At 40.8% G+C, this 121896-nt stretch overlaps 1 protein-coding gene across 3 annotated transcripts; it reads right to left on the reverse strand.

The window, feature by feature from the left end:
• Window positions 1-8928: 8928 nt before the first annotated feature.
• AGPAT5 (1-acylglycerol-3-phosphate O-acyltransferase 5) lies at window positions 8929-116800 on the reverse strand. Of its 3 annotated transcripts, XR_010323532.1 has the most exons (11): window positions 116456-116800; window positions 92883-92952; window positions 86474-86589; window positions 80341-80430; window positions 54281-54371; window positions 41195-41356; window positions 32773-32896; window positions 30501-30708; window positions 16691-16825; window positions 9939-10191; window positions 8929-9598 (listed from the first exon to the last, which is right to left on the reverse strand). XR_010323532.1 is itself a non-coding variant. In XM_064294937.1 (10 exons), exons 1-9 carry the CDS (start codon window positions 116672-116674, stop codon window positions 16733-16735), a joined length of 1173 nt encoding a protein of 390 aa, XP_064151007.1. In that variant the 5' UTR covers window positions 116675-116800; the 3' UTR covers window positions 8929-10191; window positions 16691-16732. The 3 variants fall into 3 exon arrangements, 2 of the variants coding, with proteins under 2 accessions (XP_064151007.1, XP_064151008.1); XM_064294937.1 differs by having other exon boundaries at window positions 8929-10191; XM_064294938.1 differs by lacking the exons at window positions 8929-9598; window positions 9939-10191; window positions 16691-16825 and having other exon boundaries at window positions 28038-30708; window positions 116456-116797.
• Window positions 116801-121896: the final 5096 nt, after the last annotated feature.

Below are 121896 nucleotides of genomic sequence, written 5' to 3' on the forward strand. Positions count from 1 at the left end.
AGGGCTTCCAAGGAGCCGCTGGTGGATTTGAACTGTTGAACTTTCGATTAGAAGCCAAGCTCTTAACCACTGTGCCACCAGGGCTCCAACTAGTAGGTGGCGGGGCAATAATTCTAACCTAGATCTACTGGTGCACTGGAGGGGGAGGGGGAAGTGTGGGCAGTCCTGATTTGTAGCTTCTGCCAATTATTATGGTGTAAATACTTCCCCTAGGCCAATTCAAGCTATAAACATGACATTACTGACCAGAGAATTGGGAAGAAATGTGCACTATTGGTTTCAGTTCTTGAAAACTGATGCTAGCCGGCTCCAGCACACCACTATTCAAGATCTGTCCAGTTTCAGTTTCTGGATCCTTCTACCACATTCTGCTGACAAATGGTTTTCTATAGGGCTGAATATGAGTTGGGATAAAAATTGAGAAATTATTTTACCTACTGCCTCCCTTTACATCATATTAAAACAAGAATGACTGCTTGGCAGCTTCTAGACTTAGTAATATTGTGACTATATGCAAAGCTTTTAATCTCTCTCAGTCTCCATGGTGTCATTTAATTGAAAAAATGGAAAGTACCACAGCAATTAATAAGATAATTGAATGAGAAAACCTATAACACTTGTTTTGAGGAACACTAAATAAATGACTCATTTTTTTTTACTGTTGCTTAAAAGTCTAGATTATATCCCTTACACACTGGGTTATAGCATAATAAAACACTGTCTTCTTTGGGTCAAAATAGCAGCATCAAAAGTCATCTCAAAGTGCTCATGGCATCAAAATGGCATTGTCCTAATGGTATTCAAGACATCAGGACACATCTGTTTCCTAGATGGCTTTAACCCAGCCTCCTAAGATTGGAAAAAGAAAGTTTTGGGGAATATGCCAAGACAGCTCTGGACTCTCTCCTGCTTATCCCTCCTTCTTCACAGCCTTATTGTCTCAACTTCCATCAGCTTTCCTCTGGGGATGTTTCCTGTCATAGAGCAGTATTCCTGTCTTCCTCTCAAATGGCACCATCTTTCTGATGTTTGTCTAGTCCATCTTTCTTTAACAGGCATGAATCCTCTGAAGCTATTTTATAATGAAGTTGTGGCCTTGGGTGCCCTTGCTGCAATTCTGAATGATCCAGGAAGAGCATCATGAGTCTAGATCAACACCTAAGGGACCTTGTCAGGCATCTCTGAGGGACCTTTGCTCCTCAGCCACCCTCAGACTTCTTGGAGTTCCTGCTTTGTTGGACACTTTCTGCATTGCATCTTCTCCAGCTGTGTGGTGAAGTGACGGCAAAAGAAGCCCAGTAGCATAATTACCCAGTGATCACCTCCTAGCAAAAAAAACACTGACTTTACTGCTGTCTAGCTTTTTTGTTCCTCAAAACTCCACTTCCTGAGGTTACCAGGGGCTGGAGAGAGGGGGAATGGGAAGTTATTACCTAATGGGTACAGAGTTTCTGTTTGGGATGATTAAAAAGTTTTGGAAGTAGATACTGGTAAACACTGCACTACACTGTGAATATAATCAGTGCCATTGAATTTCATACTTCAAAATAGTGAAAATGCCAAATTTTATGTTTTATATATATATATATCTTACCACAATTTAAAAAATCCACATCTTTCCAGAGCAATATATTCAATTTTACATCTTTTAAATTGATTTCTCCAATACCTGACTGCTTTTAAACAAATGCTGTTCGGTATTATCTAGTACTTACAGTTACTAGAACCAGAATAAATTGATAATGACCCTTAAAGGCAGCAAGAAACAAATATGGAGATGTCACCATCAGGAATGGGGCTCTAACACAAAGGTCTGTGGACACTCAGGCTGTTAGCCACATGACCATTCTGAGACCTGGAATTACAGCAAAATCCACGTGAACTACAGCAGAGGTTCAGCACAACTCCAAATACAACCTAAATCAAGAGAACCTGTTTCTCCCGGTTTACCTGTAATGTTATATTTCCCCAAGAGAGAATTTGATTGGGTTTTTGCCACCATCCAGTATGAAGGGCCCTTATGAGGCAGAAATTTACATCTCTCTGGAAATTTCTGATAAACAGACTAACTCTTCTTGTACCTACACTAAAAATGTTGCCCCATAATGACCTTACTTTATTGAATAAATAGTGTCCGGCATATATTTACAAATGTTTTATAAAAGTTTATTTTCATGTTTTCTACAATCCTTCTGTGACCCTAACTTTACCAAGCTGCCAACATTTTTCTTCCCACATAATCAGATTCAACCAATATTTACGCATCAAGCATTGTACAAGAAAATTTCACATACATCCATCAGTTTCATTCTTCGTTGTAACCCTGTTAGATCATTTTTATTACTTCATTTTGAAAAAGGAAAACTTTCTTAAGATCACGCTTCGTAAATAGGATTTATAATCAGATCTTCTGAGTCCAAAATCCAGTGCTCTTTGACCCATGTTGCCTGTGCAAAGCTCATGTCTCTTCGTCTCTCGAGCAGCAGCCCTAATACCAACTCGCGGCCTCCACACTAACAAGGCTTCACAACTTGAGGTTAGTGGCTGGAGCTGGGGAAAATTCTAGCTATATCAGGTTGATTTGCATGTTTTTGAAAGGGTCAATGTCTTTTAGTGAATGAACTTTGGGGAAATGAGCTAGGAAATGATCCTAACCATCATGGGATACAAAGGTTCCAGGACCATTGTTTCGCCCATTAAATGTGGTTTTCCATGTGGAAAGAAACCAGTCACGTAAAAACAGGCCTCAGATGAGTCAGTGGCCGGGGGGAACCATTCACACAGCATCGCAGAAATCATGGATGGAAAAGCAGCCCTACATCATTTTGTCCAGTCCCAGGAAGGGCATATTGGCTAAAGATTCCATGGGCTAGAGCAGTGGGCGTACACCCAGTCCCAAGGGAGGCCTTTCAATTTAATGACTCCCCATAGTTGTAAATTTCCTCTAGTTCATTTGCTTGTTACATTTGGGGAGGCAATTTTTTTACAAATGAAAACCCAAGCCAAAAACAAAAACAAAATGGTTCTTGTTTTTAGCCTAAAGATGATAATTTCTCATTCACACACACACGAAAATTTATTATACCTGCTTAAAATTTGCATTGATTTCCTTGGACTTCTTTGAATGAGTTATATTGTCTTCAGAAAATAATTGTAAACATTATTAAGTACTTATTATATACCAGGGAGTCCCTGGGTGCTGCAAACGGTTAATGCGCTTTGTGGCTAACTGAAAGGTTGGAGGTTCGAGTCCACCCAGAAGCACCTCAGAAGAAAGGCCTGGCAATCTACTTCGGAAAAATCAGCCGTTGAAAACTCTATGAAGCACAGTTCTACTCTGATACTCATGGAGTTGCCATTAGGCAGAATCGACTCGAAGGCAACTTTTTTTTGTTTTTTTTATACCAGGCAAGTTCACTGAATTCTCCCAGCAACCCAACAAGGAAGGTACAGTTTACTTTCTCCGTTTTACAAATAAGGAAACCAAGGCTCAGAGAGATTTTTGCCAAAGTCACACAGGCAGCAGTAGAGGCCATGTTTAGCCTCAGAAGGGTCTCCCTCCAGAGGCAACGCACTTAGCCTCTGGGCCTGGGGGTGAAAGTCCACAGGTCAGAACTCTCTTGTCCTGTGCCCCCTTCATTCAACCCAGAGAGGAACACATTATCATAGTGACCTGAAGAATTAGGATCTACTGCAGGCTTCAAATGGGACCCTGACAGTGTTTTAATACTGTCCCACGATGTACTTCTCTCTAAGACCTTCTTTAGGCCTTGCTCTGTGCATTCAGAATCATTATTTTCCACTATTCCATGAAAACAAAGGGGACGATTGGAAGGCAGGTTACCGTGGCATGTGTCCTCAGTGTCTCGTGGCTTCTGAAATCCCTGTACCCCACAGAACGCCAAGGCCAGGTCTCCAGTGATTCCCCTTCTCTGCAGGTTTGGAAACCATCCCTTTGCTTTGTGTTTGCAGTGGACTTCTTTCTTTCTGGTGTCCAAAGAGAAAACAAAAATATGTATCGCTAGGTGTTTGCACAGAGCGACATCAGCCCTTCCAGTCCCTCCACAGCGTGTCAGCGTGATCTAAGCAGGTAACCCCAGCAACGACTTTCAAGAGATAAAGCCTCCAGCCATCCAAAAGGCCATCTCTGTATCTTAATTGGATATTGAATGTGTCTTAAATGGCCCCCAGTACTGGTGTGCAAGATCATGGAAGTACGCGATGCTGGCACTAAGCGTGAGGTTGGCAACTCTTGTCTTCTATAGGGTCCCTATGAGTAGGAATCGACTCGACGGCAGTGGGTTTGGCAGAGGGTTATAACCAAAGGTTTACCATTTGGAGCCATTTCCCAACCTTGATGGGTCTCCTTCTTCTATCCAAATGCCGCCTGTGTAAGGATCACCTAACAAGTTGTTAAAAATGCAAGTTTCTGGGCTCACCCCAGAAGTACTGAATCAGACTTGGAAGGACAGACCTAGGAGGATTAATTACCAGCCTAGCTCCGTCCTCTCCTCTGCTGTCAGGGAAGCTCACCTGGCTGAGGCAAACGTGTTGCTTGCAGCTGTGATGCACTAGAGAGTTGCATTCCAACAGAGAGCAAAGCTGATGGAAAAATAATGTTCTGGGTTAGTGGTTACCCAGGAGGCTGGGAGGAAGTGGAAAATGGACGCTCATTGATTAGGGGGCCTGAGCTTCCGTTAAGGGTGATGGAAAACCTGGAAACAGAGTGGTGATGGATGTGCAGCAGGGCGAATGTAATTAACTTCACTGAGATGTTCATGTGAAAACCAAAAAAACCCAAACCCAGTGCCATCGAGTTGATTCCGACTCATAGCGACCCTACAGGACAGAGTAGAACTGCCCCATAGAGTTTCCAAGGGGTGCCTGGTGGATTTGAACTGCTGACCTTTTGGTTAGCAGCCATAGCTCTTAACCCCTGTGCCACCAGAGTGAAGAGAACATTGAAATGGCCAAGGTTTTGTTGCATATATATTTACCACAATAAAATAATTAAGCTGTGTTCTAGGCACATTTAGTAGGTAGAGGAGGAACTGGGGAGGATTTAGAATCACCCTCGAGTTAAACCAGGAAATCCTAGTCACAGTTCTCTGTTAAAGTTGAGAACAAGATAAAACTCAAGAGCTCTGGGTCCTGGATTGGGCCTGGCTGCCTTGTAGCCACAATGAGTTCCATACAAATGATGCAAACCCAAGGACTTATTTGTGTTAATATAATCCAAGTGTTCACAGTGTGTGTGTGTGTTGTTGTTGTTGTTTTGGTTTGTTTTATTGATCTTTGAATTTAAATTCATTGCCTAATGACTTAGATTAATACCTGATTATTCTTCTCAGGCAATTTCAACCTCAAGTGGCCAAAAACTAAACTGACATCTTTCTGCTCACCGCTAAAACCCCAAACCCACTGCCGTCGAGTCGATCCCGACTCACAGATGAATGGCTCACCACTAGATGGTGCCAAATACTTGGTCTGTAAACTTAACCAGTCGCAAGGGGGCTGTGTCCACTTGCGGGAGGGGGCGCCATTTAGAAGAGAGAAACTAGAAGGAAAGTCAAATCTACAAAAGAATTTCAAAAGAAACAAGAAAAGGAAAGAAAGAGGCCAAATATAAAGGTACTAAATCTGGAAGCTAGTCTAGGAAGAAGTATTGTGCCTAAATAATTACTGGGTCACAGAAGCTGGAATGTTTTTGGTGAGAACTATCACAGGGCCCCCAAAAGCCAAAAACTGTACATGAGACCAGGGTGATCCCCAGTTAGAAGCCCTAAAATCATGGAAGCAGCTTTGTCATCCCGGTCCACACCGAAAGGCCAAAACTGCCGCCCAGCCCTGCTCCCTGGCTCCCTTTCTCTACATTCAGTTCCTTTCTAACCAGGAGCACTGGATCCGGAAGTTGGGCTGTTGGTTTTTGTTTTCGTATCAGTTTGGCCTTTCATGCTGGCCGGTTCCCTACAGGAAGCCCAGAGCTGTTTACTGCCGCTTTGTTCGCCTTTCCCACCCGCAGAGGCGGCTGTCGGACTCACAGGCCCCACTGATTGCAGCTTCTGGGCTCCTGGGTCGGTGTGTTCCCCAGGCCGCTTGTGAATCTTTTAATACCCACAGTCGGGCTCATCCTTTGATGGGCAGAAAAGTTGCCGCCTTTTTCACCTGTCCTGTGGAAATTGCCGTTCGGGTCATGTTGCCCTGACTTGTGACTTGGGACCTAGCAGGCCCGAGGGGCTGGTGGGGTCAGGGCCAGGCTGCGCTGTGAGCTGGCTCAGAAGAGGTTTGTGACTCTGACATTCTCTGCCGTCAGCCAGCGCCTGCAGGATGCCGCTGGTCCCAGGGAAAACAGGAAAGCATGGAGATGAGCATACACGAACAACATTCTCCACTCCCCTGAAATGTGTTTTGATCCTCTTCTCAAATAAGGAATAGATGCTTTTCCTCATTCCTTAAAATATTAAGGTGAGGGGCTTACCTGTTAGTTTTTTTCCTGCCTCTGAAGTCAAATGAACTGAAACAACAATACCCTAAGCTCAAATAACATAACTTCCTAAATCACTTCACACTCTCAGACATGATCCAATGCATCCTTTTATTGTTGTTATTAAAAAAAAGAAAAGTAATTGCCATGGAGTCAATTCCAATTCATAATGACCCTATAGGACAGAGTAGAACTGCCCTATAGGGTTTCTAAGGCGTGCCTGCTGGATTTGAACCGCCGACCTCTTGGTTAGCAGCTGAGCTCTCAACCTCTACGCCACGATTGTTGTTACAATGAGTTGGCTCCAACTCATGGTGGCCTTATGTATAACAGAATGAAATGTTGCCTGGTCCTGCTCCATCTTCGTGGTCACTGGTAGTTCATTGTCATGACTATTGTGTCAATCTATCTCCTCGAGGGTTTCCTTCACTTTTGCTGACCTCCTACTCTACCAAACATGTGACTTCCTGGTGATGTGTCCAAAGTAAGCAAACTGAAGTCTCGCCATCCTCATTTCTAAGGAGCAGTCTGGTTGTATTTCTTCTAAGACTGATTTGTTCCTCCTTGTAGCTCATTAAATCAACCTGTATTGACGGAAACCTTCTATACGCCAGGCTCTCACCAAGTGCTGAGCTCATAATGAAAACCCACCTCCCTCAGGAGCCCCATCTGAGGGGGAGCATGTAACCTGGTCATGAGTTTAACGAGTAGTGATAGCGTTAAGGAAGTCCCTGGGTAGAGCAAACAGTTAAGCACAAGGCTGCTAACCAAAAGGTTGAAGGCTCAAGTCCACCCAAAGTTACCTCAAAATAAAGGCCTGGTAATCTACTTTCGAAAGGTCACGGCCTTGAGAACCCTATGGAGCAGTACTAGTCAGATACACATGGGGTTGTCCTGAACCTGGAATCAGCTCTACAGCAGTTGGTTTGATAACTTTAAGGAGAGGTCGATTGATTCATCTTCAAGGGAAGACAAAGTCCCAGAGTTTTGAAAGATTAGTGGGGTTTTGAAAGAGAAGTAGGAGTTTGCCAAAGGGAAAATGCATTACAGGGCAGGAAAAGGGCGTCCCCCTGAGAGTTTATGTATTATTAATCTTTCTTTATTGCTCAAAGTCTAAAACGATTAAGAGATATATCCAAAAAAATCACTCATTCAAAAAACATTTACTCGACTCATATTCTACCAGTCCTTAAGGAGTTCAGAATGATTGTTCTGCTGTAATAGACATCAAGAGATTTCTAAACAGAGGATAAATACTGAGTTGTTTTTATAACGTTAATGACAAGATGTATATAGATCTTGACAGTTTTAGGATGGAAGGTAGTTTTAAGAGCCTAAAGGCCATCTCAGTTCACTTCTCTCTGGCACAGACTCAATGTCGACCTGACTCACCTGGGAAGGGACCCTGGAGTTGATTCTTAAACACGGACTGGCAGATGGTGAGCTGAGACACCCGGGAGGGCACGCCAGCCTCCAAGTGGCTCCACTAGCATTCAAAGATGGAAGAGCACTGTGCTTCCACTTTCCTTATATGTAACTCACCACATCTTACATTTCTGTTTTTTCTGCTGGACCGTGAGTTCTACGAGAGCAGGAAGGATTTTTCATTGATTTCCATAACTGTAGCCAGGCACCTGGCTTACGGTGTGTGTTTGACATGTTTGCTCACTCAATTAAAAGGTCTTTTCACTGCCTCTGGACAGCTTTAGGCCCTAGAAAAGAGGGCTAATTTGTGAACAGTGGATTAGCACAGACTACACAGTAGCAGAAATTTCGAGAACAGGAAGATCTATGAATTAGGCTGGGCTAGGCTGGCTGAGTAGAAGCCTTGGTGGCACAACGAGGAAGCACTCCACTGATAACCCAAAGGCCAGCAGTTCCAACCCACCAGCCGCTCCCTAGGAGAAAGACGTGGCAGTCTGCTTCCATAAAGATTGTTGTTGTCAGGTGCCGTTGAGTCAGTTCTAACTCATAGTGACATAAAGATTACAGCCTTGGAAACCCTGTGGGTCAATTCCACTCTGTCTTATAGGGTCACTATGAGTTGAAATCAACTCGACAGCAATGGTTTCTTTGGTTCTAGGCTGAATAGCTCCTCTGCAAACAGCTCCTTCTTGGAGAAACAACTGCCTAACATTTGACCAACTTCTCCTCCCATGGGCTCTACCTTGAGCATCTACAGTGAACAGGACCACCAAGCAGATGTCTCTCAGCCCTTTCTCAGACTCCCTCATTTCCATGAACAAGCCCGGGCACGGTGAGTGTGAGACTAGGAGTTTTTCTCACCATCTGGAGTAATTGTGCATCTATTCACTGCCCACCCTCAAGTCAATTCTTTTCTCCTGGCATCGCCTGTGGTGAATAAACAAGAGCCAACTCTTCACTTATGTCCTCAACTTATTTTCTGTATTGCATATGCAAACCCCCAACACCCAGGAGCTTACCCAATGTTGTTGTTAGGTGCCATTGAGTCGGTTCCAACTCATAGCGATCCTATGTACAACAGAACAAAACACTGCCAGGTCCTGTGCCATCCTAATTGCTGTTATGCTTGAGCTCATTGTTGCAGCAACTGTGTCGATTCATCTTGTTGATGGTCTTCCTCTTTTTTGCCAACCATCTACTTTACCAAGCATGATGTCCTTCTCTAGGGACTGGTCCCTCCTGACAATATGTACAAAGTATGTGAGATGAAGTCTCACCAACCTTGCTTCTAAAGAGCATTCTGACCATACTTCTTCCAAGGGAGACCTGTTCGTGCTTCTGGCAGTCCATGGTATATTCAGTATTCTTCTCCAACACTGTAATTCAAAGGCATCAATTCTTCTGTCTTCCTTATTCATTGTCCAGCTTTCCCAAGAATACAACAGGAATGAAAATACCATGGCTTGGATCAGGCTCAACATTGGCTTCAAGGTGACATCTTTGCTTTTTAACACTTTAAAGAGGTCTTTTGCAAATTTGCTCAATGCATTGTGTTTGATTTCGTGACTGCTGTTCCTTGCATGGGTGTTAATTGTGGATCCAAGTAAAATGAAATCCTTGACGACTTCAATATTTTCTCCGTTTATCATGGTGGGAATTCCAGAACCCTTAATTGTGTTCGTGAGGAACCTGTACATAGACCAAGAGGCAGTCATTCAAACAGAACAAGGGGATACTGCGCGGTTTAAAGTAAAAAAAAAAAAAAAAAAAAGCATGTGTCAGTGTTGTATCCTTTCACCATACGTATTCAATCTGTCTGTATGCTGAGCAAATAATCAGAGAAACTGGACTATATGAAGAAGAACAGGGCATCAAGATTGGAAGAAGACTCATTAACAACCTGCGATACGCAGATGACACAACCTTGCTTGCTGAAAGTGAAGAGGACTTGAAGCACTTTGATGAAGATCAAAGACTACAGCCTTCAGTATGGATTACAAGTTAACATAAAGAAAACAAAAATCCTCACCTGATGAGGAGATTCTAAACCAAAAGTTAAAAAAAGATGAGAAACATTTAAAGACTATGTTGTAATCACAGCCTGTCCATTTTGGATTTTTGGTTGAGTTGGGGAAGATGAGATTAGATTTGTGCAAGTCACAGTTGCTCTGAGGGAAGATACGTTAAAAACAAACAAACAAAATAAACAACCAGGATAGGTGCACCAAAAACAATCAGCTCTTTGTCAGATGCCAAGTTTCAATTCTGTTCGGCATGTCCTCCTGTAAAAAGAGAAAAGAGACCCTCAGCTTCTCCACCAACAATGTGGGAGTATAGTCCAGGTCACCCTTGCTCAAAGCTTGCTCAATGAGCACAGTATGAGCCCACGCCTCAAAATAGCATCATAGTTAAGGATTTGTTGTTATTGTTTTTATAGCTGAAAAAGACCTTGGAGATTATTTTGAACGATCTACTTTTTTTTATATAGATGAGAGAAACAGGCCCAAGGAGATAGGTGCCTTGCCAAGTCGAACAAAGATTAAGGGCAGATGCCTATCTTCTAATTTCCAGTCCAGTGTTGTTTCCTTGACCATGAAGCACAATCAGGGCAGCAAGGGGTCTGGGGAAGTCCCAGCCTTGGGGTCTAGTGAGCTGATTGGGATCCATTGCCAGTCATTCTTTTGGCAACTTTGGATAAATTCTTAAATCTGTCTGAGTTTCATTTATCTCGGTTATAAAAATAGGACTAATTTCTTTTTCATTGAGGTTTTGTAAGGAATGAACGAGGTAAGTTCCTAATACGGGGTCAGGCATATACTAAGTATGACCTAATGTTGAGTCATTTCCTCATATCTTCCCTTGTCCCCCGTTCCCCCATACCCCCTCCACCAATGTTGTCATCACATAAACTGGGTCTGTCCCACCCCTTGACCCTAGGCCTTTTCTCACTCATTCTTCTTGCCTGGAATGACCTTCCCTCTTTCTGTTTATCTACTTTCTAAGGCTTTGTAAACAAATGCACATATATTCCATTTCCAACTCTTATAGTCATTAATTATACAACCTTGGGCATGTCTTTTACCTGCTCTGAGGCTTAGTTCTCTTGTCTGTGAAGTGGGAATAATGATACCTACTTTATAAAATTGTGAGGATTATATAAAACATGGAAACACTGACACATAGTAGGCACTCAGGATATGATGGTTAAGTTTGTTGTTGTTATTACTGTTAATAAGGCCTAGCCCAAGGCTCGTCTTCTCCATGAAGCCTGATTTCTCCCTGGAGCTTATAGTTGGATGTATAGATGCTGACCTCTGCCTCTTCCCTCCTCATTGCCCATCTTCCTGGAGAGTTCCTGCCAACTTTCAGGTAAAATAAGGGCACCCGGAGATAGTTCTGGCTGCTAAGGGTCTGCATTCACCTCTATTTCCTCGTCTGTAAAATGAGAATACTGTCCTCTCTCTCAGGAGTCCCTGGGTGGTGCAAACAGTTTAAATACAGGTACTAACTGAAACGTTGGACGTTCAGATCCACCCAGAGGTGCCTGGGAAGAAAGGCCTGGAAATCTGCTTCCAAAAGGGCACAGCCATTGAAAACCCTATAGAACACAGTTCTGCTCTGACATACGTAGCGTTGCCATGAGACACAATCTACTTGACAGCAACTGGTTTTATTTATTTATTTATTTTTTTACAACCTCTCTTGTCTCGTTCACAGATGGGAGAAGTGAGGGTACAGAGGTGCCTAGGAGATCTGAGATAGCTCAGGCCCTGCAGTCAGATAACTGCCGCCAAATGCCTCCCTGGGTACTTAGGAAGGGCACCATCTTGGGCAAACATTTAGTTTTTCTGAGCGTCAGTCTTCTCATGTGTAAAGGTGAGAATTTTATGCTAACCCAAGGTCTGCCGTTAAGGAACAAATGAACTGACAAACATGCAATGCTTGGTGCGACACTCTTCAGACGTGAGAAAGCCTACAGCAATGGGAGGTAGAAAGGAAGTCTAGGGGGGTCTTCATCTCCATGTACTTGATCTAAACTCTGACGGAGGAGCGTGTGTACAAGGCTGTCCCTACAACCCCATAGTCTAGAATTCTCAGGCAGAGTGGTGGCCTAACAGCAGGGTCAGGGGAGTTCCCAGGGCCGTGAGAACTGGCCACATGCTGCTCTGTGACACCCTGTGTTCCCACACGAGTTTGCAAAGCTCTTTCAGGGCACGTCAGTTGGAGGTCATAATGTCTCTCCGGGCCCAGGATGGGGGAAGGCCAGAGGGATAATGGCTCAGAATGTGCTCAGTGGCTGAAGCTGTGCTCAGCGTGCTGTGTGTTCTGTCAGTGGGCACCTTGGTCAGTGGTGGGTAAATGGCCCTGCGTATGTGGCTGAGACCGATGCCCAGCACAGCCTGAGCTGACCCCTGCTCTGACTACGCCTTGGCTGCTGCGGCGCCCAGGGAGATAAAACCGTAGGGTGTTCTTCAGTCCCCAGGGACACAGTGAATCTCCAAGGATGGGCTGTTACCGTCGTTCCATCAGGCCAGGGGTAGGCCTAGAGATATGTCCTTGTCCTTGCCCTCTTGCTATTCAGGGAGATGGTGTGGCCAATGGTCAAGAGATCTGGGTTCCATCCAGCCTCTTCTCTGCCTCTAGCCGTTTGACAGCAGGGCCAGTTCCTTAAACACACTGGGCCTCAGTTAACTCATCTGAAAATCAATGGGCTGCGCGAGATGGTGTATACACTGTATCTCCAGTTCTAAGACTCAGTGAGTCTCTAAAGACCAGAGGGAGTGCAGATCCCTCCTCTGCGACAAGGTAGTGGCCTGTTTGTATCTGATGTGGATGCAGAGGGGAGCTTCCCTCTGGGCTGTATCAACAGGCTGCCGGGCCCCAGCCAGGGGTTCCCAGAATCTCGGTGGGGAGGTGTTTACTGACTTGCTGCAGGGAGACCATTACCTCAACGACATGAAGCCGAAACGTTTTATAGGGTGTGGAAAACATCTGAAAAAGACATTATCCACAGAGACCTTCTTGCTAGTTTAATGGCCCATTAGAGTGAAGTTAAGAGGTTGCAAAGGCTGCACCTAAGTGTGTGACTGGGCCCTGGTTTGAGAACCATTGTTCCCAGGTCTCAAGTTACCTAGAAAAGAACACAGCCAGAGGGAAGGAGGATGCAGACCAACAGAGAAAACACCCAGACAGCAAGGTAGTGAGTTTGTGGTTAGTGAGCGAGCACAACACAGGGTGTCAAGCATGATGACATTTCTAGGGTGCGTGCTACAGTGGATGAGGCAGAGATGTGTTCATTGAACTGAAGATTACAGCCTTTAGGTTGGGGGTGAGGATGAGAAGAGACTAGTGACGTTTCCTTTCAGCTCCGAGCGTGTTGAAGAACAATCTGTGCTGGGAACACTCTTTGAGAGCAATCTGGGGGCTGAAAGACGTCAGGATTTCAATCTGGGTGAGTGTGATTTCTCAGGAGAGGTCTTTGTCTCTCCCTACTTTAAACACTTTTCTGCCATGAAGCAGCCACCAGGTGGTGGTAAACAATCACGACAGCGGGTCTCAAACAAGAAGGCCCTGAGAGATTGAGATGGTTTGCTTACGGCTTTCCTTTTTAGACTTGTACATGCCGCCTCCACCTGTCATCCCAATGCCTATTAACACGGATGAATTGGCACTACTAACCAAATGGTGTTTGAGGTAGCCTTTAACAATGTAAGGATCTAAGGCGTTGTTTTTGATACCATCTATTCCTTTTGTAACTAGGGAAAGTCACCACAGTGCCTTTTACCAGTTGTCTCATACACTGACACCAGCTCTGCCCAACAGGCTGAATACGTGAGGATCTAAGCAATTAGCGTTCTATCTGTGTTACGGGGCAACCCATGTGACTTGTGTGAGCCTGTTTTCTCACTTGAAAATGGGGAAATCACTTGCAGAGGCATCAAGGTGATTAAGTTAAACGGCGTCTCACGGGTGAATGTTGTTGTTAGGTGCCCTCAAGTTGGTTCCGACTCACAGTGACCGTCTGCACCACAGAATGGTAGCCACAAAATAAACGGTAGTTGTTATTGCAAATCGCTGATGGTAAAATCGGTCCTGTTCACCTGCCCGCACAGTGTGACTGTGAAGATTAAATGTAGAAATGTAAGCAAAAGCACTTCTTTTTAAATTCAATTCTCTTCTATGTTATAGCTTCAAAATAAAATATCACTGGCTTCTTTTACCTTTTAAGCCTATAGGCTACACTTGAAATTTAAATCTAGCTAGCTTTCCATTGGATTTAACCTCAAGGATGTAGGGGGCAATAATAATATAAAGGTCGAAGCCTAGGCTTTGGCTTCCAACAAATAAAACAGTCCAAGCGTCAGTTACGCTGTCGTTGTTGTTGTCCCCTGTCACTTCTGAGTCACAGTTACCCTATTGTACAGAGCAGGAATGCTCCCATAGGGTTTCTTAAGCTGTAATCTCATGGGAGCAGATGGCCAGGTCTCTTCTCCAGCGGAGCTGCTGGTGGGTTTGAATTGCTGACCAAGCAGCTGAGAGCTTAACCCTTGTGCCGTCGGGGTTCTTTCAGCTATGCTATTCCCCAGCTGTGTGACCTTGGGCAAATTACTTAGCCTCTCCAAACCTCTGATTCCTTACCTGCTACAAGGCATTTGTGAGGCTTCGAAGAGATGATCTAGGTACAGTGCCCAGCACACACAGCAGCCGTCAAGGTCATGATGGCTTTGACCTGTGATGTCTCAGCCTTTCCCTCTGTTACCTGGCGTAGAACCTCCAGAGGTAAAGAAACTCTTAGCACCCTAATCCTCCCCCCAGTACCCCACAAAAGTAGAATGAAGAAAATAAAGCTCTGTAGACTATATCTACTTTCTCCCTGAATTTGGAAGGAGGTATTTTCTCCATTTCTTTTTGCTCCCCACACAAGAATAACCATCTGCTTCTTCAATGGTTTGAGCTTACGGATAAATTATAGAGACTCTGTGGTTACACAGAATGTACGATTTTTATTGTTAAGAAGGGAAAGAACGCCCACTGGACACCTACTGTGTGCAGGCAATGACGCTAAGTGCTTTTGCTTACATTTCTACATTTAATCTTCACAGTCACACCGTGCGGGCAGGTGAACAGGACCGATTTTACCATCAGCGATTTGCAATAACAACTACCATTTATTTTGTGGCTACCATTCTGTGGTGCAGACGGTCACTGTGAGTCGGAACCAACTTGAGGGCACCTAACAACAACATTCACCCGTGAGACGCCGTTTAACTTAATCACCTTGATGCCTCTGCAAGTGATTTCCCCATTTTCAAGTGAGAAAACAGGCTCACACAAGTTACATGAGTTGCCCCCGATACACAGATAGAACGCTAATTGCTTAGATCCTCACGTATTCAGCCTGTTGGGCAGAGCTGGTGTCAGTGTATGAGACAACTGGTAAAAGGCACTGTGGTGACTTTCCCTAGTTACAAAAGGAAACACGCAGCATTCATTCACTTTGTCTCACTGTAAAGGGTCCTTTCGCTTTCACCACTCAACTCCTTCCTGTCTCCCTCATGCCTCCCACCCACCTTAGGGTCAAGCACACCTCGCTGGAGGTCACAGGAGAGATTCGAAAACCATGTCTGCAGCGCAGGGGAGGGGTTTTTGTCCCTGTACCACCATGGACATGTCTCACTCTGTGCGGCATAAAAGCAAGTGTGAGACATCTATTAGAGCCCCGTCCTATTTTGGGATGAGATTTTAAAAAGGTAATTAATATTCCTCGCAGGACATTTAGGTACCGCCACCTACTTTACAAGATTATTGAGAAAGTTAAGTCCAACATATGTTCAGTGCTTTGCACATTATCTATTAGACACTAAATGCTCAATAAATGTTAGTTATTATTCTAATTATTAATAGGTCTTTTATTTGAATATGGATATGGCTGATGCTTTGAAAATTTTGTCAACTGTAAAACATCTTATGTTTTATTTATTAAAAAATAGTTACATAAAGAGCCAGCGTCACCCTAGCCTGGCAGAGGAAGCAGAAGAACATGACAAATATGCATATAAACGTAACATGCTTTACTAAGATTTCTATACCATCTCTGAGAGAGATGATAATTGGGCATGTGTAGAAAATCAAAGATCACGAAGGGTAGGCCCCTTATACCAATGTCTCCAAATTAACTGTGAGGTTTCAGGCAGCAAGCTGCTTAAAGGCTTCTTTGTGCTACTGAATACACAGGGCAGGTCAACTTTCAAATAAAGCGTGTAGGTAACTCTGCAGAGAAGGTTGCCTCGATCCTAGAGCCAACAGGAAGGATGTGATTCCATGTTGTCTTTGAAAAATCTCTGTCATCGATGCTATATACATAGATATGATTCATATACAAAATCATGTATATAATCTATATGTATTTTCACATATATGAGAGAAATTATTTATATTTATATATATGATATACTCCTTAGAAAGTCACATCAATGTTTGGTTATTATAATTGAAACTGGCAGAAGACCAGGTTCTCATTCTGCCTCTCTACTTGCCGCCTCTATCTGTGAGATCTTAAGTTTCAGTATTTCCGTCTCCTGTTGTCATTGTTTCCTCATCTGTAAGATGAGCCAGTCGTGTGAGACTCTCTAAACCTTCTTCCAATTCTAACATTTCCCAATTGTATCACTGCATTAAAATATTTGGAAATTAATCTTATATGTAGCTATTATTCTCAACCTAAAATGCCAGATTTACTAGATTGAGAACATTCTTTTAACAACCCAGTAGGGGAATTACCTTGTTTCTTATGCACTCGTGTTACATTGTTACTTTGTTGAATCACCTCATTCTTTTTGCTGTCAGCATTCTTTTGGTGTCTTCTGAAGCCTCTATAAACGCACTTTGAAAACAATTCATCCCAAATAATTTTCTCTGAGGACAATAAAAGGAGCAGACATAAGTAATAAAGCTTTAGCTCTTCATTATAAACAGATGTAAAAGTAAATCAACATTTTTTTTTTTATTACTTAGCGCATAGTACCACGTTACATTAACTGATTACATTCAGATGCACCAGGAAGAGATTTATAAGAGGATTTTTCAATTACTCGTGAATTAGAAGATTTTTCTGAGGGTGTATTTATATATGATCCGATGATCAAGGAAAAGTGACACATTTGAGTTATGATTTTGATAAGGCATGGCATTACCTTTAGATAATATTTCTAAGCAAAATAACTGTATACCTAAATGATCTAAAATGTTTTAATTTGTAAAACAAACAGAACACTATGACACAGTATTCAAAGTAAGCCCAGTCCAGAAGGATCACATCCCAATATCGTCATATTTGCTCCAGATTTTGTTACTTGGTTGTGCTTTACTGCCTTGAACACCAGCAATTCCTGGCTGATCCTTCCAAATCACAACTTTTACTTCACTTATCAAATGTTTATTAATAATAACATTTAATTAAAAAATTTTTGACTTCTGACTATAAAATCAAAATTTAATTGATTTAGAAAACTTCCCACTGATATTTAGTGATATAACTATGACCAAACTAACTGTAAAGTGCCCAGTCTCAGATTTAATCAGAGTGAGACGCTCCACAGGGTAGTCAACGACTATGTTCTTAGAGACGGGGGATGGGTGGCACAAGTGGCTTGTGATTGGCTGCTAACCCAAAGGCTGGGGGTTCAAACCCACCCGGAAGCTCCATGGGAGGCCTGGCAAACTGCTACTGTAAAGATGACAGCCAAGGAAACCCTACGGTGTAGCTCCGCTCTGTCACAGATGGGTCTGCCACGATCTGGCAGCCAACCAACAGCAGCCAACAATTTTACAGTTTGCCAGGCCTTCTTCTGCAGCACTTCTGGGTGTTTTCCAATTGCCAATCTTGCAGTTAGTAAACAAGTGCAAACTGCACCATCCAGGGAACCTGCTGAATATCTACTATGTGCTGGGAATTACGGTAGAGTCTCAGAATACAAAAGGTGGGTCAAAAGTCCTTGTCCTTTAAGTCATATGTCACTATCAAGCCTAGGTGGCTGGAAGAATGCCTGGGAAATCCAGAGGGAGTGTAGGAATTACAGACTGTAAAAGATGGGAAGGTCTTTAGCAACTTTGTCACTTGGCCTCCTTATGTCACAGAAGATACATAAGTCCAGAAAGAAGCAACCCACTGTTACATACTTGGACTTGCTCACAACTCCAGATCTCTTGACTTTCGGATCAGTATTTTTGTGCACTGCACTGCACTGCCCTGCCTTGAAGGAGAGTTCAGTTTAAGCCCTATTGTCAGTTTTATGTTAGATTGGAGCTAGCAGTCAATAATAAGATCAGGAAACAAAATGGCACAATAGAGAAAGTTGGAAAACAACCAGATGATCAGATACAAGTAGGAGCGAGAATACAGCATGTTAAAGAGAATAACAGGGACAGGAATTACCAGATGCAAAGACACATGGAGGGATATTTTGCATTGGATTTACTTCAGATCTAAAATCCTTTATCTCAACTTCTAGGGACAGAGGGAGAGGAGGAAATACAGAGACAAAAAAGAATGAGGATATTAGGAGATAAACAGAAATATATACATTGTTTGGGGTTGATTTTTTATATCTTTTATTTCAATTCACAATATCTAGCTTTTATTCATCACATGCCCAATTAGACCAATATACCAAAAAACCTAAAATGAAAATGTTATTAGCTCTAGCATAAGATAGAACCCATATATCAACAAAGTATTTTGAGGTGGTTTAAAAAAACAAAGGCAGAAGTGTAATAGAATTTTAGACTATTTACTACCCAATTTAATACTGGACTTTCTAGGAGGAATAGTTGTTGTCATCATCATTACACACATGTCACAGTAGTGGGGCAGAGCCACCATGGCACTATAGACAGAAGCACCACTTCGTCCCTCCAGAGCAAAGACCCAAAAAACCTAACTAAAACAGAGACAGGTGTCAATCCTGGAACCCTAAGTATCAAATGAAGAGATAAAAGGCCCAAGCAAGCACCGAATAGAATAAGAAACGGACAGAGAACAGAGAGTGAGGAGAAATATGGAGCGCAGGTTCCTTACCAGCTAATGCAGCATGGATTCACCATCTTGGACTCCTGTCAGAAATTGGCAGACAGGGACTATGGGAAAGCAGCTTCACAGAGCTCCCAGCAGGAGACAGAGCACCAGTAACCAGTGATACGTGCTTTCCCACCCCCTGCCCTTCTTCCTCTGTTTCTCATTTCTCTACGTTCCTTCTTTTCCTGTCTCCTAAATACATGGCACTGTGTGCCATCCCCACCCCTTCTAGAGAGGCTGTGTCCCGGGGCCTGAGAACCACTTCCCTGGTTGCTGGTGGGATCCCTGGGGGCATTTTTCTTTTTTTTAAATTTTTCCTTTTTGTTCTCGGTTTCTCATCTCTCCACTTCAACGGCAGGCTCCCTCAGCACTTTTTGTTGTTGTTGTTGTTCCTGTTTCTCTCTCCTCTCTCTCTTCTTTCCCATACCCAACGTAGCTCCACACATCATAATCTCCCCCCTCCCTCCTGCCTATCCGCACCATGTGCTGAACATCGCACCCCCAAGCAGCACAGGCATGACCTACCAGAACCTGTCCTGCACTGACCCCCAGTTGCCCTGTTGGCCCCAGTATGTGCTACAAAAAAACTTACCCCAGCCCTTCCCTTTCAGCTGGACCTGCCCTGCTGGGCCATAGCTGAGCGACTGGTCCCTGCTCATTGGACAAGGAGGTGAAAAGTATTGTGCCCACAGATGATCAAACAACAAAGAATACAGCCCACCTGCTCAGACATAACCAAATAAAACAAAAAAGCAGGATGAAACAAATCTACAATCAACAAATGAAAAAAATAACTACTGAATGGCCCTAAGAGAGCAGACAATATCAAAATATATATATAAAAAAGGACAGGATGGTTCCAGTAGATGTCCAAAATAAAACACCAGATGACTTTCCAGTAGAAAAGAAGGCGCTGAAACTACCTGAGAGGGAATTCAAGTCTCTAATATTCAGAGTTACCCAAGAGTTGAAGCAAAAAGCAGACAAAAATGAGGAAAAAATGGACAAATTCATGGAAAAAGCAGACAAAACAAGGAATTCAGGAAAACAATACAGGAACAAAATGTGAAAATAAACTCACAACTAGAAATCATACAAAAGCAATTAGAAATTCAAAAATAAACAAGATTTCAGAAATGGACAGTGTCATAGAAGGTCTGAGGAGCAGGTATGAAACAATGGAAGAAGGATCAGTAAAATTGAGGACAAATACTTGAATACCACTTTTTGGGGGGAAAAATCAGAAAAAAGAACAAAGGAAAATGAAGAAACCCTGAGAATAATGTGGGATACAATCAAAAGCAAAAATGCACGAGTGGTCGATGTTCCAGAATGGGGAGAAAATGGAAAACACAGAGAGGATCATTGAAGAATTGCTGACTGAAAACTTCACTAATATCATGAAAGTTGAAAATCTGACCATCCAAGAAGCTCAATGAGCCCCATATAGCATAGACCCCAAAAGAAAATCATCAAGACTTATCATAGTCACACTGGCTAAAACCAAAGACAGAACCCTGAGAGCAGTTCGAGAAAAACAAAAAATCACATACAGAGGGGGAAACAGTAAGACTAAGCTCTGGTGAATAGTGTCTGGGGTCTTAAAAGCCTGTGAGCGGCCACGTAAGGTACTCCACTGGTCTCACCCCTGCAGGAGCAAGAAAGAATGAAGAAAACTAAAGACACAAGGGAAAGATTAGTCCAAAGGACTAGTAGACCACAACTACCACAGCCTCCATTAGACTGAGTCCAGTACAACTAGATGGTCCTGGGCTATCACCACTGACTGCTCTGACAGGGATCACAATAGAGAGTCCTAGACAGAGCTGGAGAAAAATGTAGAACAAAATTCCACCTTACAAAAAAGGACCAGACTTATTGGCCTGACAGAGACTGGAGAAACCCCGAGTATGGCCCCCAGACACCCTTCTAGCTCAGTAACAAAGTCACTCCCAAGGTTCAGCCTTCAGCCAAAGATCAGACAGGCCCATAAAACAAAATGAGACTAAAGGGGCACAGCAGCCCAGGGGCAAGGACCAGAATGCAGGAGGGGACAGGAAAGCTGGTAATACGGAACTCAAGGTCAAGAAGGGAGAGTGTTGACATGTCGTGGGGTTGTTAACCAATGTCATAAAACAATATGTGTACTGTTTAATGAAAAGCTAGTTTGTTCTGTAAACCTTTATCTAAAGTACAATAAAAAAAAAAAAAAAAAAAGAATTGTCACAGTAGTAGTAAAACCAATAGCTAACACTTGGGTTGTAAGAATGTGCCAGCACTAATCCAAGGGCCTTTTACACAGATGGCTTCACTCAATCCTCAGAACCACCCTGTGAGGTGGGTACGATTATTACTATCTCCATTTTATAGTTAAGGAAACTGAAGTATGGAGATTAAAGAAATTGACCAAGGTCACTCAGCAGGTTGGTGGTAGGGCAGGGACTCAAATCCAAGCAGCCTGGCTCCAGAATCCATGCACAGAAGTCCTACTCTCCATTACTTCTCATCCACAGCTCCCCGAATTTCCTTCACAAACAAGCAACATTTAAATATAGAATGAATGATAAAGAACCTGTTTCCATCATCTGGCAAACAAAAAGTCCATATTTTAAGAGACACACAGAAGTCTGTGGCTGACAGTGTCTTCAGTGAGGTGGCCCTGAAGAGTAGTGTGCCGCATTCTGCCAGCATCCTCAAGTGCACTTAAATTGGAAAAGCAAACGTTTTAACCCTTTCAGAATTCAGTAACTTAATTATAATCCCAGAAACCTATAAAAGGGACAATAGCTGAACTGCTAACAAGTTTGCCTGACTTTTTATTAGAAGGTCAAACTACCACAATTACACATTGAAAACTATTCAGGCAAAATTGGACCAACCAAAGGAATCCCCATAGCTACTTCACAGGTCTTTCCCATAACTATGGAACTCATACTCTCATCTCTTTCTCCTCACACTTGGTAAACAAGAGCTTGACACAGAAATTCTCCTTTAGTTCTAATTCTCTTCAACTGACGTTTCACTTCAAAGTGCTCTTTAAGAATTTATTTACATCAGTGTAACTACCTTCTACATGAGGGTCTTTCCTCACCTTCATTTCCATTATTACTGACCAAATACGATCCCCCATGGTACTGTTATTTTCCATTCTAGCCAGTGATAATCATTGGGATGAGGGTAGTAGGTGGGAAGAACATAATTTTCTCTGCCATTTTTTGTGCAATAAGCTTTGAAGACTGTATAAATGATGTGTGCAGGAGAGAGAAAAGAATGAAGGTGGTGATGGGCAAATTAAAACATAAAATTATCAAGAGACTGAGCTGTGACCCAGACAGAGTAACCCATACACGCATGGATAGGATAGAACACAATATAAATATGACCCTGAATTGACTGGGAAGGTGTTAATAATACCCATTCCTAGCAATCATGTTTGAGTTCCAAAATGCATCAGAAAATAATGAAAAATTACTTGTAAGTTGCATATTTTAGGCAGTGAGTAATGCTGAAATGATTTCGAAAGAATATTCTCTTACATTTGTATTTGTATAGTGGCATGACTCAAAATGAGAATAGCTGCAAACATCTATTAATAATAGGAACGTGGAATGTACGAAGCATGAATTTAGAAAAATCGGAAATCGTCAAAAATGACATGGAATACGTAAACATTGATATCCTAGCAATCAGTAAGCTGAAATGAACTGATACTGTTCATTTTGAATCAATCATATGGTCTATGCTCGGAATGACAAATTGGAGAGGAATGGTGTTGTATTCATCGTTAAAAAGAACAATTCAAGGTCTACTCTGAAGTACAATGTGGCCAGTGATGATAGGATAATATCTGTACGCCTACAATGAAGACCAGTTAATACAACTATTATTCAAATTTACACACCAACCACTATGGCCAAATATGAAGAAATAAAAGATTTTTACCAACTTCTGCAGTTTGAAATTGATCAAACATGCAGTCAAGATGCACTGACAATTACTGGTGACTGGAATGCAAAAGTTGGAACCCCAGTAGTTGGAAAATATGGCCTTGGTGATAGAAAACAGTGCCGGAGATCACATGATAGAATTTTGCAAGACCAACAACTTCTTCGTTGGAAATACCTTTTTTCACCAACATCAGATGGTGACTATACACATAGAGCTTGCCAGACGGAATGCACAGGAATCAAGTTGACTACATCTGGGGGCAAAGATGACGGCAAAGCCCAACTGTCATCAGTCAGAACAAGGCCGAGGTCAACTGTGGAACAGCCCATCAATTGCTCAGATGCAAGTTCAAGTTGAAGAAAATTAGAACAAGTTCACAAGAGCCAAAATATGCCCACATGAATTTAAGAGACCATCTCAAGAACAGATTTGATGTATTGAATACTAATGAACGAAGACCAGACAAGTTGTGGAATGATATCAAAGACATCATCCATGAAGAAAGCAAGAGGTCACCGAAAAGGCAGGGAAGAAAGACGAAAATGGATGTCAGAAGAGACTCTGAAGCCTGCTCTTGAACAGAGTAGCTAAACCGAAAGGAAGAAATGATGACATAAAAGAGTTGAACAGAAGATTTCAAAGGGCACCTTGAGAAGACAAATAATTATAATGAAATGTGTAAAGATCTAGAGTTAGAAAAAACGTGAAGAACACGCTCAGCATTTCTCAAGCTGAAAGAACTGAAGAAAAAATTCAAGCCTCAAGTTGCAATATTAAAGGATTCTATGGGGAAAATACTCAATGACATAGGAAGCATCAAAAGAAGATGAAAGAAATACAGACTCACTCTATTAAAAAGAATTAGTCGACGTTCAACCATTTCAGGAGGCAGCATGATCAAGAACCGATGGTACAGAAAGAAAAAGTCCAAGCTGCACTGAGGACACTGGTGAAAAACAAGGCTCCAGAAATTGTTTCAAGTCAGGTTCAGAAGAGGACATGGAACAAGGGATATCATTGCTGGTGTCAGATGGATCTTGGCTGAAAGCAGGGAATACCAGAAAGATGTTTACCTGTGTTTTATTGTCTACGCAAAAGCATTCGACTGTGTGGATCATAACAAATTATGGATAACATTGTGAAGAATGGGGATTCCAGAACAGTTGGTTGTGCTCGTGAGAAACCTATACATAGTCCAAGAGGATGGTTTAAAGATTAAAAAAAAAGGTATGAGTTTTATTCTTTCACCATACTTATTCAACCTGTATGGTAGCAAATAATCTGAGAAGCTGGACTACATGAAGAACTGGGCATCAGGATTGGAGGAAGACTTATTAACAACCTGCGTTATACAGAGGGCACAACCTTGCTTGCTGAAACTGAAGAGAACTTGAAGCACTTACTGATGAATATCAATGACCACAGCCTTCAGTATGGATTACACCTCAACATAAAGAAAACAAAAATCCTCACAACTGGACCAATAAGCAACATCATGATAAATGGAGAAAAAGTTCAAGTTGTCAAGGATTTCATTTTACTTGGATCCACAATCAACACCCCTGGAAGCAGTAGTCAAGAAATCAAAAGATGCATTGCATTGGCCAAATCTGGTGCAAAGGGCCTCTTTAAAGTGTTACAAAGCAAAGATGTCGCCTTGAAGACTAAGGCGCAACTGATCCTAACCATGGTATTATCAATTGCCTTGTTTGCATGCGGAAGCTGGACAATGAATAATGAAGACTGAGAAACTGATGACTTTGAATTATGGTATTGGAGAATATTTAATATACATACCATAAACTGCCAGAAGCATGAACAGGTCTGTCTTGGAAGAAGTACATCCAGAATGCTCCTTAGAAGCAAGGATGGCGAGACATCATGTCACATACTTTATAGACATGTTATCAGGAAGGATCAGTCCCTCGAGAAGGACATCATGCTTGGTAAAGTTGAGGGTCAGCAAAACAGAGGAAGACCCTCAATGAGATGGATTCACACAGTGGCTGCAACAATGGGCTCAAGTGTAACAATGACTGTAAGGATGGCAGAGGACCGGGCAGTGTTTTGTTCTGTTATACACAGGGTTGCTATGAGTTGGAACTGACTTGATGGCACCTCAGAACGCTACCACATTTGTACTGAACTGTATATAATGCATTTTTACATCTACTGTCTCATTTGACTCTCGCTAAACTCTGAGGAAGGTAAGTATTGTCCTCATTTTATATATAATTAAGGCTCAAACAGGTACAGTAACTTGCTTACGGTTAGATGCATGTGGTGATACACCATAGACTATTTTATAGTTTGGGATTTACCTTACCAGGATAATTTCAAACATGACTTTGCTACATGCCTCTGTAAGGAAAGACCTCTGAATCTGTAATCACACATTACCTCTCACTTAGCAGGAAGCACTCAGTGCTGCCAACAGGAGCCAACGGGCACTTCCTCAGAGGGCACTGCCTCAGATTGAGGCTCGACCTAGAGACAGTCTGGAGAGATCGTGAGATTTTCTTAATTGTATCGAGAATTTTTCCTTTTGTAATCTCTGTATCGTCTCACCTAGTTTTCAAACAAAATCTGTAATTTGTATTTAAACATGAGTCAGAATTGACTAAATGACAACTAGTTTTTTGGTTTTATAGCTATGACCATCCACTTTTAAAGGCATGTAGTTTAAAATACTGCATTACAATTTTGTTATGATCGTTCATTTCCCTTCTAGAAGCACTAGTTGTGTGACCTTGTGTATTTTATTCAAACTATGTTCCACGCACTAGGTGCTTCACATATATCAACCCATTTAGCCCCCAACAACCTTTCAGGAAAACACATTTATTATCTCTATTTTACAGATGAACACTGGGGTCTAAGGTCAAATAGCTATAAATTTTGATTCATTTTTTCCGTGTTTCCTTTTTTTTGCTGAATTAATGAAGCACCAACAAGCCCAAGAATTTAAGTCAGAATTTATTATGAAAATGCCATAAGGAAACAAGACTGTTAGCCAAGTACTCTCTCCTGTTGGACCAAGAGTATCAGTAGCATTGTCATTTTCTTTTTAGATATGAAGATTTATAACAATTGTAATGTCTTTCTTACATATTCCCAAAACAAATCATGAGGCACTAATAATTTGAAAGGAATAATTGACCTGTCTCATAATCAATAAATATTTATTGAGAGTCTACACTTTTATGGGATTTGCTCCACATATCACGTTTCTGTCAATACATTAGAAGTAACTAAACTTTCTATTTGAAGTGGCTTTCTGAAACATAACATTTTGTCATTCAGGATAACCAGGTATTTGTCCGATTTCATGTACAACTACCACAAGCTGACCACCCAATTACTAAAAGTAATGGATATACTTTATCATACACAAATTGGAAAAGATGTCAAATGAAATCTTAAGGATAATGTCTTTGAGCCTTAATTACTCTAAACTGAAATAAATTAGTGATTGTATCTATAGCACTCCAAAATATCTGAATAAAAAACTTTTAAGTTCAATTATATGGATATTTTACTATATGATATCAAATATCCCAGTGTTTCCAAATACCAGGTTGACCAAAGTACTGATTTTCATTCTAATGCTTGGGTGTTATGTGAAGTTAGTCTGTATATAATGCCAATTATACTAAATGGTAACATAATATTCTAAATTAGCCATCTTTAATCTATAAGTATGTCTCAATAATAAAAACTGGAAAGCAAGCAATCCTAGATGTATACAAAGATATATAACTTACTATAAGTTGATATCTGGAATATTAATCTAACACTTCTAGAGCAAATATTATTGAAGTTAAAAATTTATTTTACTATATATTTGGAATTGAATACATGAAATACTACTCTGAAAGACACTTCTCCATCTTCTTAAATATGAGCCTAATATATATCTGTAATCATAAACTGTCACGGATTGAATTATGTCCTCCCCAAAATGTGTGTACCATTTTGGCTGGGCCATGATTTCCAGCATTGTGTGGTGCCCTCCATTTTGTGATTGTAATTTTATGTTAAAGGAGAGTAGGTGGGATTGTAACATCCTTACCCAGGTCACATCCCTGATTCAATGTAAAGGGAGTTTCCCTGGGGTGTGGCCTGCACCACCTTTTATCTTTCAAGAGAAAAAAGGCAAGTGCGGTGAGCAGAGAAAGGGGGCCCCATTCCACCAAGAAAGCAGTACAGGGAGCAGAGCGCATCCTTTGGACCTGAGGTTCCTATGCTGAGATGCTCACAAACCAAGGGAAGACTGATATATCACAAGAACCTTCCTCCAGAGCTGACAGAGAAAGAAAGCCTTCCCCTGGAGCTGGCACCCTGAATTTGGGCTTTTAGGCTACCGGACTGTGAAGAATAAATTTCTCTTTGTCAAAGCCATCCACTTGTGTTATTTCTGTTATAGCAGCACTAGATGACTAGGACATAAACCTTGTAACATTACAAAAGAAAAATAAAGTTTATATAATCTGGATAGAAAAGAAAATTGGTACCACTATAAAATGAAAAAAAAAAAAAAACACATGGAAATGAAACACATGAAAGAAATCATTAGTATGTATGATGTAAGGATTAGTCAGACTGGCACTTTTAATCACCAACTCTGGCTAATTTTAGGCATTTGACATGTTTCATTGTAGCTATTCTAATGATTTTAGAACTGCCAAGCAATTAAAACTTGTCAGCCATTTTATAAATTACACAGGCAAGTTTATATACCAAATCAAACCCACTGCCTTCAAGTTGATTCCAACTCACAGTGATCCCACAGGGTTTCCGAGGCTGTGAGTAAATCAATACGGAAGCAGACTCCTACATCTTTCTCCCTTGGAGACGGCGGTGGTTTCCAACTGCTGACCTTTCAGTCAGTAGTCGATCGCCTTAACCACTGCGCCTCCAGGGCTCCAGTAAGTTTATATAACCAAACTAAAAAACTGCTTCACAATTTTGAGTACGTTAACTCAATACCTAAGAAAAAATATATGGTTTCACAAATTCAGAGTGCAGGGCCAGCCATAAAACCTATTTTATTTAATAGACTATTGGTGAATTTTTGGTTCACAAACTGTTAAATAGCACAGACAATAGAGAACATGAAAGATTTTATTTTTTTTTAACTTTCATCCAAACACATCCTTTTTCTGGAAAACATAAAAGCATGCACACTGATGGCATTTTTATAAAGAAAAACTAAGTAATAACTAAATTGTAAATAAACAATACAAATAAAAGCTTCAATGTTATTTGTAAAAGGTTTACAGGAAAGCATAGGGCTCTTAAATTTAGAAAATAATTCAATGCAATAAAATATCAACGCATGTTAAGGAAAAGCTTCTAATTTTCCAAATGCTTTAATAAAAAAAAATTTTTCTTAACCAGCATATATTTTATAGACCTTTTGTGAGAAGCATGTAAGTACAGTCAGAAGGAACACAAGGTGAACTTATGCAGGTAGGTCACTTTGCCTACTTAATCAGTTATAATTCACATAACTCCAATGGGATTGTTTCTTAAAATTTAAATTTAGAGCATATGCATGATATTCAAAATAAGTTATACAAGTTACATTTATTTTGATGTAGTCAGAAATAAAAACCCAGAGTAGAATTGCCCCATAGTTTCCAAGGAGCGCCTGGCAGATTCAAACTGCCGACTTTTTGGTTAGAAGCCGTAGCACTTAACCACTACACCACCAGGGTGTCCAGTTAGAAATAGGTTGTAATTTTAAGATGGTTAAAAATTTTATTTAACAAAGGCATGGGATTTATTTAAATTTCACTTCACAAAAGAAAATTACAATTTGACCTGAGAACACTTTTCAGAAGTTGGACTTATGCCCCCATTCATAATCAGACCAATTGTATCCTGTGAAAATGTGTGTATATGAATGTGTGTATACATACACATCCTAACACAGATACACCAATTCATACCACATGACTCTTCAAAGGTCAACAAAATTTCCCTTTTTCATTTTGTTTATCAGCATTCAATTCGTGTGTTTTATCTGGGTCACTGATATAATTTTGAAACAAAAATCCATTAGCAGTAAGCAGAAATGTTATCTTAAAGGACTGGAGGACACAAGTTTAAATTATTAAATACAATAGAGCCAACCATGTTTTCTAAAAAAGCTCTTCTTCCATGGGATATATTGTTCCACAATTGAATACTGTGTAACTTGGTTCCCAGAACATAGCTCTCGTTTTGACAAGATGTGTGTTAACCACGCAGTCCCATTAAAATTAATGGGAAGCAAATTTACTCAGTCCTGTAGAATTAAGTCTGTATTTCACTGACTTGAGGAAGATGAATTTCTTGACACAAGACAAATGCAAAATGCTTTTGCAGTAGTAGCTGGTGAAGCTTGCTTACAAGAATTTAAAGAGTCTGACTTTAAATCAGGACAAACACTGGATGGTTATGCATTTCTTCAAAGCAGGTCTACTGTGCAAGCCATTAAACAGCACCAACGACTTTAATCCAAACAGAAAGGACTAGAATACAGTGGAAGTCTACCATGATAACATTTAAAAATGATTTTTGGATTAAATTTGCTAAATCACAGAGTAACAGGCAAAAGGCACATGCTAGTAAATCTTGCCAGAACGTCTGAAGGCTCCTATTACCTCGAGTATCTCTGGACTCAGCGTTCAAGAGGAGTTCACACTGGTTACTCTGATGTAAGAAAATAACAGGAAATCTTAATACTCTCCAATACTTACGGCACAGATGTTGCAAGTACTAATAGCTTAACTGAAATATTAAAAAGCTGGGCAATTTAAACTTCTGCTACATTGAATTAAGTCACAATTTTAACTTAAACGTAATTCTCATGTTTTATACATTCTTTTGTGTGAAGTACAGGGTGTGCAAATGAAGCTGTTTCAACAAATATTAGAAATGTTAATTATTTTCCAATATGAAGTCAGCTAATAATGCAATACGACAAAAACATGCCCTAAACAGAGCTTCTTCACCATGGACTTTTTTTTTTGCATCCATTTTCCTGGAACATCTTGATACTTAAATACAATTTCTTTGACTGACTTAGAAAAAGCAACTAAGCAAAAAGAAAAATTTTACACAGTTGCAAGATACCAGATGCTCTTGTGATAAGAGTTTGGAACTAGTCACCTTGTAAAAAATTGGAAATAACAAATACAGTGAAACATCCCGCAGAATTAATGTTCATAAATACAACCAGCTGAATTACACACCAGTAACAAGTTACTCAGTCCTAACACTCCCCTGCTGTTGACATTAGTTCACGGGGACTGCAGAGTACAGCATAAACTTCACTTAGCGTTCACCTTTCCGGCAACTTCGGTCCTAAAGTTGTAAAACCACACACGCTTGCCCGAGACCAGCTGCATATAGGCTTTAGTCAGAAATTCTATTTTATCCAATGTTCAATCAACAAGGCTTTATTTACACTTCTTATTCAATTCAGGAAACAATCTGATGCAACGCGCAGCCTCCAATACCAGACAGCGTAGCGCACTCCACCCAGTGGAGACAGCTACTTCTTTATGCTTTAATACTAACCCATAAGTAGCCAATTAAGGTTCCATAGACCCATGTTTTCACATACAGTTTCCTTCCAGCATCTGACAGAAGCATGCTAGCAGTCAAACCACTTAAGATCAGTAAGGATGGTAAAGTCTTCTTAAGACTTAATTTGGAATTAACACTTTTCCCAGGAAATCTGTTTCTTCTTTCTGGATCCAGTGAATCATAAAATTCTATAAGCAACCTAGGACCAGAGTAAAACAAAACAAAACAAAACAAAACAAAAAATGTAAAGTTTCCGTCATTTCAATATTTCAATTTCACAAATATCTTACCGGTTGCCTATTCTGTGTGGGGGAAGTTACAGGCCCTTGGGAAAGTAAGGACGAATAAAGAAACTATCAGAGACTTGATCTCACAGGAATTTCTAGACTTCTGAAATAATCTTTAATGCTCTATGATATGCATATATGAGTTATGTTTATACAGAATATTTAAAAACAAATGCGATAAGTAATTTTATGGGGAAATTTTTGGTTTTTAAACTTTAGCCTTATAAAACTTTACAATGACCTGACTCAAACCTGACTAACAACTCACCTCAGCCTCTCCTCCACTTTCCCCAATCCTTACTCCTCCTCTTCCTAGAGCTTCCATTTTAAATCAAAGAAAAGATTAGCACTTTTTATAATCACATGGGGTTTTCTCAAAAAGCTCCTATTTGCATGGAATTGTAAAACCAAGTCAAAGGATACAAAAGTCATAGTTAATGTACTGTCTCATCTTATTAAAAAAAAAAACATAAAATTATAACAGCAGAACATACTCGAGATGAAAACCTCTAACGTGAAAGTAGAGAAAAGGAAAGTCCTTGTACTGTCTTATAAATCGTATTTCTTAGAGATAATCATTGTTTAAAAATGTCCAGACTCATCCTAAATCCATATAAGCACATATAAGATAAACTGGATATTAAACATATTGTTCAGTCTTTTTTTTTTTTTTTATTTTGAGAATATATTTTCATGTCAATATACATAAATGTTACTTTTAGAATTTCTTCCATGGCCAAAGTGGTCACGAATGGCTGTTTCAGTAAATTATGTACGACTGAGTCAATGACATGTAGAAATTTATGTAAAGTTTCTTTCACTTTCAACTGATCACACTTTCAATCATTTTTACTTGTTAAAGTTAACCAAAAGGGTTAATAAGGAAATACTTTACTGTAATGAAACAAGGAAAGATAGAACATTGAAAGTTTTCTGAGAAAAGTCATTATTAGGAGAATAAAACACTTGGGTATATTGTCTCAATATAATTTTAGAATTATTTACTGTTTAAGTTTTTTAAAAAAATATTTCTCAAGATGGCTATAACTGGTGCATCCTTTAATCAATTTTTTTTTAAAAAAGGATACAAATTATAGATATTTAAAACCAAAAGCAAATAAATGATACACCTTGAAGTTTCATCCAAGAAAATATTCTCATGAACAAAATTCAATTTCTAAATATCATCTCTAGCTCTGAGATCCATATTTTATCTTCCTAAAAAGAAGAAATTAAAAGTTTCTAATTTTATTTGTATTTGGGCTGGGAAATCAAAGGGATACTAATCTACCCTATTGACTTCATCTGCTGTTTCAAGGCTTTCTTTTTAATAAGTGGCATATCACACTAACGCAGTTAACCCTTTACACTGTGCCTCACGTGAGGTATATGAACACACCCACAATTTATTGACAGGTACAAATGAGTAAGGCTCAAAAATGCTATCTGTTCTAAAGTGATATTATTAGCATCAACAAACATAAGGTCTGCCCCAGAAACTGTTTAGGCTCAAAAATATTAATAGGAAACAGATATTTTTTAAGTATAAAATTCAGTTGCTCCTTCTTCTTCCAAAAATATAGCAAAAATATATGCCAGACAAACCCTCTATTTATAGCCTGCTTTTCCACTCTCCTTGGCATGACGACTTGTCTTTAACCAATAACAACACCATAGTATCTGAACTACAAAACCAGATTTTGAGCATCTTACGATGAAAAGTTTGTTTTGTTTTTAAAAGTTTCATATCTTACCACACAGAGTCTAGAAAATACTGTAAATGAAAACAGGTAAGTTCTTTTATAATGACTTACAAAAGTAAAGCTTAAAACATGAAATGATTATACCTGGAGTAACGTTTGACTTGAGTTTACAAAAAATGTTCTTGAGATAATAAAAATGTTTAAGTTAGTTTCAAATTGTTTACTACAGTGAAAGCTGGTTGAAGCCAATTTTGAACCAAAGCTGTTACTTACTTATCTTTTATCTCAAAACGCTCATGAAGCCATCTTCTCATGTAGGCTTGTTCTTCCGGGACATCTTTTTTGTCTATTCGGTCAATGTGAATATGAACTTTTGGACATTCTTTGCAGAGAAATTCTAACAAAGAATGAAAATATTTCATTTCTTACACTTTTAGAACTCCCGGTTATATAAAAGGAATTATAATGAAAAAAAGGTAAAAAATAATAAAAAGGTACAGATTTTTTACTTAGCCCCCCCCAAAAAGTTACCAAAAAATAAAGATTATAAACTAGTAGTTATGGGTTTCAAGCCAAGTCTACCACAATTACATAAGTCATTAAGCTAAATTTGCATGTTATTTTTCATAAACTAATTTTTAATTCTACATGCAACCCAGAAGTAAGAAGATGGACTCCTCTACTGGAAGTACATTCCCCCACCCCTCTGAAGGGACCCTAAAATGCTGACCGTTCAGACCAATCATCTTCGTTTAGACCACCAGCCCTCATCCATCCCCAGTCCTATCACCTCTCACACGTTGTTGCTGCTCTTTTACCCAGTAGAGCATGAGTTCCACGAGGGCAGAGGTGGAGCTGTCTGGTGCATTACTGTACCTCCTGGCCTAACAAGGAACTGGAAACATAGACACTTAATTATCCTCAATTCCTAATTCCTGAACCGGACACATAACCTTCCTGTCACTGAGAGCTATTTCCTTTCCTCTGGGTCTTGGTTTCTAATCACTCATACACTTTCTTGCTTTCCTGATCCTGGCCTTTTTTTTTTAACATATTATAGTTGGTTTGGGAACCAAAGCTCTTACTCTGGAATAACTTCCCACTGCGGTTTCCAACTCACAGCGACCCTATAGGACAGAGTAGAACTGCCCCAGAGTTTCCAAGGAGCGCCTGCTGGATTCGAAGTGCTGACTTTTTGGTTAGCAGCCATAGCTCTTAACCACTACGCCACCAGGGTTTCTGCGGAATAACTATGAACTCTTAAATAATTACAGTTCTTAAGGCAGGCTACATTTCAAAGGAAAGAAGATAGTTCTTTTTCAGCCTGAGCTGCACACGGGATGCAGCCAGCACTTATCCGAAAGTGAGGAAGAAGCTTTGAGGGTGGGAACTGCTTTCTTGGGAGTGATTCTATGTGGAGAAGTGAGAAACATCTTGATATATTTAAATTACTTGGAAGACAAGAAAATAGTCCTACGACTTTTAAGAGAAGACTATGTTCCCTAGGTGGGTATACGAGTAGGAGGCTGAGACCTTTTGTCTTAAATTGAGAGTGGATTCAAAGACGTGCCCTAAGAAATAGTGAATCCTGTGTTCTACAGTTTGAGAAAGACTTAAAGCTTATCCTTAAAGAAATCTCTATTCTTCTGCCCCCACATATATCCTTTTTTTCCTAAGAACTGTACACGACTGTTCTTCTCTCTTTCTGGTGTCAGGCTGTAGTAACATGCAGCACTTAGGTCATAAATGTCCTAAAATCTTCTAGGAGTGAATCAGCTCCAATGATAAAGGTGTAAGACACTAACAGAGGGACGATTTTAATTCTTCAGTATTTTTATCTTAATTTTGTCTTGAGTTCTATTTCCACCTAAATAGTCAAATAACTGCTTAAAAGTATGTTTAGAGGCAGAACTGTACAGCGGCCAAGAGCATGAACTGTGGAGCTAGGAAGTCTGAGCCTGTGAGACCCTGGGAAAAATCCCTCGTGGTACCCTGGGAAAATCTGTTAACCTCTCTGTGCCTAAGAGTTCTGGGTGTTGCAAACAGTTAATGTGTTCAGTTGCTATCAGACAGTTTGGAGGTTCGAGTCCACCCAGAGCCACCTCAAAAAAAAGGCCTAGGGATCTACTTCCCAAAACATCAGCCATTTAAAACCCTACGGAGCACAGTTCCACTCGGACACACATGTGCTTCCCATGAGTCAGAGCTGACTCAATGGCAGCTGGTTTTGCCTAAGTTTCCAAGTGTGTGAAACAGAGACAGTGATAACAGTAGCCACCTGACACGGCTGTTGTGCTGGATACGCCAAGCACTTAGAGCAACGCCTAACACAGAGTATGTATGAAGTGTCAGCCAGCAATGTTTTACCCTCATTACTTCTCATCGAATTTGTTTCTCACACATAAAAACAGACGCTGATACCAATTTTCCTGTCTCCGCTTGATATCTATATTTCTACCCTGACATTTCCATAAAATAAGAAGTCAGTTAACATTGCATTTTATCCTTAACATATTATGTGCATAGCTATAGATTGTAAAAAAAAAAAAAAAAAAGTAAAAGACTGCATTTCAATATCAAAATGAGTTTTTTTCTTTTTTTTTTTTTGGTGAACTGAAGTGCTTAAAACATGTTAGCAATGCCTGTAGTAAGACACAAGCTTAGGAAGGAATAGATGTAAGCAAAGGGCTCTAAAGTTACCATGGATGCTGTTAGTTCCCCACCCTACTCCCCCCAAAAAAACTTATCTGGTAATTTGGTATTTATAATACACACTTCCATGTACATCATTTCATTTGATCTTCACAATTCTGAAGAGTCAAGTACTATTATGATTAGTATCTCCTTGTACAGATGAAGAAACTAAGACTCAAAGAGAAGCAAGACCCAGAGTAGTCAGTGGTGGACCCCCATCAGCCAAGCCCCTGTAGTTAATGCCCAAACACAGACTCTAAGGGTGCCATCAGATAAACTGGGATACAGTTAAATATTAAAGGACATGTGGAAGGTTCTAATACTGAAGACATGACATATGTGACATAAATACTTTCCTAAATATTTAATAAAGCTCTTGCATCTATATTTGCAAGAACGATTTTAGTTGGAGCATGTTTTCTTATTACCTGAGCAAAAAGTGTCCCGTAATTGGATAACCATCAATTTTCTTGTACAGCATAAGTATACTGACATTATAAGATAATAACAGAGTCTTCCAAAATATTCCCACGTTACAGGTCTATTCTCTGGAGAAACTGAGTTACAGTTGCTCCACACCTAGGGGCTACTTCCAGGCAAGGTGGAGATAGAACAGAAAGGCACCACACTGAAATAGGAGTGTCAAAAGTCTACATCCTGAGCTATGAGGCCCTCTACACCCTTCTTCCTCGCTTGGCTCCCACACTGCTGCCAGGCTTACAGCCTCTCCCCTTTTCTCCTGAAAAGTAGATGGCCTAAATCCAATAGTTGGAAACTACATAAATTATTACCCACTCACATCATTAAACATTATATAACCTTTAAAAAATTACAGAATTGTATATGCTGACATGTAAAGACGCTCCCGACACACTACTATTAAGTAAAAATAAAAGCAGGTTACAAAGGAAGCACTATAATTAACTCATTAAAAAAAAAACAAAAACATAATGGCACATACACTCCACCATACAGGCTTCATAAAAAGGAAAGGTTTGAGGAAAATATCCACACTGTTAACTGAGGTTTTATGTGGGCAGGTGAGCTTGTAGTTTTTTGTTGATTTTGTTTTTCCTTCTTTTTCTGGGCTACCTTTAATTTTTCCCCCCAAAAGATGTATTACTTTCAGATAAGAAAAAATATTAATATAAAAACTCAACTAGAATCAATATAAAATGTTAAAGCAGAATATCAAATGTCATTAAGCACAGAATTTACTACAGTATACCAGCCATTTTGAAGGAGTCCTGGTGGTGTAAACAGTTAAGTTAAACACTTGGTGGCTAACTGAAAGGTCGGTGGTTCAAGCCCACCCAGTGATTTCAAGGGAGAAGAACCTGGCGATCTGCTCCTAGAAAGACTACAGCCCAGGAAACCCTGCGGGGCAGTTAGTTGTACTCTGTCACACGGGGTTGCTGTGAGTTGAACTTGACTCAATGGCACATAAACAACCGCCACTACCACTCATTTTAGCAATAGAAATTAAAAAAAAAAAAACCACTTATAACCAAACTATCTTCTGCTCCAATGTCTCACCTTCAACGAACACCTTGAGTGCAAGCCTCTGATGACAAGACCAGACGAACAATGAAAAGATGCCCAGGAGAGGTTTTTTTTAAATACCTACCTTGTAATGAAATACACCACAAAACGGAAAGGGCAGGCGACACTACTGAACGCTTCTCTCTTTCACGTGAAGCCTCTTTAAAGCTTAAACCCTCACGCTCTGGTGAGTCACTAGCACTGCAGACCTCCAGCTCTCACCTGGAGGGGTTCTGCTTCAGCAGTCTGCTGTGGGGCCAAGGCACCTGCCCGGCCAACCATCACTCCAGGTGACTCTGATGGGACTACGGTTCTCCTGTAATACTCTGATCAGCACTGGCCTGTGGCATATAAATGAACATTCTAACAACTTTATGAAAAAAATTGGTTTTTAATTGGACTACAAAATATGAATGTTAAATGACAGTTCACTATGTATAGAAGCATTTAATTCTAACTATACTTACAGAGTCAAAATTCCAAGTTATTCAATTTTAGACCTAACATAGTTTGCTTCATGCTTGATATAACTTACAGTGAATTTTAATCTATAAAACTAAAAACCAAGCCCATTGCAGTAAAGTCAATTCTGATACATACTGACCCTACAGGGCAGAGCAGGACTGGCTCACAGGGTTTCCAAGGAGTGGCTGGTGGATTTATGCAGACCTTTAGGTTTGCATCCTGAACTTTTGACCACTGCGCCACCAGGGCCCCATATTAGGTAACTAGGTAAGATATTAATCAATGTATATAAACAAAATTGACTAGATAGCAATGGGTTTGAGTTTTGTTTATACAAACAACAGAGCAGGGTTTTTCAAGCTGCAGGTCCCACTCAATTAAGCTCAATACACTCTTGATTTTCCTATGTGCACAGGTGGACCTGTCGAGCGTCTCAGAGGTGCTAAATCTAAAGCGCAGATGTATTTGTAACTGTGACACATTTCCGACGCATCTTCTGCGGAGCTCTACTACACCGCGCTACGACAGCAGAGTAGGAAAGAGCCCACGTGAGACTCCAATCTCACCCACAGAGCCTGTTATTAAACTTTTGGATTTTAGATAATCTGTAGGAAAAAATGGTGTCTTGCTGCAGTTTTAATTTCCATTTTTCTTATTATAAATGAAGTTACACAATTTTTCTTGTGAACTGTCTGCTCATATCCTTTACCCACTTTTCCTGAGTTATTGGTCATCTAGCATTTTGTAGGAGCACTTTATACACTAAGGAAATCAGCACTTTATCTGTGACCTAGGTAGCAAATTACTTTCCCAGTTTCTTTCTACTCTTTTGATTTTACTCTGGTATATTTTTCCTTGGATAAATATTTTAATCTTAATTGATTGAAATGATTTTTTTTTCTACATAGTTTCTAGATGCCATAGTTAGAAAAGCCAACCTTCTCAAAAACAGTGATTACGTGTAATGAGTACACATAAGCAGTGACAACTTCACAGTGCCTGTCAACTAACACAGTACAGGATAAGGTGAGCAGCGGGAGGAGGTGCTGGGTTGGGAACTCAGGCAATGCAAGTCTAAACTAGTTTTCGCTTTTCATCAAGGGACTTAGAATCTAACTGGGGAGAGAGGAAAAACTCAGCCAAATGCTAAGTGTGAAAGTTGTGGCATGTGAAATTTGTGCCACAGGAGTCAAGAAAAAGCACTGTGAGCTAGAAAGCAAAGAAGCTAGACAAGAGTTCACCTGAGACAAATTCTGAAGGCACAGTAGACTTTGGATGAGGGCAACAAAGGGGAAGGGGGCTTCGTCTGGAAAGGAGGAGCGGCCTATACAAACCCTTTGATTAGAGAATGTGCACAGAGGATTTATGAGTCTACTGTAGGGGCTTGATGGCACAGTGAAGAGGAATTGGGGTTAAAGAGGCAGCTTAGGGCTATACTAGAGCCCCTGGGTGGCAGGCTAAGGAAGCCAGCATTTAACTGTGAAGGAGGTCTTATGACCAGGAGGGTGATATAATGAAAGTGGCATTTTGAGAAGATTATTATGTGAATTATATTTGTTTTCTTAAATAATAAAAATTAATCTTATTTTTTAAACAATTTTTAATAAACTGCTGACAGTAGTGCCTAACATGTGAATGCATATCTGTTTTCAAATGTAAAGTAGGTCAATAACCCTCCTTCAATGGTGAAGTAGGTCAATAACCCTCCTTCAATGGTAAAGAAAAATATTAATATGGTGCCTTTTTGTAAGAAGGGGTAGGTGGTAGAGTAATAATGTATATTTGTACATATGACACATAAGACATTAATAAGGTAGTTACCTCTGGGAAGGGGCAGGGGGATACCAGTATATGGGGACACAGTGGAAGCAAGACCCTTCACTACACACTTTAGTTTTGAAAATATTTATAATTCTACAAAAAAATTTACATTTGAAATGAAAAAAAAAAAGTTAGCTTCCTTTTTTATAAGCACTCTGTAATAAGGTCAATTTTTTTCAGCAATCATTCTTACCTAAGAAGTAACTACTTCTGTCTTTTATTTCCCCCACTGCGACCTCTTTTTACACCATTTAGACCCCTTGCGCCTCACCCTCCGTCCTATCTCCCAAACCTCCCCCTCCGGGCAGCTACTCTGAGTACCTTTCAATGGAAGAGCTTTTCTCGTAAAGCTTGAAGGAGGCTTATCCGATCATTACATAACAGATTTAATTATTTTACAACTATATTCTAATTGCAGTTTGGAAAAATCCTAAACACACAAAATACAGTACTAGATACTTTAACAGTGCATAGTATTGTCTATGTCCAGATGGCCTGAATGTAAGGTAAGGCTAAATAATTTCTATCCTGCTAACTCGGAGCCCTGGAGGCACAGTGGTTAAAAGCTTGGCAGTAACCAAAAGGTGGGCAGTTTGAATCCACCAGTCGCTCCTTGGAAACCCTATGGGGCAGTTCTACTTTGTCCTATAGGGTCTCTATGAGTCGGAATTGACTTGGCAGCAATGGGGTTTTTTTTTGAACTTAAATGTTCTCTAGATGTCATCTTTCCAGAATAAATATGATCTAGAAGGTCACAAAAACGGTTTGCACTTGGCTGTTAACTTAAAGGCTGGCGGTGTGAACCCACCCAGTGGTGCCATGGACGATAGGCCTGGCGATCTGCATCTGTTAAGATTGTTTGTTAGCTATCATCAAGCCTAGTCTGATTCATGGTGACTGTATGTGTACAGAGCAGAACTGCCCCACAGGGTTTTCGAGGCTGTGGCCTTTCAGAAGCAGGTGGCCAGGCCTGTCTTTCCAGGTGCTCTGGGTGGGTTCAAACCGCCAACCTTTCAGCTAGTAGTTGAATACTTCACCGTTTGTACCATCCAGGGGCTCCTGTTAAGATTACTGCCAAGAAAACCCTATGGAGCAGTTCTATTCCGTAACACATGGGGTCGCCATGGGCCGGAATGGACTTGATGACAACTAATAACAACAACAACAGAACATGAAATTTGTGGTGGTGAATTACTAAAATAAATAAATAAATAAGATATAATTTCACTTTACACGATGAGATCAGGCATTTTTATCCTAAACATTTCATTAACATTCACTTTCGTAAATGCTACACTGCAGCAAAGAGTACTAGTCTGTAAAACTTCCAAGGCACACTGAACTCGGGGGCGTGCTTTAGGACTAGGTTAAATGATAGACAAAATGTGCTGGTGGTTTATACTCTGAATATCTGCCTTCAAGAGACTGCTGACAGAAGCACTCCAACAAGCACATTACTTCAACTTGAGGCAGCTGTCAAGGGAAAACATAGTCAATTCAGCCCAGCCCACTGTCCTTATCTCTCGATCACAACTCAACAGGAAGCTTGCAAAAGGAGAGGCTTATATTTCTCGCTTAAAGGCGGCTTGAAGGATGTCGACTCTACGTCCTTCCCTGTTTTATTATTCCCATGTTTAACTTTCTCTACCATTCCAGAGCATCTTTGGTTTTAAGTTTAACTAAAATATTCTGCTCACCTAAGTTTATTTTTTTCTTCTTAAATCTGACATAGACAAGAACTCAAAGGTCCTTAAAACTAGTACGTGTTTGGGGGTAAAAAAAAGGTCAAACATAACCTTTCTTCTTGTCAAACAATGACACTGAATGTCATAAATACTTTTTTAAATATACAGGTAAAATAGGATCACTGACCTATCACACACACATCAATATTGCTAGGTCAGCATATCCCTTCCTCACTCCTTCCATTTTTAACGTGTGAACTTTGGGGAGAAAAAGCTGGGCTAATGATAACGGCTGAGCCCCAAACGACTAATATGGCCGTCAAAAAATACCAAACTTAACAGGACTGATGAAATTCAACTATTACATATTAATAACCTACTGAGAAATACATCAAAGAAATGTAATGAAACACAGTACACTTACCTGTTTTTAAAAAATGAATTACAGATTCACAACATAAATAAGTTAACTGAAAATAAAAACTTACCAGTCATAGATGGCGCCTCTTTCCGCTGCCCTTTATCATCCACAGTCCCTTCGTAAGCCACTGTAATATCATAAATGGCATCTAAATAATTCTTCATAGAATCAAAAGCAACATGAGTTGCCTTTACTCTTGGTGTCAGCACATGTTTTAATACTGCAAGGCCTAGAAAAGAAGTAGGTCCAATGTGGCCACAAATTACTTACGAACACTCTACAACAGAATAACAGCCAAATTGTTTTTAATTTTCCACGTACAGATCAGAGTATATTAATGCCATAACCTCATATCTTTAGGGATGATGACTTAAAAACCACTTTCACATGCCTTTTTCTGTTTAATCCAATGTTCACTTAATATACATTTATTAAACATCTACATGTACAAGACACTGTGTTAGAGGCTGTGAGAAAATACGCCCTCAGGAAACTACGACCTATCACAGACCCTTCAATTTAATAAACACTTATAAGGGTACATATCATTACCTTCATTTCTGGCTACTGAATAAAGGTGGCACCATCTTGCCCATGGTCATTTACAATGTTTTAGGAGTACAATTTGTATTTTCTGACTTCTATTCCATGATTACTTTAGCTCTATTTCTATTGAATTAGAGATGGGGCGGGGGGGAGATCACCTAAATGACTCTCACTGTGTACAACACCTGAAATAAGAGCTAATGCGGTCTATATAAAGTGAAATATAAGCCTGATATTTTATGATAAAATTCTTCTTTGCTTTTTAAAAAATGGATTTAATTCACATACCATAAAACTCACCATTTTAAAAAGTACAATTCCGTGGTTTTTAGTATATTCACAGAGTTGTGCAACTGTTGTCATTATCTAATTTGAGAACATTTTCATCACCCAAAAAGACACTCCATTACCCATTAGCAGTCACTCACCATTCCTCCTTGTCCTAGTCCCTGGCTATCGCTAATTTACTTCCGGTCTTTATGGATTTTCCTATTTGGGACATTTTATATAAATGAAATTGTGCAAAATGTTAGCTTTTCGTATTTGGCTTCTTTCAGTTGCATAATGTTTTTGAGGTCCACCCATGTTGTAGCATGGATCAGTTCTTCATTTTCTTTTTATGGATAATTAATATTTCATCGTGTGGGTATACACTGTTTACCAATTCATCAGTTGATGGACACTTGGGTTGTTTCTACTTTTGCCTATCATGTCTAATGCTCTTATGAACATCCATACACAAGTTTTTGTGTGAACATATGGTTTTAATTCTCATGGCTATAGTTGATATACCTTTAAGAGCTTCTTTAACTGAGGGAGTATTGCAATTTATACAGAATAACTAATCGCATATCCAACACTGTCCCTACTAGTGTTAAAAACTTGTTCTTCTCCCCTTCCCATTTCCTATTGCCTCCCTTTCCCTTGATTATTTACTGAGACGTTATCAGAAGAGCAGCTCTCTGAAGAAGTGACATGAAAACAGGCTTCAACAAATCTGATCTGGATTTTCTATTGCCAATCTCCAGGGAAAGTTAGCTGCATAAGGAAGAGCAGCTATAGTATGGTGAGATCTTTCTGCAGAAGAATTTTTAAAATGCAGGGTTGTTGTGGGAAAGAAAAAGATTCCCACAACCACATATCTGACTTAATTCCCCAGGGCAGAGGCAGTTTAATTTATTCATAAGCTTCTAATAAAATCTGAACAGTATACCAGGCAAGAAACATTTACTTGTCAAATAAATTAGCTAACACTTCCTTCTTAGCTATCGGAACTCATTCAATTTTATACAAGTCCAAAGTTAAACAGAATCATGCTGTGGTGTTCAGTAAGAACAAATAATGACTAAAATCTAAGTAAGTCAGTAAGAAGGTGAGACAGGAAAGTAATATTTCAAAAAGTAAAAAAGTTATAATGAAGGTTTGAAAAAATTAGTTTTCTGACAAATGAATAAGAAACAGCTATCACTAGGATGCAGCCAAGCTCTTAACAACTGTGCCACCAGGGTTCCTTACTGACATATGGTATATTAATTTTTTAAGAATTGTTGCTGTTATTGGTGCCTTCGAGTCAGTTCCGACTCATAGCGACCCTATGCACTAGAGAATAAAACACTGCCTGGTCGTGTGCCATGCTCACAATCATTGTTATGCTTCAGCCCACTGTTGCAGCCACTGGGTAAATCCATCTCATTGAGGGTCTTCCTCTTTTTCACTGACCCCCTACTTTAACAAGCGTAATGTCCTTCTCCAGGGACTGATCCCTCCGGACAACATGTCCAAAATATGTAAGACGTAGTCTCGTCATCCTTGCTTCTGAGGAGTGTTCTGGTTGTACTTCTTCCAAGACAGATTTGTTCACTCTTGGCAGTCCATGGTATATTCAATATTCTTCACCAACACCACAATTCAAAGGTGTCAATTCGTCTCTGGTTTTCCTTATTCATTGTTCAGCTTTCGCATGCATATGGTGCGACTGAAAACACCATGGCCTGGATCAGGCACACCTTAGTCTTCAGTGTGACAGTTTTGCTTTTCAACACTTTAAAGAGGTCTTTCACAGATTTTCCCAAGGCAATGCGTCTTTTGATTTCTTGACTCCTGCCTCCATGGGTGTTGACTGCGGATCCAAGTAAAATGAAATCCTTGACAACTTCAACCTTTTCTCTGCTTATCGAGGATTTTTGTTTTCTTTATGTTGAGGTGTAATCCATACTGAAGGCTGTGGTCATTGATCTTCATAACAGTAAGTGCTTGCTGTGGTCATTGGTCTTCATAACAGTAAGTGCTTCAAGTTGTCTTCGCTTTCAGCAAGCAAGGTTGTGTTACCTGCATAATCGCAGGTTATTAGTCTTCCTCCAATCCTGATGCCCCATTCTTCTTCATATAGTTTCTCTGATTATTTGCTCAGCATACAGACTGAATAAGTATGGTGAAAGGCTACAACTCTGACAGACACCTTTCCTGCTTTAAACCACGCAGTATCCCCCTGTTTCGTTCCAACAACTGTCTGTTAGTCTAAGTGCAGGTTCCTCATGAGCACAATTAAGTGTTCTGGAATTCCCGTTTTTTGCAATGTTACCCATAATTTGTTATGATCCACACAGTCGAATGCCTTTGCGTAGTCAATAAAACACAGGCAAACATCCTTCTGGTATTCTCTGCTTTCAACCAGGATCCATCTGACATCAGCAATGATAACCCTTGTTCCACATCCTCTTCAGAATTTGTCCTGAATTTCTGGCATTTCCCTGTCAATATACTGCTGTAGCTGCTTTTGAATGATCTTCAGAAAACTGTGCTTGTGTGTGATATTAATGATATTGTTACATAATTTCCACATTCATTTGGATCACCTTTCTTGGGAATAGGCATAAATATGGATCTCTTTCAGTCAGTTGGCCAGGAAGCTGTCTTCCAAATTTCTTAGCATAGACAAGTGAGAGCTTCCAGTGCTCGTCTGTTTGTTGAAACATCTCAACTGATATTCCATCAATTCCTGGAGCCTTGTTTTTCACCAATGCCTTCAGAGCAGCTTGGACTTCTTCCTTCAGTACCATCGGTTCCTGATCATATGCCACCTCTTGAAATGGTTGAACACCAACCAATTGTTTTTGGTATAATGACCCTGTGTATTCCTTCCATCTTCTTTTGATGGTTCCTGCGTCGTTTAATATTTTCACCATGGAATCCTTCACTATTATAACTCGAGGCTTGAATTTTTTCTTCAGTTTTTGCAGCTTGAGAAATGCCGAGTATATTCTCCCCTTTTAGTTTTCTATCTCCAGCTCTTTGCACATGTCATTATAATACTTTACTTTGTCTTCTCGAGCAGCCCTTTGAAATCTTCTGTTCAGTTCTATTACTTCATCATTTCTTCCTTTTGCTTTAGCTGCTCCACGTTTAAAGTGCAAGTTTTAGAGTCTCTTCTGACATCCATTCAGGTCTTTTCTTTCTCTTCTGTCTTTTTAATGACCTCTTGCCTCTTGTCATTCCACGACTCATCTGGTATTCGGTCACTAGTGTTCACTGCATCAAATCTATTCCTGAGATGCCTCTAAATTCAGGTGGGATATACTCAAGGTCGTCCTTTGGCCTTGTTCTCATTTTCTTCAGTTTCAACTGTCTGTTTCACGTGTCTCTCAGTTTGTCGTACTTTGGGGGCGTGCATGTTGCTGGGATGCTGGAAGCTATGCCACCAATATTCAGATGCCAGGAGGGCACCCATGGCAGATAGGATTCAGCTGAGCTTCCAGCCTAAGAAAGACTAGGAAAAAGGACCCAGCAACCTACTTCTGCAAAGAATTAGCCAGTGAAAACCTTATGAATAGCAGTGGAACATTGTCTGTGATGTTAGTGAGGCAGAAATAGAGGCAGTTATGTCAATGAGGCAGGACTCAATCTACAAGATTGGATTGTGTCTTCAGCCAATCTCTTTTGAGACATATGAGAGAGAAGTGAGCAAGAGACAAGGGGACTTCATACCACCAAGAAACTTTGGACCCACAGTCCCTGCATTGAGAAACTCTTGGGCCAGGGAAAAACTGATGACATGGATCTTCCCCCAGAGCCAACAGAGAAAGAAAGCCTTCCTCTGGAACTGGCACCCTGAATTCAGACTTCCAGCCCTCTACACTGTGAGAGAATAAATTTCTCTTTGTTAAAGCCATCTACTTGTGGTATTTCTGTAACTAAGACAGCAGCCAAGCTCTTAACCATGAATAGCTACAGCACATGGTAAAATAAAATGCCTTAAAAGATATACAAAATAGTCTCAGAATATAAAAATACTACTAATGCCTAAGTTTTTTTTTTTAAATCACTCATATCTGATTGGTGAAAGCTTCAGGAAAAAAAACCAGACATCGAAGAAAGGGTAGAATGCTGGTATTGAACATAAAAAGGGGAGGAAAGAAAGAAGTATGAACACAAGTAAAGCAGCAGGGACTTGGATGGTCTGTTGAACACATGTAAAGAGCTAGTAAGAAATAATATTGACAAGTATACTGGGGTCAGATTGCCAGGACCTTAAAGATGAGGCTGATGCACTTAACTGATCTGTGGGCATCCAGGGACTTTACATTGGACCCATAGGACCCAGTGCAGAAACATAACCCAGATGCTAAGACTAACATTTTAGGTTTCAGAAAAAGTGTAGAACATGAGGATACAGACAATGAAGTACGAATGAAGACTGAAGTGATGCAGATGGAAGAGAGAAAGCACAGACAGGTGATACTTGAAAACCAAATATGCACTGAGTCAGCAACTGAATGTGGTGATAAAGCAGTAAAAGGAGAAAATAAATATAAATAGTCAGGTTTTTGCTCCTAGGAGTCAGGGATAAAGTGGTGCCATAAATAGAAAGGGTGGTCAGGAGGAAGGGCTGGGGGGAGTGTGTGTTTGTGGGTGTGCACATACCCATCACGCAAAGAGGAGAAATGGGAGAATGGGAGGCTGGTAGAGAAAGAGAGCATGAGTTCACACTAGGCAAGTCTGAAGCTGAAGCAACAGAATATTCAAGAATTAGCTGGCAATAAAATGGCAAGAGTCAGCCAGAGATATACATTTAGAATCACCTGAATAGACATGATAGTTGAAGTAATGCCAGTGGTTCAGAATACTAAAGGAGAGAAAAGGCAAGAAACGCAGTCTTAGGGAACACCCACTTTAAGAAAAAAAAAAAAAAAGAATAAAATGATAAATGATAGGAGACCTCAGTAGAAAAAAAGAAGAAAGCCAATGTAATGAAAAAGCCAAGGGAGGAGAATGCTTAGAGGAAGAGGAGGTGATATTTACCTTAATCAAATATATATATATGTATGTATACACACACACCACATTCCATATTTATTTCTGCAATAAAAATTTTTCTTGATTATAAAAGCAGTAAGTGGATGAACAGTCAAGATACATGGAAATTAACAAATATGAGAACTGAGAAATAACATGAAACTTTGGAGATCACGGATAATTTAGAATTGGAATGAATTATTGGAGAGTACATGAAGTCAAATGTCAGGATAAAAGGAATTAGTCAATGAGTGAATGGTGACAAAGTGGAAGAATGGAGGCCCAAACTTCTCTTTCAAGAAGGTTAACACTAAAAAGAAGGAAAGGAAAAACAGCAAAGCCATGGTTGGAGACTATATTTATTCAGGAATATGAGACTTCGACTATGTTTATAAACTGAGCACGAACGGGAACCTGCAGAGAGGACAGCAGCAGTGTAAGCAAAAGGGGATCACTGAAGCAACAGCATCACGGAGACAAACCAGACGGAAAACAGAAACTGCCAGAGCTAGCATGTCAAAAAGAAAACTTTCCTACAAAGATAGGTCAAGTAAAGGGAGTCAAAATTGAGATTTTTGAAACAGAAAGGGGTATTGAGTACACTCTTGTCAGAGAAACATAACTTCTTCTGCACTTCTTAGGATGTGCAGAGGAGGAAATCTGTGAAAGATACGAGACAGTCAAACTGAAAAAAATAAAAGAATTGCTACATACAGCATTATTGGCTAAGAAGAGATGAGATGGTAGATTAGATGGTAGGTCAATCAGCATAGATTTTATGGTGTTCTCAGTTGCGAAAGAAGGGAGAAACAAACAGGGTAACCTATGGCCGAGAAATGGCTGTAATAAAACGTCAAAGGCAACGCGAATTACAAGGGAACGGCAGGTACAGCAGTGGGTGGGGAGTCAGAGGAGAGCCGCATAAGGCCTTGAAAGCTGTAGAAGGGCCAAGGAAAGTAAGGTCACAGTGAAGCCAAAAAGCTGGTTCAGAGGAAGGGAGAGAGGGGAAGAGGTAGGAGCAGGCTATTAAATTTGCAGGGCCCAGTGCAAAATAAAAAGAGGCTCCTTGTTCGAATATTATTAAGAATTTCAAGACAGTGAAAGCAGAGCATTAAATCAAGTGCAGGACCCTGCACAAGAAAATGGGTTTTCCCCTAGAGCCATTAAAAAGGGGCTCAGCCTAGCTGACACTTTTATTTTAGCACCCAAAAACCAACCCAGTGCCGTCGAGTCGATTCCGACTCACAGCGACCCTATAGGACAGTAAGACCCAATTTCTGGCATCCAAAAAAATAGGAGGATAAATCTGTGTTGTTTTAAGCCAACAAGTTTGTGGTGAATTGTTACAGTAGCCATCTTACAACAACAGTAGAAGGGTTAGAATGTGCTTTTTCACCAAACCTGGGCCAACATTAGACAGTAACTTTCTTTTTTAATGTTTGCCATGTTGACCTTCAAAAGATGGTTTCACATTACACACTGATTTGCATTCAACTCATAAAAACTACAAGTGTCCCCAATATGCAACTGACTTTAATGAAAACAAAACAACTCAGATTTTATGATACAAATGAATAATATACAACAAAAAAGAATACCCAAATGTTAAGTTTATTGATTCCCTTTTATCTTATCTAATCTAAACCTGTAATTCCTAAATAGAATTATAGGTGGGTAAAGAGAAGAACACAAGCGTATTTGAAAATTTATGTATTTTAAGGCCCACAGACAAGCTTATCGAGAGTCTTAAAACTGATTCATCTACAAGCTGTATTAAGCTTCAAAGACTAAAACTTCTGTTAAAGTCAGAGGCTCAGCTATTTAGAACTCTTATGGAGGGAGTAATTCTAAAGAGCCAGAGTTTTCTGGAACTCTTAAGAATTTATCCCAAGAACATCCCCAAATTTTGTTTTTAATCAATTTTAGATCGTTTTCTAAATGTATATAAAATTATAAATAACCCATAAAACAAAATCAAACATCTTTACTACTGAATCTTACTAAGACTAATATGCTAATGTGAACTGTAACTCCTTAAGGGAAAGATATAAAACACAACATCCTCTAAACCCATTTGGATATTAAACATTTTTTGCAAAACATCTTATGAAATCCGTTGTAGAACATGTTTTTAGACAAATGAAATTAAGACTATGGTTTCTTAAATAAAACACAGTGAGCTAATTAAAAAGAATACTGTTTAATGACTCCTGCTCAACTATAGAATAAGGTACAGATTACCAAACCTAATATTGCAGGAAGACTCATTAACAACCTGCGTTATGCAGATGACACAACCTTGCTTGCTAAAAGCGAAGAGGACTTGAAGCACTTACTGATGAAGATCAAAGCCCGCAGCCTTCAGGATGGATTACACCTTAACATAAAACAAACCTTCCCACTGGACCAATAAGCAACATCATGATAAATGGAGAAAAGACTGAGGTTGTCAAGGATTTCATTTTACTTGGATCCACAATCAACATGGAAGCCCAGGCCTGCCTACTGCCGTCAAGTCAATTCCAACTCATAGCTACCCTATAGGACAGAGTAGAGTGCCTGGTGGATTTGAACTGCTGGCCTTTTGGTTAGCAGCCGTAGCACTTAACCACTACATCACCAAGGTTTCCAACCTGGAAGCAGCAGTCAAGAAATCAAAAGACACATTACTTTGGGCAAATTGTCTGCAAAAACCTCTTTAAAGTGTTGAAAAACAAAGATGTCACCTTGAGGACTAATGTGCGCCTGACCCAAGCCCTGGTGTTTTCAATCGCCTCATATGCATGCGAAAGCTGGACAATGAATAAGGAAGACGGAAGAAGAATTGACACTTTTAACTGTGGTGCTGGCAAAGAATATTGAATATACCATGGACTGCTAAAAGAATGAACAAATCTGTCTTGGAAGAAGTACAACCAAAATGCTCCTTATAAGCAAGGACGGCAAGACTACGTCTCACGTACTTTGGACCTGTTGTCAAGAGAGATCAGTCCCTGGAGAAGGACATCATGCTTGGTAAAATAGAGGGTCAGGGAAAAAGAGGAAGACCCTCAAACAGATGAACTGACATAGTGGCTGCAACAATGGGCTCAAGCACAGCAACAATTGTGAGGATGACGCAGGACAGGGCAGTGTTTGGTTCTGTCGTGCGTGGGGTTGCTACGAGTCGGAACCAACTCCCCGGCACCTAACAGCAATACTCAAATGCCTTCCATGATCAAAGCCTGTCCCAACTTAACACACTGAATTCCTGCTCTTTTTCACTCACCTTTTGCTCAAAGCCCATCGAGGTCCTTTGCTCTACTCCCAAGCCTTATTTATTCATAACTGCATGCCTTTAATATTACCATTTCTTATACCTAAAATTCCCCTCTTCTCACCATGTGTGGGTCTTAACCCTCCATTTCACTCTAGACACCCTGACAGTTATCTGCTCTCCTTTATGATTTCAGTTCTTATGTCCAATTTTGTTAGTCATTCTATTTTATCCCTCAGTATCAGCTATCAATTTTTACCATCAACAGATTTTACCTGTTAGTTGTCCCTCTCCTCTACTTTCTAAATTAACGTCCACCTAAGACTAAATACTCGCACAAGGCTGACAGTTGATAAGAACTTTGAAGACAGAGGCCCAAATAGCACCCAGCTGAGACAGCCATCCCAACTATAGCATAAGACATATTGGTGGTGTTATCTTAGACTCTACAACCCCAGCCAAGGTCCCAGCCAAATGCAGTAATATCAGAGACTAAAGCTGACCATATGAAACGGAGATGAGCCATTTCTGCTGAGCCCTGCCCAAAGTGCAGAACCGTGACAAATAAATAATTTTTACTATTTTAAATCACTAATTTCTTAAGTGTTTTCTTACACAGCAATAGATAACTCAAACACAAAGTAATAAGATTTTAAACATGTCAGTAATTGTGGAAATGGAGAGAGATGCTCTAGATTCTATTGATTTCTTGGATGTCTGCATGAGTAAAAGGGGAGAATTTAGGATGACTCCCAGATTTTGGATTGAATGAAGGTGTTAGCAAGATAGGAAACATGACAGTATGGGTAGAAAGAGAAATTGTACCTTCATCACACTGAGTTTGAGATATGACTGTGGGCCAGACAAGTGAAGCTCTCTATTGGGCAACTGTACATACAGGTCTAGAGTTAGGCAGAGACATACGAACGGGAGAAACCTTTCGGTGAGTCATCAGAGGTCAAAGAAATGGTGGTTAAACCCACAGATTTAGATGAAGGCCACCATGAAAAACATAAGGTGAAGAGTAAAAGACCAAAATCAGACATTGGAAACAACATACAAGACATTATTAGGAAAGAGTGAAGCAGAGAGAACGTGAAAAAAGAACTAAGAAGGAACTGCCAGAGAGGCAGGAAGAAAACAGAGCATAGCACTACTGAAGTCGAGGGAAAGAATTTCATTAAAAAACTATTGAGAATTTTACATCAGATCACAATGAACAGAGGACTGAATAAGAATGGAGAAAGTGGGTACAGAAGGCAGACTACATGTTCAGAAGGCTTTGTTAATGAAAGGAAACAAAGAGGATGCAATCAGTAGGGAAAAGTGGAGTTGAGGGAGAGGTTTTGTTTGTTCTGTTTTGTTTTTAAGGGGAAAGGACAACAGAGGCAATGTTACAGAAAAAGAACAACTGAAATGACAGACCATGGTGTCTAGACTTAGACAAAGAAGTAAGTAAGAGTCAGAAAGGAGTTGACAGACTGGAAAAAAAAATTGACCCCTCCTATCTTCAGTCACCCTATGAGTCAAGATCAACTTGACAGCAGCAGGTTTTTTGGTTTTTTTTTTTTTTTTTTTGGTATTCCTGAACCATTCCTCGATATTGGGTGGGTGTATCAGGAGTAAGATTAACAAACCAGCATTTTAAAAATGTATTGTTCCAAATTATTTCACATATGTTTGAAATGTCTTCTCCTATAAGCACCTTGTGAGAATTCCACATTACCCTTTTTGTATCCCACAGACCTATGCTATCCATATATCCGCCTCCAGCCACATGTGGTTGTTTAAATCAAAATGAAATAAAATTAAAAATCCATTTCCTCTAATGCACAAGTCACATTTTGAATGTTCAACTGCTGTATGTGGGCTGGAGAGAGCAGATCTAGAGCACTGCCATTACTCCGAAAAGCTCTATGAGCACTGCCACAGATCTAGAGCACTGCCATTACTCCGGAAAGCTCTACGGGCACTGCCACAGATCTAGAGCACTGCCATTACTCCGGAAAGCTCTACGGGCACTGCCACAGATCTAGAGCACTGCCATTACTCCGGAAAGCTCTACGGGCACTGCCACAGATCTAGAGCACTGCCATTACTCCGGAAAGCTCTACGGGCACTGCCACAGATCTAGAGCACTGCCATTACTCCGGAAAGCTCTACGAGCGCTGCCACTACTCCGGAAAGCTCTACGAGCGCTGCCACTACTCCGGAAAGCTCTACGAGCGCTGCCACTACTCCGGAAAGCTCTACGAGCGCTGCCACTACTCCGGAAAGCTCTACGAGCGCTGCCACTACTCCGGAAAGCTCTACGAGCGCTGCCACTACTCCGGAAAGCTCTACGAGCGCTGCCACTACTCCGGAAAGCTCTACGAGCGCTGCCACTACTCCGGAAAGCTCTACGAGCGCTGCCACTACTCCGGAAAGCTCTACGAGCGCTGCCACTACTCCGGAAAGCTCTACGAGCGCTGCCACTACTCCGGAAAGCTCTACGAGCGCTGCCACTACTCCGGAAAGCTCTACGAGCGCTGCCACTACTCCGGAAAGCTCTACGAGCGCTGCCACTACTCCGGAAAGCTCTACGAGCGCTGCCACTACTCCGGAAAGCTCTACGAGCGCTGCCACTACTCCGGAAAGCTCTACGAGCGCTGCCACTACTCCGGAAAGCTCTACGAGCGCTGCCACTACTCCGGAAAGCTCTACGAGCGCTGCCACTACTCCGGAAAGCTCTACGAGCGCTGCCACTACTCCGGAAAGCTCTACGAGCGCTGCCACTACTCCGGAAAGCTCTACGAGCGCTGCCACTACTCCGGAAAGCTCTACGAGCGCTGCCACTACTCCGGAAAGCTCTACGAGCGCTGCCACTACTCCGGAAAGCTCTACGAGCGCTGCCACTACTCCGGAAAGCTCTACGAGCGCTGCCACTACTCCGGAAAGCTCTACGAGCGCTGCCACTACTCCGGAAAGCTCTACGAGCGCTGCCACTACTCCGGAAAGCTCTACGAGCGCTGCCACTACTCCGGAAAGCTCTACGAGCGCTGCCACTACTCCGGAAAGCTCTACGAGCGCTGCCACTACTCCGGAAAGCTCTACGAGCGCTGCCACTACTCCGGAAAGCTCTACGAGCGCTGCCACTACTCCGGAAAGCTCTACGAGCGCTGCCATTACTCCGGAAAGCTCTACGAGCGCTGCCATCACTCCGGAAAGCTCTTCGAGCACTCCCTCCACAGACCCTGGCACAGTGTCGTCCACAAGGCGTTTTCCCCACGCGTACTCGCTGATGAACATTTCGGGGCTGCACACTAACGCACAGCCGGTCTTCCATGGTACCTTTAAGAACACAGCATAGTCACTGTTTTCTGTTTATTTTCCAATTTGGTTAAATTCATAGCTTATGGGTATATTAGTTATCCAATTTTCTGAGACATGGATGAAATTAAGAATATTCCCATCATTGGAGACATTAATAGCTTCCACGTACTGTGAGCCAAATGTGTGCAATATTCTCTAATAGGAACTTCACATATCTTTCAATTTAATCCTTATACAGGCTTAGGTATACCCACGAGGTAGGAGTATGTGTGTGTGTGTATATATGTATATATATATACACACACATATATACACAGAGAGAGAGAGAGAGAGAAAGATGAGGAAAGTGAAGCTTGGCAAGACTGGGCAGCTTGCAATCATAAAGCTAATACATGTAAGAGCTCGGATTCACACCAAGGTCTGCTGACGTACACAACAGGAACTCTTTCCATCACACTCAACTCACACCACAGAAAAATATCCCATCTATATAATCATGTATATAGGATCGGTCTTATGTACCATGGCTCAGGAATATGTATGTATATGAGAAGACACTTGACTCTCATCTCTCAGACATATAAAACGTAAATGGATTAGCAAGAAGAAAGTTAATTTCCCAAGAGATAATACACACGTAAATTCAATGAATTGTTGTAAAACATAAATATCTTCTACAGAGGAAAAACAAAGTAAATCGTTACTTTTAAAAACAATTTTTTCAAATACGGTCAAATTTTTACTTGCCTTCTTGAGCAGCAAATGTTCGACTAGCTGAAATGACTTTTGTTAGTTCCGGATTATACCTTGTTCCCTCAGGAAAAATCACAAGAAACATCTGTGGGCATAAAGAAAACATGAGTTTATTGTGTGCGTGCTTTTTATTGTTGTAAACTTACAAATGCTAACTGTATTAACGCTAAAAGAAAACTTCCTAGAGTGGAAAAAATATATATTAATTCATGTATGAGCTTCATGACAAGCAGAACAGTCAGAATGCAAAAATTCAATTAAGTCTGAACATTACATGGACTGTATTTAAAATGCAGTTCTATGTTTACTGGTAGGGAAGTCATTAAGAACTTAACAATATTTCTAATAACATGCTAATATCCCATAATTTAAAATTTGGCCATGAAACATTGAGTTGTACATTCTTAACTTATGAAGCAGCTTTTTTTTTTCCTTCTAAGATCTTGGAAAATGACATTTAATAAAGGTGTAAATTTTAGAAATCCACGTCTTTGAATATCAATACCAAAAGTAGATCTCATTTGAGGAAAGCCATATGTAGATATCTAAATGTCTACAATATAAAAGGTAGTAAGAGCTCAAATTTCAAGATTAACATTGTATTCCTATTTAATAGAGCTCCCTTCACACATTTTAAATGACTTAATATATACACAGTCTCATGTTTATTACATGAATTGAAGCAATATAAATAAAGAGGAATATCAAGTTGAAAGGTTAATAAGTAGTCAATTAGTATATGCAATTATATTTATCTGTTTGGGAAAGTAAAACAGACACAGTAAAACTAGTGATACATACATCTATGGCCAACTGATTTTTGACAAGAGTGCCAAGTACATTCAATGGGGAAAGAATAGTCTCCTCAATAAATGGTGCTGCGATAACTCGATCTCCACATGCAAAAGAAGCTGGACCCATATCTCACATCATATATGAAAATTAACTCAAAATGAACCAATGGCCTAAATAAAAGAACTAAAATCATAAAACTCTTACAAGAAAACACCGGCGTAAAGCCTCAGGACTTAGTTTTTGGCAATGAATTCTTAGATATGACATCAAAAGCATGAGGAACAAAAGAAAAAACAGATAAACTGGACTTCACCAAAATTTAAAACTCTTGTGCATCAAAGGAATTTATCAAGGAAGTGAAGAGACAACCTAGAAATGGGAGAACATGTTTGGAAACCATACATCTAACAAGAGTTTAAAATACAGAATATACAGAACTCCTACAACTCAACAACCCAAACTAAAAAAAAAAAGGCCAATGACTTGAATATACATTTCTCCAAAGAAGATATACAAATGACCAATAAACACACGAAACGATACTCAACGTCATTAGTCATTAGGCAAATACAAATCAAAGCCACAATGAGACACCACTTTACTCACTCTAAGATGGCTATTATCAGAAAAATGGAAAATACCGTGTGTTCGTGAGGATATGGAAAAATCGGAACCCTCATCTGTTGCTGGTGGGAATGTAAAATGGTACAGTCACTGTGGAAAGCAGTTTGGCAGCTCTTTAAAAAGTTAAACATAGAATTGTCTTGCCCAAAAAACCAAACCCAGTGCCGTCCAGTCGATTCCGATTCATAGCAACCCTACAGGACAGAGTAGAACTTTAGAACTGCCCCACAGAATTTCCAAGGAGTGCCTGGCGGATTCGAACTGCGGACCCTTTGGTTAGCAGCCATAGCTCTTAACCACTACCCCACCAGGGTTTCCTAGAATTATCATATTACCCAGCAATTCTACTCTTAAGCATATATCCAAAAACCTTGAAAACAGGAACTCAAACAGATTGGTGTCACTGTCCATTGCTGCACTATTGACAATAGCCAAAATAGCCAAAAGGTAGAAACAACCCAAGCATCCATCAACAGATGAATGGATAAGCAAAATGTGGTCTACCCATACAATGAAATATTATTCAGCCATAAAGAGAAATGAAGTTCTGATCCATGTTACCACATGGATGAAACGTGAAAACATGCCAAGTGAAACAGGTCAGAAACAAAAGGACAACTATCATTTGGTCCCACTTACTTGAAATATCAAGAATAGGCAAATGCACAGAGACAAGTTTATCAGTGGCTACCAGGGCTGGAGGAGGGGGAAAAGGGGGGCTACTGCTTCAGGAATACTGAGTTTCTGTTTGAGGTGATAAAAAACTTGTGAATGTAATTAATGCCACTGAATTGTGCATTTTAAAATGGCAAATTTTGTTATATATATTTTACCATAATAATAATAAAAAAAAACTATAGAGGAAAATCTCCCACTTTGAGAACTGAGTTACAAAACTACTACACTAAAATTTTTACTTGGTAGCCAAAAGACTAATGTAAGATACTCATATCAACTCTTTTCAAATACAGACGAGATATATATTAATGAAGTAACTGAAGTAATTCATGGGATAAAATTATGTGTGTTTTATCCATCCATACCAGATGCCATAACACATCTATACATATGGTACAGAAGCATTTCCTGTACTTGAATGGTTTATAAATATAAAACTACATACTGAGCCTACATGAGAGTTAGAATTTTCTTCATTAGACAAACGTATGTTAATTTCTTCCAAAGTTTTGGAAAAGCTGGTAAAACTGTACCTCTGTAATTTCGCATATTTAGCGCCAAGCAACTATATAAGCCTTTTACTGATCCATATAAATAGTATTTAGAACTCATTATCTTTGCCTAACTTAGAAATTAATAGATTGTGTTATGTATCTCTATATTTGATAATGAAGGTTGGCCAGAACTATCAAGAAAATGTAGAAGAGCAGTGTCATGGATTGAATTATGTTCCCCCAAAATATGTGTCAACTTGGTTAGGCCACAATTCCCAGTATTGTGTGGCTGTCCCCCATTTTGTGATCGTAATTTTATGTTAAAGAGGATTAGGGTGGGATTGTAATACCCTTACCCAGGTTATATCCCTGATCCAATGTAAAGGAAGTTTCCCTGGGATGCGGCCTGCACCACCTTTTATCTCTCAAGAGATAAAAATGAAAGGGAAGCAAGCAGAGAGGGGGGACCTCATACCACCAAGAAAGCAGTGCCAGGAGCAGAGTGCATCCTTTGGACCCAGGGTCCCTGCATGGAGAAACTCTTAGTCTGGGGAAGACTGATGAGAAGGCCGACAGAGAGAAAGCCTTCCTCTGGAGCTGATGCCCTGAATCTGACTTTTAGCCTACTTTACTGTGAAGAAATAATTTCTCTTTGTTAAAGCCATCCACTTGTGGTATTTCTGTTACAGCAGCACCAGATAACTAAGAGAGTAAAGTTGCGGGGTGGGTGGGGGGAATCAAGAAATTCCTCATTATAGTCCAACAACTGAAAAGAAAAAAAAAAACAGGAAGGAAAATATTAGAATTAGTTCCAAATACCAAATTCAGTATCATGGGAATACACTTTAAATCAGTAAAGTTTGTATGCAAAATCATGAAAGCAATTACTGATGGTTATGAGCTTTTAGCTCAATCATTTGTAAATAAAAGTCTTCATGATTTGAATTGTTAACAAAAAGTCATGCAGCATTATTTCCTATCTCTTGAAAGTCTAATTAAAAGGAACATTAAAAATTTTTTTTTTTTAATGATCAGCAAGAAAGCAGTAATTCATTCAGAGTTAATTTAAGAAATACTTCTAACCCAGATGTAAATCCATCCACCTACAGTCACCTGATCTTCAACAGAGGCCCAAAGTCCATCAAATGGGGAAAAACAACAAATGGGGAAAAGGTAGTTTTTTTAACAAATGGTGCTGGCAAAACTGGATGTCCATCTGCAAAAAAAATGAAACAGGTCCCATACCTCACACCATACACAAAAACTAATTCAAAATGGATCAAAGACCTAAATATAAAACCAAAAACTATAAGGATCATAGAAGAAAAAACAGAGTCAATGCTAGAGGCCCTAATACACTGCATAAACAGGATATAAACCATAACTAACAATATACAAACACCAGAAGATAAGCTAGATAACTGAGAGGGAATCTTCTAAAAATTAAACACTTAAATGCTCATCAAAGACTTCACCAAAAGAGTCAAAAGAGAACATACAGACTGGGGGAAAAAAAAATTGGCTATGACAAATCTGACAAAGGTCTAATCTCTAAAATCTACAGGAAAATTCAACACCTCTACAACAAAAAGACAATTCAATTTAAAAAATGCGTAAAGGATATGAACAGACACCTCACCAAAGAAGACATTCAGGTGGCTAACAGACACATGAGGAAATACTACAGATCACTAGCCACTAGAGAAATGCAAATCAAAACCACAATGAGATATCATCTCACCCTGACACTACTGGCAAGAATCAAAAAAACAACAAATGTTGGCAAGGCTGCGGGGAGACTGGAGCTCTTACGCACCGCTGCGGGTACAACAATTTTGGAAAATGATATGGCACTTCCTTAAAAAGCTAGAAATGGAAATACTGTATGATCCAGGAATCCCACTCCTAGGAATATATTCTAGAGAAACAAAAGCTGTCACATGAATAGACACATGCACGCCCATGTTCACTGCAGCATTATTCACAATAGCAGAAAGACTGAAGCAACCTTAGTGCCCATCAACAAATGAATGGATAAACACACACAATGGAATACCACACAACGATAAAGAACAACCATGAATCTGCGAAACATCTCACAACACAGATAAATCTGGAGGGCATTATGCTGCGTGAAATAAGTCAATCACAAAAGGGCAAATATTGTATGAGACTGCTACTATAAAAACTCATGAAAAGGTTTACACACAAAAAGAAACAATCTTTGATGGTTATGAGTAAGAGGATGGGTGGGTATGGAAAAACACTAAACAGACAATAGATAAGTGGTAACTTTGGTGAACGGTAAGACAGTACACAATGCTGGGGAAGCCAGCACAACTTGACCAAAGCAAGGTCATGGAAGCTCCATAGACACATCCAAACTCCCTGAGGGACCAAATTACTAGGCTGAGGGCTGGGGACCATGGTCTCAGGGAACACAGCTCAATTGAGATAACACAGTTTATCAAGAAAATGTTCTACATCCTACTTTGGTAAGCAGTGTCTGAGATCTAAAAAGCTTGTGAGTGGCCATCTAAGATACTCCACTGGTCTCACCTCGTCTGGAGCAAAGGACAATGAAGAAAATCAAAAACACAAGAGAAAGATTAGTCCAAAGGACCAATGGACCGCAACTATCACAGCCTCCACCACACTGAGTCCAGCACAACTAGATGGTGCCAGGCTACTGTTGTCACTGACTGCTCTAACAGGGATCACAATAGAGGGTCCTGGGCAGAGCTGGAGAAAAAAGTAGAACAAAATTCTAAATCACTGTCTTAGTTATCTAGTGCTGCCGTAACAGAAATACCACAAGTGGATGGCTTTAACAAAGAGAAATTTATTTTCTCACAGTCTAGTAGGTTACAAGTCCAAATTCAGGGTGCCAGCTCCAGGGGAAGGCTTTCTCTCTCTGTCAGCTCTAAAGGAAGGTCCTTGTCCTCTATCTTCCCCTAGTTGAGGAGCTTCTCAGGTGCAGGGATCTGATGTCCAAAGGACGCGCTCTGCTCCTGGTGCTGCTTTCTTGGTGGTATGAGGTCTCCAACTCTCTGCTTGCTTCCCTTTCATCTCTTGATCAGGGAGGTGACCTGAGTAAGGGTGGTGTTACAATCCCACCCTAATCCTTTTTAACATAAAGTTACAATCACAAAATGGAGGACAACTACACTGGGAATCATGGCCTGACCAAGTTGACACATATTTTTGAGGGATACAATTCAATGTATGACACACACACACACACACACACACACACACACACAAACTAGACTTACTGGTCTGATAGAGGCTGGAGAAACCGCAAGGGTATGGCCCCCGACACCCTTTTAACTCAGTACTGAAGTCACTCCTGAGGTTCAACCTTCAGCCAAAGGTTAGATAGGCCCATAAAATGAGACTAAATGGGCACCCTAGCCCAGGGGCAAGGATGAGAAGGCAGGAGGGGACAGGAAAGCTGGTACTGGTAGTGGGGAACTCAAGGTTGAGAAGGGCAGAGTGTTGACATGTTGTGGGGTTGGTAACCAATGTCATAAAACAGTATGTGTATTAATTGTTTAATAAACTAATTTGCTCTGTAAAACCTTCATTTAAGGTACAATAAAAAATAAAATAAAATAAACATTACAAACACCAAAAAAAAAAAAAAGAACAAAGTTAGAAGATGTAACTACACCAGATTTCAGACTTAGTATAAAGCCACAGTAATCAAGACAGTATGGTTATGGTACTGGCATGAAGATATACATGTAGATCAGTGGAACAGAATAAATGATCTAGAAATATACCTGTACATATGCAGTTACCACAAATAAATAAGCAGGATAATCTGAGATCACACAGGCTGAAAATATCTCCTGTTCCCACCAAAGTGGAAAGATCTTGTAATGCACAGGACCCTCAAATAGAATCATCATGAAGATATCACCTTAGTAGTAGGGCTAGCCCTGAAGACTTCTCTAAACCCACTCTAACAAACCCTAAAAACAATCATCAACATAATTAAACTGATCCTAAGTAATTTAACTATTCATCAGAAGAAAATCTCTTTTAAAAGAAATAAAAATCAAACAACCTTCAACAGAAAACTCATAAAGTGCATCATACCATCAAGAAAACAAGCAGGAGAACATGACCTATTAGCAGGAGAAAAATCAAACAGCAGAGAGGTGACGTTAGAAAAAATGACAGAATAAGGAATTCTAAAAGTCTATTCCCACGTAAAAACAACAAAAATATGGCAAAAACTGTTAGGATCACCTTTTCTGGAACTCTGGAAACTATCGAAACATTTGCAGCAACAGGAAAATGGTTAATCAAGAAAAACCAGTAGAATTTTAGTAAGAACAAAGAGTTTTTTGGTGTTTTAACTTACCCTGGTCAACCCTGGTGGCGCAGTGGTTAAGCGCTACGGCTGCTTACCAAGAGGTCAGCAGTTCAAATACGCCAGGCACTCCTTGGAAACTCTATGGGGCAGTTCTACTCTGTTCTATAGGGTCGCTATGAGTCGGAATTGACTCGATGGCAGCGGGTTTTTTTTTTTTTTTTTTTGGTATTTTGGTCCCATTCTACACTCCCTACTTAGTAGTGGTGGCCTTGAAGATAACAGCCTACATTGCTGCTACAGACATATATGGGAGAGAGCAAAACAAACCTCATTGGCTCCCTAGAAGACTAGCTCGAAGGGGTTGTCTTTATTTTGCCTAACTGGGAATGTTCCCAGTGCTAAGGCAGCTTATTCAGGGGGCATCTGTCAAAAACATTCATAGGCAAATATATTACTCTCTGCTGCCTAGGGAAATGGACAAACAATAGGCTAACCAAAAGAGCTGCCCTGGGGGCTGAGAAAGCTTGTGAAGACAGACTATGATGGAGATGCTTTGGATAATACGGCTTTGAAAAGTTTTCACATATTCCTGGGAATTTAAATGGATACACACATACCTAGGGCTGTGCACACTCGTTCAAGAAAGACCTCAGAAGCCTTACGCTCTCACTTCAGGCTAACCCTCAGGCTCTGTACAAGTATGAAGTGAAGGCTAATGTAGAACTGTAAACTGCCTGGCTGAGTGTTCAAGGCTTGCCCCAACAGGCATAGGGATTTCATCTCCAAAGCATGGGAGACTTTTTTTTGGTTTCAAGTGTTTAAGGAAATCTCCCTCCAATCACTAGTTAACCACTAAGCTGATGAAAGAACAGTCACTTCAGTGGCCACACATGACAAAGAATACAGACTACAATATCAGTTTGGAAAAGTCACTAAACAAACAACTACTAGAAAAAACAGCAATAACAGACCCCAGAGTAGAGGAGACTCTGATTTCCAGAGCTGCCACATTATAATAGTGAAACCATTCAGTTCTCAATAGAAAACTACCATGCATGCAAAGAAACAAGAAAGTATGGCCCTGTATTAGTTTTCCATGGCTGCCATATTAAATACCACAAACCAGGTGGCTTATAAGAACAGAAGATGTTTCATAGTTCTGGAGGCTACAAGTTAAAATCAGAGTACCAGCCATGCTGCTTACTTCTGAGGGCTCTGAGAAAGAAACTGCTCTATGCCTATCTCCCAGCTGCTGAAGGCTCCCAGAAATCCTTGGCATTCCTTGTTTTGTGACTGCATCTACCTCCATCGACACACAGCTGTCCTTCCTGTCTGTCTGTACATGTTCTCATATTTTATAAGAACACCAGCCATACACTATTAAGAGTGACCCTTCTCCAGGATAACCTTATGTTAACTAATATTTTCAAAGATCCAGTTTCCAAACAAAGTCACATTCACAGGTACAGGGATTAGAACTTCCACATATCTTTCTGGGGGGCACAATTCAATCCACAACAGGTTCATACACAGGGAAAAAAACTATTCAGTAGAAACTGTGTATGAGGAAGCCTGACATTGGACTTACTAGGCAAAGACTTTATACAGCTATTTTAAATATATTCCAAGAGTTAAAGGAAACCCCGTCGACAGAAGTCAAAGAAAGTATGAGAAAGATGTCTTTAGAGAGATTAATTCTAAAAAGAAATCAAACAGAAATTCTGGAGTTGTATAGTATCTGAAGTGAACATTTTACTATAGGGACTCAAGAGCAGAACTGAGGAGATGGCAGAAAAAATTGGTGAGACTGAAATTAGGTCTACTGAGGTTATCAGTCTCAGGAACAGAAAGAAAAGAGAGTTAGACAGTAAACAAGGCCTATGAACCTATGGGACATCATCAGGTTTATCAAAATATGCATAAATGGGAATCCCAGAAGGAGAGGAAAGGTCAGAAAGAATATTTGTAGCAATAATGGCTGAAAATTTGCCAAATTTGACTTAAAAAAATTAATCTATATACACAAGAAATGATACAAACTCCAAGTAGAATAAACTCAAAGAGACATATCATAAACTATTGAAAGCCAAACAGAGAATCCTGAAAGCAGCCAGACAGAAGTGACTCATCACATGTAAGAGATTCTCAATAAAATAAACGTTGATTTTTCATCATAAATCATGGAGGCCAGAGGCAATGGGATGACATATCCAAAGTGCTAAAAGAAGTAACTTGTCTATGAAGAACTCTATATCCAACAAAATTACCCTTCGAAAATGGATAAATTAAGACAAAACATTCCTAGATAAACAGAAACTGAGAGTTTGTCACTAATAGACCTGCCCTATAAGAAATGCTAAAGGGAGTCCTTCAGGCTTAAATGGAAGGACACTAGACAATAAGTTGAGTCTACACAAAGAAATAAAAATAAAGAACACTCCTAAAGGTAACCTCGGTAATTAAAAAAGGCAGTATAAACGTATTTTTGGTTTGTAACGCTATTCTTTTCCTGTATGATTAAAAAAAAAAAAAACTTAATAATTATAAAGCTAAGCTGGTGAGCACATTAGGAATAAAGATGTAATTTGTAACATAACAGCATAAGGGGAAGAAGCTATATATATAATACTATTGAAATTAAGTTGGTAATTACCTGAACTAGATTGTTATAAATTAAGATGTTAATTGTATACCCAGGACAACCACTCAGAAATAGCTCAAAAACATATAGTAAAAATAAAATAAAATAAAGAAATTAAAATGGTGGAGTAATGTAGAAATAAGGAACAAAAAAGATATAAGACATATGGAAAACAAATAACAAAATGGTCAAAGCAAGTCCTTTCTTATTGGTACCCAATTAAATGTAAATAAATTAAATATTCCAGTTAAAAGTTAGAGATTTGCAGAATGGATTAAAAATTATCCAACTATATGCTGTCTACAAGCTTCTCGTTTTAGATTAAAAAAAAAAATTGAATTAAAAACAAAGTAAAAAGATGTTTCATGTGTGTACTAAAGAATTAATCTTACCCAAAGAGAGGTGTGGCCTTTGTCCTTGGCTCCTGGGAGGTGAACTCCAAGCCCTTGGAATGTCTTGGCTAATAAGAGTGTCTTTGTTTATGTGGGGGGCCTTGGGCCACACCAGGTAGTCTAATAATGTGATTTATGATGGGGGTTTTGAGCCATGTGATATTAGCTAGACCTTCAAAGAAGCAAGAGACTAAATAAAGATTAGCCGTAAGGTAGTCAACCATTGGCATGTGACTAAGTCTTAATAAAAACTCTCAATACCAAGGCTTGGATGAACTTCTCTGGTAAGGAATACACCATGCTTATTGTCATGCATCATCGCCAGGAGGCATTAACACTGTCCTTATCTCCACTAGGAGAGGACAGCTGGAAGCTCACATTTGGAACTGTACTGGATACTGTCCCTTGCATCCCTTCCCCTAGCTGGCATTAATTTGTATCCTTTCACTCTAATAAACCATAACTGTCTGTATAACAACTTTAATGAGTTCTGTGAGTCATCCTAGCAAATTATAGAACCTATGCGTGGTCTTGGGGACACCCAAACTTGTAATTAGATTCAGAATTAAGAGTGGTCTTGGGGATCTCTGAACTTTGTAGTTTGTGCCAGAAGTGAGAATGGTCAGAGAACTAACTCTGTACCATACAAACATTAACCAAAAGAGAGGCAGAGTGGCAACATTAACATCAGACAAAACAGACTTTAAGAAAAAACTTGTTATTAGAGACAGGGAAAGATATTATGATAAAATGGTCAGTGCATCAAGATTTTTTTTTATATGCACCTATTTTTTTTTTAACAATAATAGGGCATGTTCATCACCACAGTACATGCAGCAAAAACTGACAGAATTGAAGGAAGAATTAGACAACTCAACAATAAAAGCCGAAGACTTCAATATTCCATTTCCAATTGTAGAACATCTAGAGAGAAGATCAATAATAAAAACAGTACTGGAGCAGCACTAAAAACCAACTAACCTCACAGACATCCATAGAGTACACAAGAGCAGAATGCACATTCTTTGCAAGTACACATGGAACATTCTCTAGGATAGAAGATATTTGAAGCCACAAAACCATACCAATAAATTTTAAAAGACTGAAAACACACAAACTGGTTTCTTCAATTACAATGGAATGAAATTAGAAATAAATAACAGAAGGGAAACTGGAAAATTCATCAATATGTAGAAATTAGACACCCTTAAATAACCCATGAGTCAAAGAAGAAGTCATAAGGGAAATGAGAAAATACTTTGAGATGAAGAACAATGAAAATACAACATAAGAAAACATATACGATGCAACCAAAGCAGCACTCAGAGGGATATTTATACCTGTAAACACCTACACTTAAAAAAAAAAGAAAGATCTCAAAATCAACAACCTAACCTTCCATCTCAAGAAATAAGAAAAATAACAGCAAACTAAATCCAAAGTAGGAAGGAAGGAAATAATATCAATAAGCATCGATATAACAGAGAATAGGGAAATGGAGAAATGAACAAAACCAAAGTTGATTCTTTAAAAAAAAAGCAAAAAAACTAACATTGCCCAATCTTTAGCTAGACTGATCAAAAAAAGTCTCAAATTGCTGAAATCAGCAATGAGAGACAACACTACTACCAACCTTACAGAAATAAAAAGAATTATAAGCAAGATACTATGAACCACTGCATGCCAATAAATCACATAACCTAGATGAAATGGATGAATTCCAAGGAACACATAAAAGTGACTCAAGAAGTAGAAAATATGAATAGACCTATCACAAGTTAGGAGTCTCCGGGTGGCACAAATGGTTAAAGTGCTCAGCTGCTAACTGAAAGGTTGAAGGTTCGAGTCCACTGAAAGGCTCCTTGGAAGAAAGACCTGGCATTTATTTCCCCAAAACCAGCCACTGAGAACCTTATGGAGCAGTTTTACTCTGACAAACATGGGACTGCCGTGAGTCAGAGTCAACTTGACAACAACTGGCCCAAAACAAGTAAGGAAACTGAGTCAGTAATCCAAACACTTCCCACAAAGAAAAGTCCAGGCCAAGATGGCTTCACTGGGAAATTCTACTGAAGGTATAAAAAGAATTAACCCCAATTCTTCTCAAACTCTTTCAAAAAATAGAATACTTTTTTACTCATCTATGAGACCTGGATTATCCTGACATCAAAACCAGACAAGAACATCACAAGACAACCACAAATCAGTATTTCTGATGAAGACATGGAAAAATCCCCATACCGTATAAGCAAACCAAATCCAACAGCACATAAAAAAGGCTATATACCATGGCCCAGTGGATTTATCACAGGAAAAGAAGGGGGCAGTTTACTATAAAATAATCAAACAATGGAATATACCATATTAATGAAGGACAAATCCACATTATCATCTTGACAGAAACAGGAAAAGCATCCAGCAAAATCCAATACCCTTTCAGGCTAAAAACACTCAACAAGTTGGGAATAGCTGGAAGCTTCCTCAACCTGATAAAGGGCATTTATAAAAAACCATAGCTAACATCATACTTAGCTGTGGAAGACTGAAAGCCTTTCCCTAACATCTATGAGACCACTTTTGTTCTCTACTGTCCTGGAAGTTCTAACCAAGACAATTAGGCACAAAACACACAAATAAAATATCTCTATTTGCTGATGACATGGTCTTATATACAGAAAACCCTAAAAAAAGAACCACAAAAACAAACAAAAAAACAAAATAATCAAGTACATCAAAGTTGCAGGACACAAGAACAATGTACAAGATTAGTTGTGCTTCTGTACACTAACACTGAACAATCCAAAAACAAAATTAAGAAAACAATTCCACTTATAATAGCATCAAAAAGAACATAAAATACTCAGGAATAAATTTCACCATGGCTGCAGAACTTGTACACTGAAAATAACAGAACACTGTTGAAATAACTTAAAGAAGACCTAAATAAATGGAAAAGACACCCCACGTTTATAGATCGCAAGGGTACTGTTAAGAAGAAAATACCACCCAAATTGATCTATAAATTCAATGCAATTCTATATCAAATTTCCAACTGCCTTTTTTGCAGAAGTGAAGATGCTAACCTTAAAATTCATACTGAATTGCAAGGGACCCTTTTTTCTGAATAGCTAAAACAGTCTTGAAAAAGAATAAAGTTGGAAGAGAATTATATAGTGATGGTTGCAAACACTGTAAACACGTTCTATTGAACTGTACATTTCAAAGTAGTTAAAATGGTGAGTTTGATGTTATATAAATTTTATTTCAATTAAAAATATATATACACATATATAATATATATATTATATAAAATTATAAATATACATATAGAAACAGAGCCAGAAATGGCCAAGATGATGGAACTAGTGGATCAGGACATTAAATACCCATTATAAATATGCTCTGTATGTTCAAGAAGGTACAGCAAAGAATAGCCTTGAGGAAGAGACACAGAAGATAAACTTTTTAAAAAAAAGACCTAAATGGAACTGTTAGAACTGATGAGGAGACATAGAAGATATATATAAAAAAGACCTAAATGGGACTGTTAAAAAGAAAAATACAGTATCTAAATAAAACATATTATAGAAAAAAAGATCAATGAACTTCAATATCAGTAGAAATTATCAAACAATAAAGCTCAGAGATAAAAAAGGTTGAAAAGATTAAGAGCATCAGTGAACCATGCGAAAATATAATAATGTACATAATTGTTGGGAGGACAAATGAGGACATCATCAATCCAGGACCTGCGAGCTACCTCTAGACCTGAATCTGACGACAGTCCTGAAAAACACACCCATTCCCAGAGATGAGTAGGAGATCAAGAAACCTAACATTCTTGACACAAGAAACATAATACCCTTAATGGAACCTGGATCGAAATGATAACATCTGGACAACTTGGACTTGAGGGAAGAGTTGTGTGACAAACACGTATTAGTTGGCTCCTCTTTATCTCTAGAGCTTGGGGGAGTAGTAGCATGAAGATCTACCCATCATGCTGCTGCCCAGGACCTCATTTTGTACACAACTTTTCCCCATAGTAAAACTTTTTAATTTTTCTTGCGCTTTAAGTTTACAAGTCAGTCTCTCATACAAAAATCTATGTACACCTTGCTATATACTCCTAATTGCTTTCCCGCTAATGAGAAAGCCCACTACTTCCTTCTACTCTCTCTTCATGTCCATTTTGCAAGCTTCTGACCCCCTCTGCCCACTCATCTCCCCTCCAGATAGGAGATGCCAACATAAAGTGTCTACTTGATCCAATAAGCTCATCCTTCACCAGCATCTTTTTCTATCCCATTGTCCAGTCCAATCCCCGTATGAAGAGTTGGCTTTGGGAATGGTTCCCGTCTTGGGCGAACAGAAGGTCTGGGGACCATGACCTCCAGGGTCCTTCTAGTCTCAGTCAGACCATTAAGTCTGGTCTTTTTACAAGAATTAGAGGTCTGCATCCCACTGCTCTCCTGCTCCTTCGGGGCGTCACCTGTGTTCCCTTTCAGGGCAGTCATCGGTTGTAGCCAGACACCATGTAGTTCTCCTGGTCTCAGGCTGATGTAGTCTCTGGTTTATGTGGCCCTTTCTGCATCTTGGGCTCCAAATTACCTTCCGTCCTTGGTGTTCTTCATTCTCCTTTGGCCCAGGTGGGTTGAGGCCAATTGACGCATCTTAGATGGCTGCTGGCCAGCGTTTAAGACCCCAGACGCCACTCTCCAAAGTGGGATGCAGAATGTTTTCTTAATAGATTTTATTATGCCAATTGACTTAGATGTCCCCTGAAACCATGGTCCCCAAACCCCGGCCCCTGATATGCTGGCCTTCAAAGCATTCAGTTTATTCAGGAAACTGCTTTTGGTTTAGTCCAGTCATGCTGACCTCGCCTGTATTGTGTGTTGTCTTTCCCTTCCCCTAAAGTAGTTCTTACCTACTATCTAATTAGTGAACACCCCTCTTCCTCCTTCCCTCCCTCTCCGCTCTCGTAACCATCAAAGGACATTTTCTTCTCTGTTTAAACTATTTCTTGAATTCTTATAATAGTGGTCTTATACAATATTCGTCCTTTTGCAATGGACTAACTTAACTTCACTCAGCATAATGCCTTCCAGATTCCTCTACATTATGAAATGTTTCACAGATTCAACACTACTCTTTATCAATGTGTAGTATTCCATTGTGTGGATATACCATAATTTATCATTCATCCATTGATGGGAACCTTGGTTGCTTCCATCTTTTTGCTATTGTAAACAGTGCTGCAATGACCATGAGTGGCATTTATCTGTTTGTGTAAAGGCTCTTATTTCTCTAGGATATATTCTAAGGAGTGGGATTGCTGGATCATATGGTAGTTCTATTTCTAGCTTTTTAAGGAAATGCCAAAACGATTTTGAAAGTGGTTGTACCGTTTTACATTCCCACCAGCAATGTGTAAGTGTTCCAGTCTCTCCACAACCTCTCCACCATTTATTATTTTGTGTTTTTTGGATTAATGCCAGCCTTGTTGGAATGAGATAGAATCTCACTGTAGTTTTGACTTGCGTTTCTCTGATGGCTAATGATCGTGAAAATTTCCTCATGTATCTGTTAGCTACCTGAATGCCTTCTTTGGTGAAGTGTTTGTTCCTATCTTTTACCCATTCTTTAATCGGGTTATTTGTCTTTTTGTAGTTGAGTTTTTGCAGTATCATGCAGATTTCAGAGATCAGGTGCTCATCAGAAATTTCACAGCTAAAAACTTTTTCCCAGTCTGTAGGTAATCTTTTTACTCCTTTGATGAAGTCTTTGAATGAGCATAGCTGTTTGATTTTTAGGAGCTCCCAGTTATCTAGTTTCTCTTCTGCATTGTTGGTAATGTTTTCTATACTGTTTATGCAGTGTATTAAGGCTCCTAACATTGTCCTTATTTTTTTCTTCCATGATCTTTATCGTTTTAGATTTTATATTTAGGTCTTTGATCCATTTTGAGTTAGTTTTTGTTCATGGTGTGAGGTATGGGTCTTGTTTCATTTTTTTGCAGATGGATATCCGGTTATGCCTGCATCATTTGTTACAAAGATTGTCTTTTCCCCATTTAACTGTTTTGGGACTTTGTCAAATATCAGCTGCTACTATGTGGATGGATTTATGTCTGGATTCTCAATTCTGTTCCATTGGTCTATGCATCTGTTGTTGTACAAGTACCAGGCAGTTTTGACAACTGTGGCAGTATAATAGGTCCTAAAATCAGGTAGAGTGAGGCCTCCCACTTTGTTCTTCTTTTTCAGTAATGCTTTACTTACCTGGGGCCTCTTTCCCTTCCATATGAAGTTGGTGATTTGTTTCTCCATCTCATTGAAGGATGTCGGAAATTGGATTGGAATGGCATTAAATCTATAAATTGCTTTTGGTAGAATAGATATTTTTACCATGTTAAGTCTTCCTATCCATGAGCAAGGTATGTTTTTCCACTTATGTAGGTCTCTTTTGGTTTCTTGCAGAAGTGTTTTGTAGTTTTCTTTGTATAAGTCTTTTACATCTCTGCTAAGATTTATTCCTAAGTATTTTATCTTCTTGGGGGCTACTGTAAATGGCATTGATTTGGTGATTTCCTCTTCAGTGTTCTTTTTCTTGGTGCAGTGGAATCCAACAGATACTCTGCTGAACTCTTCTATTAGTTTCAGTAGTTTTCTGGAGGATTCCTTAGGGTTTTCTGTGCATAAGATCATGTTATCTGCAAACAGAGATACTTTCACTTCTTCCTTGCCAATCTGGATGCCCTTTATTTCTTTATTTAGCCTAATTGCTCTGGCTAGGACTTCCAGCACAATGTTGAATAAGAATAGTGATAAAGGGCATCCTTGTCTGGTTCCTGATCTCAAGCAGAATGTTTTCAGACTCTCTCCATTTAGGATGATGTGGGCTAGTGGCTTTGTATAAATGCCCTTTATTATGTTGAGGAATTTTCCTTCTATTCCTATCTTGCTGGGAGTTGTCATCATGAATTGGTATTGAACTCTGTCAAATGCCTTTTCTGTATCAATTGATAAAATCATGTGATTCTTGTCTTTTGTTTTATTTATGTGGTGGATTACATTGTTTTTCTAATGCTGAACCATCCCTGCATACCTGGTATGAACCCCACTTCGTCATGGTGAACTATTTTTTTGATATGTTGTTGAATTCTATTGGCTAGAATTTTCTTGAGGATTTTTGCATCTAAGTTCATGAGGGATATAGGTCTGTAATTTTCTTTTTTTTGTGGTGTCTACCTGGTTTTGGTATCAGGTATATGCTGGCTTCATAGAATGAGCTTGGGAGTATTCCGTCCTTTTCTATGCTCTGAAATGCTTTTAGTAGTAGTGGTGTTAACTCTTCTCTGAAAGTTTGGTAGAACTCTGCAGTGAAGCTGTCTGGGCTAGGGCTTTTTTTTTCTTGGGAGCTTTTTTTATTACCTCTTCAGTCTTTTCTTTTGTTATGCATCTATTTAGTTGTTTTGCCTCTGTTTGTGCTAGTATAGGTAGGTAGTGTGTTTTTAGGAATTCATCCATCTCTTTTAGGTTTTCGAATTTGTTACAGTACAATTTTTTTTATAGTAATCTGGTATGATTCTTTTAATTTCAGTTGGGCCTGTTGTAATATCGCCCATCTCATTTCTTACCCAGGTTATTGGCTTCCTTTCCGGTTTTTCTTTTGTCAGGTTGCCCAATGGTTTATCAATTTTGTTATTTTTTTTCAAAGAACCAGCTCTTGGTCTTGTTCTTTCGATTGTTTTGTTTTCTATTTCATTTAATTCTGCTCTAATTTTTATTCTTTGCATTCTTCTGGTGCCTGAGGGTTTCTTTTGTTGCTCTCTTTCTATCTGTTCAAGTTGTAAGGATAATTCTTTGATTTGGGCTCTTTCTTTTTGTATGTGTCCATTTATTGATACAAATTGACCTCTGAGCACCGATTTCATTGTGTCCCAAAGGTTCTGATAAAAAAAAAAAAAAAAAAACCAGCGCTGTCGAGTCGATTCCGACTCATAGCGACCCTATAGGACAGAGTAGAACTGCCCCATAGAGTTTCCACGGAGTGCCTGGCGGATTTGAACTGCCAACCCTTTGGTTAGCAGCCAAGCACTTAACCACTACGCCACCAGGGTTTCCAAGGTTCTGAGAGGAAGTATTTTTATTCTCATTGGATTCTAGGAATTTCTTTATTCCGTCCTTAATGTCTTCTATAATTCAGTCTTTTTTAAGCAGAGTATTGTTCAGTTTCCACATGTTTGATGTCTTTTCCCTGCTTTTTCTGTTATTGACTTCTACTTTTATGACCTTATGGTCAGAGAAGATGCTTTGTAACATTTCAGTGTTTCGGATTCTGCTAAGGCTTACATTATAACCCAATATGTGGTCTATTCTAGAGAATGTTCCATGCGCATTAGAAAAGAAAGTACACTTGGTTGCTGTTGGGTGGAGTGTTCTGTATATGTCTATGAGGTCAAGTTGGTTGATCGTGGCATTTAGTTCTCCTGTGTCTTTACTGAGCTTCTTTCTGGACGTCCTGTCCTTCACCGAAGGTGGTGTGTTGAAGTCTCCTAGTACTATTGTGGAGCTGTCTATCTCACTTTTCAATGCTGACAGAATTTGTTTTATGTATCCTGCAACCCTGTCATTGGGTGCATAAATATTTAATATGGTATAGCCTCCTGGTATATTGTCCCGTTAATCATTATATAGTCTTTCCTTATCCTTTATGATAGATTTAACTTTAAAGTCTATTTTGTCAGAAATTAATATTACCACCCCTGCTCTTTTTTGATTGTTGTTTGCTTGGTATTTTTTTTTCCATCCTTTGAGTTTTAGTTTGTTTGTGTCTCTAAGTCTAAGGTGTGTCTCTTGTAGGCAGCATATAGACGGATCGTGTTTTTTAATTTATTCTGCCACTCTGTCTCTTTATTGGTGCATTTAATCTATTTACATTCAGTGTAATTACGGATAGGTATGAATTTAGTGCTATCATTTCTATGTCCTTTTTTGTGTGTTGTTGAGTTTCTTTTTCCCACTTAATTTTTTGTGCTGAGTAGTTCATCTTCATATATTGTCTTTTCCTCATATTTGTTGTTGTTGATTTTGTTTTTGCTGAGTCTGAATTTTTTTCTTGTATTTTATTTTGATGTGTAGGATAGTTTGTCTCCTTTGTGGTTACCTTAATATTTACCCCTATTTTTCTAAATTTAAACGTAACTTTTATTTCTTTGTATCACCTTTTCTTCCTCTCCATATGAAAGATGTATGACTACATTTCCCAGTCCCTCTTTATTGTTTTAATGTTGTCTTTTTTTACATAATAACATCGCTGTTTCCCTGTTTTGAGTGTTTTTTTATCTTGATTTATTTTCGTGATTTCCCTGTCTGGGCTGACATTTGATTGCTCTGTCCAGTGTTCTAGTCCTGGGTTGATATCTGATATTATAGATTTTCTAATCAAAGAACTCCCTTTAGTATTTCTTGCAGTTTTGGTTTGGTTTTTACGAATTCCCTAAACTTCTGTTTATCTGGAAATGTCCTCATTTCACCCTCATATTTGAGAGACAGTTTTGCTAGACATATAATTCTTGGCTTGCAATTTTTTCCTTCAAAGATTTATATAAGTCATCCCATTGCCTTCTTACCTGCATGGTTTCTGCCGAGTAGTCCGAGCTTATTCTTATTGCCTCTTCTTTGTAGATGACTTTTCATTTATCCCGAGATGCTCTTAAAATTCTCTCTTTATCTTTTGTTTTGGCAAATTTGATTATAATGTGTCTTGGTGACCTTCTTTTAAAATTGTTTTTTTTTTTTTGGTTTATGTGGAGTTTGATGAGCATCTTGGATAGGTATCTTCTCATATTTCACGATACCAGGGTAGCTTTCTGCCAACAAATCTTCAACAATTCTCTCTATCCCTCCCTGTTCTGGTACTCCAGTCACTCATAGGTTATTTTTCTTGACAGAGTCACCCATATGATTCTTAAGGTTTCTTCTTTTTTAAAATTCTTTTATCTGAGTTTTCTTCAAATATATTCATGGCAAGTGCTTTATCTTCAAGTTCACAAATTCTGCCTTCCACTTGCTCAATTCTGCTCCTCTGACTTTCTACTCAGTTGTCTAATTCTGTAATTTTATTGTTAATCTTCTGAATTTCTGATTCCTGTCTGTCTATGGATTTTTCCAGCTTATTAAGTGTTTCATTATGTTCTTGAATAACCTTTTTAATTTCAACTGCTTTATCTGTTGGCTCATTCTGCATATTGCCTGATTTCCTTCCTGATGTCTTGAAGGGTTCTGTGTATTAATCTTTTGTATTCTGCCTACGGTAATTTCAGGAAGGCACTTTCATCTAGAAGATCCCTTGACTCTTTGTTTTGAGAGCTTGTGGAGGCAATCATGGCCTGTTTCTTTAAGTGACTTGATATTGACTGTTGTCTCTGAGCCATCCATAAGTTATTGTATTAGTTTATTTTATGTTTGCTTACTGTATTGTAGCTTCTTGCTTTGTTTTGTTTTGATATGCCCAAATGGGTTGCCTGAGTGAGCTAGCTTGATTATTTTCTCCTTTGGAGCTCTGACGTCCTGTCCCCAGATGGCTAGAGCTGTTATCAAGTATAACAGCCTAGGAGTCCATTCACTTTTCTTACATGAATTCAGCTCAGGTGTCCAGGTAGCTGCTCATCAAGTGTGTGGCACAGGCTCTGTCCTACAGTCTTAGAGGGGCAGGGGTGATTGGTGTAGGTACTGGTATCTGGTTGCAGCAGGGAGTCATGCTCTGAACAAGGCAGGAGGCTGAGAAACAACCCCCAAATGTCTGTGAGGAAAGCATGTCCCTTTTCCGTAGAGCACACAGGTGGGTGGGTTCTGCAGCCAGACCATGTGCACCCAATGTTTTTGGTTGTGAGGACTGAGAGGTACCAGTTATCCTTGGGCCCCTGTTGTGGGTGGCTGGGTGACCTGAGTGGAGCCACCAGTCCTTAGGCCCCTGATGTGGGTAGGTGAGGGCCTTGTTTAATAGGCAAAGTGGTGTCAAACATCAAACACCCACTTCTCCACTGCACAGCTGAAACTGTTGTAGTCTGCCAACAAGGGCCTATTCTCCTAATATAGGCTGACATAGGTCCATGCAGGGGGGGAAAGGTACTCAAAAGTCCACGGATGGTTTATGCCTGGACAGGAGCTGCTTCTGTCCTGAGCTCCCCCAGTTAGTGGAGCTGGCAAATCATCTTTTCCCCCAGTTGCGAATTTATTCCTTCTCCAAGGCCGGGAGGATGGCTCTAGGTGCTCAACAGGGCCTACCTCAGGCCCAGGGAAATCAACAGCCACTGAAGTTGGCTTGGGGGAGGGGGGAGCAGTAAAATATACACAAGTATATTAGCTTTTGCCAAGAGCGCCAGTCTTCTCTGGTTCCAGAGATGTGAGTAGGCTGTGTGGCTGGCTGCTTCTTCCTGAGGAAACTGCAGCAGATGGCTAGTATCAGCCCACTGCAGCCGCTCTTGGAAATGGTGCCCGAGGGCTCCTGGTGATTCAGGTCTGGCAACTCCTCTTCGCTTCTGAACCATCTTTTCCTCCCCCTACCACTCAGTTCATTTTCTGACTTTGCCTTTGATGTTCAGGGCCCTGAGCTTGTCATAAATATACTCCTTTCACTTGTTTTTTTGGGTCTTTGTTGTAAGAGGGCTCGCCAGAAGTGTCTGTCTATTCTGCCATCTTGGCCCTGCCTCCCCACAGTAAATCTTAACTGCTTATTCAACCTGGAGTGATCTGCCTCTTTCTTTGGTTTTCCCTACCTTCTGCATGTGGTGGCTGATTTTGGATTTCCCCCAGGAAGCTCCCCCGCCCATAGCCGCCACCTGACAATATATAATTGAAGCTCCAAGGGGAAGGGGGTGGGAAAGATGGGGTGAGGAGGTAAGAGAAAAGTCATTTAAATAAGTAATGACCAAAATTTTTTCAAAGTTGATGAAAAATACATAGATCCAAGAAGACAAATCTCAAGCATAATAAATGAAAGAAAACCATTCCAAGGCACACGATAATCACATTACTGCAAATTAGTTATAAAGAGAAAATTCTTAAAAGATGTCAAAAGAAAAAAAAAAGCATATAAAATACAGAGGAACAAGGGTAAAAATGACAGCAGACTTCTCTTCAGAAATGATGAAAAACAGAAAACAATTAAAAGGCACGTTTCAAGTAAAGAAAGATAAACATTATCAGAATCAAATTCTTTATCTAGAAAAAAAATCTTCCAAAAATAAAGACTTTTCCACGAAAGAGAGAAAAAAGCACAGCTGAGAGAATTTATCACCAATAGACCTGTGATACATGAAAAGTAAAAGGAAGTTCATCAGATTAAAAAAAAAAGATACCCAATGATAAAACAGATGCTAATAATATCATGAAGGATGGGAGAAAACTGATGGAAGTATACTATTAAATGGAAACCCTGGTGGCATAGTGGTTAAGTGCTATAGCTGCTAACCAAGAGGTCAGCAGTTCGAACCCACCAGGCACTCCCTGGAAATCCTATGGGGTAGTTCTACTCTGTCTATAGAGTTGCTATGAGTCGCAACAGAATTGACAGTAACAGGTTTGGTTTTCTGGTATACAATCATATGGTTCTCATGCTATACATAAAGTGGTATAATGTTATTTGAAGGTAGACTGTGGTGTTAGTGAGACATACAGTAAACCCCAGATCAACCTCTAAAAATTAAAACAAAGAGGTGCAGCTAACAAATCAACATTGTTGTTGTGTTGTTAGGTGCCATCAAGTCCATTTTTGACTCACAGCAATCCCAGGTGACAGTGCAGAACTGCCCCCATAACGTTTCTGAGGCTACAGTCTTTATGGAATCAGATCACCGGGGCTTTCTTCCACAGAGCCTCTGAGTGCGTTTGAACTACCAACCTTTCTGTTGGCATCCTACAGACATTCTTATAAAGAAAATTATTAATTTCATGTTGGTAAATTCAATAACTTAGAAAAATAGGCAAATTCCTTGGGTTTTCTACATATATCAGCAAACTAGGAATAGAAGAGAACTTAATCAAACTGATAAAGGCATTTATAGGAAATGTACAGCTATCACCATATTTAATGGTGAAAGACTAAATGTTTTCCCCCTAAACTCTGGAAGAAGGGAAGGACATATACAATGCAACACAAGAGTGCTGTAAGTCAAGATAAAAAATAATAAACAAAAGGAATGCAATTAGAAAGGAAGAAGTAAGACTGTCCTGATTCCTAAAACATGGTCATCTATATAGAAAATCCTAAAGAATCTAAAAAACCTATCAGAGCTTGTAAGTTTATTTACAAGATTACAGGGTACAGGATCAATATACAACAATCCATTTTACTTCTATATCCTAACAATGAGCAATTAGAAACTGAAATTTAAAACAAAAAAGCCCACTTACAATAGCATTAAAAATATATGAAACACTTAAGAGGTAAATATAACAAAATATATATAAGACCTGTACACTGAAAACTACAAAACATTACTGAGAATAATTTTAAAAGACCTCAGTGAATGGAAAAAGATTCCTCCATGGGTTGGAAGACTCAATGCTGTTTAATACAAATTCTCCCCAAATGGATCTATAGGTTTTACTCAATGCAAACCACAGCAGACTTTTTGTAGAAACTGACGAGCTAAACTTGAAATTTATATGAAAACACAAAGGACTTAAAATGGCCAAAACAATTTTGACAAAGAACATAGTTAGAGAACTTAGATGCCCTGATTTCAAGATTTCACCTATAAAGCTACATTAACCAAGACAACATGGCACTGGCATCAGTGGAAAAGAGGAGTGTGTCCAGAAATGAATCCAGGTCAGTTCTGAAAAGGTGCTGAGACAATTCAGTGGAGAACAAACACTCTCTTCAACAAATCATGCTGGAGAACCTGGACAGCCATACTGAAAAGACAAACGCTGGTGAGGATGCGGGCAGACTGGAACCCTGTACATTGCTGGTGGGAATGTAAAATGGTACAGACACTTTAGAAAACAGTTCAGCAGTTTCTTAAAAATAATTTTACCATATGATCCAGCAATTACACACGCGGGTACATGCCTATCCAAAAGAAGTAAGAACACAGATGCGTACACACAAATGTACGTAGCAGCGTCATCTGTCACAATCAAAAAGCAGAAACGACCCCAATGTCCATTAACTGGTGAATGGATAAACAAAATGTGGTATATCCATACAACAGAACACAATTCAGTAATAAAAAGGAGTGAACAGCTGATAAACGCACAAAATGGATTAACCTCAAAAGCGTTATGCTAATGAAAGAAGCTAGACAAAAAAAAGACTATATATTGCAGAATCCCATCTATATAAAATGTCCAAAAAAAAGGCAATCTATAGAGGTAGAAAGCAGATTAGCAGTTGTCTGGGGTAGAAACAAAGGCTGGCTACAAACAGGTGTGCAGGATTTTTTTTGAGGTCATGGAAATGTTCTGAAGCTAGGTTGTGATGGTGGTTGGACAACTATAAATTTAGTAAAAATCACTGAATAGTACACTTAAAATGAATGAATTTTATAGTATTTAAATTATACCTTGAGAAGGATGTTAAAAAAGTTTGGCAACAACCTAAATGTCCTTCAGTAAGGGACTGGTTAAATACAGTAGATTAACAGAATACTACAGGGCCATTTTAAAAAATGTAAATGAACTTTTTATGGATATTAACATGAAAAATCTCAACTGTATTCACTAAAAAAAAAACAGTGAAAAAAGTATGTACAGAACACTGATGCTTATGTAAAAAGGAACTATGATTTTTTTCTGACATATACAATGCCCCCAAAAAATACACAAAAACAGTCGTTGTCTGTGGTTGGAGGTAAGTAGACGGATGAAGGACAGAAGTGACATGGACCCTTCAAAGTATAAACTAATGTTTTTTGAATTTTAAATACTTTTTAAAAGAAAGTAGACACACATATTGCCAATATATTATATTTTATGGGGATCTTTTTACACACCAACAATAACCTCAATTCTGCCCAATTTTCTGAAGTTATTTCAAACTAAACAGACCCAATCAAACATCATGCTCTGTCCTCAAGGATAAGCTTTAACAGGATAAAGGACATTGTTTATCTCACTGCATTCTACTCCAAGTCATCCCCACAGGGGATGTAATTTCATAATGTGAAAGTTAGAAAATGTTTATAAATAAAAAACATTAATTTTAGGGCACTTCACCATCTGACTGTGGAAAAGTTTTCTTTAAATATGAGCTCTGGCTACCACCTATGAGCCCAGGTAAGGAGACGGGGAAATGAAAGCAGAGGGAGGAGGAGAGAGGAGAGAGAAGAGGTAGGAAGAGAAAGGAGGAAGGAGGGAGGAGCAGGCAACATGGTGAAGGAGAGAGAAGACCAGAGAGAAAAAAGAAAAGAACCTGGACACATGAATAAAGTTTCTGCGTGAGAGAACAGAAAAACTTGCATGCACTGATACAACACAAGTAACCATCACAATTTCGTCGCTTTGTCCTAGGACAGATCACGGGAAAAAGGCATTTGGCAGCAACTGGCATTCTTCAAATAGCAAATTGAGATTCCCTTTTTTTTGGAGCAAAGTTTTATAAAATAATTATTTATAAAAAGAATCTGAATGATTGTGAATATTCATACTTTTTTGGCCTATGAAATAATCATTACATATAAGAAATCCAAATGTATACTGACAGAAAAGAGGGCTGCTTCTTCCAAAGCTACATCTGACACCACAGAGACCAGAGTTGGAGGAGCTCATAAGGCCGCTGAAGTGTCAGGTCACAGGTGCAGCTCTGTTTCTATTTACAAACTAGAAGACACCAGATGTTCTTTTTATTCCTCTTTAATGTCAACACTGACAACCACCAGCAAAGGATTTAATCACTGCAACAATTGTTCTGACGGCCAAAAAGAGCTTCTTACCTATATTTAGAGGGATTTTGTTGCAAAAAAAAAAACTCTGAATTATTTATTATACATGAAATAATATATTTTCGGAGAAATCCTTAAATTTTAAATTAATCCTCAAATGGAAAGAATGAGAGTTGATAAGGATAATAATAAAAATGAAGCACAGTCTTACTGGAGTTCCTGCATCCACGTGGCTCTGCAGCTTGTTTCTCATTTCTTTTTCATTAAATTTGGCACTTCGTTTTACATAGATTCCTCCATGCTATCACATAAAAAGAAAAAATGAGGAAAAAAAGCATTTACTTTTAAAATATCCAATGGCCATAGTTAAAAAGGCAACTTTACTCCAAAAGAATGAATAAAACTACACTTTAAAATTTAAACAATATTTAATACATTCAAATATTAACATATAAAGAACAAGAATTACCCTGTTTCAACATAATTCAAATAAAACTGCATTGCTACATTGTATTGAAAAATACAACACTGAGTTCATATTCTATGTAGTAACACTTACTTTCATAGGCAGTTAAAATGCTTTCTTTCTTAAAAATACATTTTTTAAAATAGAAAATTTGATCAACTGGATAGATCTTAGCTCACAATGCTTCCACTGGCTTATTATAGAAACCACTAAAAAGTGTCCTTAAAACATCAATACTCAAAATCTTTAGGGATCTGAAATACTGACCCAGCTACAGATATTTACGGAAACCCTGGTGGCGTAGTGGTTAAGTGCTACGGCTGCTAACCAAGAGGTCGGCAGTTCAAATCCACCTAGGCGCTCCTTGGAAACTCTATGGGGCAGTTCTTCTCTGGTTTTTGGGTGGTTTACAGATATTTATGTGGCACTTTTGTAGAAATTAAGTTAATCTCTAGGGGCCTGGGGTGGGGAGGGATGAAGCAGGTGGATCACAGGGTGTTTTAAGGGTTGTGAAACCACTCTGTGTGATACTGGAACGGCGAATACATGGCATTAGGCATTTGTCAAAACCCACAAGACTGTACAAAACTGAGAGTGAACCCTAATGCAAACTATGGACTTCAGTTAAAAATAATATGTATTGACACCAGTTTATCAATTGTAATAAATGTACCACACTAAATCAAGATATTAATAATAGAAAAAAATGGTGTACAGAAGGGAGAAAGGGTACATGGGCATTCTCTGTACTTGCTTTGAAATTTTTCAGTAAACATAAAACTGCTCTAAAAGATAAAGTATCAAAAAAATCAATAAAGAAATTTTTTTTATTGGTCTCTATTCGCCTGGAGCAGCAGAGGAAGAAGGAGAGACAGGAAGAGGAGGAGGAACTGTAATGCATGTCTACTTCCTCCATGTACAACTGCCTCCTCTGCCATGAGACCAGAACTGGATGGTGCCTGGCAACCACTGCAGGAAGTTTTGATCAAAGATTCCAGAGAGGAATCCTGACCAAAAGGGAGAAAAATGTGGAAAAGAATCTCAAATTCTCATGGAATCCAGACTTTTTGGATCCTTTGGGACTAAAAGCTCTGAAACCACTCCCTGAAATAATCTTTAAACCTTAAACCAAAACTATCCCCTGAAGTCATCTTTAAACCAAAGAATAGTTTAACTTAATAAGCAAAGAATGTCTGCCTTGAGCCCTGTGCTCTTTTAAAGAATTATCTATTTGAGATCGAACTGACAACAGCAACTCAAAAGGTTAGATGAGACGCTCAGGGGTTGTGAGGTTATCTTAATGGTGGTAGAATAATTTAGAAAAGGACAACAAGAATGGCCGCGCTACTGAAGAATGGAATCAGTGTAACCGAATTACACACGCAGAAGTCATTGAATTAGTGTATGTTTTGCTGTATATATTTTCACCAAAAAAATAAAATTCATATATAAAAAAGGCTATTTTTAATTTTTAAAAAAAAACAAATTAACTTTAAACTTCTAAATACACTTCATTAAAACTTTGCATCAAGTCAGTGTATTATTTGTGTTCCTGGAGCCTTGGTGGTGCAGTGGTTAACAGTCTGGCTGCTAACCAAAAGGTTGGCAGTTTCAATCCCCCAGATGCTCCTTGGAAACTCTATGGGGCAGTTTTACCGTGCCCTATATGAATCGCAATTGACTCGACGGCAACGGGTTTTACAGGGGCACTATGACTTGGAATCGACTCAATGGCAATGGGTTTGGTTTGGTTTTTTGGTACTAATTTGAACTCACCTAAAAATAAATTGACTGAGTTTGATTTTGTCTTAAGAATGCAGCAGGGAGTAAAAGTAAATGGATGAAGAGAGAACGGAAGAAAGCATGAAGATGCACAGTGTACAGGCAAGGAAGCTCAGTGGCTTTGACTTCTAGTCATGGTCCCACATCCAGTGAGCTGGCTAACTGAGTGCAGAAAAGAAACTCAAAGTATTCTGTAGAATTTATGTCACTTCCACCGAAATAAAGAAATGAATGATGAGGATAAATTTATTTTTCATCAACTTTTAAAAAATAAAGACCACAGAATGTACATATTCTAATGTAACACTTCTTCAAGTTTTTAGAGGTATCACGACTATTCTTTCTGTACTATTTCCTTCCTGTCATTTAACTTTCTTATTAAAGTCTATTTTAATTAAAAAAAAAGAGAGAGAGAGAGTTTTCTCATACAGAGATATACAGAAGTTACAGAAACGAAGACGAAGTATCTTTCCCTAAGGAACTTACAGATTCCTAGGGAAGCCAGATATGTACACAAGTATAATATAGAAAGAATCTGGTAAGGGCTAGAGTAAAGATGGATACCCTGGTGATGCAGTGGTTAAGATCTACAGCTGCTAACCAAGAGACTGGAGTAAAGACAATCAAAAACAAAAGTAGGGTAGAGGAAGGAGTAACTTGCCAGACTCAGGATTTCATGATGGCACCTAAACTGGACCGTTAAGGAAAAAGTAGAAAAGGCATTTACCTTTAGCTCGAATCAAGCATGTGCGGGTGAGAACTACACTTAGGCTAGAAAGGTAGATGAATGATAAGCAAGGGGATTTGGATTTTATGAAGGTGGAAGACATAAAATTTTCAGCAGGTAAGTGGATTGACTAAATTTTTGGTTTGGGAAGCAATGAAAAAAGAGAAAAAGAAAATTTTCAGGGAAGAAAAAATCTGGAAGTAGAAAGACCATTTAGGAAGCTAATGTAATAAACGAGGAAGCTGATAATCAGAGTGTTAAGAGTACTGAAATAGAAGTAAAGGATTTGAGAGAAGTTTCGGAAGTTGAAACATAGGGCTCAGCTGTGACTTTGGGGGTGGGGACTACACCCATAAAGAAGTATCTTTGTTGATTGAAAGTTGTAGTTGCCAATTCTATTTTAATTTCATCACAGCCCATCAGTGCCTCTCACCAACACTAGGAGTTTGGGTAGATCGTGAGCACACTCACCATGTTTTGATCCTCTCTCCCAGGTGAATAAAGGACAGGGAATTTCGTTCAAACACTGAAGTAAAATTCGCTGGGCCCTTGATGTTACACTTTGTGGGCAGTCGGGCACAAATCAAGCTACAAAATTCCCCTGGCTAAAGCTCCGATCAGCTTTAGGAGCCTCTAGGATTACTAAAGGGGCCCTGGTGGTGCAGAGATTAAGCACTCAGCTGCTAACCAAAAGGATGGCGGTACGAACTCAACAGCCGCTCCATGGGAGAAAGATGCAGCAGTCTGCTTCCGTAAAGATTACAGCCTTGGACCCCTATGAGGTAGTTCTACTCTGTCCTTTAGTCACTGTGAGTCAAAATCTACTCAATGGCAACAGGTTTTGTTTTGGCTTTGGGTTAGGATTATTACAGAGTAATCATAAAAGGTTTAGCTTAATCTTAAATTAGTAAAATGGGTAATTAAAAAACTTCTGAAGTTGGTCTGAGACCTTTATCCTTAGAAAAAGATCTAATTTAATTCTTAAATGCAAAAAAATGAGAGCTGACAGGGACAATAATAAAAACCATTATAATTTTTTTTTATAATCTTACAGAGTTCCTGTGCTCATGTGGCTCTCTGAGTTATACTTAAAGAGTTACACTCTGAGGTAATTCTCATAAAATCATTACCCAGTCTTGTCTTGGGTTTGAGAGGGTCAAGGAGAGGAGAGACAGAAAGGATCCTAGTAAAATGGAAATGAAGGGGAAAAAAGGAAATTGAGAAATAAAGCACCTGGCTGGGATTCTGGGGTGTAAACTGCCTTCTTATCCAAAAGGTGCTTTTGGCATCTTATTCCATCATCCCTTTTAGAATTCCAAAATGTTACAGAATCTATTCATAAATACTCTTCCCTCCACGTCAAAAACTTTACTCCATTGGAGTTCTTGGATCATGGCACTGAAGCAACAAAGTCTAAGACAAAATACATTTCTTCTACTACTTTAAAATGTCAAGCCTTCCTTGTTTCCTTAATTATATTTGCTATCGAATCATTTAAACTTTATGGTTATGTTCATCCTTTTATAGAAAGGACTAATAAAGACCAGAATATTCTGTTTTAAATATTACTAGTGTAAGAGTATCCCTTTCTCTGAAGACAAGAATATCATTCTTAATTCATATATTATTTAACACTCAATTGTGATCTACTTAAAACACCATCAAGCTTTATGGCACAAGAATAAAACAGATGCATGGTTATAAATAACATCAGTGATTAAGCGAGACGTCAAAAATAGCTGTGAGGAGTATCTCCAGTTATCCTCACAGGGCTTTATGAACAGAAGTTCTCTACCTAACTTAAACAACGACGACAACAATCAGCTCACCGAGACTCCTGTGTTTTCTTGCAGCAAGTAGAACTGTTACGTAATCTGAAGCTAAACTACAACTTACACTGTTCACAAACTCATAGCTTACAAATGTTTGGTTTTCTAAATACCTATATGTTTATATGCATTTTCTATACATATAAAATACCTAGTGATTTACACATACAACAGTTACAAGAAATACAAATGTCCCTTTATAAATAACTTTTTGTAAAAAGCATTTTTGCTTCATACAAATTAAGTGTGAAAAACAAGTCTTTTCAAATGAAAAATTAACTTCTTGACATAAAGTTCACAGCTTAATAATCTATGCCATTTTTATTTAGTACTCAGTAGCTTAAAATAGTTTTCATAAAGATACATACGAATTCCATTTTCCTTTAAAACACTCAAAACAGGAGAAAAAAGGAAATAAGCATTCAAGTACCCTAATTTAAACATGACAAACAATGATGAATAAGATGAATTGGTGGTAGTGGTCTCTCCTGTTCATGAGATGTCTTTTAAATTTATATATTTTGAGCGTTCACCATAATTTTAGCCTTTCTTCTTTAATTGATTTTCAAAGTCTTATAAAAAGCATGACTACCATACAAATTTCACTTATTTTTTAAAATTATATTCAGATAATTTTACACATTCCGAAAGTGTAGAAAAATGCTAATAATCTTCCTCTTAACATAAAAGAGCACGTTATGTGCAGTTTCTGACCTGAAGGCTATCATACAATAAAACCTGCAAAAGATGGAACCTCTGTAAGGTGGAAACTCCTCAGAGAAGGAAAACTCATAGATTTTCCACTAGGCTGGGCAACAGAAAAGTGGTAAGGCTGCACCCTGTCAAAGGTGGAAAACTTGAGAGATCCAGAAAGACAAGGCAGTCCAGTCAAGTTCTGGTTCTCACAGGTTTCACTGTATCATTTTAAAAGGCATCTTGGGAAATTATGTATTAAATATTATGTGCTTGACATTTAAGCACTTTACATATATAGCTCACTATTTTTTTTTTTTTTAAATACCTTAAAAAACCCCGCTGCTCTTTGGTCAATTCTGACGCACAGTGACCCTACAGGTCAGAGCAGCACTGTCCCGTAAGGTTTCCACAGATAGCTGGTGTGACCTGAATTGTAGGTTTCTTGGTCAGCGGCGGCGCTTTTAACTACTGCGCCACCAGGGCTCCTTTTATATCTTACAGGTCATTACTTGTACTTTCATCATTAGTTTTATCATTTATCATTAGTTTTATCATAATTACTTCTTTTATCATTAGTTTCTTAAGGTAATCATCTATCGAATTCTAAGCCTTTAAATGTTCTATCTGTACACTTTTGTACATTTGCATCTCTGCAATTTAAATGAGTAATCAAACATATACATAAAAATACAGCTATTAAAAATACCAAATAAAGTTACTTCAATTTAGAATAGGCTAGTAAACCAAAAAATTATACATTTGTGTAAAAGGCAAGTTAAATTGTTAAATATAAAACTTTCTTATAGATTACAATATATAAAGAAAAAAATATGGAAAAGATCACCTTAGAAAAATAACACCCATAGAGTGGAAGCCATTTTAATCCATCTTTTAGCACATAGCGTACATGTCCAAGAGCGTTCTGCCTGATGGCCAAAATGTCAGCGATGATCCAGTCCACTGTAAAGAGAGAACCACACGAAGCAGTGCATAAACGCCTCTTACGTGAGCTTCAGTATTCCTTCAGAGGACACAAAGCTTCTTCATAGTATTGTATTAGGAATACACTTCTAAAATACTGTAATTAGAATGTTAAAAATTATTTTAAATTACCCCCAGATATTTAAAAACTACATGTTTATTTGCATTTCTGGAAGGGCTTTTTACTTAAAGGATAAAAAGTCACAAAGCACCAAGTAACCCAAAAGCAGCATGAACGAGACACAAGCTTGTCTACTTCTTAAATCTAGAAGACATAAACAAGTTTTCTTTTTTAAAGAAAAAGAGGAAATTATAAGCAAAAAGTAACAAAATGAAATCCGCACAACTAAGCAAGCCATGTATACTAATACACTCAACTAGAGGCAAATACTTCATCCTTTTAGTCAGTTTTAGGATACAATATTACGACAACATTCAAAACAAAGGTCTTAAGAAGCTTAAAATTGTGCTAAGCAGATAATATGTTTCTCAGATAACCAAAGAACATGCACACGGGCTGCTAGTAATTATAATCTATATATACGTTGTAAAACTTCAGCAAAAAAGAATAAGAAGGCATGAGCTGATAATAAGAACAAAAATTTCCTAGAAGAAATTAGTTGAGCTTTCAAACAAAAGAAGAAATTCCAAACAGAGGGAGCGGTCCTCGCCAAAACAAAGAAACAGGAACCGGCAAAACATGCTCTTTGCTGTGTGCCCTTGAGTACAGTCTGACCCATAGAGCCTCCATATGACAGACGGCCTTGAGTACAGTCTGACCCATAGAGCCTCCATATGACAGACGGCCTTGAGTACAGTCTGACCCATAGAGCCTCCATATGACAGACAGCCTTGAGTACAGTCTGACCCATAGAGCCTCCATATGACAGATGGCCTTGAGTACAGTCTGACCCATAGTGCCTCCATATGACAGACGGCCTTGAGTACAGTCTGACCCATAGAGCCTCCATATGACAGACGGCCTTGAGTACAGTCTGACCCATAGAGCCTCCATATGACAGACGGGGTATATTCTTTATGGGAGCAGATCCTCAGGTCTTTCTCCCATGGAGCTGCTGGGTAGGTTTGAATCGCCAGCCTTTCAGACAGCAGCGAGTGCTTAACTGTTGCACCACCAGGGCTCCTGTCAAAATGTGTGTAGAGGTTGTAAAACAGAGGAGATAGTTTAAATAGAATAAAAGACAATAAAATGAAATTAAGACGGCAAACAGTAAAGGGTCGTGAAGATCAGAGAGATTTGGATTTGAAAGGGCTGCCAACTACCCAATCTCTAGATGAGAATGAAGTTGATAAAAATGAAACTTGAAGGAGAATTTTTTAGTATCTTGTTGCTGTTGTTAGGTGCTGTTGAGTCAGTTCTGACTCATAGTCACCCTACATACCACAGAACGAAACACTGCCCCATCCTGCACCATTCTTATAATCATTATGCTTTAGCCCATTGTTGCAGCCACTGTGTCAATCCACCTCATTGAGGGTCTTCCTCTTTTCCGCTAACCCTCCACTTTACCAAGCATGATGTCCTTCTCCAGGGACTGATCCTTCCTGACATGTCTAAAGTATGTGAGACACGGTCTGGCCATCCTTGCTTCTAAGGAGCATTCTGGTTGTACTTCTTCCAAGACAGGTTTATTCGTTCTTCTGGCAGTCCATGGTATATTCAATATTCTTCGCCAACACCACAATTCAAAGTCGTTAATTCTTCTTCGGTCTTCCTTATTCACTGTCCAGTTTTCACATGTATACGATGTGATTGAAAATACCATGGCTTGGGTCAGGCACACCTTAGTCTTCAAGGTGACGTCTTTGCTTTTCAACACTTTAAAGAGGTCCCCTGGGAGCAGGTTTTCCCAATGCAATGTGTCTTTTGATTTCTTCACTGCTGTTTCCATGGATGTTGACTGTGGATCCAAGTAAAATGAAATCCTTGACAACTTCAGTCTTTTCTCCGTTTATCATGATGCGGCTTATTGGTTCAGTTGTGAGAATTTTTGTTTTCTTTATGTTGAGGTGTAATCCATACTGAAGGCTGTGGTCTTTGATCTTCATTAGTAAGTACTTCAAGTCCTCTTCACTTTCAGCAAGCAAGGTTGTGTCATCTGCATAATGCAGGTTGTTAATGAGTCTCCGTCCAATCCTGTAGCCCTGTTCTTCTTCATATAGTCCAGTTTCTCGGATTATTTGCTCAGCACACAGCCTGAATAGGTATGGTGAAAGGATACAACCCTGACGTACACCCTTCCTGACTTTAAACCACTTAGTATCCCCTTGTTCTATTCAAACAACTGCCTCTTGATCTATGTACAGGTCCCTCATGAGCACAATTAAGTGTTCTGGAATTCCCATTCTTTGCGACATTATCCATAATTTGTTATGATCCACACAGTCGAATGCCTTTGCATAGTCAATAAAATACAGTTAAACATCTTTCTGGTATTCTCTGCTTTCAGCCAGGATCCATCTGACATCAGCAATGATGTCCCTGGTTCCATATCCTCTTCTGAATCTGGCCTGAGTTTCTGGCAGTTCCCTGTTGATACACCGCTGCAGCGGCTTTTGAATATCTTCAGCAAAATTTTGCATGCGTTGGTATTAATGATATTATTTGATAATTTCTGGATTCGGTGGGATCACCTTTCTTGGGAATAGGCATAAATACGGAACTCTTCCAGTTGGTTGGCCAGGTAGCTGTCTTTCAAATTTCTTGGCACAGATGAGTGAGCACCTCCAGCGCTGCATCCATTTGTTGAAACATCTCAATTGATATTCTGTCAATTCCTGGAGCCTGGTTTTTCCCCAGTGACTTCAAAGCAGCTTGGACTTCTTCCTTCAGTACCACCGGTTCCGGATCATATGCTACCTCTTGAAATGACTGAACACTGACTAATTCTTTTTGGTATGATTCTGTGTATTCTTTCCATCTTCTTTTGATGCTTCCTGTGTCGTTTAATATTTTCCCCACAGAATCCTTCACTATTACAACTTGAGGCTTGAATTTTTTCTTCAGTTCTTTCAGCTTGAGGAACACCAAGAGTATCTACAATGGATGAACTGGGAGGCTGCAATACTTGAAAAACAAATTGCTAAGAGTCTGTGAAAAGAACATATCCCTAAAATCAGAAGGGTATTCTGGACCACAGAAATAAGAAAAGGAGTGAATTAGTTTTATGAGGAAAATGTTTAAAAAAAAACTGTGGGAAATAAAACCTGGAAAATTAAAGGAGTAACCATGAAGTTTTAAGCAGAGGGGACCGTTTTCCATAAGATTATAGGATGATTAGCTTTCAGCTGTGTGAAATTCTTTAGAAGTTAGAATTTCTAGACAGTAAAATAACTCAAAGGATATTTAACTATTTAAACATTAAAAATTAACATTTTTGGATAAATATTTTCTCAATTACTGTGTATATCTTCTGAGATACAGGTTTTAATTTTCACGGAGTCCAGATTCCAAGGTTCTGTGGAGGTTGGAGGGAGTAACCCACCGAAGCTGTTGCCTGAGATGATCCTTGAACCTTGAGTCTTGAAGGAACTGGTCTCCTAAAAGCCACCTCGAAGTCAAACAACAGTCTAGCTAAGTAGTAAAGACTCTTCTGCCTTGGACATTATGTTCTTTTCAAGAATTATCTATATGTAGTCAGTTTCAAAAAGCAAGCTTCAAGGTCAGCCTAGAAGCTGCGTTTAGGGCACGTTGTTATTAAAGAAACACTGTTCTACCCTATTTCTATGGCAGTGTCCATAAGATGGGATATAAGAATCTTTGGAAGTTCTTTCCTCTTTGGAACATTTGTTATCCCACTTTGCAAATCATATATTAAGTAAACTTCAACCGATTTCTATTACTGGCTTAATATGATTTTTGTTTTAATACCTCAATCAGAGACTACCGTTTACAAGTTAGCTTTTAAGAGTTATAATTACGATATATATGTTTTATCATGGGTCCCTTTAAATAGTGTGTGCCTACAAGATTTCTCCCCCTACCTTAAAAGATCCCTTCCAGTGATGTCTATCACTTTGAAATACCTATGCTACTGGGTTATCCATCAACTATCACTTTTCTCTAAAGTATACAACTTCCTGTAGAGGGCCTCTTGCTATTCCCTTCCCTCTAATTTGAATCAGATTAACAATTACTGACAAATACATGTTATTTCTAACCACGTCTTTGGAACCATACAATAGAACTTGTTATAACTACACTTAATGGAAAAGTAAACAAACTCTGAACAAGTTCTGAGAACTAAGTGTATGGTTCTCAGGCTAAAGTACACCTTGGGACGTATTTGGGGTACAAAGCTAAATAACAGATTTGGCTTATCTTCTTGGAATAATTATTTTTTAAGATACACGGGTCGCTATGAGTCGGCATCGACTTGACGGCAGTGAGTTTATTTGCTTTTTAAAAATAAGTTGGAAATGCATTCTAGGCCACAATATAACCATGTTTGGTTAAACATAAAAACGCATTTTTTCTTCCCTCAAACTTTCAATGAAACTTGTAAAAAGAAAAGTTGGCAGAACATGGAACACAGAATTTTAAGAAATCCTGTTACAGAAAGAAAGCTCTATATGAAATTAACCAGTTGGTCAATATGAAGGAAATCTGGGGAACTCAAAGCTATTATAAGTCAATTCCTGCCTGGAGCCCAAAATACCTTTTAACTTGGATATTCGAACCCTATTACGTCAGTGGCAGGACAGGAATAAGCAGGATTATGTTAGTAGTAATTAAAAAAAAAAAAGGCCAATGAGCCTGGAGAAACAATCAAAATACACGAAGAAGTTAAACGGCTTATCAGCCAGGATTATAAGCAGACACCAACCATGAGCATTGTTCTGCTATTTTTGGCTAAAGTCAAATGTAATTACATCAAATAGCCTCAGCCAGTCATGTTAATAAAGCTGGGAAATACACAAATACATAAAAATCCCCATCAACCCCTTGTAGCTTCAACTTTTGTCCTACAAAACTCAATGTAATAGTAACTAATTGAGAAAAACACATTTCAACTTTTCCATTCCTTACCTATGGTATAAAAACCAAAAAACAAAACAAAACAAAACAAAAACCCCACAAACCTGTTGCCATCAAGTCGATTTTGATTCATGGTGACCCCATGTGTTACAGAACAGAACTGCCCCATTGGGTTTTGTTGGCTATAATCCTTACGAAAGCAGGTTACCAGGCCTTTCTTCCATTGTGCCACTAGGTTAGTAGATGAGTGCTAACCATTGGCGCCACTCAGGACCTTACCTATGGTATACCTTTCTAAATACTGTGCTATCCTGAATAAAAATAGAATCACGAAGAGACAGTTGAAGGGAGGATGATGAAGGTAAGCCACAGACAAAAGAGATTTTCCATTAAGAATATTACCATCGATCAGGTTGTTTTTAGCTTTTTGCTTCTAGGTACTGTATTTTTTAAGGTGGTAAATATGGAATTTTAAAAGTATGCATCAAAAGCAGATTTGAAATAAGACATGAAGTGGGTTTTTTTTGACTGAATTATCTGGAGAACTAACAAGTATCTTAATGAATGTCAATTCCCTGGTTTTGGTATTATAACACAGTTATATAAGATGTCACCCTCAGGGAAACTAGGAACGTTATGCACTGTTTTTGCAAATTCCCAAGTCTATAATTACCTTAAAAATAAAAGGTTTAAAAGAAGTACCTTAACCTAATTTAAAGTAAATATTGTACGACATCCAAGATCAAAGTCTTCTGTGATTCCTTGGACAGAAGAACAGTAAGCTAGACTTAAAGAATATTAAGGAAGAAGCAAAAGTAACTGCAGACATTTGAAATTAATACTGTGTTTATGAAATGAGTACTCACATACTAGTACATACAGGTACAACTTTTCTGCAGTTAAAAATTGAAAACATAAAATGTATATACACTCTGACCTACCATTTCCATTTCTAGAAACACAACTTACAAAGTAATTCTACAAATATAAAAGAAAGAATGTACAAACTATTTAAGGAGCTATCCTAAGAAACAGGAGAAAAAGAAAATAACTTATTTATACCCAACAGAGAGACAAGGTTAAGTCCAGAAAAATTCACGGTTTTAATATTCTTTACTTTCCAAAAAATAAAATCACACACACAAAAGGTTAGAATACCTGCATAGAAAATTCACGTTTCCATAAAAGAACATTTAGATATGTAAGAATATTATTTTGAATGCTATATATCTTTTGCAGAAAAACCGAGGTTACATGCAAATGAAATACAAACCTGTGCTTTGATGATTTGATAAATATATTATATTTTCCTTGTCTTTTGGCAAATCTCCATACAGCAATATCTAAAAGATAAAACAAGAAACACTACTTTGACATGTAATATACAAAAGAAGACAATTTCAAAAGTTGAGAAAATTATGATGTTGTGAATATTTCCATCCATGATTAACGAAATTTAGATTTCTGTGAGGCGTCTCAGAGACCATAAATGGCACATGTATATAAACTGGGTAAGTATAAAAAAAAAAAAGTATAGGGCAGGTTAATGATCATCAAGTAGAATATCAATATCCTCATGACAAAAATACAACAAGCATTTGTTGAATGCTCATAGTGTATAAAACACTGTTCATAAGAGAAATCTTCCTTCAAAGAGGCTACAGTCAAATGTCAGAGACAGATGTACACGATGAGACATAATGCAAAATTTACGACATACATTTTACTATAAAGAACTTTAAACAGAAGAGCAGAAGAAGTATTTATTAGGTATGATTTCAACGGATGAGGTGAAGGCAAAAATTTTCTTGAACAGAGAAACAGAAGCGGTAATGTCTAAGGCCTGTCTGGGGACACCTAGTAGTGTCACGGGCAAAACACGGGGTGTGGTGTGGGGAGTTGATAAGGAGAGCAAGAAGACTAGAAAGATTTGAACCAGAACACAAGAAGTCTCTGAATGGCGTGCTAAAGATTAAAAGCATATCCTGTAAGAAATAAGGCACCAGGATTAGGAATCTTTCTACCTCTATAAAAAGTACAAGCTCAAGATAAGACGGGTTTCCGGGAGGAGGGAGGAGTTGCCCGCAGTAGGCTTCAGCTCTACCAGCCTTGTGTTGTCCCTTATGCTAGTGGTGGACACATAGGTGTTTGTCATATTAGTCTTTATGCTGTTTTATAGGTCTTAAATATTTCATAATAAATTAAAGAAAGTAGGAGCAATTTTTAAAGACTTCAAAGGAAACTACTGCTAACAGTGTTATATTTTTACTCATGGCATTTTTGTGTCTGTATCTTGTCATCAAAGATTATGAATTAGCTAAAAATTTTTAGATCTATCTTCTCCACAGAGATTATCTTTTAGTCATAACACTACTCATTAATATCTTAACAAAAGAAAGAAAAGGAAAATGACATTAACCAAACATCTCTATGATAAATGCAACCAGATGACAGGAAGTTCTAGAGGTCAGGAACTCAGATTGAGGTTTATATTAACTTCCTTAGAAAACTGCACAGTGCTATACACATAGTAATGTGTTTAAATACTTGTCCACTGATTCTTTTTTTTTTTTTTTTTACAAAAAAAGTTTATCTGTGACACCTCCCACACCCTCCCCCCCCCCCCCCCCAAAAAAAGTTTGTTCTATATAAGGCTCAACTGAAGGTCTGGCTTATGGGCAGTCACCATTCTCTGAACAACGAACCAGAATTGTTCCAAGACTACTGTGTGTGCACCGGGTTTCAAATTGTGCTGTGAGGTTACCACAGCAGCAGATACACAGCAGAGCATTTCTGGCTCAACTTTCTTGAATAGGATATTCACATTTAAAGGTTGTGGTTTCATTGATTCAACACAAATAACAATCTTTGGAGACATGCCTGGCCTCCAGGGAATAGTTTTTCTTTAAGCTGAGGTAATACTTGACCCATCAAGAGACTTTCCTTTCCCTTCCTTGCTGAGCTTGGTTAAGAGATTGCCAGGTTGTAGCCTTTGAAAGTAGATGAAAAACAAGCTATTAAAAGGCACTTCTCAAAGGAGTAGATTACCAATCACAGAAAACATAGCCCTGCAAATTATATCTTTCATAAAACTAGATATATCTCAATTTAAAATAAAACAAGCATGGTGAGGGTGAAGAGGAAAGCATAAAAAATAAGTACAGTCATCTAATATTATGACATAAACAATTTCCACTTTTACACTTAAGTAGGCTGAGGCATATAAAACTCCAGTTGCCTTGTTTAGTGACGCATGATCAGTTAAAGGTACTGCCAGGTTAAGACTATTCCACACTTCTATTTTTTGGGCTCAGTCCATATACTAGACGGCTTTAAAATGCCGTAATTTTCTACATTTGTTTTCTCGGGACACAAAAATAAGCCCAAAAATTTTGTAGAAAAAGCTGTCTTTGCAAAAAATTAGGCTAATTTTCCCTGTCCCCAAATGACTCTGAAACAACTGATATTTTCGACATAGTGTTCGATTAACTCAGTAACGAAAGTAGAACATGCCCAGTATTTAAAAATTGATCTTCAATGGCATCTAGAGAAAGTAAGATAAGCTATGAATTTAACCGGGTAAAACAGAGGGAGAAAATGTATTTCAACTAAAAAATCACTTAAGAAAGGTACAAAAGTGATATCAGAAACCTAATTCATAGCTCTTAAAGGAAATAAATGGGGCCCTGGAGGAGCAGCGGTTAATAGCTCAGGCTGCTAACCACAACGTCAGCATTTCCAATCCACCAGCCACTCCCTGGAAGCCCTATAGGGCAGTTCCATGCTGTGCTACAGGTCGCTATGAGTCAGAATCAACTCAATGGCAACAGGTTTTAAGGGAATAAGTTATATATATATATATATATACATATATATAAAAAAAATACACACACACAAATATATATATTTGAAACTATTATATATATACTTAAGACTATCTTCCAATATGTGTGATATAGTTTGAAATCTCAAAATACATACACCTACTCCTCACTTATTGACATGGTTAGGTTCTAAAGATCATGATATTATGTGAAAATCTGCGTTATATGAAAATGGAGGCTGACCACATCAGATCAATAAATGGAAGATAACTACATCATTACACAACTACCAAATTACATCATTATGTATGTAACTGCCCAACCATTGAGAATCACAGCTCAGCACAGCTGACACATAACCTTAACCATCACAGACAGCGTTACTCTCGCTTTGCACCTCGGCATTATTACCAGATGTACATCGCTAATAAGTAAAACAGTAGGATAGTAGACTTTTTACTATTGTCTTAAATGTGAAACGTCCGATAACAAGAGAGTTGATAAACGAGGAGTAGGTGTATTTGGATTGACAGCCTCTTAAGTATTTGCACTTATTACTTAAAGTATAAACTAGGGTATAAACTGTACAAAATAGAGTAACCTCTATAGTTACCTTTCATACGTAAAACTTTAAAGGATTTGAAAGCAAAGTAAGTAAAATGATAAACGGCAAATCTTATTATAATAGATGCAAATCATAATTAAGCACTTCAAATAAATGTTGATCAACAAAAGAAAGGAATGCATAATTACAACAATTACGCATTCACATATACAGTTTTTAAGGTCCTTCATTTGATTCCTGTTTCCAAGACTCCAAAGATGAACAAGAGTTTCACTCGAGCTTATAATTATCAAATTTCTTCTTCGTATTGAGTGGAAAGTTTTTTTTTTTAAGTAAAACATTTTCATTTAAAAATGCAGACTTTCAAAATACTTCATAAGACAGTTATTAATATCTTATTAACAAGTATATTATTAATAAGAGAGCTGTAATGTTTCATAAGAATCTACAAAATATTAATACAAATAAACAATTAAGTTATTATATAATCACTTATAAGCCTACCTGTACTGATTTTATTGTAACTCTCTAAAGCAGCTTTTCCTCCTTGATGCCCATCAATAGATGAATGGATAAATAAAATTTGCTACATAAATACAGTGGAATATTACTCAGCGATAAAGAGAAATGAAGTCTTGATATATGCGACAACATGGATGAGCCCTGAAAACATTAGGGTGAGTGAAGTAAGTCAGCCACAAAAGGACAAATATTACATGATCCCACTTACATGAAATATCTAGAATAGGCAAGCGTATAGTGACCAAAATTTGTAGGTGGTTACAAGGAGCTGGTATGTGCACTGGAGGACTCGTTGTTTAGGAACCACTGAATTTAAGGGTGATGAAAAATTTTGCAAAAAGATAACAGTGATGGTTGAAGAATGAGATAAACACAATTACTGTCACTGATTTGTACACACAAAGAATGTTGAAATGGCAAATGTTTTATTATAAGCATATATTTAAAAAAAGAGAACTAAATTGGCTTTTCATCATACTTTGTATACCTCCTCACTGAAGCCTATTTTCTAATCCAGATTGCCAGAATCAAACACTCCTCCCTTTATTTCACGACATACACGGTTCACATTCCAATCAGAGCAGCATTGTACACACCTATTTACAACTCACATTGTCAGCTTCAGGGATTTGATCTTTTTTTTTTAACCCAAAAGCCCAGCACCCAGATGGTTTTCAAGAGATGCTTAGTGAATCAATTAAGTCTATACTCTTATTTTCCACAAGTAGGCAAAGCTATACCTGATTTTCAACAGTAAAGACGGTTCTGGAATATATTTTAAATGCTCCAGAGACTTTTTAAAGGCATCATTCTGTGAATTTTCTCATACTTGTATTTCAAATCACATTAATCACTTTTACAAATTTATTTTACAGATAACTTGTTCTTTGAAAACAAAGCACATAAAAACATTTCTTCATAATTACTTTAATAATTTTAGGGTGATCCATTTTTTAAAAACTCGTCTGAAGTCCCTTTAGGAAAAAGAACAATTTTCCCATTTAATTTTATGAATTCAGAAGCAGACAATAAAAAGTTTTTGAATAATTATCTTCAATACAACTGACATACCCGCTACTGCTCTGCTTTATTCAAACAAACCTGTTTATCTTTCGTAAGTTGGTTTTCACAAGAAGGCTTAGCTCTAGATGACTACTTCCACCTTGCCTTGGTTATATCATTACTTGGTCTTTAATTTGCTCCCATGATACATAAACTACTTGAAGGCTCCCTCTTTAGTACCCTGAAAGCAGGTAGCAAAATGTTCAACACAGCACAGCATCCAACTAACAAAGTCATGGGGAAATAAGTACACAGCTTTCTTTTTTAAAAACTATATTCTTCATTTATCTTAATAATGTCCATCTTCCTTCAGTATGCAAAGCTTGTTAGGTATGTAAACTAGAGCAAAAGTACCAACCTCTCTAAAATCTATTTCTTCACCTATAAAATGAGTGTGATAAGATTAACTACCCCTCATGGGGTTGTGATGAAATAAATAAGACTATGTAAACTACTTTAATGCTTGGAACACAACAACCATCCCCAAAATGTTAGCTATTGTTATTATTATCCCCTAAGGTGAAATTTTTAATTCAAAATTGTGTTAAGTGATTAATGGATATGAGAAATAGCTGTTTGGCCTCTCCTTAAAAAAGTAGTACTCTGATAAGATTACGTAGAAATGCAGCTATACAGAGTTTCAATCTGAATTAAGACTGCAAATACAATTCACACCTTAACAACGATGTTCATAATCATCTGAAATGGATTTTTAAATGTAATTTTATGCCAATGAAATATATTACCACGGTTAATCAGTACTAGATTTCTACCATGAGGCGTACACAAACTGTGGTCTTTTTCTGCTCAATACGGAACATTTCACTGAATAGGAAAATTACAATCCCCCCGAAAAGAGCATATCAAAATAGTAAACACAAATAATCAATTATTAATAATAATTAGAATGAAAAAACAATTATCATGCAACATTTAAATGGAGCCTTATAAATTAAAAAGCTCTTTCTTACATATCCCTCATGTACACCTCTTGGTACTGTTCTTATTTTACAAGATGTGGGAGAGAAAATGGTTTTTACCCATCATTGAGCTAGGCAGTTTCACATATTATCTCATTTAGTCTTCAAAATAACATGATTATACATATTATTACTCCCATTTAAGGATGAGAATATTGAGATTGAGAAGTTTATTTAATCAAGTTCATATAACAGCAGGCAGAGTGCTGGGGGCTTACACCCAGACTTATCACCCCAAGATAAAAAAATCCTGACTGTGACAAAACAATTATCTGAGAAAATTAAAAATGTCAAAAAGGTTTCACATAGATTAGAACCTTATATAATTCTTTCATTTTGAATATTACCAGAAGGATATAAGAAACCCATAAGAAAAAAGTAAAACTAACATCAAAAATATTTTTCCAGGGAAATACAAATCAAGAATAGGAACAGAGCAATATCTGAGTTCATGAAGAGCTAGCCATTCACTATATTGCATCTGATTTATACATAAATCATATTCTTCTATATGGACAGCTCCTACCCAGTGAAGAAACCACTCAGATCATGTTGAATTACTCCTTCTGTGTTTCCTCTGTTCTTTCTTCATTTGTTTATTTTGGACTTATCTCACCATACATTCAGGTTTTTTGTCATTTTTCTTAATGGATTTTTTTCTACACTGCTAAAAAAAACTTGTGTGTTACTTGAGGGCAGAGACTATTTTATCAATCTAAAATGCTAGAACCTCACTTGTTATCTAACATGGTTGGCACTTAATAAAAATCTCCTTTCTAGGTATCATCACCCTCATTTTTTTCTGCTTCGGCAATTCTAACCCAAAGACAGCAGAGAGTAATATCATCTTTCTGCTATTGCTTACACTTACCCACATATGCCCCTCTTCAACACCCAAGCAACACTTTCATATTTACTGCTTTTAAAATTATTATCATAGGAGGCGGGGCCAAGGTTGCAGAGTAGTCAGTGCTTCCTGTGGTCCCTCTCTCACAACAAACACCCAAAAAAACAAATGAATTGATTATATATGACAATTTAGGAGCCCTGAACATCAAAGACAAAGATGAGGAGTTTGATCAAGCAGCAGGCAGAGAGAGAGAGAGGGTTTGCCAGACCTGACCTGGCCTGCACTCTGCAGGCTGGATCAGCTGGTACATGTGGGCTGAGGCAAGCAGTGGCACTCGGGACGCGTTCTCCACAATGGGAGAAACCAAACGGCAGAGCATCTACACAAGCCTGCGGGACCAGGGGAATCTGCGAAAGTTAGGCGCAAGCATCTAACCTACTGTGTGGGATCAAAAAAACCCTTCACCCTCTGGGAAGTACCTCTTTCCCATTTACCTGCCCCTCCCCACTCTGCTCTGGTCCCAATCTGGCTTCAGTGACTGCCGTGCCCTTTGGCCCGGAAGTGGGACCCATCACACACCTGAGTCATTCTCCTGGCTTTGGAGGGGGAACAAATTAACATACAAATAACAAACAGGAAAAAAGAATTTGCCAGCTCCCCTGAAACGGGACCTCAGAGGAGGCACAGATCCTTTGCCTAGGCACAGGCATAAGGGGTCCATGGACTTTGAATGCCTTTCACCCCTGCCTAGACCTGTGTGGGTCCATTTCAACATCATAGGCCCTCATCAGCACAGTATAACAGGGTACATACCTGAAACCTATTTTCAAATGCAACAGCTAAGAGGGAGTGGTGGATTCATGACATTTGACACTGCCCTGCCCATTAAGGGGGATCCTCACCTGCCCACACCAGGGCCTGAGGACTGGTGGCTCTATCCACTCCACCTACCACCCAAGACAGGGGTCCAAGAATAAGTGATGCCTCCCAGTCCTTATATCCAACAGCATTGGGTGCCCAAAGTCTGGCTGCAAAACCCACCAACCTAGGCACTCAAAGGAACAGGGACATGCTTTCTACCCAGGCACTCAGTGGCAGCCATCAGCCCCCTACCTTGGTCAATGCATAACCCCCTACTGCAGCCAGATGCCTGTGCCTGCTCTAATCACCCCTACATAACCCAGCCTATCTAGGACTGCAGGTGAGAGCCGGCACCACACACTCGCTGACCAAGGACCTGGACAACTGAACTGAATCCACATAAGAAAAGTAAATGGACTCCTGGGCTCTCATACCTAGTAGCAGCTCTAACCACCTGGTGATAGGATGTGAGAGCTTCAAAGATGCCAAAAATCAAAGCAGTTCACATAACCAGCCTATTTGGGCATATCAAAACAAAACAAGAATCTAGGACATAGTAAGCAAACATAAATAAATGTAATAACTTCTTGATGGCTTTGAGACAACAGCCAATATCAAACACATAAAGAGGAGACCATGATGACTTCAGCAAGCAACCAAAACAAAGAACCAAGAAACCTCCCAGAGGAAGATAAACTCTTCGAATTATCGGAGGTAGAATCCAAAAGGTTAACATACAGAGCTCTTCAAGAGATCAGGAAGAAGATCAAGCAAAATGCGGACCAAATCAAGGAACACACGCAACAACAGAGGAACTTAAGGAGGTTATACAAGAGCATAACGACAAATTTAACAGGCTGCAAGAATCCATAGAGAGACAGCAAATAGAAATCCAAAAGATTAACAATAAAACTTCAGAATTAGACAACTCAACAGAAAGTCATCGGAGCAGAACTGAGGCTGTGGAAGTCAGAATTAGTGAGACTGAAGGTAAACTACTTGACACCAATTTCTTTGAGGAAAAATCATATAAAAGAATTAAAAAAATAAAGAAACCCTAAGAATTACGTGGGACTCTATCAAGAGGAATAATCTACAAGTGACTGGAGTACCAGAACAGGGGAGGATAACAGAAAATACAGAGAGAATTATTGAAGATTTGTGGGCAGAAAACTTCCCTGATACCGTGAAAGATGAGAAGACGTCTATTCAAGAAGCTCATTGAACACCACATAGGTAGATTCCAAAAGGAAGTCACCAAGATGTATTATAATAAAACTTGCCAAAACCAAAAATAAAGAAAGAATTTTAAGAGTGGCTAGGAATAAATGAAAAGTAGTCTACAAAGGAGAGTCAATAAGACTAAGCTCTGACTACTCAGCAGAAACCATGCAGGCAAGAAGGAATGGGACGATATATATAAACCCTTGAAGGAAAAAAACTGCCAGCCGAGAGTTATATATCCAGCAAAACTGTCTCTTAAATATGATGCCAATATTAGGGCATTTCCATATAAACAGATGTTAAGAGAATTTGTAAAAACCAAACCAAAAGCACAAGAAATACCAAATGAAGTCCTTCAGTTAGAGAATCAATAATATTAGAAAACAACCCAAGACTAGAACACGGGACAGAACAACCCGATACCAACCCAGATAGGGAAGTCACAAAAATAAATCAAAGCTAAAACCCTGTAGGGAAACAGAGATGTCAATATGTAAAGGATGACAACATTAAAACAAAAAAGAGGGACTAAATAATGCAGTCACAGAACTATCCTATGGAGAGGAAGTATCAAGAAATAAAAGATTGGTTTAAATTTAGAAAAATAGAGGTAAATATTAAGGCAACCACAGAGGAAACTAACAATCCTACACATGAAAATAAAAAAATAAAGACTCACAAATACAAAATGAACAATGAAAATGATGAAAAGAAAATACATAAAGACAACTCAGCACAGAAAATTACATGGAACAAAGAAACTGTTAAAAACACACACACACAAAAAAAACACATTAAAATGGTAGCACTAAACTCATACCTATCAATAATTACGCTGAATGTAAATGGACTAAATGCACCAATAAAGAGACAAGAGAGTGGCAGAATTGATTAAAAAAAAAAAAAAAAAACCATCCATCTAGTCTATATGCTGCCTACAAGAGACACACCTTAGACTCAAAGACACAAACTAAAACTCAAAGGATGGAAAAAATATATCAAGCAAACAACAATCAAAAAAGAGCAGGACTGGCAATATTAATCCCTGACAAAACAGACTTGAAAGCAAAATCCACCACAAAGGATAAGGAGGGACACTATATAATGATTTAAGGTTACACCAGGAGGACATAACCATAATAAATATTTACGCACCCAACGACAGGGCTCCAAAATATGTAAAACAAACACTAACAGCATTGAAAAGAAAAACAGACAGCTCCACAATAATACGAGACTTCAACACAACACTCTTTGTGAAGAACAGAACATCTAGAAAGCTCAATAAAGATATGGAAGAACTCAAAGCCACAATCAACTTGATCTCACAGACATACGGAGAACACTTCACCCAACAGCAGCCACGTATACTTTGTTTTCTAACGCACATGGAACATTCTCCAGAGCAGGCCACAAAGCAAGCCTTAACAGAATCTAAAAATCCAAATATTACAAAGCATCTTTTCTGACCATAAAGCCATGAAAGTAGAAATCAATAACAGAAAAATTAAGAGAAAAAAAATTGAATACATGGAAAGGGAACAACACCTTGCTCAAAAACTACTGGGTTACAGAAGAAATCAAGGAATCACAAGAAATTCACAGAATGAAATGAGAATGAAAACACATCCTATTAGAACCTTTGGGACACAGCAGGCGCAGTGCTCACAGGTCAATTTATAGTAATAAATGCACATATCCAAAAAGAAGGGCCCAAATCAAAACATTAACCCTATAACTTGAACAAATAGAGAGCAGCAAAAGCAGCCCACAGACACCAGAAGAAAGGAAATAATAAAAATTAGAGCAGACATAAATGAAATAGAGATTAGAAAAACAACTGAGTTAACAAGACCAAAAGGTGGTTCTTTGAAAAGATCAACAAAATGGATAAACCACTGGCCTAAATGACAAAAGAAAAACAGGAGAGTAAACAAATAAACCAAATAAGAAATGAGACGGGCGATATCACAACAGACCCAATTGAAAGTAAAAGAATCATAACAGAATACCATGAAAAATTATACTCAAAAACTACAAAAAGCACAGGTTTTTATCGACAAGTAAACAGCACTTGGTTGTTGTGCACTAATGGCTGTTCCAGAACTCCCTCCTATTTAAGGTCCCTGACCTTATTCTCAGTCTTACTTCTGAGGGTGTTCATATTTCTTCCTCCTTTAAATAGAGAATGCAATCAGACTTACCAGGCCTGTAGGCCCCGTTAGGTCAACTTGTTAACTGGAGAGGCCACTCAAGAATTCTCACTCTTAAAAGTGAGATTCATTTACATTTTCACAGAAACCAGGACTAGTATCCCTTCTAGATGTGTTCTCCTTTTGCTCAAGGGAAAAATCAAATCATTCTCCCCTTTACTGCAGTTTCCAAAGAGTTTATAACCCTGCGGAGGTGGCAACATACACATACAAAATATGCTGTTAACGTTAACATTACAGAAGTTAACGCCACCTACGCTCACAGTACATACATATGATTCTGAAATTGAGATGAGATCAGGACAGATGACGGAAACCTGGGGCTGTATTTGGAAGAAAGTAAATAGATCAGCAGTCCAAAGGCCTGCAGTTGACAATGTACTGGTCTTTTGGAGGGAAGGAGGGAGAAGGAAGCATTTGGGTTAGAATGAAACTGACAAATGGAGAAGTTGGCCAAGGCAGAGTTTAGACAGCCTTGAATGCCATGCTCAGAAGCCTTCATTTAGGTAAAGAACTTCTTTTACCTAAACATGCCATGTTACTCCTTCTGTTGGAAGTAAAGATTCAAAGTAGTTTCTAACAATTGATACGGCCTTCTTGAATAATCCAAGCAAACCTACTTTATCTCTGTATCACAAAGCTAACACACTCCAATTTCAGAATTATTCTACATTGCAATTTTTAATTTTTTTTTGTATGAATACCTTTAGTAAGGATCTCATTTCAATCAATATAACCATACCACCTAGCAAAGCATCTTCAGAAAATGGGCCCTGATGCTAAAACGCCCTAGACAGAATCCTGGCTTGAATACTACAAATGTGCATTCTCTGTGCCTCAGTTTCCTCATATGTAAAGCTAGAATAATGGTGTCTGCCTTGTAAAGATGAAATGACTTATTCATATAATTGAACAACACTTGGCACACAGTAAACACTGACTGAAAATACTAAGTTTGTTCTTAACTCCATCCTCTTCTTTATCTTCCATTTCCAATCACAAAGCCCTACCAGCAACCTCCAAATTATAACTTGAATTATTTTCTTCCTCTCCATGTCCACTCTTCCCAACTGACCATTATCTCTTGCCTGGATCACCCCATTATCCTTCAAGGTGCCCTCCCGCGGCACGATGGATGGCCTTTGTGTGGCCTTTCTTGCCATGGTCTTGTAACTCCTATCAAGTGATTAGGTGGGACCTTGCTAATAGGGTACATGGAACCCTAACAATGGGATGGGCCAGGTCTGCCATTCCACTAGGCTTAAAGGAGCCAATTGCAGAGCAGAAGGAGGATCCTACCACCAGCAGTGAAGAACAGGCAGGAGCAGAGAATGTGTCCTTTGGAACCAGGATCCCTGTGCTAAGCTCCTGGAACCAGGAAACAGAGAAAGAGAGCTGTAACACAAGACAGCGAGAAACAGTGGCAGAGACATGGCAGCAGGAGACAGGCAGCAGAAGACGGTGTGGTGGGCTTCTGGGCCCACAGAGAGAGAAAGCTGAGTGTCTTTGGGAAGGAGGCTTGCTGGAGGAGTAGGGTACCTCTGGGCACTTGGTGGAGCTAGGTTTGCTAACCCAGGAAGCTAGAGCTGAGTGCCTTAGGGCAGACAGGGATGCCTCCAGGCACTTACTGACAGGGCTAAAAGGGATTTATAACACTTGCCTGAGCAGGGTAGAAGCAGAAGGTCAGAGAGAGGTGTGTCTCAGCACCACAGGGTAGGAGCTGTCCTGATGGAAGAACTGTATCCTGAGTATTTCTGAACATGAACTGTAACCTGTTACTTCCCTAACAAACCCCATAATTGTGAGTATTGTCTGTGACTTCTGTGTGGCCATTGCCATGAACTATTGAACCCAGTAGAGGGTACCATGGGAGGGATGGTTGGTGTCGGAATAGGTAAAGATGGCAGAAAGAGAAGGCATGTCTGACCTCCGCCTCACAGGAATCAGCCTTGAGACACTGATCTTGATTCCCCTTCCCCCTTGTGAAGAGAGAGATCAGACTCCGCTCCATGCCATTTTTACACCTCTTTTCAGAGCGCCATTCAAGTGTTACTTCCTTAGGGAAGCCTTCCCAAACCCTCCATCCTTCACTCCCTAGGTGAATCTTGAAAAGCACAGTAATTTTTAACTGATTTTTATTGTTTTTCTCTCCCGTTAGAATGCTAGCTCCATAAGGGCAGGTATCTCGACCATCTTTTCCTTCATTCTATCTCTTAGCACATGATGCACACTCAACATCTGATGGATGAATGAATGAAGATTAAGTTCTTAGAAACTTATTTTCTCATAGTTCGGGAGGCGAGAGGCCTGAACTCAGGACGTGGCTCTAGGGTCTTTGTCTACTTCAGCTGCCCCAATTCTTAGCAGTCCTGGGCTTTTTGATGCACCTCTTTGTGTCTGTCTTCAATGGTGTCTTTCTCCTGTGCACGCCTGTGTCTACTCTGCTCTTTTTATAACACAGAAGTGGTTAGATCTGGGACCCACCCTACTCTTGCATGACCTCATTAAAGTCATTAACTAAAGAAAAAACCTACTTCCAAACACAATCACATCTGCAGGCACAGGGACCAGGAACCAGGACTTTGATACATATTTTGGGGGACACGATTCAATCTGTAACACCATCCAAGAAATTAATTTAATGGAGAGTCTTCCCACAATTGAAACTGTATTTAAAAGCTACCTGAAAGAAATCTAGAGTACACCAGACTGTTACATTTTGGTGTACTGGCTGTGTGTAGGGTGAGGTAGGGGAAACTTAACTTTCTCAAAATATTCTGGCAGTGTTCAAGTGTTTTATTGCATCAATGATTTAAAATGGAAAGATACGACACATTTTGAAACCTTACGTGAATGCAACTTAAAATAACTGGTTTGCTCACAAAGATTTCTATTTATAGAAAATATAAAAATAAGGTTCTAAATATATTTCATCATCTTCCGTCACCAGATTGTCGCACCGTGGTGGCTTGTGTGTTGCTGTGATGCTGAAAGCTATGCCACTGGTTATTTCAAATACCAGCAGGGTCAGCCATAGTAGACAGGTTTCAGCAGAGCTCTCAGATTAAGACTAGAAAGAAAGGCTTGGCAATCTACTTGCAAAAATTAGTCAGTGAAAACCTTACAGATCACAAGAGAATACTGACGTGCTTGCTGTGGACATGGTATCAGGAGAGATCAACTGATGGCGGAAGGTATCACGTTTGGTGAAGCAGAGGAACGACGAGCCCAAGGGAGTCTCTTGGTGAGAGAGACTGGCATGACAGCCACTACAGACTCAAGCATGCTGGCAATTGTGAGGATGACACAGGACCAGGCAACATTTTGTTCTGTTGTGTCAGTCTGCTAAATGGCAGCTATCTATCTAATCACATTTCTCTTAGATCTTCTTATAAGTCCAGCAAGTTTACCAGATCCCTAAACCAAAAAAACCAAACCTGTTGCCATCAAGTTGATTCTAACTCATAGCAACCCTATAGGGCAGAGTAGAACTGGCCCCATAGAGTTTCCAAGGCTGTAAATCTTTAAGGAAGCAGACTGCCACATCTTTCTCCCATGGAGCAGCTGGTGGGTTTGAACCAGCATCCTTTTGGTTATCAGTCAAGCACTTAATTACTATGCCACCAGGTCTCTAGCCAGATTGAGTTATGCTACTAGAATGGTACTTTGAGAAGTGTTTAATTTTCCTTATCAAAGGCTTTTATCATTCTGCTTAAAACAAGCAAATGCAGAGGCACACCCAAACCTGTCCAGTTCATTTACTCTGAGCTACACTGAGGAAGTAATATAATAAAATAATAATATAAGGTCTCTTAAAGTCTACAGATGGATGACAAATAAGAAGAGAATAATAAAATTAAGGATACAAACAATTCACACTCTCCTTAAGACTGCTGATATTCAGGAAGACATGAGGCCACATTGTGGCAATACTGAAAAAAAATTCAGACGTGATAAAAAGCAGTTAGATTAGATGGCTCGTAAGGTCCCTTTTCTGATTCTAAATAGACATGTTTCATTTTAATAGATTAACTGCAAGACAAAAACTATAAATTTAACTCATTAAGAGTTTAGGAGTGTTTTTTATGAAACAGCACTACAGAAAGAACCAGTTATAAATGGTCTCTAGATGAAGGCCATAACTATTTCTTTGAGAAACTTGGAAAAATGTTTCAAATAAATGTATGAATCATCAGAAGAGTTAAGAGTATTCTAACTGAACATATCATTTATCCTAACTATTACAGTTATTGTTTTACAGCTACCTCAGTACTTAGGACAAATCTAGGAGTCTGCATTCAACTTAACCAAGGTTACAGTAATCAACTTGCCTTCACTCTCCTTTATCGTTTCTAACCACACCCTGAGGGCAGTAGTGTTCAGCGGTATAATCCTTGCCTTCCACGTGGGAGACGGGAGTTCAATCCCTGGCCAGAGCACGTCATGTGCAGCCACCAGCCATTTGTCACTGGAAGCTTGTGTATTGTTGCTCTGATGCTGAACAAGTTTCGGTAGGGCTTTCAGACTAAGACAGATCAGAAAGAAAGACCTGGCTTCCAAAAACCAGTCAAAGATAACCCTATCTGGCAACTGATCATGGGGATGGCACAGGACTGGGCAGCGTTTTGTTCCATTGTGCGCGTGGTCACTGTGAGTCGGGGCCGACTCACAGCAGCTGATAATGACATACACTCCCTATGAGAGTATTCCCCACTTTATCTTTTTAGCGTCCTACAACTTTTCCCTAAACTCCAGCTCAAGGATATCCAAATGGTCTCTAAATCTAAGTCTCCAAGTACCCTCATTCAGGTTAGTTTTTATCCTATACATTTTTTTTTTTACAATGGTAAACATAAACAAACACTAATGTTTCACCATATTGTATACAATAAAGTGTTAGCTTAGAAACTACATTATCTCTAATTCACAGATTTCGGTTCTTTCTTTTCTTGTTAAACTATCACAAAATAGTAACATAAGAATCAGTTAATAATTAAAAGAACATCAGCACATGAATAAGTTGATTATTATACAGAATACAGAGAGCCTTTAAATAAAGATGGTGTGGAAAAACACTTTTTTTAGCCACTCAAATGCTCTATTTAAGGGAAATGTGAAGGTACGTTTATAAATAAGAGCTAAAAACTTAAGGGATAATTTTTTTTTTTTTTAAAGACACCTTGGCGTAGAGAACCAGGGTCCTTTCATTTTAGTAATGTTAAATCAGAGACCAACATACTCTAAAAAATAAAGAAGAGTTAAACAACAACAAAATGCTTACTAAGTGAAACTAAGGTTATTATTGAAGTGGGTTGAATGGTGGCCCCCAAAAGATATGTCCAGGTTCCAATCCTTGGAACCTGTGAATGTCACCTTATTTGGAAAAAGGGTCTCTACACATGTGATGAAGTTCAGGATCTTGAGATGAGCAGATAATGGTGTGTTATATGGGTGGGCCTACAGCTCATGGTGGATTACATGGGTGGGCTGACAGCTCATTGTGGATTATATGGGTGGACCTACAGTTCATGGTGGATTACACAGGTGACCCTACAGCTCATGGTGGATTACATGGGTGGGCCTACAGCTCATTGTGGATTATATGGGTGGACCTACAGTTCATGGTGGATTACACAGGTGACCCTACAGCTCATGGTGGATTACATGGGTGGGCTGACAGCTCATTGTGGATTATATGGGTGGACCTACAGTTCATGGTGGATTACACAGGTGACCCTACAGCTCATTGCGGATTACATGGGTGGGCCTACAGCTCATTGTGGGTTATATGGGTGGGCCCTAAACCTAATAACAAGTGTCTTTATAAGAGAAAGGCAAAGGGAGATTTGAGACAGAAGAGGACATGGAGAAGAGAACGAAGCAATGTAAACCCAGGGGCAGAGACTGGAATCATATGACCACAAATCAAGGAACACCTGGCGTCACCAGAAGCTGAAAGGAGCAAAGATCATATCCTCCAGACATCTTGATTTCAGACTCTGGCCTCCAGAACTCTGAGAGAATAAATTTTCATTCTAAGTCAGCATGCTTGAGATGATTTACCACTGCAACCACAGGAAACTAGCACAGTTACTTGCATCTGTGCCCTCAGAAGGGCAGACGAATGTCTCAAACTCACATCTTCAATGGGTCTTGGACTAAGTGGGCTGCATAAAACTTCCAAAATTCATACTGCTTATTCTCAAAGAACACACTTGATGTATGGTGAAAAGGGTACCCAGTTGAGATTCAGTACTTACGGGAGACTCTGAAAGAACCTAAAAGGATAAACAAGTTGTTAACAGTAATTTTAGCAACAGTGATTGATTTTTCCCTTTTTCAGAGATGCATATAAAAATAATGAAAACAGGGAAGAAGAGATGTTTACCTAGAGTTCAACGGAACATTCAGGTATGCTTGTTGAAAGTAAGTTTACCTGCCAAGCATAGATTATGAACTTCATGAACCTACTTCTCTTCAGCTTAAAAATTCTATTCAAAAGAAAATTCTGTCACACTATTATGAACCACTTTATTTTTAAGCTACAGTTAAAAAGCATAAAAATACCATTAAAAAAAATTCTAATTTAAAAATCTTCCTACAATGTATATAATTTAATGGCAAACTTCCTTTCATTTAAAAACTTATATTCTCTTAAATTACTAAAAGTCTTCATAAACGAGACAACAATATTTTATATGGAACAAATAAGAGGATCTTCACTGCCGTTACAAATTAAACCTGATAAACAATTCCAGGAAAGGAAAAAAAAAAAAAACTAGCAAAACCTAAATTTTAATCAAAACATTGCAATGACAAAAATCATTGATGAAAAACAACAGGTAAAAAATAAAAATTAGGTGACAGAATTTTCTTATAAATCTCTTCCCTTTGGGTTTTACATTTGAACATATTTATTCCTATTGATTTAATCTCAAAAGAAAATCATCAAAAATACTGAAAGGTAGCATTGCCGGCACAGGAACCTCAGATTCCAGAAAAATATCCCAAGATACCAGAAAAGCCCTACTCTAGGTTAAAAAAAAAAAAAAAAAAAAAAAAAAAAATTTTTTTTTTAGGTTACTTACCAGCAAATAACTCCTTGTCAATAATAATAATAATACAAAGAAAAGGAACTCTTGGGTCTACCTTTTTCCTAAATGTTCATAACCTACATTTGATGATCAGTGAGATCAGTCCTAGGATTCCTACCACATTTCACCAAGGGACAAACATTAAATAAAATGGGGATTATACTTGAGGATCATCAGACAACCTTTTAAAACGTATTGAGACCATCACTGGATACTGGGTCTTTACTGGAATAATGGATGGGCAGGGAATCAACAGATTAATTAAAAAAAAAAAAAAACAACCACTCACTGGGAAATCAAGAAATAAATTCAAGGTCTACACTGAACAGGGTATAAAGTAAGATACGCAACTTCAGAAACAATGTGAAGTTTTAATCATTTTAAAAAATAAATTTGCTGAACATGAATAATTCCAAGGGTATATCCTACGTTATATCATGAGGAACATAGTATTATTTGAACAAAAACATAGTAGAATTTCTAAGAGGTGACTGATTTTGGACATATTTTCTGAGGCAGTACAGCGGCCCAGGCAAGCCATCACATGATGTGAAATCAAATATTTAACTACGATAACATCATAACTTTACAGAAATTTGGTGGGGAGTATAGGCGGAAAATGATCAGTCTGAAACAGTGAAAATTTTAAATGAGATTCGTCTTGAAAGTCAATTACCAGAAAGCCCTAATTGGAACAGTGGTCTCTTCTTCCATGAAACACTTATAGATACTGGCTTAAATTGATGCCCTAGCTTCTCCTATTCCCCTTCCTCCAAACAACCTCCAACTGTGGCAAACTTACAGTCATCAGGGATCACCAGCAGTGCTAATGCAAACTCAATACTGTAGCTGGTTCAAGGTTGACAACAGGGTGAAAACAGCTGCTCTAGCGAAAAAAGCTTTTAAAAAGATAGAAGGACCTAAGAGACAAAACAATACCTTTCCACCTAAACCCCTCCTCAAAAAAAAAGAAAAAAGGACTAACTGGTTGTTAGGAATAGCCAAGAAGCAATCTTTTCAAGACTTCAAATAACTAAATAGTGTTGACGGCCTTTTACTTTTATTGTCTCAAACAGTTTTTTTTTTTAAGTTTAATCTTCAAATTCATTCTCTACAAGGAAAAAGAAACAGTACTGAGACAAAAGATTAGCCACACATCTAAGCCTAGTCAAAGCTGGCAAGAAGCATATCTACATGAAGGTTGCTATGGTAACAAATGTATTCATTGTCTCAGGGAGCTCTCACTTCTTATACCAGAAAGATACAAAGCAAAGTTGTATTTCTTGTTCAGATAGTAATCAGTTTCAAAGAAGGTCTCCCAAGAACACTTTTAAAAGCAGACTTTCTAATTCAAACATCTCTGGTTCCAGCATTACCATCTCCTCGGGCAAAGCGTCAGCAACTGTCAAAAAAACACGTGCCCAACTTAAAGGTTCACAGGCGCCTCCTGGCTACACAGGTATCTTTGACTGCAACAAAGGCACTCCCGGCCTACAAGCAGAGGGAGGAACACAGGGAAGGCACTCCCGGTCTACAAGTAGACTGACCACCACGGGGAAGGCACTCCCGCTCTTCCAGCAGACTGAGAACGAGAGGGAAGGCACTCCTGGTCTACAAGCAGACTGAGGACCTCACGGAAGGCACTCCTGGTCTACAAGCAGACTGAGGACCTCAGGGAAGGTATTCCCGCTCTACAAGCAGACTGAGGACCTCACGGAAGGCACTCCCGCTCTACAAGAAGACTGACGACCACAGGGAAGGCACTCCCTGTCTACAAGCAGACTGACCACCACGGGGAAGGCACTCCCGCTCTTCCAGCAGACTGAGGACCACAGGAAAGGCACTCCCGTTCTACTAGCAGGCTGAGGACTTCAGGGAAGGCACTCCTGGTCTACAAGCAGACTGAGGACCTCAGGGAAGGCACTCCCGGTCTACAAGCAGACTGACCACCACGGGGAAGGCACTCCCGCTCTTCCAGCAGACTGACGACCACAGGGAAGGCATTCCAGGTCTACAAGCAGACTGAGGACTGCGGGGAAGGCACCAATCTACAAGCAGACAGAGGACTTCGCGAAAGGTACTCCCACTCTACAAGCAGACTGAGGACCTCAGGGAAGGCACTCCCAAACTACAAGCAGACTGAGGGCCACAGGGAGGGCACTCCCACTCTACAAGCAGACTGAGGACCTCAGGGAAGGCACTCCCAAACTACAAGCAGACTGAGGACCTCAGGAAAGGTATTCCCATTCTACAAGCAGACTGAGGGCCTCAGGAAAGGTATTCCCACTCTACAAGCAGACTGAGGGCCTGAGAGAAGGCACTCCTGGTCTATAAGCAGACTGAGGAATGCGGGGAAAGCACTTCCGCTCTACTGGCAGGCTGAGAACTTCAGGAAAGGCACTCCCGGTCTACATGCAGACTCACCACCACGGGGAAGGCACTCCCGGTCTACAAGCAGACTGAGGACCGCGGGGAAGGCACTCCAGGTCTACAAGCAGACTGAGGACCTCCGGGAAGGCACTCACATCCTACAAGCAGACTGAGGACCTCGGGGAAGGCACTCCCACTCTTCCAGCAGACTGACGACCACGGGGAAGGCACTCCTGGTCTACCAGAAGACTGATGACCGCTGGGAAGGCACTCCCGGTCTACAAGCAGACTGAGGACCTCGGGGAAGGCACTCCTGGTCTACCAGCAGACTGATGACCGCTGGGAAGGCACTCCCGGTCTACAAGCAGACTGACGACCCCGGGGAAGGCACTCCCGGTCTACAAGCAGACTGAGGACCTCGGGGAAGGCACTCCTGGTCTACCAGCAGACTGACGACCGCAGGGAAGGCACTCCCGGTCTACAAGCAGACTGATGACCCCGGGGAAGGCACTCCCAGTCTACAAGCAGACTAGCAGACTGACCACCACGGGGAAGGCACTCCCGGTCTACAAGCAGACTGAGGACCTCGGGGAAGGCACTCCCAGTCTACAAGCAGACTGAGGACCGTGGGGAAGGCACTCCCGGTCTACAAGCAGACTGAGGACCTCGGGGAAGGCACTCCCAATCTACAAGCATACTGAGGGCCACAGGGAAGGCACTCCCACTCTACAAGTAGACTGAGGTCCTCAGGGAAGGCACTCCCTGTCTACAAGCAGACTGAGGATTCGGGGAAGGTACCTTCACTCTACAAGCAGAATGACGACCGCGGGGAAGGCAGTCCGGTCTAGCAGCAGACTGAGGACCACAGGGAAGGCATTCCAGATCTACAAGCAGACTGAGGACCTCGGGGAAGGCACTCCCGGTCTACAAGCAGACTGAGGACATTGGAGAAGGCACTCCAGGTCTACAAGCAGACTGAGGACCTCCGGAAGGCACTCCCGCTCTACAAGCAGACTGAGGATTCAGGGAAGGCACTCCCACTCTTCCAGCAGACTGACGACCACGGGGAAGGCACTCCTGGTCTACCAGAAGACTGACGACCACGGGGAAGGCACTCCCGGTCTACAAGCAGACTGAGGACCTCGGGGAAGGCACTCCTGGTCTACCAGCAGACTGATGATCGCGGGGAAGGCACTCCCGGTCTACAAGCAGACTGAGGACCTCGGGGAAGGCACTCCTGGTCTACCAGCAGACTGACGACCGCGGGGAAGGCACTCCCGGTCTACAAGCAGACTGACGACCCCGGGGAAGGCACTCCCAGTCTACAAGCAGACTAGCAAACTGACCACCAAGGGGAAGGCACTCCTGGTCTACAAGCAGACTGAGGACCTCGGGGAAGGCACTCCCGGTCTACAAGCAGACTGAGGACTGCGGGGAAGGCACTCCCGGTCTACAAGCAGACTGACCACCACAGGGAAGGCACTCCCGGTCTACAAGCAGACTGAGGACCTTGGGGAAGGCACTCCCAGTCTACAAGCAGACTGAAGACCAGAGGGAAGGCACTCCTGGTCTACAAGCAAACTGAGGACCTCACGGAAGGCACTCCCACTCTACAAGCAGACTGAGGACCTCATGGAAGGTATTCCCGCTCTACAAGCAGACTGAGGACCTCACAGAAGGCACTCCTGGTCTACAAGCAGACTGAGGACCTCACGGAAGGCACTCCTGGTCTACAAGCAGACTGAGGACCTCACGGAAGGCACTCCTGGTCTACAAGCAGACTGAGGACCTCACAGAAGGCACTCCCGCTCTACAAGCAGACTGAGGGCCACAGGGAAGGCACTCCCGCTCTACAAGCAGATTGACGACCACAGGGAAGGCACTCCCGGTCTACAAGCAGACTGACCACCACAGGAAAGGCACTCCCGCTCTTCCAGCAGACTGACGACCACAGGGAAATTACTCCCGTTCTACTAGCAAGCTGAGGACTTTGGGGAAGGCGCTCCCGGTCTACAAGCAGACTGAGAACCTCAGTGAAGGCATTCCTGGTCTACAAGCAGACTGACCACCACGGGGAAGGCACTCCCGCTCTTCCAGCAGACTGATGACCACAGGGAAGGCATTCCAGGTCTACAAGCAGACTGAGGACCTCGCGGAAGGCACTCCCAAACTACAAGCAGACTGAGGGCCACAGGGAGGGCACTCCCAAACTACAAGCAGACTGAGGGCCACAGGGAGGGCACTCCCACTCTACAAGCAAACTGAGGACCTCAGGGAAGGTATTCCCACTCTACAATAAGACTGAGGGCCTGAAGGAAGGCACTCCCGGTCTACAAGCAGACTGAGGACCTCGGGGAAGGCACTCCAGGTCTACAAGCAGACTGAGGACCTCGGGGAAGGTATTCCCATTCTACAAGCAGACCGAGAACCTCAGGGAAGGTATTCCCGTTCTACAAGCAGACTGAGGACCTCGGGGAAGGCACTCCCGTTCTACAAGCAGACTGAGGACCTCAGGAAAGGCACTCCAGGTCTACAAGCAGACTGAGGACCTCAGGAAAGGCACTCCAGGTCTACAAGCAGACTGAGGACCTCGGGGAAGGCACTCCAGGTCTACAAGCAGACCGAGAACCTCAGGGAAGGTACTCCCGTTCTACAAGCAGACTGAGGACCTCGGGGAAGGCACTCCAGGTCTACAAGCAGACTGAGGACCTCAGGAAAGGCACTCCAGGTCTACAAGCAAACCGAGAACCTCAGGGAAGGTATTCCCGTTCTACAAGCAGACTGAGGACCTCGGGGAAGGCACTCCCGGTCTACCAGCAGACTGACGACCGCGGGGAAGGCACTCCTGGTCTACAAGCAGACTGAGAGCCTCTGGGAAGGCACTCCAGGTCTACAAGCAGACCGAGAACCTCAGGGAAGGTATTCCCGTTCTACAAGCAGACTGAGGACCTCGGGGAAGGCACTCCCGGTCTACCAGCAGACTGACGACCGCAGGGAAGGCACTCCTGGTCTACAAGCAGACTGAGAGCTTCTGGGAAGGCACTCCGGTTCTACAAGCAGACTGAGAGCCTCTGGGAAGGCACTCCGGTTCTACAAGCAGACTGAGGACCTCGGGGAAGGCACTCCAGCTCTACAGGACGGGACCACCAAAGCCCTCGGGGGTGGGGGCTGGCTCAGTCGAGGTCGGGATACCCCCCTGTTACCCCGTGGGCACCTCAGGAGGACAGGAGAGGAGGCGCGTGCCTCGGGCAGAGTCCGGGGGCGGGGTTGGGGAGCCTCACCTGCACCCCGGTGTAGTTCTCAAAGAAGAAGAGCACCATGCTCTGGTAGGTGACGTAGAGCCGGTCGTCCACCGCCTGGTAGAGGCGGGCGGGCAGGAAGCAGGAGAGCAGCCTCCAGGCCCCCCAGGCCAGGATATACGGGGGCGCGGCGCCCAGGAGCACGGCGGCCGGCAGCACGTAGCGCATGGAGTACGTGTGGAGCACCAGGGACAGCAGCATCTTCCTCCCGCTGCTCGGTGACTCCTCACTGCCCGGCTCAGCCCCAGCCGGCGGCGGCCAATCTTCGAGCGCGGGACCGACACCGCCGCCGCCACCTGAGACGCGAACCTGCCGCCTCAGCGCCGCCGCCTCGCCGCTGCCTCAACGCCGCGGGCCGCCCTCCGCCTCACCGCCGCCACCTGAGACGCGAACCTGCCGCCTCCGCCCCCAGCCGCACGGGCGGGCAGACAGGCGGGTGACCGGGCCCCGGCGACGGGCGGTGCGGCCCCGGACTCCGCCGCGCCCGACCCAGGCCAGCGAGGAGGAGGCGCCGGCGGGCTCGGCGAGCTGCTCGCGGCCCGGGGGTTGGGACGTCGCGGCCCTGCCCGGCGCCGGGAAGCTCAGGAGTCGTTACACCCCATGACCCTCGCCTTTCACCGTATCTGCCTGCCGGGGCGGGGCTCCGGGCAATAAGGCGCCTCCTGATTGGCTGAGCGCCGGCCCGTGGACGTGCGGCTGACTCCCCGGCGGCGCGGCGCGGCCACTGCGCATGCGTGACTGCTCGGCTCGGCTCGGCTCGGCTCGGCTCGGCTCGGCTCGGCTCGGCTCGGCTCGGCTCGGCTCGGCTCGGCTCGGCTCGGCTCGGCTCGGCTCGGACGGGGGGTGGGGGCTGGGGATGGGGGGTGGCGGCGGCGGGGCGGGTGAAGGTGGGTGCGGGCGGGAGGAGGGGGCCCTGGGGAGTCGCCCGCCGTCTAGTGGCGCTGTGAGCACGGCTGGGGGAGGCCCCCCGGAGCCTGGGACGCCCCACCTCGGCCTTGCACGTCCTGTGGGCGCCTGGGCTCGGGGTGCGCCCTGAAATCCAGGCCTTCGGGGGCGCCTGTGCGGGAGGCGTGGGCGCCGCGGGCGTCGGCATCTGCAGCCGGAGATCCGGCGCGTTCAGGGAAGGCTGGCCGAGTCGCTGTGGGAAGGCCAGCGGGACACGATCCGCGCTCACGGCGGGCCCGGTGAGTAGAGGTCCCGGCACGCAGAGCGGCGGCGCTTCGGCCCTCGGACCAGCGACCGAGACTGAAAACCAAAGCCAACCCGCTGCCGTCGAGTCAGTGCCGCTCCTGGCGCCCTACAGACAGGGCAGCACTGCCCCAGAGAGCCTCCAGTCCCCGCCTCGTGGTTAGCAGCCGAGCTCGACACCACCAGGGTTTCCACGGAGGCCTGCTCTAAAGGGGTCGCCTCCCCTTCAGGGCCACGCCACAGCCCTCGGCCCTCCTCTGTCCACCTATGTAAACGGGTCGGTTCCCCTTCAGGGCCACCCCACAGCCCTCGGCCCTCCTCTGTCCACCTATGTAAACGGGTCGGTTCCCCTTCAGGGCCATCCCACAGCCCTCGGCCCTCCTCTGTCCACCTATGTAAACGGGTCGGTTCCCCTTCAGGGCCACGCCACAGCCCTCGGCCCTCCTCTGTCCACCTATGTAAACGGGTCGGTTCCCCTTCAGGGCCATCCCACAGCCCTCGGCCCTCCTCTGTCCACCTATGTAAACGGGTCGGTTCCCTTTCAGGGCCACGCCACAGCCCTCGGCCCTCCTCTGTCCACCTATGTAAACGGGTCGGTTCCCCTTCAGGGCCATCCCACAGCCCTCGGCCCTCCTCTGTCCACCTATGTAAACGGGTCGGTTCCCCTTCAGGGCCATCCCACAGCCCTCGGCCCTCCTCTGTCCACCTATGTAAACGGGTCGGTTCCCCTTCAGGGCCATCCCACAGCCCTCGGCCCTCCTCTGTCCACCTATGTAAACGGGTCGGTTCCCCTTCAGGGCCACCCCACAGCCCTCGGCCCTCCTCTGTCCACCTATGTAAACGGGTCGGTTCCCCTTCAGGGCCATCCCACAGCCCTCGGCCCTCCTCTGTCCACCTATGTAAACGGGTCGGTTCCCCTTCAGGGCCACGCCACAGCCCTCGGCCCTCCTCTGTCCACCTATGTAAACGGGTCGGTTCCCCTTCAGGGCCACCCCACAGCACTCGGCCCTCCTCTGTCCACCTATGTAAACGGGTCGGTTCCCCTTCAGGGCCATCCCACAGCCCTCGGCCCTCCTCTGTCCACCTATGTAAACGGGTCGGTTCCCCTTCAGGGCCACGCCACAGCCCTCGGCCCTCCTCTGTCCACCTATGTAAACGGGTCGGTTCCCCTTCAGGGCCACCCCACAGCCCTCGGCCCTCCTCTGTCCACCTATGTAAACGGGTCGGTTCCCTTTCAGGGCCACCCCACAGCCCTCGGCCCTCCTCTGTCCTCCTATGTAAACGGGTCGGTTCCCTTTCAGGGCCACGCCACAGCCCTCGGCCCTCCTCTGTCCACCTATGTAAACGGGTCGGTTCCCCTTCAGGGCCACCCCACAGCCCTCGGCCCTCCTCTGTCCACCTATGTAAACGGGTCGGTTCCCTTTCAGGGCCACCCCACAGCCCTCGGCCCTCCTCTGTCCTCCTATGTAAACGGGTCGGTTCCCCTTCAGGGCCACCCCACAGCCCTCGGCCCTCCTCTGTCCACCTATGTAAACGGGTCGGTTCCCTTTCAGGGCCACGCCACAGCCCTCGGCCCTCCTCTGTCCACCTATGTAAACGGGTCGGTTCCCCTTCAGGGCCACCCCACAGCCCTCGGCCCTCCTCTGTCCACCTATGTAAACGGGTCGGTTCCCTTTCAGGGCCACCCCACAGCCCTCGGCCCTCCTCTGTCCTCCTATGTAAACGGGTCGGTTCCCCTTCAGGGCCACCCCACAGCCCTCGGCCCTCCTCTGTCCACCTATGTAAACGGGTCGGTTCCCTTTCAGGGCCACCCCACAGCCCTCGGCCCTCCTCTGTCCTCCTATGTAAACGGGTCGGTTCCCTTTCAGGGCCACCCCACAGCCCTCGGCCCTCCTCTGTCCACCTATGTAAACGGGTCGGTTCCCTTTCAGGGCCACCCCACAGCCCTCGGCCCTCCTCTGTCCACCTATGTAAACGGGTCGGTTCCCTTTCAGGGCCACCCCACAGCCCTCGGCCCTCCTCTGTCCACCTATGTAAACGGGTCGGTTCCCTTTCAGGGCCACCCCACAGCCCTCGGCCCTCCTCTGTCCTCCTATGTAAACGGGTCGGTTCCCTTTCAGGGCCACCCCACAGCCCTCGGCCCTCCTCTGTCCTCCTATGTGAAGAGGTCGCTTCCCCTTCAGGGCCACCCCACAGCCCTCGGCCCTCCTCTGTCCTCCTATGTAAACGGGTCGGTTCCCTTTCAGGGCCACCCCACAGCCCTCGGCCCTCCTCTGTCCTCCTATGTGAAGAGGTTGCTTCCCCTTCAGGGCCACGCCACAACCCTCGGTCCTCCTTTGTCCTCCTATGTAAACGGGTCGGTTCCCCTTCAGGGCCACCCCACAGCCCTCGGCCCTCCTCTGTCCACCTATGTAAACGGGTCGGTTCCCTTTCAGGGCCACCCCACAGCCCTCGGCCCTCCTCTGTCCTCCTATGTAAACGGGTCGGTTCCCTTTCAGGGCCACCCCACAGCCCTCGGCCCTCCTCTGTCCACCTATGTAAACGGGTCGGTTCCCCTTCAGGGCCACCCCACAGCCCTCGGCCCTCCTCTGTCCACCTATGTAAACGGGTCGGTTCCCTTTCAGGGCCACCCCACAGCCCTCGGCCCTCCTCTGTCCTCCTATGTAAACGGGTCGGTTCCCCTTCAGGGCCACCCCACAGCCCTCGGCCCTCCTCTGTCCACCTATGTAAACGGGTCGGTTCCCTTTCAGGGCCACCCCACAGCCCTCGGCCCTCCTCTGTCCTCCTATGTAAACGGGTCGGTTCCCTTTCAGGGCCACCCCACAGCCCTCGGCCCTCCTCTGTCCACCTATGTAAACGGGTCGGTTCCCTTTCAGGGCCACGCCACAGCCCTCGGCCCTCCTCTGTCCACCTATGTAAACGGGTCGGTTCCCTTTCAGGGCCACCCCACAGCCCTCGGCCCTCCTCTGTCCTCCTATTTAACCGGTCGGTTCCCCTTCAGGGCCACGCCACAGCCCTCGGCCCTCCTCTGTCCACCTATGTAAACGGGTCGGTTCCCTTTCAGGGCCACCCCACAGCCCTCGGCCCTCCTCTGTCCTCCTATGTGAAGAGGTTGCTTCCCCTTCAGGGCCACGCCACAACCCTCGGTCCTCCTTTGTCCTCCTATGTAAACGGATCGGTTCCCCTTCAGGGCCACCCCACAGCCCTCGGTCCTCCTCTGTCCTCCTATGTGAAGAGGTCGCTTCCCCTTCAGGGCCACCCCACAGCCCTCGGCCCTCCTCTGTCCTCCTATGTAAACGGGTCGGTTCCCCTTCAGGGCCACCCCACAGCCCTCGGTCCTCCTCTGTCCTCCTATGTGAAGAGGTCGCTTCCCCTTCAGGGCCACCCCACAGCCCTCGGCCCTCCTCTGTCCACCTATGTGAAGAGGTTGCTTCCCCTTCAGGGCCACGCCACAACCCTCGGTCCTCCTTTGTCCTCCTATGTAAACGGATCGGTTCCCCTTCAGGGCCACCCCACAGCCCTCGGTCCTCCTCTGTCCTCCTATGTGAAGAGGTTGCTTCCCCTTCAGGGCCACGCCACAACCCTCGGTCCTCCTTTGTCCTCCTATGTAAACGGATCGGTTCCCCTTCAGGGCCACCCCACAGCCCTCGGTCCTCCTCTGTCCTCCTATGTGAAGAGGTCGCTTCCCCTTCAGGGCCACCCCACAGCCCTCGGCCCTCCTCTGTCCACCTATGTAAACGGGTCGGTTCCCTTTCAGGGCCACGCCACAGCCCTCGGCCCTCCTCTGTCCACCTATGTAAACGGGTCGGTTCCCTTTCAGGGCCACCCCACAGCCCTCGGCCCTCCTCTGTCCTCCTATTTAACCGGTCGGTTCCCCTTCAGGGCCACGCCACAGCCCTCGGCCCTCCTCTGTCCACCTATGTAAACGGGTCGGTTCCCTTTCAGGGCCACCCCACAGCCCTCGGCCCTCCTCTGTCCTCCTATGTGAAGAGGTTGCTTCCCCTTCAGGGCCACGCCACAACCCTCGGTCCTCCTTTGTCCTCCTATGTAAACGGATCGGTTCCCCTTCAGGGCCACCCCACAGCCCTCGGTCCTCCTCTGTCCTCCTATGTGAAGAGGTCGCTTCCCCTTCAGGGCCACCCCACAGCCCTCGGCCCTCCTCTGTCCTCCTATGTAAACGGGTCGCTTCTCCTTCAAGGCCACCCCACAGCCCTCGGCCCTCCTCTGTCCTCCTA

This window comes from Loxodonta africana, chromosome 12 (genome assembly GCF_030014295.1).
Source record: "Loxodonta africana isolate mLoxAfr1 chromosome 12, mLoxAfr1.hap2, whole genome shotgun sequence".
NCBI lineage: Eukaryota > Metazoa > Chordata > Mammalia > Proboscidea > Elephantidae > Loxodonta > Loxodonta africana.

What these genes read in the sequence shown, in the direction of transcription:
- AGPAT5 (XM_064294937.1), bottom strand. Translation starts at nt 116,674, where the DNA reads ATGCTGCTGTCCCTGGTGCTCCACACGTACTCCATGCGCTACGTGCTG. An exon ending in AACATTTGCTGCTCAAGAAG is followed by an intron (nt 41,357 to 54,280) that starts GCAAGTAAAAAT and finishes CTTCTTTTCTAG; the next exon opens with GCCTTGCAGTATTAAAACAT. An exon ending in AGAGGCGCCATCTATGACTG is followed by an intron (nt 32,897 to 41,194) that starts GTAAGTTTTTAT and finishes ATTCTTTGTTAG; the next exon opens with AATTTCTCTGCAAAGAATGT.